Source organism: Myxocyprinus asiaticus, chromosome 21 (assembly GCF_019703515.2).
Source record: "Myxocyprinus asiaticus isolate MX2 ecotype Aquarium Trade chromosome 21, UBuf_Myxa_2, whole genome shotgun sequence".
NCBI classification, from domain to species: domain Eukaryota; kingdom Metazoa; phylum Chordata; class Actinopteri; order Cypriniformes; family Catostomidae; genus Myxocyprinus; species Myxocyprinus asiaticus.
In genome coordinates, this window is record NC_059364.1 from 13,500,746 (window position 1) to 13,617,123 (window position 116,378).

The 116,378-nt window shown below is 41.0% G+C and overlaps 1 pseudogene; it reads left to right on the plus strand.

The window, feature by feature from the left end:
- The first annotated feature begins 6,327 nt into the window (after nt 1-6,327).
- LOC127411692 (protein SLX4IP-like) lies at nt 6,328-110,812 on the plus strand (annotated as a pseudogene).
- Nucleotides 110,813-116,378: the final 5,566 nt, after the last annotated feature.

The window sequence follows — 116,378 nt, forward strand, 5'->3', positions numbered from 1 at the left end:
AGCCAGCTTCTTTGGCAATGAATGTTTGTGGCTTACCCTCCTTGTGAAGGGTGTCAATGATTGTCTTCTGGACAACTGTCAGATCAGCAGTCTTCCCCATGATTGTGTAGCCTAGTGAACCATCTGAGAGACCATTTTGAAGGCTCAGGAAACCTTTGCAGGTGTTTTGAGTTGATTAGCTGATTGGCATGTCACCATATTCTAATTTGTTGAGATAGTGAATTGGTGGGTTTTTGTTAAATGTGAGCCAAAATCATCACAATTAAAAGAACCAAAGACTTGAACTACTTCAGTCTGTGTGCATTGAATTTATTTAATACACGAGTTTCACAATTTGAGTTGAATTACTGAAATAAATGAACTTTTCCACGACATTCTAATTTATTGAGATGCACCTGTATATATATATATATATATATATAAACAATATAAAAAGTAGATGGACCCTAAGAACTCATGTTGCTCATTTCTATTACAAAAAAAAAATAACAGTACCTTGCATGAAATGTAGTACTGTGCTTGAAGTTTACAATGCGAGCCTAATGCATACCGCAATATTCGAGTTTTTGTTCAGTCAACTGAATATATAAGAAAGAAATGCCTTAAAGGAATAGTTCACCCAAAAATTTGCTGATGATTTACTCACCCTCAGGCCATCCAAGATGTAGATGGATGTAGTTTCTTTCTTCATCAAAACAGAATTTAAGACTTTTAGGATTTCATTTCAGGCTTCCTCCTCTAAACAATGCAAGTGAATGTACTTATATACTTTTTAACTACAAATGTTCGCTTCCGTACATCTATGTGACGTGCGCTCATGAGAGGGATGACGTAAGCTCGTTGGTAAGGTCACGCGTCACGTGGAGGAGGAGGCAGGAAGCGCGTCAGTTTACAATAGAAACTTGCACAGAGCACAGACCAAGCGCCGTTCACAAACCAAAACAGTCCAAAACAATTTCAAAACAATATAAAATAAAATAAAAATCATTTCCAAATAATAATAATTTAAAAAAAAACTATGACGCACTTCCTGACTCCTCCACGTGACGTGTGACCTTACCAACGAGCTTACGTCATCCCTCTTGAGCGCACGTCACAGAGATGTACGGAAGCGAACATTTGTAGATAAAAAGTATATCAGTATTGTTTTGTTTCTCAAAATAATCAATTGTTTGTGTTCAAAAGAATTTTAATTGTTGACTGGTGTCATGTGGATTATTTTGATGCACCCTAAATATGCATTTTGGACCGTCAAAAAATGGAGTACATTCACTTGCATTATTTAGAGGAGGAGGCCTGAAATTAAATCCTAAAAGTCTTAAATTCTGTTTTGATGAAGAAAGAAACTCAGATACATCTTGGATGGCCTGAGGGTGAGTAAATTATCAGCAATAAGTATATTTTTAGGTGAACTATTCCTTTAAAGAGGCCCTATTATACTTTAGTGTGTAATATAGCTGTTTGTGCATGTAAAATGTCTGCAAAGTTACAAAGCACAAAGTCCATGCCAAAGGGAGTTACTCTCTCCCACAGAAAACACTGCTCCTGAACTGCCTGAAATGCCTGGTTTGCAGTCCAGCCATTACTTCTGTGACATAGCCATTCCCGTCTCAGGAATGCGCTGCTCAGGAAGCCTAGGGAGCTGAAACTTGGGCTGTGTCTCGTTTGGAAGGCTGTATGCTAGGTAGGACGCGTCCTTTGAAGGCTGCAGTATACCGAGTGTCCTCCTTTAAACAAATCTCATTTAAACGAAACGGCCTTTGTAGGATAAACGGAAACGGAAAGTAACATGGTTGCTATGACAGCACGCCACTCTTTAACAAGCGCAAACTCTTTGAGTGAGAAGGGAACAAAGTCCCTCTGGAAGAATGTATGAGGTACATTTTAGGAGAGTTATAATGATGTAAAGAGAAAAGAAAATAGATTTTACAGTTGTACTTTTAGTCTAATACTTTATTTTAATTATATATTAATATAATTATACATATTATATACTCTGCACCCATCTACTGAGGTACTTCAACTTGGCAATTAACATTCATTGCGTTTGAACATCATATTTACGGGCAAATTGGCGTAATTTTTTTTAGACATTTCCATTTAAGCAAAGAATTGTGGGTTGTGAGTGCCTACGAAGGATACACCTCATGCATCCTCCAAATTCCCGTGAAAGAAGGTCACATTCGAAGGCTGCATTCGAAGTGTCCTACTCGCTTTTCTGAAACAAGACAGCCTCGATGACGTATGTGGCCGACAAATGCAACCTCCGGAGGACGCATCCTTTCACAGGAGACACAGCCTTGGTTATGGTAAGGGCAGTGTTGCCAACTAGTTTCAATGGAAAGTAGCTAAAGCCTGCTCGAAAAGTCGCTAAATGTAGCTAGATGACGTCATATGCTAATTAGCATATTCGTGATGTCATCGTGTCTCATTTGCATTTTGCATAGTATCCGGCCTTTACATGTGTTTGCTTCTCTGTGCTTACCGTACATACTGTAATACTCTATTAATTCCCTTATATCTATCAATCACTCAGAAAGAAAGTTAGAAGCGACAGAAACTTTCTTATCTTTTCTCTCACACAGCGCTCAGCCATAACAAACCACTATGTGCATATTTACACAAATGTATTATTTTATTGTCTAAGTAAGTGTCTGAATTCAGAGAGTTCAGAAACAGCAATGACAACTGTCTAAAAATCTTTTGTGATTAAGTGCATGAAAAGAATAAAAATAAATGGTCAAATTAAACTCTTTAAATTTAAAACAAAAGGGAGCAAACAATACAGATTCCTGATTGGTCCTTGACAACGCTGTTTGCACATGCGCAGCTCATTCATGTCTATGTCAGCTGCCCTGCGGTCAACTGATTGTGCTGCTCCCTCTTCTCACCTGCTCACCTCTCTCTCTCTGTCAGTCTCACTGAACAGAGTAGAGGCTGAGAGAGGTATGCCTCCGAGTCCAGGCAGGAAAGCAAGACCACACACTCGCGGGGCAGTACTGGCGACTTTCTTCTACGGTAGGTAGCTAAGGGTTGTCCAAAAAGTCGCTAGATTTGTTGCTAGGTGCTTTTTTGAATAAAAGTAGCTAAATCTAGCGACAAAGGGACGTTACATTTCCGACACGCGCTCTAACTGGTTGACCAATCACAACAGACTGGGCCAGCTGACCAATCAGAGCAGACTGGGCTTTTCGGAAATGGGGGCTTTAAAGAAACAGGAGCTACAACAGAGCGTTTCAGACAGAGGGTGAAACGAGGTGCTTCAGCAACGTACAGTATGAGAAAAATAATGGGTTTTTTGAACATTAAAGCATGTAAACCTATTGTAGTAGACCCCCAAAATAAAATTATGAACCTGTAAATGAGCATAATATGGGCTCTTTAAAACCGTAACACGGTACATTAAAGTCCAGGCAGTTGGTGTTAACGTTTTACAAAAGGGTCTCATGTGCTATCCAAAACGTGCCAGTTCTAAAAAATTAAAACAATAATTGAATTTTAATTCGCTAACTGTAAACACTAAGTGTGTGACTATAATTTTGTATTGAGGTATTTTATCATGGTATTTTTGTAATTTACATAAAACGAGGGACAATCATCATGACTGTCCTGCATAATAGTAATAACTGTCCTCCTACAGTCCTACTCTTGGCGTCTCTGCGCTGGGGTCCTAAAGTGACAGGGCAAGTTTCAAACTGTCGGTGGGAGACAATTTTAAAGCTTCTTTAATTATTGTTGTTTCATTAAAATCTTCGAGTCGTTTTCAACTAAAATGTAAAGTAGTTATAGCCAATTAAATCGTAAACAGCCCCGGAAAATCGTTCAGGAAAAGAGTGTGTTCACTGTTTCACTTCCCTTTTTCGTTATATTTTGACTTTTTACTGTTCCATTAAACTGCAGTGACAGTTACCCTTGAGCAGACTACAGCAGGTCAATTTAATGGTGCGATGGTGATAAAGCAAGATCTTTGTCACAGTAAATGTCCTATTCTTCTTAAAATTATTGATCATTATACTTGCTGCCAATATATTTGCCTGTTATACCTCTTTGTATTATTAGATACCCAAAAGAACACAAGAAACGTATAGAAAGGTGTTCGTAGCTGTTTATAATAAGTAAACATAGTTCATTTTCCAAACACTAGAGGGGGCAGTCATCTCAGCAATGGTTGGTATCACTAAGTCACACAGGTAGTACAGTTCAAATCAAATCAAATTTATTTATAAAGCACTTTAAAACTACAGGAGTATACCAAAGTGCTGTACAGTTAAAAGAATAAGATTATTCAATAGACTCCATATACATAAAACACACATTAAACACACACACACAAACATGTTTTAATTGCAACATTAGGTTGTATTATATGTTCCATACCAGCATAATCGCTTAAAAAAAAAAAAAAAAAAAAAAAAAAAGACTTCCCAGGTGATGTCCCAGCTTGCGGTTTTTATAATCATGCGTCTCTCTATGCAGCTGAAAGTCTTTTCCCTGTTTCTCTCTAACATACATACTAGATTGGCCCTGTCTATTCATCCACTGGCCAGATGAATGAATGTCAGTGCTAATGCATATCAGATGTTTCTATTAAGCACTGCAAAAGCCCCAGGTCTCTTTTCTTGTGGATGTTTCATATAATAAAGCATTAATTCCAGTTTCTAGATGCTGCTGTGGTTCACATATATCCATCCATGTTAAGTGCAGACTTTGGCTACATCTCACTCATCATCTCGCTCTCTTTTTTTTTTTTTTTTTTTTTTCTCATTGTGGGAGAGCACCACTTGCTAACAGCACCCTCCCAGTCTGCACATAATGATACTGTTATATGTAGCTCTCTCTGAGAAAGGAACTGTCATGACCAACACTGTGACCACAGGGAGACATTTAAAACAGGGAAGCAAACAATACCATCAGCTGGCCCAGTTCTCAGCTCTACTTCGCAGCTAAACTGTATACGCAAAGCTTTTCTGACCTCTTTTGGCTTCCATGCATGGTAATTAATAATATCGAGAGGCTTTGAGTGCATAATTCCTCCCTACACACTTAATCCTCTGATGCATGAATTATTAAATCACAAAAGAAAAAACAAACAAGAATGTAATTATTTCAAATCTCTCAATTACAATAGAAGGTAATGCTAAATATCACAGATTTAGTTTGTGCATCACCACTGTTGTCGCCATGAAATACAGTAATACGTTAACATGGACACCTGAATGGAGTTGTTCGGTTTACATGCACTGTATAAGTGACGTACTCTTTACTCCCGTATACATGCGGTTTGGTCAGTAAGCAGCTTTCTTCCCAATAACGTAAAATGACAAACAAGGGATCAGAGGAAGACTTCATTATTTTATTCTGTTGTTTCATTTTATTTTAAGATATTCCAGAGTTGTTGCTGTGCTTGTTACCTTAACTTTCTATCGCAATCTGCAGCGGAATTACACTTCAATATCTATAGGTTTTGCTTCGTTCCCAGTTGCGAATGCCATCTATCCTCTCTGAAGTGCAACACTCGTAGGCGATGAAATACTCCTACGTAAGGTGACTCATGCTTCAAGTCGAGCCCTGACTATCCTGCTAAAGAACGTGTTCTCATTTTTGTGGTCTTATGAAAGTTAGTCTTGTCTAACTACCTTGAAGGACTGAACTCTGAAGACTTGAGGACGTAAAATGCATCTATCCGGGTTTTGAGAAGTGCTGCAATATGTAGATTCAACAACCTCTTAACTTTGGAACCAAAGCCAAAAAGAGTATTCAGAGGTGTGCTGTTTTGACTTGGGCCAGTAAGTTACTTAGAAACCACCTAGAACAATCTAGCGACGCACTAGCAACTGCCTTCCAATACACTAACACCCACTTAGAACACCTTAGCAACCACATAGCAATTCCCTGGCAACCACCCTGAGCACCCTAGCATAATGGTGGCGAGTTTTGCATGGGCAAGCTCCACTCACTTTCTTCATAAAATGTAAAAATCTTGTTCAACTTGTTTGTGTTTCATGGCTCTCTTTCCCTTCAAGATTCACAGTGCCAATGTTGACCCTCTTCAGGAAATGCCAGGTGACTCACTCCATACAAAATCACCAAGTCAAGACCAGGGTTTTAAGCTTCTAACAGGCAACAACAATTGATCTAAAAAGTTCCCCTTAGGCACAGGAGACTGTTTGGTGACCTGCAACACTGAGAGACAAAGAAGGAGCTAGACAGAGAGGGGAGTTTTATTGAGTGAGACCATTTCTGCCGCCCTGTCTCTCTCTCTCTCTCTCTCTCTCTCTCTCTCTCTCTCTCTCTCTCTCTCTCAGCATAAACATCTGTGGCTGGTTAATGTTAGCCCTGGAGCTAAGTGCAGAGGAAGGGGTTCTAGTTCTCACAGCAGTGATAGCAGTGGTAGAAGGGCAGGGAGGTGTGGTGGCAAATGGGCGACTGCTGCACAACCGCTCCTGGGCTGACGGCCCGACACTAATCAAAAAGAGAGAGCAGGTGAAAGCACAGTTAGGGAGGGAGAAACAGAGATAAGAGAAGGTAGCAAGGGAGCGTCTTGGGAACTGCAAGTGATGCATAGCAGAGGCAGGAAGAAAAAAACAAAAGCAGCCCGTGTTGTGATTGCTTCATTTATTTACTCAGCGATTGAGGGCAGAAAATAGAACAGCTTAGCATTACAACAGGCCTGAGCCATGGACTTTGGTCTGAGCACAGTTTTGTTTTTATAGTTTGTTTGGTTTCCAGTGCCTTTGTAACATGTTTTTGGCAGGTCATGCTGATCAGATAAAGAGAGAAAGGTATAAGAGCAAGTTTAATCAGGAGGTTATTGACACACAGGAAGCCTCTGGTGCATTCAACAAGGATCAATTAACAAAAGGATATACTGTAGAAAAGAGAAAATAAAGGAGTTGTTGTTTGACAGTTTTACAATCTCTTTCCCTTGCTCTTTACCTCTTTCAAGCCCTATATACAATAATTAATACTGTTCTTAGGGTGAAGACCAAAAAAAAAAAAAAGGATTTCCTGGACACAATATCACTCTTCCTCTAGAAAGTGACACAGAACTGTCAAAAGCTTTCATTGCACAACCAAATTTAAGATTTGTAGAAATTTGCAGGTATTTAACACAGTCACACATAGAGGATAAACAACCTAGTCCATTTTAAAAGGTAATTCGGCAAACAAAAGAAACTCAAACAAACCCAGCTTGTGTAACTTGAAAATATATCTGCTGAAAGATGATTCTCGATACCAATTTCAATACCAGAGCAAAAATGGATAAACTGTTTTAGCCCTTTTTAAAAAGTTAAATATCAATATGGTATTGAACACCTTTTTTATTTTTATTTTTTTAGCCTTTTTAAAAAGTTAAATATCAATTTAAATAATAAATTAAAACAACCGCTTGTTCAGTTCAGTTCAATAACCTTTACTTTAAATTAGGATAAAAAAAACTCATTGAGATAAGCAGCAAAGACACAATGAAAAATAACATAACAAACAAATAGAAATACAGATAAAAAAGTAAATGATATAATAAATCATATTTCCGTCAAGTGTTTTTCAGTTAAGTAAACATTGCTCCAAGTTTTTTCAGGTAGGGCGTTTTATTTTTTCCCCCAAATCTTTTGTTTTCCATTTTATTGTTTTGAAATTAATTTAAACTTAAGCATTAAAATGGTGTTTAATCAAATGAATTCATAAAACGTTTATAAAATGAAAATAAAATAATTGCTTTTCAACATAACATTGCATTTTTTTTTTTTTTTTTAAATCAAATTAGGTGCTTCTGTAAAGATCCTCACAGCATAAAACACAACATTTGTCTTATGTTTTGTCAAATAAAGTGATGCACAACAGAGCATCACAGTATAATTGAAAAAAATTATTAAAAACCTTTATTCAGTACAACAGAAGTGAATATTACATTTTACTATAAAGTATTCACAAATTTCTGTCGCCAGTTGAATCGAGCTTTTATTCCAGATAAGCAGTTGTTTAAATGGCTGGGTGTGATTTTTAAGGTGCAAAATGCTGCGATTTAATTTAATTATATAAACAGCCTGCAGGCACTATGCGCTTCACAGTAAAGAAGCGCTTTGTTCTGTTATCTATTACAATACACACAGCGCGCGTGATGCTCTTAATGTGGTGATTTTAGCATATGAGCAGATTCACACTTTCACTGTAAAGCACCCAGAACATGCAGACTGTATATTTATCTAATTAAATTGCATCCTTTTGGGGTTTAAAAATCATACTAGGACCTATCACGATTCAATTAGATTCATTGTGCATTTCTTTTTTCCCAACTAAGTCAAATTTGTTTGTGTGCAGTCTTGTGTCAGTCAGACAATGCACAGGTATCAAACTGAGTCAATACTCAGTACTTCCAGTACTGCAGAAACAATGGTATCGCAAATTTTTTTTAATTTGAATATTTTGTAACGAAGTACTGGCACTTTTGACATTTCTAGCGCAGTCACTGCAATTCTCCCAATATGGGGTCTGTATAACTTATAGAATGACTGTCTTGCTCCTTGCAAAAACATCCAATCCAAGAGACAAGAATTTTACAGACATCTTCCCCCGCCCCCTATAGCTTTAACACTAATGGCACAAATCCTTCAAGCCTCACTGTTCTTTCCAAACACTTATGTTAAATTCACCTAAAATTCTATAATCATTCACTCCTCCTCATGTTGTTCCATATCAGTTTGACTTCATATGAAGCATAACAGAAGATGTTTGGCTGGATGTTAGCCCCATTCACTTCTTTCCATAGTTTAATGTATGGAAAAAAGATACTATGGACGTGAATGGTGACTGAGGCTAACATTCTGCGTAACATATCCTTTTTGTTCCACAGAAGAAAGTAAGTCGTACGAGTTTGGAACAACATGGGTATGTGAACTATCCCTTTAACTTTATATTTACAGACAGACTCCCATTTTTGGCAAATCCATTTTACTGTTCCCTCAAGCTGTCCCATAGTCCGGTTTTTCACACAGGGCCTGGTAAAAAAAAAAAAAAAAAAAGACGAACATGCCTCTCTAACTCTGGGAACATTCCTGCAGTCATTTGTAATGGCATATTTCAGATTTCGAACAGAAAGTGGAGAAAAACAGTACAGCATACAATAGTGCAGCAGATCCAGAGGCCGCTCCTGCCAGCGTATGAAGACACATCATGTGATTGTCAATGCTGAGCTCCTTTTCATTCCCTGATTGACAGTTCCTGTCCATCCCTTCTGATGCTTTCCCACGCCACGGTAATTGTGGAAGGCAGTCAACCGAAACCACTGGTCAGTCACAAAATGGCCACAGCACAAAGAAGTGAGGAGAAAGCCGCCCAGTGTTTTGTAAAGGACCTGCTGTCTTCCACATAGACACATAGTTTCCTCCTCATACATAAGGATGCCTCTGTTTCCTCTTGTAGCTTTTGTCTCTGCTTGTCTGTGAAGAATTAAAGGGATAGTTCATCCAAAAATGAAAGTTCTGTTATTGTTAACTCGCCTCATGTCATTCCGAACTTCTATGACTTTGTTTCTTCCCTGGAACACAAATGGAGATGTTTGGTAGAATGTTATCCTCAGTAACCATTCGCTTTCATTTCATTACATTTCACATGCCACTACCCAAAAATAGCCACTTATCTTTCAAAGACACATCCAAGAGTGTAGAGTCTGACACAAGGGGGCAGCCTGTCCTTCAAGTTCAGCATGGCTGTGTCCAACGCTAAACTGACTCTCATTTACACAAAGCAGCAATTAGAGGAAAATATGCTTTTATGTAAAAAACAAAGGTATTTGGCCATAGCTGCTTGTCTCTGTGCTAATAGTGTGCCGTAATCCTGTTTGACTGGGGATAAATTCAGAGGTATAAGCCAAATGAGAATGCTGTAGACATTTTATTTACTCAGTTGCTGTAGACTCCTCTAGTATGGGGTAGGATTGCACGGTATACCGGTGCTATGGTATCATGATACTAAAGCTTCAAATTACTGCCAGTGCCGCAGTATTTTTTAAATGGTAGTACCGTTAATACCGTAATTGTATGTGCAGTAGTAAATATTATTTTCGCTAAAGCCTTCATTTAAATCAGACCTATGTCTGCAATAACATTAAAAATGTAGTCTTTTTGAGTGGCACCCCCTTCACACAGTGCCCTTTAAGAGTGCAAAATGCTGTTTACAATTTGCCCCCTTGTATGGTATTGTTTATTTTTCAATGTGTTGTTTTCCCATGCTTCAAACACACACGGCTGAATCCCAACGTGTTAATTTGGCGGTTCTGTCTCCTAATGTATAATATGAATTTAAATAACACTTTAAAAAAACACAATTCACGTATCGAGAATTTGAATTATTTTGGGTTTTACCAGATGAGACCGGGAAAACCCATCTGCCGTGAATTTCTACAAAGATTTCAAGCTAAAGGGAAACACCAGCAACCTTATTAAACACCTTTAGACACATTCCAATGTCTCTGCAGAATACACACAGGTTAGTGCCACTTCATTTAACCAAATTACTTTCTTAACATTTACCGTTTCTCTGAAACATGCAATTGCAAATGCACGGTGGCGTTAACTTCTCACTTATGTTCAGCTGCATTTCCCAAAATCATCATAAGCCTAAGTAGATCATAGAAACCATTGGCACCAATGGTTCCTTTAACTAGCTTGCGATGCTTTTGGGAAGTGCGGCCCAGATCGGTTTGATCACGTCTCTGAAGCGGTGTGTGTGTAATCTGCATTCGCGCTGCTGTTTACTAGGAGAGAGGGGCTGAAGTGGTTTTAATAATGAAACAGTTGCTCAAAACAGTTTTTTCAACATTACAATATCTGTGTTTTTATGTTACCAACATTAAAAAAAAAAATCAAATAATGGAATAAAAGTTTAAAGCCTTTGACGGAACTGACGGAACTGGCTGTTTTGATGCAGCGAAGGTTTTTTTTTTTTTTTTTTTTTTTTTTTTTACATCAAATTAAGAATGTATTAGGTAACAAGTTTTACATTTGAGCCTTCTCCTTCATCCATCAGTTATTTTCACCACTTCCAGAGCAACAAGTGGAATGGCTAGTTTCTAAGAACTACTACTACTTGGTATCATGATACTTTAACTGGTATAGTATCATAAGTTATGATTATGGTATCGTGACAATCCTAGTATGGGGAGACCTAAATCATCACTTATGGGATATGAGAGAAAGACACAGATGAGATATAAAACAGAGGGAGAAAAATAACCGAGTGTAGCACAGAGTGGGGCTGAACAATGGGCTTTACCCAACACACCCTTCTAATTCACTCTCACATCATCATCTTCCAACTGGTCTTGTAGGAATACAGGCCCAAATCAAGAGCATTACCCTCCCTCATACCGCCTGGTCCGGTCCACTTCAACTCCTCTCCAGAGCTTACTAAAACACACTCACTTACATTTTATCAGGCACTCTCGTAGAATGTGTTTTGCACTATGTCATTATTTGTCATTCATGTGTATCTTGAAAAGGGGAATTTTTTTTTGCATTGAGTCTTCAGGGTTGCAAATGCCTCCTTTAGCTGCTCTCCTCTGATGTCATCAGCTTGTCCCCCCACTGTCATTTAAGCTGCATCCCTACAGCATCAATGTGGACAAACACAGCTTTGAATTCAGGTGTTGACATGATTCAGGGCAGTTCTGGCTCCTCTCTGTTCTCTTGCGGGTGGTCCAGGGCTGAGATGGACCGGAGCGCAGCGACAGGCTTGCTCTTGCGCTCATGTGTAAAACATAATCAGGCTGTTGTGGAGCGGAGATGTAATAACCACTTAAATGGCTGCGATGGCTCTGGCTCTCGCAATCCACCATGACTTATTGTTCCTGACATGCTGACATTGTGCTCCAAGAATTCTGATCTTCAGATGAAGTTCTGCAGCCCTCCGAAATGTGGCCCTTGGGAATATAAACATGGACCGTGTTCTTTTTCTCATCACATTTCCATAAACTAATAGGTTAGCGAGGGCATCCTTTGGTAAAATGTTTCCTTAATCTGTTCTATTACTCCTCAGTGTGGCTAAATTATGAGTTTAGCTACAAGCTTTGGTTTTAACATGAGCATCTCTGAGATCAAGTGTATCTGGTTGCTGACATAATATTAATGAGGTACGTTTACAAAGCTTATAAAAGTTGTGGGGAGAGGGGCGGGGGCAGCAATTGCTCAAAGACAAGAGGAAGGGGATGGTGTGACTTGCCTTTAGCTATGGATTTGGATGTGTCATTCAATCAGCTCGGTCATGACTTCTTTTTGTGTTGTTTAAGCCCTACAATCTCTCTCTCTCTCTCTCTCACATACCCTCGGTCTCTCTTTCTCTCTCTCAAACTGTGGGAACTTCACTGTGCTGGTAATCTTCACATATCGCCCTCAGGCAGCCAAGACAATGCCAGCTGGTTCTCTCCAGAGCACAGGAAGGTATGAGAATGAGGGCATGTTTCTGTTTGTTTGTGCATGTGCTCTTTACCCTTACAAAAAATAACTGCAGTTTTTTAATTGGATGCAGTATTACTGCAGTACTGGAAACAGCTGGAATACTGCATCCAACTTGCCACACTTGACCTGCAGTAATGAAACTGCAGGAATACTGCATCCAAATTACCACACTTGTACTGCAGTACTGAAACTACAGGAATACTGCATCCAAATTACCACACTTGTACTGCTACTGCATTACCACACTTGAGCTGCTACTAAATTACACCTACATTACCTGCGCATCAGCAATGCAATATTTCAAATGAAACATTCACTAGCAAATATAAAAGTATAAAATGAACATGAAAAAATTGTCAATGTTGAAGGCATCCATTTTCACAAATGATCAGAGCAAGTATCAAGAACATGTGATACCATACATGCAGTACACATGACCTCTAAAATACAGTACTGTAATGTATAGAACACCCAGCATTGACAATGTTGGTTAAAATGTTTAATCACATGATTTTTCATAGTTAATCACAGATCTTGAAAAGACTCTATACACAACAGGTAATAACACTAAATAATGTTAATTATGGAAAAATGGTTTCAAGTTCTTAAGTAATTATTCAAGACTAGTAAACAAACACTAATAAAATAATAAAAAAACAACAATTAATAGAAATATATTAAAAATAATAGAACAAAAAATACAAATTAAGAAAAGTTTTTTAACAGCTTTAAAAGTTTTTAACAGCAGTAGGCTATCAAGTATTCAAGGAAACATTCAGAATGAAATGCAACATAAAACTACTACTGGTCTTCACTGTATGATTATAATACATTGATACTTTTTAAAGCTACTAAAGTTACCCAGTCAAGGGCAGTGAGTGTTTTCTCATTTTCTTGTTATGGTTGTTTGATTATTATTATGACACACTAGACAGCAGCAGATCTATTAGCTTACATTTATACTTACAAGTCTGATATTTAATACAAATTCACTTTTTTCTCCGCTGTTTACGTTCACATTAGATATAACTCATTGTGTTTACATGAATACCTCACCAAGATGGGCATTTTGGTGGAATTTTGAAATATTTGACCGTTCAGGTGCACATTAGCGCAAGCATTTTCAGAACACAGGCGCATGTTCAGCAGTCAGTACACACACATACGCCGCCTGTCAATCAAACAGGGCGCAGCTGTGTTCGCTTGCGAATTATAAAATTATGCACTCTGGATTATTTTCAACAGCAGAATAAGAATATGAACTTTCTAATAAGTGACACAGGCCTAGGCTATCAAAAATATAGCTGTTTATTTTTTTGTTATTGACGTTGGTATCAGTCTGCTTGTCCAGTCGGGCAAGTAATATTCTCTTTCACTTGCCCCTTCAAAAATCTACTTGTCCTGGACAAGTGGACAAGCGTTAATGTCGAGCCCTGTGAGCCATCAAAGAAATGAAGCAAAAGTGGTTAACTGTGTTGAACTTGCTCCTCAGATACTGAAAATAGTTTTGTTGTCAGAGCCACTGGTAATAACGGTAACATTAGATAAATGGTTCCAGTGTGTGTGAGCATGCATGCGTACAGCAGGGGGCTGACTGGCTGGGAGTGAGAGATGCTTTGCCAAAGCAACGGCACAAAACACAACGTTAGAGATCTTGTATATTATTATGAGAAGTCTAAAAATATTTTCAGTTCATTATGAAACTGTGGTGGGCCATCTAGGTAATTAATGGGAAACACTGGGGATACCCCCTCCATGTTTACCTCATTTTCCCCACCTCATTGTCTTAATAAGGTACATGTTTTCATTGGCCCTGGAGAACAAAAGGCAGAAAGGCTTTGAATGATTTTCCCTCCTAGGTTCACACAAATAGTGTTCTGTTAAATTTGAGCTCCTTATAAAATGTTTAGGACAATTGTCACCTGTGAATATTTAGCCTTGCTTTGGAGGTTTATCTTTGTGCTCATGAATGTAAATATATGTGCAAACTTGCATGATTTTGTATGTGCAGGAAGTGGGCTCTCTTATAAGAGATGCAATGGAGCAAAAGGTGAGGAGGTTTCAAGAGGCCAGACACCTGAAGAACCAGACCAAACCGAGGAAAGATCTCACCCTGACCTCCCCGCTCTGTGTTGAAGGTACAGCACACATAGGTTCTGTTCCTAAACCTAGTGAGCTGCCTACGTAGACAGCATTTTAAGGCATCATAGGTGTGTTCCCAATGCAAAGGCTGTTCCAAAAGGTGGGCAGCAAATTATGCTTCCTTCTAAGATACATACTTTTTAGCCAAATTCTGGGGCATGTCACATGTATCTTTCATGGAGAAAGCAATATGCTCAGTGAAAAAAAAATATTTTTGTTTGAAATTTTGAATGATGCAAGAGAAATATAGATTAGAAATTACTCATACATTTGATATTCAGAGTTCAATACAGTTTAAGTTCAATCGACAGAGAAATTTGTGGCATAATGTTGATTTCCTTAATATACAAATTAAAAAAATTAATGTAAGTTCTTTTATAAAATGTTAAGCTTCACATATCTGCCTTTACACCTTCCAAAAATGGCAATTATTCTCTTCCTTTTTAAGTGCTCAACTAAAACCTTGATTTTTGCTTTTTATTTTTTATTTTGAGTATTTTGACATTAGCTTAGCAACATGCTAATTCCAAACTCTATTTAAATCAATTGTGAGTCGAGTCTCCTGTGCACTTTGTAAATGAAGCACAGATTTGTTGCTTATGCAGAGTGTTCCAAATCGGCCACTTATGGTTCCATTTCAGTTAAGATGTTACCCTAAAATGCCGCTGCCAAAGTAGGCAGTATACACAAGGCAGCTCACCAGGTTTTGAAACAAAGCCATTGATGTTTCTGCCATTATTATATGCAAAAGCCATTATTAAAACCATGACAGAACATTCTAGATTTGTTGCTGTTGGTTGGGCAATGTTATATATTTAAGTGTATTATTTAACTCATCCAGTTGGCTGGAGTTCAGATGATGGTGACGTACAGAACTGTCTCTTACGTCCATTAATGTCTACTAATGTTTAAAATGTGTATTTTGTTGCACCCAGTTGAACCACAAATACCACTGCACTTTTACAATACAATACTAAATGTACCTGTCAAGATATGACAAATATCGGTTGCGTCTGCATATTTGACAATTTTCTGTAGACTATTGAAATATATAATTACCTATGATCATGCTACAAGTGAAGACCTGCAACTTTCCCTCACACCTTCAAAAACGATCTCACCTTCATTAACACCAGAAGTGTCACACAGCTTCAGAGCTTGAATGCTTTGCACTCGGCAGTCCCTCAGCAGTAAGGGAACGATTTCAAAACAGAGTGGAGAAATTGATGCCATACCTGCATGCCAGCAAGAATAAAAACTAGTTAAGACTCGGTCGCCCTCCCCACGAGTGTCTCCTTCACCCCCATAGAGATGTGGTGTATGTGTTTGACTTGGCTTCCACCTCAGCTTATATGCAGGCCATATGTTTCACCCACCCCCATGATTTTTCTTAATGTTCTCTTGTTGTCAGCGAGTATTGACACTGACTACCACCCCTGGAGTTGTGAGTTCGAATCCAGTGTGTGCTGCGTGACTCCAACTAGGTCTCCTAAGCAACCAAATTGGCCTGGTTGTTAGGGAGGGTAGAATCACATGGGGTAACCTCCTCGTGGTCGCAATTAAGTGGTTCTCGCTCTCAATGGGGCACATGGTAAGTTGTGTGTGGATCGCTGAGAGTAGCATGAGCCTCCACATGCTGTGAGTCTCAGAAGCGGGGGCAACTGAGACTTGTCCTCCGCCACCCGGATTGAGGTGAGTAACTGCACCACCACAAGGACCTAGTAAGTAGTGGGAACTGAGCATTCCAAAATTGGGGAGAAAAAATAAATAAAAATGTTCTCATGTTTTGACTAGGGCTGTTGATTTAACACGTTTATTCAGTGAGATTAAATTATATAAAAAATCAATGGTTTTACATTAAATGTACACAATTAATCATTCCCCTGGACTGTAATAAGGAATTTTCCTACCATGGAAGCAATTCAAGATTGAAATATCACCTTCAATTTTTTATGAGTCTAAGCCAGCAGGGGGCAGTATTTGCAACTCCAGCTCTATAGGCAACAAACCACAACAAACTACAGCAAGATGAGGATGCAATCTCATGTTCAAACATAGCTGGATGGAGCGCAACTCCGAATGTGTGGGTCTCGAGATGTGTTTTTCTGAGTTTTAAACTACATTTAACTTGACAGCCTCCTAAAAAAGCTGTGACTAGGGTTGCCACATTGGCCCTTTAAAATTCCTGTACACCTAATTGATAATCGAAAAACCTTTTGCTGGCCAGCATACAGGAAATAAAACATTATTTATGATTGTTTACTCCTTGTTTAATATGTAAATTACAGCATGTATAGCATATAATTTGATTACACTTCCTAGTGCTTGATGCATGCACAGAGTGCTAGATGGCGCTATAGGAAGTGTAATCAAGATTGAAATCATGATTGCCAAGGAGACTGCTGTCAAGATGTACAGTGAAAAAGGAGTTATGTTTTGGTCTGTTCTCACCCAAAACCAACTGAATCACTTCAGAAGACATTAGCTACTTTTCCACCCTCAGGCCAAACAGTTCTCATCGCAAAACCATTCCGTGCCGATCCGGGCCAGTTCACGGTTAGTTTCCTTTTCCACTGTGGTGCAGTGAAATCAGTTGAACGTGCATAACCGATCTGTCTGTGGCGACGGCGTGAAAGGTAAACATTGGAGCAAGTGCGCTATGGAGAATGATCGCATGTTTCAGTTTTTAGGACTACTTTTCCCCCTGGTTTTACTCTGCTGATACACACGGACCATGTCACAAAAAGGAAAGCAAAGAGAAAAAGGCGAGAGGTTTATCATCATGAGGGCTTGTGTAAGTTCACAGACTAGCTAAAAAGGATATTATATGAAAATATATTGATATATTTTGAGTTTTAAAGAGCTTCCCTTTCAAAAAAGGCGTGTAAAAAATATATATGCTACAATACTAGTTAAACCATCATCATGAAATCATGAAGATACACTATACATACACTAATTTTGTATTAACTTTTATTAACTTCAGCCAAATATTAGCAAACTTGGCAAGCTAGAAACAGCTAAAAGCACTATAAGTTACCTTGGCGTTTGCAAATTTACAATTGTGAGTGACCACATAATCCATTCCACCAGCACGGTTGAGAATGGTTGAGTATGGTTAGCTAACCGTACTGAGAATTCCGGGCAGAGAACGGTTTATAATTGTGCCGTGCCGAACCTTGTTCAAGTGGAAATGCTACTGTAACTGTTCCGTACTGTGCTCATAATCGTTCGGCCCAGTGGTGGAAATGCGGCTATTGATTAAACCACTGGAGTCTGATGGATTATATTTATGCTGACTTTATCTGCTTTTTGGAGCTTCAAAGGCCTGATCACCATTCACTTGTATTTTATGGACCTACAGAGCTGAGATGTTTTCTTAAAAATCTTTGTTTGTGTTCTGCAGAAGAAAGAAAGTCATACACAGATAGTGTGAGGGTGAGTAAATTATGAGTGAATTTTTATTTTTGGGTGAATTAACCCTTTAATACTTTGCCAAATCGGGCATTTTCTGTATTCGGTAGTACCAATAATGCAGAAAGACTGTGAATTTTTGGTATCACTGTGGTCAAATTTTTTCCTATTGATTTGGTACCAAAATACCAGTACTTTTGACATCCCTAGTTCATAGTAGTCAATGGGACAGATGAGAATGGGAGATGCTGTCTGCCCTCTTTTATTGTCTTCTCATTGTCTTTGGCCCTCTTTCTCTAATGCATTACCCCTCAACCTGTCCTGTGAAAGGAGAGGGAGGTGCAGAAGGGAGTCTGAGGGAGGCAGTTCGTCTTGCACAGGTAGCACTTAGAGCCTGTAAAAGGCTGACTCACTGCATGGGCCAGGTCCCATTTAGAGAGGTAGATTACAGGGCAGTTAAGCTCATAAAAAGAAATTTCTCCTTTTTAGATGTTGCAGCCTCTCTCATGGCACATCAAGGCACAGCTGTACTGCTGTGAAGGTGCCCTTAACTGTGTATCTCTCTCTCTCTCTCTCTCTCTCTCTCTCTCTCTCGCTCTCTCTCTCTCTCACTCTTTCTCCTTCCCTCCTTCATGTTGAGCTGCTCTGACTGTGTAAATGTAGCCATATGTAGATCAGTGTTTGTTATTGACAACGGTGTTTACTAATAGTAAAGCTGTGACTTTCAAATTCTCCTGTTCATACAATAACTTACAGGAACGGATCTAATAATGTCGATATGAACAAGTAACCGAAGCCCTTTTCTATTGTCAGGATATTTGTGAATAAAACATGTAACCACAGTAGTAACAGTGAAAAAAATATCAAAGATGGCAACTTACAAAACACTTTTCTGTGTCTTATCACAGTTGACACAACGTTGTTTAATAAGCGAGTCCAACAGAGGCACTCATTTATTTGTTAAATCTTAATTAATTGACAACAGCTTTAAATTATTTTTAACTGAACGTAGAGTGCAGCATTTGGGTTGCACCCAGACCACAAAACCGGTGGGAGCAGCTCCAGTGGAAAGACAGTGATTGGATCTAAAACTGACACAGCTTATATCTCTGTCTCTGTCAGTTCCCAGAAACTCACATGAAAAAAACACAACTAACACATTAAATAAGCAGTGTGTATGCAGTACAGAGTAGCTATTGAAACTGAATGACGTGAGAGACAACTGGTTGTCCACTGACTGAGGTTCTGTTCACACTGCACAAGTTAATCGGACTCACTTTAAAAAACCCGCTTGTGAGTTCTTAAAGAGTCACTTTGGAACAGTTTGTGAACATAACCAATTACTATTCACGCCAATACCAGACTGATAACCATATTCTGTTGATGTGTGAACAGGGCCTTTTTCTTCATGGGGCTGTTTAGTACTAAAATTGCATGCTGTCTTGCTCGTCTTATGCAGAAAGAGATAAGTCCCAAAACCAAATAAAGGAGGAGGGACTGAGGGAGTCTGAATGTTGATAGCCTGGCTTTGGATGTTGTGGTTTTTCTCAATCTGTCAGTAGCTAGTTTCCCAGATGAAGAAGAACTTATTTCAACTTTCACTCTTGACATGGTTTATGTGTCCAGCATCCCTCATTACAGATCGATTTCAGATATCTTATGAGCTAATCTGCTGAGCACATCATGAGTCGTTGCAAAGTGTGTGAGAAAGCCTGATGTGTTACCCTTGGGCTAGGTGAGAACAGGGTCATTGTCTAGTATATCAGAAAGGCTGACTCATTATTAATGACAGATAAGCATAATAAATGATAAAACACACATACGGGGTGTGTGTGAGGACAGACTGTCTCCTTCACGTATGTGTCCATAATCAAAGAGGTTTAGAAGTATTTTTAGGCCTCTGGCAGGAAATGAAACTCAACTATGATGGGAGAATAAATCTAAGGGTAACATGCTCAGTGTGGAGGTCAAACACTAACCTGCTGATCTCCTTTTCTAAACTGCACACACAACTATGAGGTATCCATCTGTCATTCATTCGTTCATTCATTCACTCAATGTAAGATGCGGTAACAACACAGTACAGGCCCAAAAGGGCAAGTGAATGTTCTGTCAACTGGCCCAAAACTCTGTCTGCGACCCATCCTTCTTGTTGAGCCCTGGTGTTTGTGTGGTATGAGAACCTCTGCAAATGTCCTGTCACAGAGATTTCTGCCTTTGCCCAGTCACAGAAAATGTGACAGCTCCAGCTGTTGGTTATCAACAGCTAACACTCCCCAGATCTTTTTATGTGAACACTCATTCACTGGAGACATTTTTCCCTTGTATGTGTCAACCCACTTCAATCTGCATGGTTTCATCATGAATGCTTTAAGCACAGCGTTTTATGTGCACTCTCAGCAAAGATGTGTGCATTATCAACCTGTGTATGGCTGTCTCTGCGGATTTTGATGTGCATGTCACATTCATCACGTCCAGCGAGTGTCACATGGCAACATTTCCTGAGCAGTCTGCTCTGGTCTCAGCTGCAAAGGCCATTTTCCAAATGTCAGCCCTCGTAGCTTACCCCTGACTGGCTGCCTCATGCTTCCCCATTAGCTCATAGTGAGTTGATTTATTTATGCTTTGGAGAGGGCGGGAAAGGGGGAACTTTTCCCACCAAATGTCTTGGCCTGGTGCAAGCACGAGCCGGACTCTTGGCAAACTAATCAAGGAAATGTTTTCTGCTGGAAGGAGGAAGATTATGATGTTTTATGTAGTCATTTGTGCTTCTCACTGACATTTTATTTTCCCTCTTTTAAAGCATAATGATATTTGGAGTGAGATGAATGGTATAAGAGTGGCATTTACTGAATACATTTACATGGACACCAGAAAGCGGGTTATTGTGAGAAAGCAGCTTTTCGGTTTACACGCACTGTATAAGCACTGTATACTTTACTCCTGTATAAATGTGGCTCAGTCAGTAAGCAGCTTTCTCCAAAGCAACGTAATTTCCCCGTGACGCTTGTGTAAATAACAAACATGGTATCTGAGGAAGACTTCACTAATTTATTCTCTTTTACTTCGCTTTATTTCCAGATATTCCAGAGTTTTTGCTGAGTTTATTTCCTTACCTTTCTATCCCAACCTGCAGCGGAATTGCGCTTCAATAGTCAGGTTTCCCTTTACGTAAAACTGCAGGATTCTCTTAATGTACCAGCGCATATATGCGAACGTATGGGACTGTGGATATTTTACAGTGGTGTTTATAAATGGGTATAGTTTATTGTGTATGTGCTTTTCCACTAGTTCCAGAAATGTTTTGCTGATATGTTGTTGGACTCCATCCTATGACATTTGTTATGTGATCTGTTCAACGCACATGCGCACTCTTCAAAAACCTGTTAGAATGCCGCATATGTGTTATCATGGCCACATAATCATCATTCTCCTGGAGAAACCTAGGTGTGTTAATCCGCTTTCTCTTAATCCCTTAAACGGCGTAAGGAAATCGGCATTCTCATTTACATGGTGTTTCAAAACGCTGCTTTCTTAAAAGCCCTGGAATAACCCGCTTTCTTAAGTGCATGTAAATGTGGTGACTGTCAGGACAGAGCCAGTCCCTGCAGCCCCCATATGCCCCTGTCCCTGCTAAGTGCTTTAACCTAATCTTCTTAGCATCTCTGATGCTACAAGTTCAAAACAGAATTATTAGGTTTAAACAGAGAACATGAGCTAATCAAGTTGTTACTCAATGTCTCTGCCAAAGAACCTTTTAAGATCAAGCTAAATCAAGTGAATGTCTTTCATTACAAAAGTTCTTAAAGGGACTATGACTTTCTTTCTTCTGTACAGCACTGAAAGGAGATGTTAGGGAGCACATCAGTCACCATTCATCAATTTCATTGCATTTCCCCCCCCCATACAATTAAAGTGAATGATTACTGAAGCAGTCATTCTGCCTAACATATTTATTTATTTATTTTTTTATTTTTTTTGAGGGAAGACAGAAAGTCATAAAGGTTTGGAACAACAGGGTAAGTAAAGGCCCTGATATACTTCACAAGAAATTGATGAACGAACAGGTGTTATGTCATTTAGAACACAATCTTTCAAAAACATTTTACCTGCTGCTAAACACCTTCTTACTGGCATTGGTGCACATCATCTGTAGATGTGACCTAAAGCTCCACCTACTTTGAGGCCGACAGCTAATTCTGTTTACGTTGTTTAGTCAAACAAGATCAGTCAACATGAACACACCGGTGTGAAGAGTTATTAGCAAGCTGGTGCAAATTTACTGTCCATACGATCGTTCGCATACAGACATTTTCCAAGACCATTTTTGTTTTGTTTAAATAGTCATACAAAAGTAGAGGTGCACCGATACCAATTTTTGAAGGCAGATTCAAGTACTTAGTTTTGGGTATTGGCCGATACCGAGTACCGATACAGGTAGTTTTGTGTTTGTAAACGTATGCCATTCTATATATATTTGATATCTTAATATTGCCAGTATTAGTGTTCCCAATCTGTCACTCACTCGACGTTGTGTCGATGTAGTGACACTAGGGGTCACTCTTGGGAGCCTGAGACACCTCTGGTCTTTGATAAAAGGCCAATGAAAATTGGCGAGTGGTATTTGCATGCCACTCCCCCGGACATACGGGTATAAAAGGAGCTGGCATGCAACCACTCATTCAGATTTTCTCTTCAGAGCCGAATGGTCATGCTCATTGAGCTGAATTATACTGTTCATTCACCTCTGCTGGATCTGACGGCACATTTCAGCGGCTTCTCCCTCCTCTGCAATGGTGCACTGCAGAGAACGCCCCTGGGCGCTTCGGCAGAAAACATGAGAGCATATTTTCTGAAAGAGCTTTTTCCTCTAAAAGAGTATATTTCTCTAAAAGAGTGGCACACATGGAACATCTTTTTAAAGATGCCTTTCCGATTGTGTGTTATTCCTGTCTGCGGTCATTATCTCTCAACTTCGGATGGTCATGATCGCTGTCTTTCGTGTCTGGGCGCGACCCACATGGAGGCAGCGTTTGTGGATGGTTCACGTTCTCATTGCGAGAACATGACCATGGCAACGTTGCGGTCGCGGCTTGCTTTCGTAAGAAAGCAAGCCACCCCAGCGGCTCCCCGCCTCGGTCCTTCTAACTACGGGTATGAGGCCAGCGTGGCTAGCACTGGGGGCGATTTGGGGACCCCAATGGGATTTCCTCCGCTGGGAATCCCCCCGCAGGCCTCCCATTCCCCAGCACGCTCGTCTGCCCCAGTCGGGCTTCCGGATGAGTTTGCTGGCTCGTCTCACGGCGAGTCTGGCTTCTTGTTCGGAGCCCGCGAAGATGATGAGCTCTCGAGCGCAGCATCGGAGAGCGGGCTTGTCTAGTCGGACGCAGAAGCCTCAGCTGGGCTCCCCCCCTCAGGGACAATTGCCCAGTCACAGGCTGATGCTGAAATGACGGACATGCTTTCCCGGGCGGCCGCGAGGCTCAAAGCAGCCACGCCCCGCTCCAGTGCCTTTCTTCACGGAAGTGCACGAGGAGCTGACGAGATCATGGGAGGCACCTTTTACTGCCCGGCCCCGATGCCGCAGTTCCCCCGCTCTCACTACCCTCGATGGCGGGGCGGCCAGGGGCTATACGGCGATTCCCATGGTGGATAAGGCGCTCGCGGTGCACCTATGCCCGCAGAGTGCCGCCACCTGGCGTGGACGCCCTAAGCTCCCATCCAAGCCCTGTAGGCTCACGTCGTCCCTGACAGCTAAAGCCTACAGCGCTGCTGGACAAGCCGCCTCTGCCCTGCATGCCATGGCTCTCCTACAGGTCCACCAAGCCAAGGCGTTGAAAGAAATTTGATGCAGGAACTGCGCTCGGCGACTGACCACGCTCTCTGAGCGATGAAGGTCACAGCGCGGTCTCTCGGGCGGACAATGGCCACATTAGTTTCACGGTTTCTTGCTGCCCCCATTTCCCAGGCTGACCTATTCGGCGACACCATCGAGGACTTTGCCCAGCAGTTCTCTGTGGTGAAGCAGCAGACGGAGGCTATCCAGCACATCCTGCCCTGGCACGGCTCAAGATACACATGCTAACTAAGAATCCTGTTCTGGGGTAGGTGCTCCGCATGTGGCGGATCCCTGTAAGGCTAACCCCATGCGATATATATCTTCTGCTAATTTGTTTCCCTGTTGGCAAACTGCGTCTTCCTTGGGCAGAGCCTCTCTGCCCCAGTCTCCATGTTTGTAGTAACTCCTCCCCCGTTGGGTAGGATCTACCTTGAAGACTCTCCACATGGTTGGAAAGACCATGTGACTTATTCTTCCATATAAATATCCCCCCCTCTCTTTGGGCGAGGTGTGGTCTCTGTGGTGTCTTCCCCTTGGGAGGGACACCCCCCGACTAGACCTGGTGGCCCAGTCGGATAATCCCCCTTCTTTTTTAGGGAGTGGAAATAGAGAAGGGGAAAAGAGGCCAAGACTGGGTTAAGCCTGTCTTTATCTCTTGAGTAGTCGACTTGTCCCCAAAGGGCCGTTTGACACTCATAACTATGTTGGGGGAGGTTATGTGTCGACCTGCTGTGCTGGCTATGAGGCACACAGTAGTCTGCCCACAACACACCGCCAGTTCACGTAACACAGTTCAGCCAATTGTGTCGTTTCGTATAGGGACCACTAGTGTCACTACATCGACACAACGTCGAGTGAGTGACAGATAGGGAACGTCATGGTTACTTGTGTAACCTCCATTCCCTGATGGAAGGAACGAGACCTTGTGTCCTTCCTGCCACAACGCTGAACTACCCGCTGAAATGTCCGGACCTTATATCGGCTCCTATGCATAAATCCTGAATGAATGGTTGCATGCCAGCTCCTTTTATACCCGTATGTCCGGGGGAGTGGCATGCAAATACCACTCACCAATTTTCATTGGCCTTTTATCAAAGACCAGAAGTGTCTCGGGCTCCCAAGAGTGACCCCTAGTGTCACTACATCGACACAACGTCTCGTTCCCTCCATCAGGGAACGGAGGTTACACAAGTAACCATGACGTTTTCAGTTATTATAAATGACAATTCAGGACAGTTTTAATGAGGTGAAGCTTACCTTTAAAAGTATCCCAGCTAACATGTACAGGTTATTTATGCTTTATCATTGTTATTTTATCCATATTGTTCTCATTCACGGAGAGGACAGTGCAGCTTTGGTATTGATTGATTGTTCTCGATTTGTTGCGTTGAGCCTGACTGAGTTCAACGTCTGTTCGATTGCTTTATACTGTGTTGTTATTGGGCTGAAAAATGACAGACAGTAACTCCCATCACTTTTTCCCAGCTTCGTCTTTACATGTAACAGATGATTTTTGGAGCTGCGGTGTTTATGGCAACAATGACCGTCTGCCATGAGCAGAGCCCTTCTAAAAGTTGAAAGTTCAAGGTTAGCATAGAATAGTGAAAAGCAGCAGTCCCATAGACATTCTAGGGGCGTTCACTGGCGAGGAGACAAGAGGCCGTTCTTTTTGAATGGATGTCTATGGAGAATATGCTTCATGACGTTGAATTAACTGCTTTTTGTGAGGAAACAGTTCATCACTTAATGAACTGACCACTTGCCTGCTAATCTTAAACATGATTTACACTAAATAATCTGTTTGGTGTAAACTATGAGTTTCATATAATAAAACTGCGATTTATTTAGAGATTTTAGGACATATAGGTGTCAGATTACGGCTCTCCCCATTCATTTGTATGGTATCCGTAAACAGTGACTTACTGTCGTAACATGCTAGTTGACCATTACTAGCCGTTATGCTCTCTGGTATGATAGAGCTGCGATGGTTGTTCTATATATATATATATATATATATATATATATATATATATATATATATATATATATATATATATAATAAAAGATCTCTGGCTCGAGTCTGATCATAGCGTTTTTTTTTCCTCCCGCAAACACAAATGTGTGAGAGGAGAAGGCCAATGAAATGAAAACTCACACACTAGTTTCAAATTATTTCTTTTTTAAATTTCTTGCTGTCTTTTATCTGTCAAAATGACATTTGGAATTATCAGTTAAAAAAAAATCCTGGTTGACTGACAATGCGAGCTCTCGCACTACACACACACACGGGAGGGAGAGAGAAGGTGTGTGCACGTGAGAGAATCCATATTTATCAGGTAAAGATGGATCATTTTTTTTTTTTTTTTAACATATGTTCTATATTTAAATGGTTTAAACACACTAAAATCTTTCTCATGTTTTCAAACTGATCTTAGAAACACTATGCACACATGCAACCACATCATTATATTAATGTACTTGTACTTGGAAACGGGCAGTTCTAGGGTCAGTGGACTTCCGGGGCTTAGCTCACAGATATCCATGTATGCATCATAATACACAGGATGCATTTTAAAATATGTTTAAAAAGATATATCAGCAAAGAGTCCATTTTTAAATTAAGTAAAAGTCTTTCAATATTGTTTGTTAAAGAATACAAAACATAAAAAGTATGCCTGAGCATACAATTAGTTGGACTGAAAACATTTCTGATCTACCAACTGCTTTATTCCACCACTGTAGACAATCATCCGCAATCCTCCTTAATAATACTGCTCTATGCTATTATAATTTTTAATCAATCTCATTGAATACAGGCTATATGTTTAAAAGCTACAAATCCAGAGCTATGACACCAAGCTGTTATTACTATTAGGAACCTTCCTAGAGAACATCCTCAAATTATATCATATTCATCAACAAAAATGCATGATCACAAAGTGAGAATACCAGACTTTCCAAGATATTAGATTAACAAACAAAAGTACAGCACAGGTAAGGTTTAACATGTGCACTGCTGCAGCCATGGATGACAGAAAAATCAGTCCATTTCTCTTTCATATTATGTTGACAGTGAATCCAATCTTCTTTCCAAGTACTGAATTTTAGAAGCTATTTTTGTGAGAATAAATAAATGCATAAATTAATAAAGATTATCTATAAGTAAAGATTCCTTACCCATTCGTCAATCACATAATTAATTTGATATCATCTATTCTTGGTATACACAAACATGTAGATACATACACACGCACGCACACACACTTGTTGAGCCATCTAAAATCAGGGCTCGAGTTGAGGGGGGATGCGAGGGGATGCCATCCCCCTTGTTGCAAGAAATACCAAAAAGCAATCTTCCCCCCTTGTAAAACCACCATCCCCCCTTACCATTCCCTTTAGATCAATTGTGTCATGTATTACTTAGAACTAATCATGCAAGTAAAATAATTAATATTTAAATTTAATACGTTTGATAAGTAACAGACTTTAAATAAGGGCGATTAGCCCATCAGAATTCGACTGACGTGTGGGGTTGCCAGATTTCACACGTTTTCAAATGTTTCACACACTTTCAAACATGGTCAAGTAGTAGATTGGAGTAGAAACAATGAGTGTCTGCAGTGGGCGAGCGATCTACAATTGTTTTTGTTTTTTTTCATGATCATAAAGTGGATTCTTTTCACAAAATTAATCATAAAATACAATTACAGAGGGTAACAGGTGCATATTATGGCCATGTGTCCTAAGGGTCAATGAAGTGACGCTCATTTTTGTCCTGATTTATTAAATAAAAAATACATTAAAAATGCAATTCACAAAAAACATTTACTTGAATTGACCTCTATGATGAACATTTTTCAATTGCTGAGTCATATTGATATTTTTTCTGGGGCTTAAATTAAAAAATGTGATGTGTCCACAGACAGTAAAAAAAAAAAAAAAAAAAAAAAAATCAAAGTCTGAAATTCCTGAAAAAAGAAATGTTGGCATGACTTGTGCAGAATAATATTTTATTGTTATTTCTTAAAAAATAAACAGTGAAACAATTGTTTTAAACTATGATTCATATTTAAAAAAATGTGTCCACCAAGTCAAAATCTTTGGGTGTACCCAACATGTAGGTAGCCATTTAGTTGTTTATGTTGACCATAAAAACTATAAAACACAGTAAAATTGTGTTTTGTCAGTATTTAGTTTGCTGAGATAAACATTGGTACTGAGACTATTTAGTATAGACGGGCCACTTCTATTAAAATGAATGGGAGAAATTGGAACGCACAGCAGTCAACGAATGTAGAAAGGAAGATGCTTAAAAACATCTGATATTTATTTAAATGCACTGCGTGCATGAAAACTCTGTGATTAATACAAGGTTATACAAATATTTGGGGCTTTTGCTGAAACATCCGGGGCTTAAGCCCAGTAAGCCCACCCCTAGCGCCGCCTGCTCGGAAATATGAAATGATGACACCGATACGGAGTACGAGTATTTACCCCTACTCATCGAGTATTTGAGGGGCAATGACATGTACATAACTGTATATATATGAACGTGTCTGACAAATGTTTTGGCTGCTGCATTGCGTCTTGTTCCAGTGTATTGTCAATTCATTATTATAGGCTGTTATATAATAATATGTTACAAAAAGTACCAAAAATTGCATAATCAAAATATAATGCATCATATTTTGTCATTATGTGAAGATTCGCTGCCCAACTCAATGAAAGAATGTGCACACCGCCTGTCTGTCTGTTCTTCCTTAATGTTACCATAGTAATCTTAGTAAGCGAGCACCAGTTTTGTTAGTGACTCTCTGAACCACCTATTTTCAAATCGCTGTTGGCTTAACAGGAGACGACATAACCATCGCGTTTTTAATATGCACATTAAGGTGAAGTTCAGTTTTGAAGACGCTGCATTCTGTTCCATTTAGCTGCGCTCTCTCTAGCTGTTTGAAACATTCACCTGCTGTATATGCGCTGCTTCAGCTCTGGTGTGTGTGTGTCTCCCCAGGTGTTCGCTCCTGAGTGGAAAGCCGCGACTCTTCATATTGTTGTTGCTGTGATGATTCATGAAGCATTCCATTCAACTCGGAGAGTCGAATTTCCACCTTTCAACTGGGAAAAGTGTGGTGTGGCAGGTGTCTGAATGTTCGCAAACAGTATACCTTTGCTCAGCTGTTCGAACATCTTTCTCTGGAAGAATATCGGGTGATTGAGCCTTTAAATGATGACACCCAACCCCCCCTCCCATTTTTTTTTTTATTATTGGTGAACCACCCCTTTATTTTTGCACAATTCTTTTTTTTTTTTTATAATTGCCCTTTTCTTACGTGACTCTCACTTCAGTTTTCCAGGAGTACTAAATTAGTTTTGCTTTATATCATACATAAAGGTTAAAGTTACAACAGTATAGTTTTATTTCTTCAGACTTGACACAAGAAAGTGACTCAAGTTCACCTATTTTGAGTGAATTGCTGATGAATTGGGCTGATGCTCAGCCGGCCGGGTCGGCAAGCACCGCGGGTGATCTGGATGTGGATAGGAGCATTTTCACCGGCTCGACCCCCGCGGATCTCCCATCCCACAGCACGCTCGTTCTATCCGGAAGAGCTGTCGAGCGATACAGGCGGTCCGCCTCAGGGCGGATTTAATGTGTCGTTCGCGGCTCACGACGAGGATGAGCTTTCAGTCGCAGCATCGGAGGGTGGGCTTCTACTGTCGGAAGCGGACGAATCTTCTAAGCTCCTGCCCATGGGCAGTAGAGCACAGGATGAGACGGACACTGAGATGGCAGCCGTGCTTACCCGGTGCCTTTCTTCCTGGAAGTGCATGAGGAGCTAATGAAGTCGTGGAAGGCACCTTTTCTGCTTGTACATGCTTCGCGGGCTCGTCCATCCTAACTACCCTCGACGGCGGAGCGGCTAAGGGATATGTCAAGCATTTCATATTATGTTGACAGTGAATCCAATCTTCTTTCCAAGTACTGAATTTCTAGAAAGTTCTAGCTATTTTTGTGAGAATAAATAAATGCATAAATTAATAAAGATTATCTATAAGTAAAGATTCCTTACCCATTCGTCAATCACATAATTAATTTTATATCAGCAGACTGAGGCGATTAAGCACACCTTGCCGTGGCACGACTCGGCCGCCTTCAGGCGCAGGTCAGCGCACTCGCGATGGCTAGGTGCTGGAAGTCTTTCCGGTCAATCAGGCGAATGCGAGTACCTCCCGTTTCCTCGTTCTCCGTTGAGAGACAGCCGGCTAACAGGTAAGTGTGCTGGTCTCTGGGGTTACTCGCCCGCTCCAGTCACCGGCCACCGTTGCGGGCTTGCGGAGCAGCACGTACCCCCTGGGCTGTCTTCCAGGTGGGGCGCCTGCTCTGCCTTGCTGTGAACCACCCTGCCTGGGCACATTAAGTCCAGTTGTCCCCTAGGTGCCACTGGCGGGGTATCTGGAGGCCTGGTTAGCGCTTTCCAGCCCCTTGCTGTGGCTCATCAGGACGATTCGCCTCGGCTACATGATCCAGTTCGCCAGACGCCCACCCAGGTTCAGTGGCATCCTCTGCAGTACGGTGCAGGGCGAGGGTGTCTCCATCCTCCGGATGGAGGTTGCCACCCTTCAATAGCAATAGAGCCCGTCCCCGTAGCCGAGTTGTGCAAGGACTTTTACAGCCCTTATTTTATTGTGCCCAAGTGAGGGAGAGGGTCGCGCCCAATCTTGCATCCGAGTGCTTTGAACAAAGGCTCCCCCTCGGCACGGGTGTCTTGGCGCACAGCTGTCCTCGGGGGCCGCACAAGTATACGTCTCCTCCAGTGAGCCTCATTGCACAGACTCTGTGCAAAGTCAGGGAGGACGAGCAGCACATCCTGTTCGTTGCGCCGTACTGGCCCAACCGGACTTGGCTCTTGGATCTGATGCTCCTGGTATTAGCACCACCTTGGCACATTCCCCTGAGGCAGGACCTTCTCACTCAGGGGCAGGGCATGCTCCAGCATCTGCGGCCAGACCTCTGGAATCTCCACATCTGGCTCCTGGATAGGACGTGGTGGTAAGCACGATCACTCAGGCCAGAGCCCCCTCTATGAGGCTGTATGCCTTGAAGTGGCGTCTTTTCACGAACTGGTGTTCTTCCCGTGGGGAAGACACACAGAGATACGCCATCGGGTCTGTGCTGTCTTTCCTTCAGGAAGGGCTGGAGAGATGGCTGTCTCCCTCTACCCTGAAAGTGTACGTGGCTGCCATAGCAGCTTATCACGACACACTGGACGGGAGGCCCTCACGACAGTGTGACCTGATCAACAGGTTCCTCAAGGGTGCGAGGAGGTTGAATCCTCCTAGACCACGCCTGATTCCCTCTTGGGATCTCTCTGTGGTCCTACCTGCCCTACAGAGAGCCCCCTTTGAAACCCTGGAGCAGGCTGAGCTCAGTACTTTGTCTCTGAAGACAGCCCTCCTGGTGGCGCTCACTTCCATCAAGAGGGTGGGGGACCTGCAGGCCTGTTAACCAGCGAATGCCTGGAGTTTGGCCTGGCACATTCTCACGTGATCTTGAGACCCCGGCCCGGTTACGTGCCCAAAGTTCCCACCACTCCATTTCAGGACTAGGTGGTGAAACTGCAAGCGCTCCCTTCAGAGGAGGAGGACCTGGCCTTGTCGTTGCTGTGTCCAGTTTGCACCCTGCAAATCTATCTGGACTGCACGCAGAGCTTTAGACGATCGGATACCAATCTCAGGACTTTCCGTGCCCCTTGGGAGTCCGGGTGCACTCCACTAGAGGTGTTGCATCCTCCTGGGCACTGGCAAGGGGGACCTCTCTAGCAGGCATATGCAGATCTACAGGTTGGGCTACACCCAATACCTTTGCGAGGTTTTATAACCTATGCATAGACCCTGTTTCAACCCGAGTGTTATGCGGTAACAGCAGGTAGACCGGGTGGCCGGTTGGGTGTACTGCTTGCATTGCGCCTTTCCCCTTTTTCATAGGTGATAATGTATGCCTTTTTGTCCACAACAGTTCCTCATATCTGGTGAACCCCGGACACCTCTTTAATTCTTAAGCACTGTTCGGTGACAAACTCGGTGGAGGAGTAATGACACCAGGCCCAGTACCCGTGATATGCCCCTTTTCAGGTGAGCCCGTGTGCTTGGGCTCAGTGCTCCATGCATGGTGATTCCCCCTTGGTAATCCTGCATGATGAGTTTCCACTGTTCGGTTTCCCCTTAGGTGAACCCTGTGTTTCCCCTTGGCCACTGTGGCTGCGTACCCTCTCTGTAGATAGGGTCCTCTGGTGGTATCATTCCGTATGTGAACTTCCCCACTGGTAAGTCCATGTGAGGTATTCTCCACATGTTAACCTCCCACCGGTAGTATGTGGTCTCTGTAGTGCTCTCCTTCCTGGAGAGGGAAGAGCACTTCCCAGCGCTATTCTAGAAAGTGCTCGGTGGGAAATTGCTTAACAGTAAATCAGGAAAGGCACCACCGGTAGCCTACTTGGGTATGTGCCTCCTCCCCCCTTAATGGGACTAGGGAGATGCCTTACCGGACTCGCTGGAAGGTCACGATGTGGTTGAGCGCTCGCTGCGAGGTACGCAGCAGCTTACCCATGTCCACTCTTCCGTAACTCGTGACATGGTTCAGTGCCTGTGGCGTTTCCTATAGGAACTCCTAGTGTCACTGCATCGACACAATGTCGAGTGAGTGACAGACAGGGAACGTCTTGGTTACTGATGTAACCTCTGTTCCCTGATGGAGGGAACGACATGTTGTGTCCCTCCTGCCATGGCGCTGAACTGGCTGCTGACATGACCGGGACTCTCTATCGGCTCCTCAGTATAAATCTGAATGAGTGGTGCACGCCATCTCTTTTTATACCCGTATGTCCGGGAGCGGAGAGTGGCATGCAAATTCCACTCGCCAATTCTCATTGGCCTTTTCTATTTTAAGCAAAGGTGATTGGGGCCTCAAGATTGAACCCCTAGTGTCACTACATTGACACAATGTCTCGTTCCCTCCATCAGGGAACAGCGGTTACATCAGTAACCAAGACGTTTTATTTCTTCAGACTTGACACAAGAAAGTGACCCAAGTTCACCTATTTTGAGTGAATTGCTGATGAATTTTCCATTTTATATTGGAAATTGTGTATATTATACACACATTAGCATGCAGTTTGCAAACTACCACTTAAAATTCATTGTTCACTTTTGTTTGGAATAAAAGCAATTTGTATGCAAAAAAGTATGTACAACTTCCCTTTCAAAATATCACCATGGTAACCATAATATCCACCAAAATACCATAGTTACTATAGTTACTGGTAACAGTGTAAAACCATAATAAGTTAATATGGGATCTCATTCCAAAAGTGCAAGGGACTGTTCACACCGATTGCATTATTGTTGTCCGTGCAAGCATTCATTAGACAGATGTTTTTGTCTTGCTGTTTTCTTTTTTCAGCATCCTGTGCAGGAGTGACGTGTTTTTTAGATGCTGTGCCAATTTAAAAAGAACTTCAACTTTTAAAAACATGTCTTAAGCCACCTGCATTTTGCTCTATTCATTGTGCTGTGCTTTAGCTTTTTTTAACCCTTTTATTTTATTTTTCTTGTAAAGGGGATACATGTACAAAATAGGTAAAAAAAATAATAAAAAAAGACATAATATGCATGTAACATATATAATCCAAACATCAATTAAAAAAAGAAACTAAGCAATGTAATTAACTATGCCTCTGAGACCTAATACACAAATGTGAACCCACCTACATCTACTGGAACGATGCCAACACATGACTTGATATAATACCTCAAAATCTAATACCTCAAAAGCTTTTTTAGCGCAAGAACCACTGATATATAAATAGAACTGGATAGCTGATGCAATGTTAAACTGCCAGCAGGAGGTGAAGCCACCGGAAGTGTTCGAGCGGCCATCTTAATATGACCAATCTCTCATAGAGGAGAAAACACCCCCGTTTTACCATCTCCGACCTGCGGATATGACAGTTGCATTTCGCCCTCTAGTGAATCATGTTTAATGTTTGATTTGCTTGTTATGGATAATATTCATTACGAGGGAGAAGATATATGCGGATCGCAATGTCAGAGCATTCACCTGCCCCGGTGTTCAGTCTATCAGTGCAGCACAACAATCACCAAAGGAAGTGGGAAAACTGTCCTCAAGTTGTAATCTAAGTAGGAAAGGCTGTAATATCTGCTTGTTTAGGGTGACAATACGTCCTTACCCCTGAAAGGGACTTTAAAAAAGTCAGACTGGGATTTCTAAATCACCTTAAATGCCCGGGATTTGCTTGTTTTCACACTGAAGTGCTCTCTGTAGTCAGTTAAATTAACTGTCCTCCAGTCGAACCCGTATCAGTTTAATTTTAACCAGCTTTGCTTTGCTTGTCTCCCTCAATCTCAGTGCCCGCTGCATGTGTGATAGAGGGAGAGAGAGTGTGCGCTCTTACTCAAGTGGCCGCGAGAACAAGGCACTTTTTGATAAAAACATAAAATAAAAATTCCCGACTTTAGATAAATAATTACATGTGTAGGATGTTTGCATTGTAGGGATGTACATGCAGATTTCAGATATAAAATCGGTGATAGAATGACTAATGTTCACTCGCTGAAATTAGATGATTTCCTATTAAGTCAACAGGAACATTGGAATGTCAATATGGTGGCACAGTGACTTCACTGATATGATGTCATGAGCAATCCAGTTCATATATATATATATATATATATATATATATATATATATATATATATATATATCTCAGTGGCAAGAACGCATTCTATCTGAACAAACTGAACTGGGACCTAAGAATCTTTTTGTTATTTTTTGATGATAGTGATGGCTAATACAACAGTTACCACAGACCAAAAATGAAGCTGAGGAAACTATTGTAACCATATGTTTTGTAAGTGGTTGATTCACAATATTCATTCATAAATTTTGTAAAGGTTATGTGGCAAAATAGAACTAGCCCTATAATGTTCTTTCATCTGGCCTCACACATACTAAATGAGTTTAGTACAGTGTAAACTGAGAGGCCCTCCTCCAAGTTCAACCACACTGAGGCAATTACAATTGCGACCTGTCAAAGAACGCAGACAGCTGTTTGTACTTTCATGCCCATCTATAGGTGATGGAGTTTTTCTACGTATATGCATGCTCCCCCCACACCAGCGAGTTTGATCTGATGAGCAGGTCTTAATGGATGGAGGGGAGGAGAAAGGAGCTGGGCGGGTACTTTATACTCCTCCTCCTTGCCAGACCCCCTTCTTCTTTTCCACAGGTGCCAGGGCTTACAGTGCTGGTGTGGCAGAGGGGGAGGGAACACCTGGCAGGCTGTTCCCCCTGACAAACTGGAGGGTTCAGAGGCATTTTCCCAGGCTCCCCAGATGAATGGTTACTAATAGCCGTGGGAGAGGGCTTTACAAGTGCTGCACAGTGTACCAGGCTGACTCTTCTTGGCAGGCCCTGTGAGGAGGGCTTAAAGCAGTGCTGGCTGCCTGTGACCCAGCCCCATAGCCAGCACAAGTGTGCCGCTGCAGATAGCCTTACCGCTGGAGAATGTGTTTACAAGGGCAGAGTGGGAGTGAGATCTCACTCAGCGAAAAGGGACATGGGATCGGAGTGCAGTGCTCCATTCTAAAGTATAAACCTGCATCATTTCTGATTCTTTCTGTCTGTTTCCTCCTGCCCTTCTTTGTACCCCGAGAGTCTCAATAGTTCACCCAAAAATGAAAATTTTGTCATAATTTTCTCAACACCTTGGAAATATGAGTTGAAGGCTTTACCATCACCCCTCACCACACTGTGTGAATATGTACATTAGTTGAGATATAAGTGTTGGACTAAGGTTGGCTAATGTGATAAAGCTAGCAGCAACATATCACATGCGTTTAAAACATCACTTCCATCAGCTGAAAAACACGAATGCTTCTGTGTACACAAAAAGCGTTCGTGTTCCATTTGAGACGATACTACACTTTGAAAATTTCATACCAGTACATGACCTAATGCAGGGTTTCTCAACCACTGGTTCGCAATCATATCATTGCATGCTGGGTCGTGAGAACCTTTCTGTCATGAGTACAAATGACCAATTAGAAGGATAGAACTTTACATTTGCGTTGTTTGTGGCAACAATGACCTCTATTGTCAAATCATGTTAATATCTCCAGGTTTATATTAACGACCGTAAGAGGCTAGATTTTTCTGACGTTAATTATTAGCTGTCCAGTCATCAGTGCTATGAATCGTTCTTTTTGGACAAGGTCTCTTGACGTAGCATTGCATGCACTAGCTCCATGCATTTCCATGCTAGTCTGAATGCAATCCAGTCTCTGGACATCTTTTGAGAGTGGCAGTCCCAAGTAGGGTTGCCACCCGTCCTGCAAAATATGGGATCATTCCATATTTAAAGATGAAATTTTGCATCCCATATCAAATCAATACAGGATGTGACAGCGAAATCTTCATTATCATTAACAGAATATCATTATCACAAATAGAATATCATTAACCTTGATCTTCATTAGAAATTGTGCCGGTGGTTATGGGACCGTCTGAAAAGTCCTCACATTGTGCTAAAACATGCTAAAACTGTGGAGGGTGTGGTAAGGGACCGTCTGAAAACTTTAGTCAGCAGCACCAAAGCTACAAATATTGGGCTATAGATATTAGGCTGCTAAAATATAAACATATTAACATAGCTAGATTAAGTACCTATTTAAGTACCTAATTAAGATATTCTGCCAACCCCCATACACACGCTCACTTTTTTTAGCATTCAAAAAAAGTGGGTCGCAGTGGGCAAAATGTTGAGAAACCTTGGCCTAATGCATAGAGTGAGTGCACAGTGTATATTATGTCATTTGGGACACAGCTATAATCATCCTTTCTGCCGTAGCTCTTAAATCTCATTTGTGATTGCTTATATTCAAACTTGCTGCATCGCGATCATTCATGTGAAACATGAGAATGCCGTTTTATTAATTGAACACACATGAATATGATTTTATTGTGTGATTGTGTGTAGTCATATGGACTACTTTTATGATTATACTTTTATACATTTATGCTAGGGCTGGGCAATAATACAATATTTTCTATATTTATTCTATGTTATACATCTAGACAATCGGATCAAGTAGTTGTCGCTAAAGACGCAAACAGCAAGATATTCACAAAACTATCTAACTGAATCACAGTCATGAAAACAGCCTGTAAGGAAGTATTAGCAGGCAACCCTGCTGTCATGGAAACCGGTATTGAGGCTTGGTAGCCACTAGTTAGCAGCTAGCTATCTGGCTAATATGACATTGTTGTGTACAGAACAAGACAGCACTGACAATGCAATACAGCTATTGATTGAACACAACAACAACTCTGACATCAACACCATTGCTGTTTATTTATGTACTATTTAGTAAAAAAAACAAAAAAAAAAAAACACACACAATCCATAGCATTGCCACAGAGTCATGTCTAGAAGGTAACCCCCCAGTTATCTAAAGTCTCACGAGAGCCGCATTGAATATTCACACACTGTTTTTTGTGTTTATTAATGGTATGAAATGTATATCGTGATAAATATCGATATTGATCGATATGAAAAAAAATATTGTGGTAATGTTTTTGGCTATATCACCCAGCCCTACTTTATGGTCCTTTTTTGGAGTTTGACAGACACCACCATTATGGAATGGAAAGTATATCACCAGTATGGAAAAGAGCAGCACTGACATTCTGCCTATTGCTTTAAGGAAGACAGTGTCCTAAAACATCTTGCCATAGTACTCAAACCTACAGTGACAGGCAACAAAACTGTACAAATCCAGCTTCAACTACAATCTAAAATCCCTCACTTCCTGTCTCTTTTTTTACTCTCCCGCCATCTATGCGCCCCCTTCCCAGCAGTTTGCAATAGGAGCATACTATTTCTACCCTGCGTGACCTGTAGTCTGTAAATATAAAGCGTGTGGCTGCATTAGCAGCGGTTACCTGCCCTGGAACATGTGAAAGGGACTAGGCAGGATTACCAGCATGGGAAATGGAGACCTGGGAGCAGGAGCTGCAGAATTCCTCTGGCTCTCTTGACTGCCCTGTCTGCCTGTCAGTCTGTCGGCCTGTCTGTCTCATTGTTCTAGATTTAGCCCTTGATGCTTTGTTGTGTTGCAGTTGCTGTGCAAATCCACCTCCTAAGCCTCATGTCTCGCTGTAGAGAAAAGCCCCTGGACAGCCTGATTCTTTCCGAAGACCTTTCTCAACTCTATCCCGAGCTCTCACACTCAAACTCTTGAAAACACAGCCTTAACACACCCGCCTTTGGCCTGGAAATTATGTTTGTACAATCAGTATGACTTGCCCTCAACACATACAACACTCACACACACCCCATTCTTTGGTCCAGGGTCAGCTGTGTTCCTCTCATCCTGTCCTACCACAGCACTCTGTATGTAATTAGGGATTGGGAAAGGAGAGCCTGATCAGTATGGGATTCATGGGACTGTTTCTGTACCGCATTCTGGTCAGGCAGAAGCACACACACATACAGACACAGCCTCAGTGAACCCTGGCTAACCATGCCGCCTGACCAAAGCACTCACTTTAGGAATTATTAAATCATTTTAGAGGATCACTCTGCTTTTTCCCATAGCATTTTCATTGCAAGGCCCTTGAGCAGATCAAATGGCAGGTCATGTATTCATGGTTAATGTGCCTTTCTCAGCTGAATCCATCATTATGTTTTGGCCCACATTGTATTATAATTAAATGCATATTTGCAGAGGAACCTATTATAGTATGTGCACTGGTTAACATGGATTTTGATTGTTCTTTTACAGTAAATAGCATTTCATATTTTGTCATTAAGGGCTTTTATGCAGGCACCAATGTGCTTTCTATGTATGTAGTGGGTCAATTTTAATGCACACAAATTCGTAAATGCACAAGTAAGAGATTTAGTGGGAGATAGAGATGAGGAAAAGAGGAGGTCTGGATTCAATGACAGGTCTTTAGCTCTGCAGAACAGCACATAACTCAAGATTTCAGAAGCCTTCCCCACATCGTTAATCTACTGAAATCAAACGGAAGGAATGTGTTTCTTTGCCCTCATTCACACCACACTTCTCTGTTTGCTACTGGGGCCTCATCTTGGGTCCCAATTCTTACATTTACAGTACCATATCTACAGTACTATATAATTTACGATAAGTATACAGCTGCACTGCAAAATCGAATTGGTTGACCTTATTTACAAACGCATGCAAGCCATTGCCTTAAAAATTGGCTCAATTTAAGTATACAAGGAATTGCATGTCTTTGTCCATGGAAACACTTGTGTCATCAAGTTCACCTAATGTGGCTTTCTCAAAAAGTGTCCTTAACCATTTAAGGAAAGTCACCTGCAAGGAGACTTATCTCAGATCTGTGATTTATTGTATACCTGTAATTTTTTTTACTTAATAAGCTCAGAATTATGTAAAAAAACATTCATTTTCAGTTATTAATACTGGAAATGTTCATTTTAAGAATTGAAGCAAAAGAAGTTTAAGGAACGCAGATACATGAGTTGTGATATCAAAACGTGAAATTTAAATTATTGTTTTTAATAAAGGACAATTTTATGGTTTACATTGTAACTTGATTAAAGCTAATTAGAGTACAATAAAAAATAAGCTAAAGTCGACACATTTGTTTAATTTGAGATAGCTGTTAGTATTTACAGTGTGATTTTGTAAACACCTTGGCAAGAGTGATTAACCCTTGAGCCTCCCATTTTTGGGTCACAATTATGGATTGATTTTTTTTTTTAGAGGTCGACCGATATTACGGTTTTGCCAATTAATCGGCACCGATAACAGATTTCTGGAACTATCGTTATTGGCATAAATCCACACCGATAGTTTTTCCCCATTGTGTCCGGTGCTGGGGCGTCTGCGAAGGGTCTGCTGTCATTATACAGTATGAGAGCGGCCTCTAGAGGCAAAATAAAAACTATCACTTCACTGTTGCCTTGTGGTGTTTGTTTTGACATGTGCGGAACACTTCAGATGCAGATTTAAAACATCAACAATGAAAAGGTATGCATACAGTGCACTACAGTACATGTTGTCATATCATTATAAAGTAATTCATTTGTTGACTAGATGCTGCATTAGTACAGAACAGCAGTATGTTTGTCGACAAGGCTGAGAGGACACTAACATTAAAGCTAACCTCAAGCGGTTAGAACAATGTGACAAAAATTCCTACCCAAATGTTTAAATGTCACGATTGTTACCATATATTTGCATTAGTTTATTTTCAGCTGGTCACTTATGCATTCGTTAGCCAGCTAAGTTGCATGTTTAAAGCTAGTGATGTGAGAAAGCAAATTAATATCTTCATGCAGCAAAGAGAAACATAAACAAATCAGAAACGCATCTGATTTCAGTGAAAAAAATTGTATCCTCACTGTAATACGATGACTTCAGATCGATCACAATCTTGCTTTAAAAAAGGCTAGACACAGCGCTACAAATACAGTTTAACAGAAAGCAGGTGTCTCAATATGCTTTTTTGGGGGGGGGGATTTTCTCCCCTTTTCTCCCCAATTTGGAATGCCCAATTCCCAGTGCGCTCTAAGTCGAATCTAAGAGGACGAATCTCAGTTGCCTCCGCATCTAAGACAATCAGTCTGTGCATCTTATCATGTGGCTTGTTGAGCGAGTTACCGCGGAGACACAGCTCGTGTGGAGGCTTCACGCTATTCTCCGCGGCATCCATGCACAACTCACCACACGCCCCACCGAGAGTGAGAACCACATTATAGCGACCACGAGGAGGTTAACCCAATGTGACTTTACCCACCCTAGCAACCGGGCCAATTGGTTGCTTAGGAAGCCTGACTGGAGTCACTTCGAACTTGTGACTCCAGGTGTGGTAGTCAGCGTCTTTACTTTTTTAATTAGACACATCATCTAAAAACAGCGCTCCTGCATGAGATGCTGAATAAACAAAAACAAAGGAAAACAAAGACGTTCGTCTGGTGCACATTTGCGTAGAAAAACAAATAGATGGTTGCAAAAGCGTTCGGAGTGAACAGACCCTTACAGTTGGTGGAGGTCTTTGGCCATTGCGTCTTGCTTTCTTATAAGCGTTTCTCAGATTAAGCAATGAGTTGTTTAAATGCTTTGTCAAGAAAGCTGTTCAACTTGGAAATGTGTGTCTTGAGATCCTCGCGTTCGGTTCCAGTCTGTTGTCTTCCGTCTGTTTGAACAGCCCCTGCCTGGGCTCATAGTCTGAGCCGCTTCACCACCGAGTTCAGCCAAATACCACTGCCATCTGTGAATATTGCTACTCTACATACAGCTGTACTGAATAAAAAACAGTGTGGTATTTCCCCGTTATTATGAAGCTTGAGTCTGGAGTAGTAGGAATCAGTGCAAGTGTAACACCATGTGAACTGTCAATTGAAGCATTCTCCCCCCTCATTTTACTTTTGACTTAACATTTGAGAATATGGACCGACTATTATGGATTGACCGACTTTTTATTTATTTATTTTATGCACATTAGTTAAAAATGAAATGCTCTTTTTTAACAGCCAGTAAAGGAATGTTCTATGCAATACTATAACGGTGCTGAATGGTTTATGTATTTTTTGCGCCCTCTTGTGGACTAAGGAAACGACGTCAATTTAAAAATCAGCTGACTTCAAATATTAGTTCATATATATTAATATTTATATATTTATTTTATAAAAAAAAAGTACAATACATTTTCATGGTTCAGTCAGTACTGTTTATTTTTGTAATAAGGTTCAGTACTATTTTACTCTGTATTTTCATTCAGTATCAATTTTAAAAACTATCGGTTGATTAATCGGTTATCGGCAGGTACTGCCCAACTTAGTTATCGTTATCGTTATAGTTATCCACTATCAGTCGACCTCTAATTTTTTTTTTACTCTTTTATACTTGAGCATTTCCATCTTCATATACCATCACTGCCTACTTCTCCATAAGGACCCTCAGTGGGTAAAATCCTAGTATACCTCTGCTACTCGTAAATTACGACAAAAGAGGGCGACTTGTTTGCCATGAGTTGCGACACTTGACGGTGGAGGAGGAGATCCTGGTTCCTGAGAAATGTGTTTTGCTGTAGCTTCCACTATTTCAACACTGTGCTTTGGCTCCAACTTCCCCTAGACAGGAGATTGGAAAGGCCCAATCCAATCAATCGGCTGGTCAAGACATGCCCTGGTTATACTATGAGATGTTAACATCAGCTATAATTTTAGTATCCTCAGAAGGCATTGACTGAAGGTCAATCAAGTAGATGGAACATCACCTCTTCTTTGTGCTCGAGTATATCATCCCTATATCCCTGCTGCATAATCTGCAGGATTTCCGTGGCTCTGTGCATTCCCCTGTTGGGCTCCAATGAGGGTGGGGAGTAGAGATGATGAATCATAATACACTAACCATGGCTACCAAACACACATCCAAAAAACGATCTTTAGACCTGGACATGGACTGTACTCCTGAGAATCAATGTGCTTCTACATCTAACAATGAAGATTGGCCAAAATGTAAAATTATTGAATCGACATCAGATACGCCAACAAGGGCATTGCAGGAATAGCTGGTACCGTCAAAGAAGTGAAGAAACTGCAGTCTGGACAAATTCTAGTGGAATGTTGCAAGAAGGCTAATGCGGAAAATCTTCTGCGTGCCAATTTACTCGCTGGAGTTGAGATAAAAACTTCTCCACATCCAACATTCAACTACAGCAAAGGAGTGATTCACACAAGAGAACTGGATGATGTTGATGAAGAAGAGATTGCTTTTGAACATAAATCTCAAGGAGTGATGTTGTGAAAAGAATAAAAATCAAAAGAGAATACCGAACTATCAAAACTGGCGCTTACATTATTACCTTCAATAAACCTCAACCTCCAGAAAGAATCAAAATCAGATATATGAGTGTTCCAGTGGATCTTTTTATACACAACCCACTGAGATGTTTTAACTGTCAAAAGTATGGACATGGATCCAACAGCTGCAGGAATAAGCGTATCTGTGGTAATTGTGGTGAGGAGGGTCATGTCAAAGAAAGCTGCCAAAAGCCATTCAAATACTGCAATTGTTCAGGAGAGCATATGGCTACATCGAAAGAATGCTCAATGTGGATTAAAAAGAAGGAAATCCAGAAAATCAGATGCACAAAGAAAATCAGCTATACAGATCACATAAATTGGTCTCTGTGATTCCCTTTTTCACTGTAAATAAAACTTTCACTTCTGTGGTCAAAATGTTTTTTCGTACAATAGATTCTCAGACAGATCTGACCTGGTTGCAGAAGGATAAACCACAAACTGTCAGTAACTGTAAAAAAAAAAAAAAAAAACACCTTCTCCTAGAAAAAAATCACAGTGAAACTACATCAACCCCTACCCAACCCAAACAGAACTTGCATACAGAAAATCAAATTATTAACAAGAACTCTAAGGTGGATGTTCACAATCAAAAGTATCACAAGATGAAGGTGCAAATTCAAAAGCAATTAAAGATGTCAAAATGAAAGAGACTGGTCATCGCTTGCCAAAAGGCAGAAATAGAGGAAATGTCCCTATTCTCCCAACGTAATTATGGATCACACTATTGTTCAATGGAACTGAATTGAGCTCAGAGCTAACTTAGTAGAATTGCAGCCGTTAGCTGCAACTATCAACCCACTTGCCTTTTGTTTACAAGAAAATCAATTGTCAACTGACTCTACCCTCTCTTTTAAAAACGTAACAAATTTTTTATTCTTTTGGTCCAAACAATATACGTGCCTCTGGGGCAACAGCTATTTTAATAAGAAATGATGTGATACACAGTTGCATCACACTAAATAGTAACCTACAATTAACAGGAGTACATCTAACCCTCCAGAAGAATAATTATTTGCTCTATATACATTCCACGGGATATGACTTTAAGGCATCAAGATCTAGAAAACCTTGTGGAACAGCTTCCTCCCCCTTCATACTCATGGGGGATTTTAACAGCCACAATAACTTATGGGGTAGTAATCAGTGTAACACAAGGCAAAAGAATTGAGGACTTTATCAACAACCATGCCCTATGCCTTTTAAATGATGGGTCTCAAACCTATTTACACCCTGGACATGGTACCTATTCTGCATTTGACCTAACTATTTACCAGCCTGAGTTACTACTAGACCTTTCATGGAAAGTGTGGAATGACCTCTGTGGAAGTGACCATTTTCCACTAATTTTGACCTTCAATGGAAGAGGAGAAGCATCAAATGTACAGAGATGGCCACTTAAAAAAGCCAACTGCTACGATTTCCAAACTTTATGTTATATATGTTTCAATGCAGGTTCTGAGAGTGATACGGATCCTATTAAAAATGTTGCCATCATTTTAATTACCATAGCTAACGATACCATCCCACAAACATCAGCAAATACAAAATGCAAATGGCTGCCATGGTTTAATGACAACTGCAGAAAGGCTATAAAAGTTGTAACTACACAACACAACAAAGTTGAAGACTAACAAAGAAAATCTGGCCTATCTTGCAATCTTTTCACCCAAATATTAATGTCTGTATGAGAGTAAACCAAGGTATATTCAACCTCCTGGATTACGGATTAAACCTCATCTAGACAACCTGAAAGCTGATTTAAGTATACTGGAACAGACACTATAGCAATATTCCTCCCTGGAACCTAAAAAAAAAAAAAAAAAAAAAAAAGAAATACTAATAATCCTGGATTTAACAAGAAAAAAAAAAAAAAAAAATCCCAAACTCATCCGAATGAATATCTGCAATAACTTCTATTTATCAGAGAGATTTTTCCATCACACACTCCTATGTATACAGATGGATCAAAGTCTGGAGATCATGTGTCGGTTGCTTTTGCGATCATTCACCAAAAAAGTGGAATAAGGATCCCCAGTCAAAGCTCAGTTTTTTCAGCAGAGGCCAATGCTATCATCTTAGCTCTGGATTACATTAAGACCACACAACAGAGCCATTTCTTAATAATAACAGATTCAAAATCATGTCTTCAAGCTCTCACATCACTCAAAAATGACCATCCAGCTCTTGTAAAGATTTAATCAAACTGTCAGATCTGGAGGCTCTGAATTTTTATGGGTCATTTTTATTCCATTGTGGAATCCCAGGAAATGAACAAGCAGACTCTGCTGCTAAAGAAGCACTCTCGACAGATCTTAAAAAAATGCTCCATACCACCTTCAGACCTCAAACCAAGCATAATTTCCTATATCATCAACAAATGGCAAACTGAATGGGATCAATGCACAAAAAACCAACTACATGCAATCAACCCTGTAGTGGAAAAAGACAGATATTTTACTTGAGCAATCGCTGGGACCAAATCATTTACACCCGTTGCAGAATATTCCAGACTCACACATAAGTTTTTAATATCAGACGAAGATCCACCATTATGCACCTCATGCCAAAGTCCACTGTCTCTGAAGCATATTCTATTTGATTGTGCTGATTTGATATCTTTTAGGAAATTATTTTACACAGCAAACACTTTTGAAGAGATTTTTAACAAAACAACCCTGAATTAGTTTTAGAATTTTTATCGAAAATACATTTTAAAAACATTATATAGGATTTTAATATTGTTCCCAGAAATGTATTTTAACTTGTTTTTCGCCATGAAAATAGCCACGGTAGCTGGCATGGTGTTAAATTACAAAATCACTCACACTCGTTCTCAGTGTGGTTTTGTACTGCTCTTCCCCTTTCAAAATTACTCTTAAAGAAAATAAAATCTGGATTTGATGCAGAACACTTCAAGTTGTACTGATAAATGCAGTCATTGCTAGGGTTACAAACATTTGCACAACAAAATAGCTTTGAATGAGCTAAATTATGAGCTAAATAAAAAGCTAAATTATCAAGTCATTCATAAAGTAATATTTTTTTATTAGTTGTAATAAATACTTCTGTAAACATTTTTTTTTTATTGGGAAGTTGTTTTATTTAAAAAAATCATGGTCTGTTTGGGGCTTAGACATGCATTAAACCATTTCCCATTAAAATCAACAGTAACTACGTTTTCAGTTTACAAAGCCTATCAAATTTACCTTGGAGGCATTTCCAGAAATGAAATATGCTTGTTAGCTATGGCAAAACAGTATCATGTCTTATTTACATGGCTCTCTAAAACATTTGATTCTGATTGGTCAGCTGCAGTGTTCTGTGGTCAAACAAGTTTTTTTACTGACCACTAGACTGTATAATTGATCACTGTCTCAGACAACTGATTTTTTGGGGTCAATAAATCTTGTAAAACTAAAACATCCAAAACTTTAACAAATCTCATTTAAATCTCACAAGGGACTACCTCAATTCTTACCTCTAGTTTTATTCAGATAGAATTATTTTTATTGTATACAACCTACATTATGATCCTTCCCCTCAGTCATTTGATTTCCAGCAAGACATGCAATCATGTGCTGACTTACATTTATATTGTTGTTGGCAATACCTTTAACAAATACTTTTACAGGTAGTTAAAGGGATAGTTCTCCTAAAAATGAAAAATCTGTCATGATTACCCGACCATATGTTGTTCCAAGCCCATATGCATTTCTCTCTTCTGTGGAACACAAAAGGAGATGTTAGGCTGAATGTTATTCCCAGTCACCATTCCCTTTCATTCATCTTTTTTTTTCATACAATGAAAGTAAATGGTGACTGAGACTAACAGTCTGCCTAATATCTCCTTTTAAGTTCCACTGATGAAAGAAAGCCATATGTGTTTGCAAAAACATGAAGGTGATTAAGTGATGACAGAGTTTCCATTTTGGGGTCAACTATTCCTTTAAGAGTGGTGTTATCCCTTAAATAAGTAAATTCTCTCCAGTTTACAGTTGACAAAATGCACAGAAAATTAACAGATTAATTCCTGAAAGAGGGAACCTTGCTGCTAAATCAAAATATGCAGAAGACAGATAGATAATAAGATGATATTTTGCATATCATGGATTTACATTAACAATAATATATTTTTTATACTTTGTAAATCGTTAAACAGGCCTAGTTATTAAAATGACTTATTCACAAGGCAGAAAAAATACCTGTACAGATCAGGTGGAGATGAGAGATGTATCATGTGTTTAACAAGGGAATGAAGTAGTCTGAAACGTTTCTCTTCACTCTGCTGTTCTGGGAGCATTACACACAAAGCATTTTTGCTATTTCTGTCTTTGTTATCAAAGCAGCTGTAATATGAGAGAGCAGGGCCATTGCAAGTAATTCTGGGCCCCTTAACTATATATTGCTCTTGGCCCCTTACCTATTAAAATAATACAAATCTGAATTTGCCATGGATCCCCCTAGAACTTTGGGACCCTAGAATCGTTACCCACCTTTCACCCCACTAGCTACGGCCCTGTGAGCGAGCACGACGATGTGACGTGGCAAAAAGATCGCTCCGATGTCGCGTACTTGCATTGTAGACAGCTCCGTTGATTATAAAGAGGAGCGATTGCGTCACTCACATGCAGACACACGATATATCAATGCGCTTCACGTCCATTGAGTCCAGTGAGCTGCGGAATGATGAGTGTGTGCGCGAGCGAGAGAGAGAGACTCATTGGCAGTAATATTATTATTACTACTTGTTATTATTGAGAAATGTATGAGATTCCGTTTTTTATGATATACATATGCATTTTTAGATATTTCTTTTTATATTTGAAGGATTTTTTGCATGGCACCCCTGATCACGCCAGATGGCACCAAGGTTGGGAAATGCTGTTCTAGCATACAGTATGACATCTCTTTCAAGAATGCTATTTGTGGATGGACAATAGTTAGTTTAATTTATGAAATGTTCTCACCCTTGTTTCCATAGCCATGGTGATGCCATATAAATTTATAGTGCAGGTGAAGGCAGTTAGCTAAGTGTTTTGTTAGGAGTTCTTATTAAAGGAGACATCTGTTAGAAAATGGGATGGGATCTTCAGTTTGAGTGTGACTCATTTACAGTACAGTGTTGATCTTTTCAAATATGTGTTTTTTGCTGTGTCATTTTAGAACTCCGTACTTTTTGTTGGTAAATGTTACCGTGTTTGGGTTTGGTCTTGAATTTGATCAAGTTTGTTTAATGAAATTATGGAAGTTTTCCTTAGACACTTCAGTTCATTTACTTATCTTTACAGTTCTCCTTTTGATCATCTGTTGCATCCTCATGTTGGGCCACACTGCAGCATTTCATAACCGGGCTGAAGGGGTCACGCAAATGTTAAATTGAACACTCATGTGCAAATATTGTTTCAGGTGGACGTCGAACAGAGTGATAAGATGCACCACCCGCTCAGCCCAGGCTACAGTTACGCAGCCGGGTGTGATGTGCTTCCAGGAAAACCCTGCTCGCCCCTTCCATGTGGCGACCCCCGTAAAACATTCACACACATACACACAATCGCCCAGGAGCCCCACCCTGGCCAAGCCAGAGCAGAGGACAAGATCTGAGAGGGTGATCATTCACATCAAAGTGAGGACCAAGAGAAAATATTTCTACAAATTCCAACTCGGTCACCTAGACACCCTGCGTCCACCCACTGTCCCCAGTTTTCACAGTGGACACGTCCCATCAGGATTGCCTTTTACAAACAGTAGCTAAATGCTCAGATATCACAGATTGTAGCCGGTTTTACCACCAGAAATCGTATCTGATGTTGTCTGTTTTTAGAGCTCAATGTGTTTAGATTGTACAACCTCTTTGGCTTGTCAAATTTTAGACTGCGGTGCTGAGAGATGATTATTATACTTTCGCATGTTGAGCTGTCTGAGCTGTCATTTGTTTAGAGCTGATGAGGTTTTTATAGCTCGTGTTTGTCTTTGAACTTTGAATCAATGGAAAGAATGCCGCTAGTTTGAGACAAGAGATCATCCCTCTCTTCCATTTTATTTCACATTCCTCTTTACATTCTTTCGGTTTGTTGACTTTTCGTTCCCTCTATTGTTTTCCCAGGAAGTGGTAAAAGCTCAGGGGGGATTCTGTATGTGTGTGTGTGTGTGTGTACTGAAGTACTGTATACATATCTGCCTTGGCATAGTGTCAGCGGATTCTGTGGAAAGACATGTTGTGATGTTGTGTTCATGTGTGGATTATGATGAGGGCTGGAAGACTGCCTCTGAGGGTTTAACAGGGCATCTCAATCGTCATCTTTAGAACTTGACTTGCTGCTCACAATAGCAACATTTCTTTCTCAGACATCTGGCGGCTTTGGTGGTCATGTTCTGCATTTGTTGGGGAAACAGATCTAATAGCTTGGCTTGTATTGCTGAAACAGACCTGACTGTAAACCTATAAACAATGGTTTTTGTTGAGATTCAAAAGGTTTTCATGGGGCACTGAGAGCAAATTAGGAGAGAGGAAGGCGTTAGGTCACATTAATCAGTCATTTTAATCAAATCTATCATCAAGTTCCTTTCCGCATAAATGTTTTAATCTAGACTTGGAATATACCTGTGTCTTTGTTAAACTAATTCTAAGCATGCTGACAGTGTGCTGTGCTTTAGCTGTTAAAGGAATATTCTGGGTTCAATACAAGTTCAATAAACAGCATTTGTGGCATCTGGGTTACAGTTCCACTTACAGTGGAAGTGAATGGGGCCAATACGTAAAAGTTAAAATACTCACTGTTTCAAAAGTATAGCTACAAGACATCAACAATATGTGTGTTAACATGATTTTATTGTTATAGAATCACTTACTAACCTTTTCTGGGTAAAGTTATATCCAGTTTTACAGCTATATCGTCATGACTATGTAATGCCTTAAACCCTAAAACGACCATAAAAACAATGATTTAAACAACTTACAGCTCAAATAATACAGAAGTTTTAACAGAAGAATTATTGTAAGTGCTTTTATAAAAATTATAAGCTTCATTATAAACTGCCTAAACCCTTTAAAAAATGGGCCCCATTCACTTTCATTACAAGTGCCTCACTGTAACCCATATATATATATATATATATATATATATATATATATATATATATATATATATATTATTTATTTTAAGATAAGCAGGGACAAGTCGAAATATGTTTTTGTGGTAATCAATATTATGACACAAATTCTGTCAATTGAGCTTAACTTGTATTAAACCCTGAGTAATCATTTAAATGTTTGCATGGTAAAACTCTCTCGGAAAAGTGGTGCTTTTGATGCTTTTAGCCATTGTATTGCATCTTGCACTGTTTTTTCGCGTCCTTCCACAAGTGTTGTGTCAATGCATGTCAAGTTGAAAATAGTTACTGAAGGACACTGAAATTAACATTTAGCACTCATTCATCATGCTGGAAGGGGCCATGTGAATTGAGAATTTTTTTTTTTTTTTTAAACCAAGCAACAGCTCATCTCTCAAGACATGCCTTTCTGAAGTTCTTTCTTAACTCTATAGCTAGACTTCTTTGAATGCCTTGTCTTGGGAATCGGCTCACTAAAGTCACAAAATAACACAAGATAGAACACAAATGCTTTTAAACTGTTTGTGTGTGTGTGTGTGTGTGTGTGTGTCTGTGTGTGTGTCTCTGTATGTAAGGGTGGCTGAATCTGAACTGGGATGGACACGAATGGAGAAACCAAGTCTTAACAGACTTGACCAAAGCTTAAGAAGCACACACGAAAGATGCATGTTTCTTTATCTCTGATGACTTCGGTATGGATGGATACAAGAACAAACAACAGATTGATCCCCATATTTCTGGAAGGTATCCAGAGTTAAAAAGGGAAAGAACATGCCACAGGTTCTTGATGCTGAGCAGAAAGACTAATCTTATGAACCAGGAGTTTTATTTTCCCATAACTCTCCCAAGCTTTTGGGCAGATGGTTGCATACTCAAATTATTAGAAACAGGAACGATAAGACTGCAGATACTGTGCACGCACGCTTTCTTTTACCCTTATTGAAGTTGTTGGTGGGGTTCCATGTGCCATCTTGATCTCTATGCTGGTGTTGCCTTTCACCCTTGAGCGATATAGTGTCTGAGACATCTCAAGAGCCTATAAATCTGATATAAAAATCCTCCTCGCCCCCATCTCCGCTAACACTTTGTAGCGGAAAGGAGCACCTCAGGGAGCATCTGATTTATATTAACATGTATTGCTCACATGAAGATTTCTGTAAAGGTAATATACTGTAAGTGTTGTCATTCCCAGTAGTGTTGGATCACTCCCCTTAGCAGAGAAGAGCACAAACGCCTGGAACCTTGACATGAATATCAACCTCAGGAGCCTGTTTGGCTGGTTCACCAGGCTTGCAGTGTCCTATTATTCTTGTAGGTGGAATAGAATAACATTGATAGTAATTATTTTGTATCTTGGATACTGTGAGTGGAGTTTGGGGTTTAATGTGTTTAAATGCTCTGTTTGTTGTTTATATCACTGTTTTGAGTGTCACGGTGATCCAGTCATGGTTGTGCTTTGAATGGAAGTTATTTCAAAGCAAGTGTATTTTAATGTTGTTTCTACAGTGCAGTCAGTTTTGAGCACTGATGGTTGGTAAAAGCATTGTAAACAATTCAAACAAGAAGAGAAGTGAAGAGAAGTTGCTGGTACTGTAGATACATCAATCACATTCTGGGGGAGCTGATGACAGTTTTGTGGCTGGCAGACACTGTAATTGCATATCATTACCTGCAGTAACACCAAGCTCCTGTTTGATGACCCACTTAGCTGTTAGTGGTACCTAAGATGACTTCAGCTGTTATGTAGAAAGGCAAACTAAATGCATTTCCCCTTCTGTCACTCACTCGACGTTGTGTCGATGTAGTGACACTAGGGGTCGCCCAAACACCTCAGATCTTTGAGAAAAGGCCAATGAGAATTGGCGAGTGGAATTTGCATGCCACTCCCCAGACATACGGGTATAAAAGGAGCTGGCTCGCAACCACTCATTCAGATTTTTTCTTCGGAGCTGAGCGGTTGTGTGTCAGCAAGCTGTCTTCCACTACCGGTCCATTCACCTCCCAAGAAGCATTTGCTGTTGGATATACAGCGCATTCCAGTGGCTTTTCTGTCCTTCTGCACAGATCTGTGCAGATTATGCCCCTGGGCGCTTCGACAGCGCTAAGAGAGTTTATATTCCTGCAAAGAGTATATTTTCCCTATTAGAGCAAACACATTGACGTGAACGTCTTTTTAAAGAAGCGTCTTTTTCCAGATGCCTTTCTGTCTTTGTGTGATTCCTGGATGCAGTCACTATCTCTCCGCTTCCGATGGCCACGGGTGCTGCCTCACGTGTCTGGGTCATAATTACACTGAGGCAGCGTTCGTGCATGGTTCATGTTCTCATTGCAAGAATATGACCATGGCAACGTTGCGGTCGCGGCTTTCCTTCTTCCGGGGGAAAGCCACTCTAGCCGCCCCCCCTCGCCGTGCCTTCTACCTCCGGGTACGAGGCCGGCCCGGCTGGCGCTGGAAGCGATTTGGAGGCTTCAGTGGGCACGGCTCTGCCGGGTAAATCCCCGCGGACCTCCCATTCCCCAGCACGCTCGTTTGCCGCTGGTGAGTTCCGAGAGGAGACCAGCTCGCCCCAGGGCCAGCTTAGTGTCCCTTTCGGAGCTCTGGAGCGGGATGAGTGCTCAGTCGCTGCATCGGAGAGCATACTGGCGATGTCAGATGCCGAGGACCCAACTGGGCTGCCACCTTCGTGTCGGCCTGCCCAGTCTGAGGCTGACGGCGAGATGACCGTCATGCTTGCCCTGGCCGCCGCGTGTGTCAGGTTGGAGTGGAACCTTCCACCCTCCCCTGAGCCCTCGTGGCTAGATGATTGGTTCCTGGGTTCGGGGCACCGCTCACAGCCATACCTCCCCCGGTCCCTTTCTTCTCGGAAGTGCACGACAAGCTGACGAGGTCGTGGAGGGCACCTTTTTCTGCCCGAAACCAACCTCCCAGCTCGTCCGCTCTCACTACCCTCAATGGCGGGGCGGCCCACGGGTATACAGAGGTCCCTCAGGTGGATAAGGTGGTTGCGGTGCACCTGTGATGTGATGTATTTTCAGCAGACCTGCGTCTCTTTTCGACAGAGCCCCTCTCTGTCCTGGTTGCTGTGTTTGTAGAGCTCCTCCCCTTTCAGGCAGGACCTACCACCGCACCTCCTCCATGTGCGGCTCTGAGCCCACATGACATGCTTGCCACATGTTACCTCCCCTCTGGGCAGGATGTGGTCTCCACGGGGTCTTTTCCCCCTGAAAGAATAGGATAGGAAAAGAACACCTTCTCCGGCACATATATTGAGCTGTTGGGCCTCATGTAGTCAGATAGAAGACAAAGGCAGGCCTAACACAGTTGTAAAACCTAACTCAGGCCCCCACATAAGTCATAAATTATACTGATAAAAATCGTGCCAAAATCAAACAAAGGGAGTCCAAAACGGACTACAAATCCCATGAAGCCTTGCTCACTAAAGGATCAAACTCTCAACTCCTATTGGATGAGGCACACAACAGAACGCACCTCAACCATGACATCATCAGGACTAGAAATACCTCTGAAATGCTTCCGGGATTTGCTTCCAGCAACTTTGCTCTCTGTGGATAGACGCAGCTCATCGCTGCTCTCAGGTGCAGTCTCGTGGCACAAGGAAGTAACGTCTGACTTGAAACTGTGGCCATACAATCTCCATCTCGCTGGATGAGTTGAGATTACTCTGTGTTCAACCGAACACTCTAACGGATCCGAAGGAGACCGCCGAGCAATCCGCATCTTCATCCGTTTGCCTGCAGAAGTGAAGAGATTAAAGATTTCTCTTCCATCTTCAATCAAGTCGACGTTTCTGATTTCTCCACCAGCCCGCCGAGAATCAGCAGCCGTACCGCCCACTGACAGAGCGAGGAAACGGCCTCCCGTCATCACCCAAGCCTGGAGGAACCGAGTCTGAGTTAAAGGACGGATGAACACAAATTCCACCTGCATCCTCATGCGATTCAAGTAAGAGGTTTACGTCTCTGCAGAGATAGAATATTATAGTGTGTTATTCTTGTGTACCAAGGTTTTTGCTTGTACAGTTTACGGACCACCATGTCCGCTCATTATTAATACTCAGGGTATTAATTATCACAAATTTGGTTTGCTGTATTGTGGTCCAACCTCATTGGACTTTTGTGCATTTCCACCATTTTGGGTGAGACCGGCAAACTGAGTTTATCCATTAAAGAATCAAAGAACACGGGACTGTTAACGAGCCGTCCATTGCGTCTCTGAGTGATAAACTAACAGCTGCTTTCTCTCCCACGATCGCGAAATCGGCTTTGGGGCCATCACTTAATTCTCTCTCTCTCTCTTGTACTAACCACACACACACACACACATGCACGACCCCTCACAAACATTCTGCCACACATTTTTGGCTCGTAGATAGCTTCGTGATAAAGCTCAGCTTTGTCCCTAAGCTATCGTACAAGCGGATACACGCGGTAACTGGTAGACGCCATTTACTGGTTTCTCTCCGCCCACATTCGCCATATTCCCTGGCCAGAAGTCTCGCGTGACATACTCTCCATGAGAGTCGCGCCATTTTGTGCGTGTTCCTCCTTACACACACACACACACACACACACACACACACACACACACACACACACACACACACACACACTCGCTCTCTCACACACACACCCTCATATGTTATAGGATTATTTTGATTTCCATATCTAATCATATCTCTGTTTAGTTTGTAGTTGTAAGTCGGAAGTTTATTGACTGCATTGTATTAATTATTAATTGATATTACTGCATAAATAAACTTTGTTTATATTACAAAGAGAAGTGTTTTGGTTTGTTTTGCATACACCTGTGTCATGCTGACGAGATGTCAGTGCTCGGATTCAAGCCTTCATTCATTGTTTTTTCCCCGAAAATCTATATTCTTCGGATGTCGATTTTCCTAAGAAAACAATCTAATATTGAGACTGTTATACTATCTGGTTATTAGTCCCTGATTTCAGGGTGGTGCCCTGTCAATGTTAATCCTTATTAATATTCTATTGATTTTTGATAATTGATAATTATCTTTGATGATTGTTGAATCTGAATGATCAATAAGCTAGTGTTAATTTTAATTAATGTTTCATCGATGTTAATGATTGGTGATTATCTTTGATAATTGTTGATTTAAAGGATTAAAAAAGCTAACATTGATTCTCATCAATGTTCTATTTATTTTAATAATTAATAATTATCTTTGATAATTGTTAATTATTGATAATAACCAAACCCGCTCCTAAATGTAGCACACTACATTTACTGGAGCCCCATATGAGGTTTCAATGAGTTAGATTCAATTAATTAATTTAAATATTAATTAATAACTAAAGAAATAATTATTAATTATTTCTGATAGTAACACAGATCTAAACAACCAGTAAAGCCCTACAGAGCATTAAAATGGCCCCAGCTGAATAACTGAATACTCTGTGGAGAGAAAATATAGAGAGAAAAGGCCGTGGCTGGCGCGGCCTGCTCCCATACTAGATATGTCTCTTCCAACACCCCCCCCCCCCCAGGGATGTGGTATTCAAACTATATGATGTTTTTTGGGGCATTGGGGGAGGCTACGTGCAGACCGGTGCACCTGCTACTATGCACGCAGCAGCTTGCTTGCACCTGCAACGGCAGTCCACGTAACACGGTTCAGCTAGTTGTGGCGTTTCATATAGGGACCCCTAGTGTCACTACATCGACACAACATCGTGTGAGTGACAGAAGGGGAACGTCTCGGTTACTATTGTAACCTCCGTTCCCTGATGGAGGGAACGAGACTTTGTGTCCCCCCGCCACAACGCTGTACTACCCGCTGAAATGGCCGGGACCCTGTCTCGGCTCCTCAGCACAAAACCTGAATGAGTGTTGCGAGCCAGCTTCTTTTATACCCGTATGTCCGGGGGAGTGGCATGCAAATTCCACTCGCCAATTCTCATTGGCCTTTTCTCAAAGATCTGAGGTGTTTGGGGCTCCCAAGGGCAACCCCTAGTGTCACTACATCGACACAACGTCTCGTTCCCTCCATCAGGGAATGGAGGTTATGACAGTAACCGAGACGTTTAGTCTCATTTGACACATCTCAGGTGCTCTCTGAAGACAGACACATTTTACAATGTGAGGGAATCATTGTGAAGTAATTTTGGCATGCACACGATCAGTACATTTACACGTGCGGCCATAATCGAGAGACAGCAGGTTTTTTTCCGTAGTCAATCTACAGCCTTAATGTGTTTGTCCAAGTATACATGACACGAAGGACATCAGCTGAGGAAGTGACAAAGACATTTTCCTCCGGTTTTGCTTTTCGCTGTTCCTTGTTTATTTCCCATCCATGTATTTAAGAATCTTCAGCTCCTTCAGCTGCAACAACATGAATGCTTTCTCAGGTGTCTAGCTTTCAACATGAATTCTCTGCCTTGTTGGTGTTGTGTTCAACTTACAGGTTAAATACCAGTCGTGCGTCACCTCTGTCTTTCGGAGCATGCACACAGCACCAATGCCAATTGTGATCCGATTGACTTGTATACAAGGTAGACGAAGCCAAGCTACAGCCGTGTTATCTAGGGTCACATCAATACTAATCCATTTTTTTTTTTTTTTGAAAACACAGTTTTCTAACGTCATCATTTTCAAAAGTATGCAGTAATGGAGAGCATTTTCGAAACACTCAATTCTGGTGAAATAAAATGCCGTTCTACTGTTTAAGAGCTGAAAATGTAGCAAAATTAATGCATTTAGTGTGGACATGGCCTGTTTTTGCAAAAACTATTTCAGTGGGACTGAGGCTACGTCCACTCTAATCATTTATGTTTTAACCTCTGTTTTTAGTTTCCTAATGCCATCGTTTTCCAAAGTATGTGGTTATGGAGAGCGTTTTCTAAAGTTTTCGTTGGAGGAAAATGATATTCCAGTGTGTATAAGAAGCATAAATGTAGCAAAATTCATTTACATGACATTTTAAAAAGGCACATTTTTATTGGTTCAGTCTGACTAAAATCAAAATTTTAAAATCAAAAAGTTTGAGTTTCCGTCTAGTTTCTGAAATCTGAACAGTTCATCAGAATGAGCACTTGGGACCATAAGATAGTGGTCCGATCAATTTCATGTGAGATTTATGGTCTTCTGGCAAGCATGGGGCAATCTTTCATAAATAGGCATAGGGGCTGAGGGGTCTACTTTGGGCAGAGAGTGAGAGCTGATGCATTCCCATGCCTGTTGTTTACAGCTGCACCAGCAGATAGTTAGCGTGTTCACCAGGCCCCCTCTCTTGCTGACAAATTCCTCCCAGATTAAGCAACAGTCCTCCATCTTTTGCACCTAGTGAATCTTGCATTCCTTAGACAATGACAAACAGATCTAGGCTGGATTCTTCCTTTGCCTGCTGTCTCTTAAATTAAAACAGAATGGTCACGAAGCTGCTTCAACAATGGAAGGGTTAAATGAACTAATTTTCTTGGTGTGTAAACAGTGTATGGTAATGGTTGCGGAGTACAAATTGAAAAGACGCATTAGTGCGGATTTATACATACTGATTACGGAATTACAGTGGGATAGAAAGACAAATTCCTTAATCTACTATATCATCAACCTCTGTTGTAGCAAAATTTTCTGTGCTGGAATTTCACACATATATATACATTTTTATAGTTTATATATAAATGTGCAGTTTGTGGGATTGATCATAATTGTCCACAATTTTAACAAATGGCTGCAATCCTGCGCTGAAGTTTAGGCCCTGTGAAATACAGGTTATGCAGTCAAAGTTGCACATTATATGCTGCTCTCTTAGATGTAAAACATGAATTCATAAAACTCACCAATGGAGGCAGTAAATACTTTGAGCGCTCAAGTCAGTCTTGTTACAGTGGACTTCAATGGCCAGGAAGCCCCTGGCACTGCTCAGGTTCATGCCTTAACTATGATAATGCTTCTCTCTCATTTGCTTAAACGCTTTCGTATTTTTTTTTTAAACAGTAAACAGCCTTTGAGCTGTGTAATATTTGGCACACATCACCTTTTGTTCTTCCATTTTGCATTTGCCACATACATTTGATAACATCAATTTTCAGTAGAGGTGTCATTATTAATCTAGTGCTGATTTGCATTTCAATTATTTTCCTCATGCACATATAAATGTGTAAATGGGTATTTGATTAAACAAGCAGACAGTTCAAAATGCAATATTTAACGATCAGCTTACTGTGAAAAGTCCCTGCTGTTTCCCTATTCACTTTTTTAAGGTGTCCTTAGTGCTTTGAGATGCAACTGATTTGGGCCATTCTGTTTGGTGGGTCATAAACACATGTGCTTTCTTCTGGCAGGTGGGCACATTCGTCTGGCGGTGCACTTCTAGAAATATAAGCACAGCGTAGTTCTAGCATGAAGACTAGCAGCTGTACATCATCGCACCATTAGCTAGGTAACTCTTAGCCAATCACAAGTAAGCCATTGCTTTATAAGTCTGCTCACAATCTATTACATTGCTGTTTCAGTGTACTAACATGGCAACCTCCACCACCCCTCCACCACCAGTTGAGTCCCGTCCTGCACAGGGGTAGGCCCTTTACCCCTGCCTCCTATCTCCGGCAGGATATGACGGTTCCAAGTACAACTTCTTCGGACTGCCAGATGGGGCTTATGCCAAAGAGAGACATTACATTTCTGTACATTCAAATAAATGTCATCTTAAATTTCTCTTAAGTCTGCGAGTCTTCCTGTTAGAAACGACACTTCAACCTGAGATGTGTTGTCAGGCAGCACTACCGAGGTAGCTTATCTTGAATGAATTAAACATTCCTCATAGACTAAGAAGACTGATTTTAATGCTTCTTTACTACATTAGGTTGGCTCACAAAAAAAAAAGAAAAAAAAAAAGATGATTGTGTCAGAAGCAGTGTATCAGTGTTGTTTTTAGTTCGTACAACTGTACGGCTCAGTCGGGGGTCATTGCCAGACCATTTTTATTTTGGAAAAAGAAATGTGTAAAACTAGTTCACTTAGTTGACAGGTCAGGACATGATGGTATTCAAAATATACTTGTGGTTTAAAGCCAGATTTATAGTTCTAAGAAAAAAATAATTTGAAGAAACCACCCATTATATCTGGTTAGACAGTAAGAAACGAGTTTAGTCCTAATAGAGGCAGAGCTCAACAATTTTTTGAGACTAAAGCCAAGTTCATCAGTGCCAAGTTGACAGCAGCACACAAGAAAATATGGTATACTAATCATAGCAAACAATTTCAGAGTAAAGTCTCATTCTATCTTTAGAGGTATGACATGTCAAACTCTGTTAAGGAAATTACAATCAGTATTACACATGATTTATATTTAGCATGGCACAAAGAAATAAAACCAAAGTAGGAACGTGCATGCTAAAAACGCTGTCCAGTTTGGATTATTTTCAGTGATCTAGTCAAGGCAAATAGACGGAAAAAGGGGCTGACCAGCTATTTGCTTGGCTTTCCTTTTTCAAGCTAAATTTGGCTAAAGTTAAAAGGAAATAAACCGAAATACATCAAACATTGTGGTTTGTTTTGCTTATATCGAGTTACATATTTGAAACTTTATTGACTGAGGGGCAGTAGTGAGGTGAATTTGCCCAGTGTTTACATTCAACTTTCACAACTTTGCCATTTTCTTGAAAACAACTAAAGCTTTTTCAATTGAAATGTATATTTCCATGAAGAGGACACTCAGGTCACTTTATGCTGTTGATGTTCATGTGAATCCAGCTGGATTACGTAAAAATGGATGACCATTTTTACTTCAAGTGCTTGTGAGACAGTAATATGAATTACAGTATAACAAAAATATTCAACTCCCATTCCCATGTAAGACTTCATTTAGAACAGAAAACTTATATATATTATCCCAGTAAATGGGTAAGGGCCATATGTAACCACAACTACAGTTTAATCTCTTGTCTTTTGCAGAGTTGCATGTATTTCCTGAGCATGTTGTAGTGTGTGCCAGTCCTCCAGAGAATGCTGCACTTCCCATTGGAAATCAAAACCTGAATATGGTATATCATTAACAACTGTGTTTACATTAATATCGCCTATAGAGGGGTATTTTGATTAAGAACAGTGCAGAGTCTGGTGCAGGAGCCCTGCATTCATCACGAGACACAAGCACAAGGGCAGACACGCATGTGAGCGTTTAAAAGCAGTCGGCTGTAATCAAACAGCTCGTGGGTAGCGAATTTAGTCAGATGGTAATGCCAGTATTTGTTTTTTATTTTTTTTATTTTTTTTGCATCGGTCGGTGGCTATTAAAATATTGAACTGAGCAGAGATTCCGTTACACTCCTAGCTAATTGTGGCTGCACCCTGCAGTTTGTAAACCACTATGCTGGACAAACGTCTTTGGCTGTTGAGTTTTAGTTTATTCAGCATGTGTTTTGTAGATGCCATATAAAGTTTAAAAGATCAACATTTAAAAACGCATCTGGAAGTGAATATCTCATTTAAATTTGACTGTTTACAAATGCATGCCACTGGTACATTAATATACATTGCAGAATCATTGTCTTTAGAAATGAGATTGTGTGGGTGTCTGAATCGAGATCACGATTTTTTAATGATTAATCGTGCAGCTCTAGATAGGACCATGTTTTACCGGCTACAGGATCTTCAAAAAAGTGATACAGGAACAGCAATTATTAACAAAATATTTATTTAATTTATGGAAACACTATTAAGTGATTACTCAAATTGTTACATTATTTATTTTAAAATGGTTTACTAAAATGTACTGTTAATTTTAGCATAAGGATTATCTAAAATGAATCCGACTTTCTAATGGTAGCCTACTTGGGAGAGGGCATTCCATGAGAGTATGTTTGATAATTGTCTCGGTTTGCTCAGTTGTAAGGCTTTGTGCGCAGTAAGGGATAATGTAAAGTCAGCCAGTCATTATCAAAAAATAAAAAATAAAAAAATAAACCCTAACAGGGTAATCAGATATTGTGGGTATGCTGTACAGTATACATACTACGGGCAATCCATGAGCATGCTTTCTGAGGCTAGTTATTTCCCAACTCTATATACCTGTAAATAAATATACAACCCCAATTCCAAAAAAGTTGAGACAGTATGAAAAATGCTCATAAAAACAAAAAGTAGTGATTTGTAAATTATATTCACCCTTTGCTAAATTGAAAACACTACAACTGCACATTATATGATGTTAATAGTAATGTTGATAGTAATTTCAAATCAGATGATTGCAACATGTTTTTTTTTTTTTTTTTTTAAATAAAATAAAATTGAGAAAGGGGCAGTTTAAGGCTAATAACAATTTGATGAGTTAAAATAACAAGGCAATGTGAAAAAGGAGATGTTAAACAGGTGAGGCAATCGTGTCATTATATAAAGTTGAAGTCAGAAGTTTACATACACTTTGGTTGAAATCATTAAAACTCATTTTTTAACCACTCCACAGATTTAAAATTAGCAAACTATAGTTTTGGCATGTCGTTTAGGACATCTACTTTGTGCATGACATGAGTAATTTTTCCAACAATTGTTAACAGACAGATTGTTTCACTTTTAATTGACTATATCACAATTCCTGTGGGTCAGAAGTTTACACGCACTAAATTAACTGTGCCTTCAAGCAGCTTGGAAAATTCCAGAAAAAGATGTTAAGGCTTTAGGCAATTAACCAATCAGCTTCTGATAGGAGGTATACTGAATTGGAGGTGTACCTGTGGATGTATTATAAGGCCTACCTTCAAACTCAGTGCCTCTTTGCTTGACATCATGGGAAAATCAAAAGAAATCAGCCATTTTATTTTTTTTTTGGACCTCCACAAGTCTGGTTCATCCTTGGGAGCAATTTCCAAATACCTGATGGTAGCACATTCATCTGTACAAACAATAGTATGCAAGTATAAACACCATGGGACCATGCAGCCATCATACCGCTCAGGAAGGAGATGCATTCTATCTCCTAGAGAATAACGTATTTTGGTGCAAAAAGTGCAAATCAATCCCAGAACAACAGCAAAGGACCTTGTGAAGATGCTGGATGAAACAGGTAGACAAGTATCTATATCCACAGTAAAACAAGTCCTATATTGACATAACCTGAAAGGCTGCTCAGCAAGGAAGAAATCAATGCTGCAAAACTGCCATAAAAAAGCCAGACTACAGTTCCCTATCTGTCACTCACTCGACGTTGGTGTCGATGTAGTGACACTAGAAGTCAATCTTGGGAGCCCGAAACACCTCTGGTCTTTGATAAAAGGCCAATGAAAATTGGCGAGTGGTATTTGCATGCCACTCCCCCGGACATACGGGTATAAAAGGAGCTGGTATGCAACCACTCATTCAGATTTTCTCTTCGGAGCCGAACGGTCATGCTCATTGAGCTGAATATTACTGTTCATTCACCTCTGCTGGATCTGATGGCGCATTTCAGCGGCTTCTCCCTCCTCTGCACTGGTGCACTGCAGAGAATGCCCCTGGGCGCTTCGGCAGAAAAACTAGAGAGTATATTTTCTGAAAGAGCATTGTTCCCCTCTAAAAGAGTATATATTTCTCTAAAAGAGCGCACACACATGGGACGTCTTTTTAAAGATGCTTTTCCGATTGTGTGTTATTCCTGGTTGTGCTCGTTATCTCTCACCTTCTGATGGTCACGATCACTGTCTTTCGTGTCTGGGCACTGCTCACGCGGAGACAGAGTTCGTGGATGGTCATGTTCTCATTGCGAGAATATGTCCATGGCAACGTTGCAGTTGCGGCTCGCCTTCATAAGAAAGCGAGCCAACCCAGAGGCTCCCGCCTCGGTCCTTTTACCCACGGGTATGAGGCCAGCGCTGCTTACACTGGGGGCAATTTGGGGACCCAAATGGGACCGCCTCCGCTGGGTATCCCCCCACGGACCTCCCATTCCCCAGCACGCTCGTCTGCCCCGATCGGGCTTCCAGGTGAGTCCGCCGGCTCGTCTCACGGCGAGTTCGACCTCTTATTCGGACCCCGCGAAAGTGATGAGCTCTCGAGCGCAGCATCAGAGAGCGGGTTCGTCCAGTCGGAAGCCTCAGCTGGGCTACTCCCTTCGGGGACGATTGCCCAGTCACAGGCAGATGTGGAGATGACGACATGCTTTCCCGGACAGCTGCAAGTGTCGGCTAGAGTGGAACTCACTGCTCTTCCCTGAACCCTCGTGGCTCGGTGATTGGTTCCTGGGCTCACGGCACCGCTCAAAGCCATGCCCCGCCCCCGTTCCTTTCTTCCCAGAAGTGCATGAAGAGCTGACGAGGTCGCGGGAGGCACTTTTTACTGCCCGGTCCTGATCTTTTCAGCTTCCCCGCCCTCACTACCCTCGATGGTGGGGCGGCCAAGGGCTATTCGGCAATCCCCCGGTGGATAAAGGCGCTCGTGGTGCACCTATGCCTGCAGAGCGCCGCCACCTGGCGTGGGTGCCCAAAGCCCCCATCCAAGGCCTGTAGGTTTACGTCGTCTCTGACGGCCAAGTCCTACGGTGCCGCTGGAGAAGCCGCCTCTGCCCTGCACGCCATGGCTCTCCTGCAAGTCTGCCAAGGTGCTAAAGGAACTGCACGACGGTAGTTCCACCCCGGGATTGATGAAGGAACTGCGCTCGGCGACGGAGGTCACGGCGCGGTCTCTCGGGTGAACGATGGCCACACTAGTGGTCCAGGAGCGCCACCTTTGTCTCAACCTGGTTGAGATGGGTGAGGCCGACAAGACATGATTCCTTGCTGCCCCCATTTCCCAGGCGGGCCTATTTGGTGACACCGTTGAGGACTTTGCCCAACAGTTTTCGATGGTAGAGCAGTAGATGGGTGCTAGCCGGCATATCCTGCCCCTGCGCGGCTCAAGATCCCGCACCGCGCCAAGGGCATCCCCCTGCGGTGACTGCACCGGCTCCGCCGCAGCCCGCCCCTTTGGCCCGGCCCCGGCGTGGAGCCCACCGCAGGAAGCAGACGCCACCTGTCTCGCGGCCGCCCAGAACCCGTGGAAGGCTTCAAAGCGCCCTTGAGACGGGTGACCCAGGGACAACGAAACCCGCTGCTCTGGAGCTGGTAAGCAGATCTCCATCTTTTTGTTGCCTTTTGCATTTAATTGCGCTGCATGCCCAAGTGGCTGCAGTATTTAAGAGCTCAGCGAGAGCGGTTTCCTTGTTCCCTGGGTCACGTATCCGGTGTGTACGGCCATCATCACGACCACCGTCCACCACTCTATTTGGCAGGTTTGGCACTCCAGCGGCGGTCTCCTGCCCTGAGCGCCCAGCTGTGGCACAAATCTGCCCCCGATGTGACAGTCTCCACAGGTCACGAGGACAGGCCTCTTCCTCCCCCGTCCCAGGCTGTTCCGGGGTGGTCACAAGGAGCCAGGTAAGTGCTTCGATGTCCTTAGACTCAGCACGGCCACGATGTGGTGTGGCACCTCGAGCTCTGCCCTGCCGCAAGGCCCCACCTGCTGGTACATCCGATGACGTTGTCCCTTTGGTCCCCCTTGTGTGGAACTTGGACGCATGGTTTGCGCTTTCCAATCCATCGCGAGGGCTGGTCTGGATCGTCTGACTCAGCTGTGCGATTCACTTTGCCGGACATCCGCCCAGGTACAGCGGTGTCCACTTCACCTTGGTGAAAGACGAAAACGCTGCTACCTTGCGCGGAGATCGCTACCCTCCTACAGAAGGGCGCGATAGAACCTGTCCCTCCAGCCGAGATGAAGAAGGGGTTTTTCAGCCCCTACTTCATCGTACTGAAAAAAAGACGGTGGGTTGAGGCCAATCTTGGACCTGTGAGTTCTGAACTAGGCTTTACACAGACTCCCGTTCAAGATGCTGACACAAAAACACATTCTGGTGAGCGTCCGGCACCAAGATTGGTTCGCGGCAGTAGACCTGAAGGATGTGTACTTCCACGCCTCGATCCTTCCTCGACACAGACCCTTCCTGTGGTTCGCGTTGGAGGGTCAGGGGTATCAGTACAAAGTCCTCCCTTTCGGCCTGTCCCTGTCTCCTCGCATCTTTACGAAGGTCGCAGAGGCTGCCCTTGCCCCGTTAAGGGAGGTGGGCATTCGCGTTCTCGACTATCTCGACGACTGGCTAATCCTAGCTCACTCTCGAAACGTGTTGTGCGCACACAGGGACCTGGTGCTCTCACACCTCAGCCGACTAGGGCTTCGGGTCAACTGGGAAAAGAGCAAGCTCCTCCCAGTTCAGAGCATCTCCTTTCTCGGTTTGGAGTTGGACTCAGTCTCCTTGATGGCGCGCCTTACGAACGAGCATGCCCAGTCGGTGCTGGCCTGTTTGAAGGCGTTCAAACAGGGAACAGCGGTTCCACTGAAACTTTTTCAGAGGCTCCTGGGGCATACGGCATCCTCGGCGGTGGCCGCCCCGCTCGGGTCGATGCATATGAGGCCGCTTCAGCACTGGCTCCAGACTCGAGTCCCGAGATGGCCATGGGCCACGGGACACACTGCGTGGCCATTACGTCGGTCTGTCACCGTCTTTTCAGCCCTTGGACCAACCTCTCATTCCTACGGGCAGGTGTTCCACTAGAAATGGTCCCCAGGCACGTCGTGGTCACGACAGACGCCTCCAAAACGGGCTGGGGCACTGTTTGCAATGGGCACGTAGCCGCTGGCCTCTGGACGGGTCCGCGACTGCATTGGCACATCAACTGCCTCAAGTTGTTGGCAATTCTGCTCGCCCTGCGGAGGTTTCGGCCGTTGATCCAGGGCAAGCATGTGTTAGTTCAGACAGACAACATGACAACGGTAGCATATGTCAACCACCAAGGTGGTTTACGCTCTCGTTGTATGTCACAACTTGCCCACCATCTCCTCCTCTGGAGTCAGCAGCACTTCAAGTCGCTGCAAGCCACTCGCATCCTGGGCAACCTCAACACTACAGCGGACGCGCTGTCACAACAGGTTACCCTCAGGGGCGAGTGGAGACTCCACCTTCAGGTGGTCCAGCTAATTTGGAGTCGATTCGACAGGCACAGGTGCACCTGTTCACCTCGCAAGAATCCTCCCCACTGCCCGCTCTGGTATGCCCTGACCGAGGCCCCCCTTGGCGTAGACGCACTGGCACACAGCTGGCCCCCTGGCATTCGCAAATATGCGTTTCCCCCAGTGAGCCTGCTTGTACAGACCCTGTGCAAGGTCAGGGAGGACGAGGAGCAGGTCATTCTGGTAACACCCTGCTGGCCCGCCCAGACGTGGTGCTCGGACCTCATGCTCCTCGCGACATTCCCCCGAGGAAGGACCTTGTTTCTTAGGGAAGGGGCACCATCTGGCACCCGTGCCCAGACCTCTGGAATCTCCATGTCTGGCCCCTGGACGGGATGTGGAAGACCTAAGCTGTCTCCCACCTGTGGTGGTAGACACGATCACTCTACGAGGGGCCTGTATGCCTTTTAAGTGGTGTCTGTTTGCTAAGTGGTGTTCTTCCCGTCGGGAAGACCCCCAAAGATGTGCAGTCGGATCAGTGCTTTCCTTCCTGCAAGAGAGTTTGCAAGGGAGGCTGTCCCCTTCCACCTTGAAGGTGTATGTTGCTGCCATAGCAGCACACCACGACGCAGTCGACGGTAAGTCCTTAGGGAAGCACAACCTGATCATCAGGTTCCTAAGAGGCACCAGGAGGCTGAATCCCTCCAGACCACGCCTCGTTCCCTCATCGGACCTCTGTAGTTCTTCATGGTCTACAGAGAGTCCCCTTTGAGCCTTTGCAGTCAGCCGAGCTTAAGGCACTATCCTTGAAGACTGCCCTCCTGACTGCGCTCACTTCCATCAAGAGGTAGGAGACCTGCAAGCGTTCTCTGTCAGCAAAACGTGCCTGGAGTTCGGTCCAGGTTACTCTCACGTGATCCTGAGACACTGACCGGGCTATGTGCCCAAGGTTCCCTCCACCCCTTTTAGGGACCAGGTGGTGAACCTGTAAGCGCTGCCCCAGGAGGAGGCAGACCCAGCCCTGTCGTTTCTGTGGCCGGTGCGCGCTTTACGCATCTATTTGGATCGCACGAAGAGCTTTAGAGTCTTTGAGCAGCTCTTTGTCTGCTTTGGTGCACAGCGGAAAGGAAGCGCTGTCTCCAAGCAGAGGATCGCCCACTGACTCGTTGACGCCATAACTATGGCATATCTCGCCCAAAACATGCTGCCCCGGTAGGGCTACGAGCCCATTCTACCCGTGGTGTAGCGGCTTCTTGGGCCCTGGCCAGAGGTGCCTCTCTAACAGACATTTGCAGAGCAGCGGGCTGGGCAACACCCAACACCTTTGCAAGGTTCTACAACCTCCGGGTGGAACCGGTTCCATCCCAGGTAGTGGCACGCAACTTAAGCGGATAAGCCCGGGATAGCCGGCTGGGTGTATCGCTTGCACATAGCCCCTTCCACCTCCTTTTGAGCTGAAGACATGCGCCGTTAATTCCCAGTAGTGTTCACAAAATTTGTTCCCTGGTTGACTTCCTCCGAGCCCTGTGGCAGTTGACTATTCAGAGAGACTCGCTGCCGGCCCAGTACATGCACTAACTAAGAGCCCTGTTCTGGGGTAAGTGCTCCGCATGTGGCGGTTCCCTGTAAGGCTAACCCCATGCGATATATATCTTCCGCTAATTCGTTTCCCTGCTGGCAAACTGCATCTTCCTTGGGCAGAGCCCCTCTGCCCCAATCTCCATGTTTGTAGTAACTCCTCCCCATTGGGCAGGATCTACCTTGAAGGCTGTCCACATGGTTGGAAAGACCATGTGATGTATTTTTCCACTTAAATATCCCCCCCCCTCACTTTGGGCGAGGTGTGGTCTCTGCGGTGTCTTCCCCTTGGGAGGGACACCCCCCGACTAGACCTGGCGGCCCAGTCAGATAATCCCCCTTCTTTTTTTAGGGAGTGGAAAAAAAGAAGGGGAAAAGAGGCCACGACTGGGTTAAGCCTGTCTCTATCTTTGGGTAGTCGACTTGTCCCCAAAAAGGGCCGTTCGACACTCATAACTATGTCGGGGGAAGTTACGTGTCGACCTGGTGTGCTGGCTATGAGGCACACAGCAAGTCTGCCCACCACACACCGCCAGTTCACGTAACACAGTTCAGCCTTGTGGCGTTTTGTATAGGCACCCCTAGTTTCACTACATCGACACCAACGTCGAGTGAGTGACAGATAGGGAACGTCATTGTTACTGGTGTAACCTCCGTTCCCTGATGGAGGGAACGAGACATTGTGTCCCTCCTGCCACAACGCTGAACTACCCGCTGAAATGGCCGGACCTTATATCGGCTCCTCAGCATAAAATCTGAATGAGTGGTTGCATACCAGCTCCTTTTATACCCGTATGTCCGGGGGAGTAGCATGCAAATACCACTCGCCAATTTTCATTGGCCTTTTATCAAAGACCAGAGGTGTCTCGGGCTCCCAAGAGTGACCCCTAGTGTCACTACATCGACACCAACGTCTCGTTCCCTCCATCAGGGAACGGAGGTTATACCAGTAACCATGACGTTTGCAAGTGTACATGGGGACAAAGATCTTACTTTTTGGAGAAATTTCCTCTAGTCTGATGAAACAAAAATTTAACTTTTTGGTCAAAATGTCCATCGTTATGTTAGGAGGAAAAAGGGTAAGGCTTGTAAGCTGAATAACACCATCCCAACCATGAAGCATGGGGGTGGCAGCATAATGTTGTGTGGGTGCTTTGCTGAAGGAGGGACTGGTGCACTTCACAAAATAGATGGCATCATGAGGAAGGAAAATTATGTGGAAATATTTAAGCTACATCTCAAGACATCAGCCTTGAAGTTAAAGCTCTGTCGCAAATGGATCTTCCAAATGGACAATGACCCCAAGTATACCTCCAAAGTTGTGGCAAAATGGCTTAAGGACAACAAAGTAAAGGAATTGCAGTGGCCATCACAAAGCCCTGACCTCAATACCATAGAAAATGTGTGGGCAGAACTGAAAAAGCGTGTGCGAATAAGGAGGCCTACAAACCTGACTCAGTTACACCAGTTCTGTCTGGAGGAATAGGCCAAAATTCCAGCAACTTATTGTGAGAAGCTTGCAGAGGGAAACACAAAAAGTTTGACCCAAGTTAAACAATTTAAAGGCAATGCTACCAAATACTAACAAAGTGTATGTAAACTTCTGAACCACTGGGAATGTGATTAAAGTTATAAATGCTGAAATAAATCATTCTCTCTACAATTATTCTGACATTTCACATTCTTAAAATAAAGTAGTGATCCTAACTACTTTTAAATTAAATGTCAGGAATTGTGAAAAACTGAGATTAAATGTATTTGTCTAAGGTGTATGTAAACTTCTGACTTCAACTGTATAAGAAGCCTCCAAAACCACCTAGACCTTCAAGATCATGGATCATTTGAGACTTGTCAATTTGCCAACAGATGCTTCTGCAAATAATCCAGCACTTTTAGAAAAATGTTCCCTAAAGACAAATGAGAAATATTTTGGGCATTTCACTCACTACAGTGCACAATATAGTTAAAAGAGTCAAGGAATCTGGTCAAATCTCGGTGCGTAAAGGGCAAGACGAAAACCACTTCTGAATGCGTGTGATCTCTGATCCCTCAGACATCACTATCTTAAAAACATCATTCATCTGTAAAGGATATCATGAACATGGGCTTGGGATTACTTTAGTAAACCTTTGTTAGTCAGCACCATTCGCCACTGCATCCACAGATGCAAGTTGAGGCTTAACTATGCAAAGCTGAAGCCCTACATCAACACTGTCCAGAAGCGCTGCCGACTTCTCTGGGCTCGGTCTCATCTTAGATGGAAAGTAGAACAGTGGAATTGTGTTTTTTGGTCTGATGAGTCCACATTTCAAGTAGTTTTTGAAAAACACAGCTGTCATGTTGTCTGGGCCAAAGAGGAAAAGGACCATCCAAGCTGTTATCAGCGTCAGGTCCAAAAGCCAGTGTCTGTATGGGCCAGGGGTATGTCAGTGCCCATGGCATGGGTAACTCGCACATCTGTGAGGGCACCATTAATTCAGACAGATATGTAAAAATTTTGGAGCAGCATATACTGCCATCCAGCACCGTCTTTCCAGGGACGTCCCGGCATTTCCGGCAGGACAACTTCAAACCACATACTGGCCGAATAAGCAGAGAGTGCGGGAGCTACATTGGCCTGCCTGCGGTCCTGACCACCTCCAACTGAGAATGATGTGGTGCATTATGAAGCGCACAATACGGCAATGAAGACCCTGTAAAGTTGTGCAGCTGAAGACCTGCATAATGGATGAATGGGGGAAAATTCCACTTTTTAAACTTAACAAACTTGTGTCTTCAGTGCCTAAATGCTTAATAAGTGTTATTAGTATAAATGGTGATGTTTCACAGTGGTAAACACTCGACTGTCCCAACTTTTTGGAGTGTGTTGCAATCATCTGATTTGAAATTACTTCACATTTAAAAAAAACAAAAAAAAAAAACAATGAAATTCACAAGGTAAAACATCATATAATGTTTAGTTGTAGTGCTTTCAATATAGCAAAGGGTGAATATAATTTACAAATCACTCCTTTTTGTTTTTATTAGCATTTTTCATACTATCCCAACTTTTTCGGAGTTGGAGTTGTATAAAGAATATAAGAAAGTTAATATGTATTGTGTGTGTTGCTTCCAAGTTATAAACCTATTTCCTGCAAAGGCACCGTTGTTAACATGCAGTGGGCTCTGGACTCAGTCAATTCATGCCTTTTGTTTCCTCTCCATATTATTTTGGGATGGCAATAGAAAAGTTGGAAGGGGCTGGTTGGTTAAGGCTCTGTACACTGTTAGTGCTCACTGAGGTGGACCACTAAAATTCATTGGCCTTCAGGCCTTTAGAAGTGGTACCCTGGCTTCTAGACTGGATTTTAAACCCCATGGAGGACAATGAGTGCAAAAGCAGTAGCATGTACTCACTGTGAGGCATAATTTGACAGCTTGTATGATATAATATTGTATGCTTTGCAGTTTGTCTGTTGTTTGGTCTCGTCTGTTTGTCTTGTGAGGTTTTAAGTCTTAATGGTAAAGACATTTAAACCAGGATTTTTATTCTGTAAAGGGAAAAAATTGCATCACATAGGCTGCATGAATATGACAAAAAACTATAGTTGTCGATTATTTCCCCTGATATTGTAATTGTGATTCATTTTGAATAATAAAATTTACATTAAAATACTTACTTTGTGTGGGGCAGCTGCATGCCATATTCTTTATGTAGGCTACACATCCAAAACAGGAGGAGGACTGTATTCTTGAACTGCATTGGTGCTGTTATATACATCAGTAAATCAAGACAGCGCCCTTGTGAAGTGAACTTCACCTTGGTCCTCTCACCAGCATGAAAAACAAAACTATAGCCTAATTTAAGTTTTAAATTAATTATACTAAGAAAATGAGCAACAGACATGTCTGTGTTTGGCTACAATGTTCAACCACTTCAAAAAAAAAAAAAAAAAAAAAAAAAATTGTTAATAGAATGTTTTGATGCAATGGGAATAGTCCTAAATGGAATGCTGTAATTGACACTTTTCATGATTAGTTAATAGAGCGCAACAGACTGGTCCAGAAGTAAAAAATCACATTAATTTTTTCCATAGATTAATTGATTACCTTGAGCTTCAAGGGTGTTAATCGATGGTATATGCTTCCATTGAAGCCATCAGTCTGTGTTATTTCAATTTTATTGTTTAAAAATTGTGTTTGATAGCAGAATTCATGGTAAACAACTGCATTACCATGGTCCATCAGAGAAAGCTTCACCAATCAGAGAACCGTGGCCAACCAAGCCCGCAAAACGTGCCTCAGAGCGACCACCCACTCCAATGACGCACTGTGAATGACATAATCGAGTCAGTGTCTCTTCACCCTAAACTACTATTTGTTTGTACATATCAGAATATTTTGCAATAAACATAAAATAAATTGTTTCTTTACTTATAATCAACAACCTAAAATCAATAGTTTTATATATTCCCATAATTTTTTTATTCAATGACATCATTCACAATGCTTCATGGGATTGTAGTCCGTGCCCTTATGAAAGACGGTAAGTACACAGTCTTGTACCTTTGTCTTTTTTATCTGATTTTCAAATACATTTTTGCCTCAAATCAAAGTTTGTGATTATCTCAGAGAGGGTTGGTTTGGTTCATGGCTTACAACTCTTTTATGTAGGATTTTATTAAAAGTCTATGGGAAATATGAAAGGGAAAAATACTTCCGGAGCCCAGATGGGCAGGCACTGTTGCGCTCTATTGTGTCAGCTGTAATTGTAATCTCAATTATTTACCCGATTAATTGTGTGATGGGTATACATTGCTTGGAACTGTAATTTTTGAAGTCTAAAAGAAGACCACAGTTTTATTTGGCTCACACAAATGCTCTCTTACTCACCCACTTTTATGGAATCAATTGAGTGTGGTTATACGAAAGCTATGCTTTGGTCTAACAGGAAACTCAGTAGTAGAATCTCTGGAGCCATCAGCATGATGCAAGCATGGGGCACTCTGTGGGTCAGAGAGAACATGTCCTCACTCTGACACCCTGCTGTGTGTCCCTGCCCCACTCAGATCTTCTTCCATCTTTCTTGTCCACTTTGTCTCTCTGAGCCTTTCGATTGAACCTACTCAGTCTTCCAATGAAATCCTGGGAAAGCTACACAGAGCCGCCCACCTTTGGATGAACATCAAGAATGAAGTTCTATCCTGCCGTTAATGTCGGTACTTTTTTGGTTGAATCATTTGCCATTGTTTTTCTTAGAGACGTTTTCTTCCAGCCTTTTTTCCCTGTGTTGCTTTGGCTTTTAATGAAAGCAAGAGTTATAATAATTTGAGTGAAGTTATCCAGTTTGACAGTGAAAAGTTCACATTGTGTAACCGCTTTTCCAGTTCAGGGAAGCAGGGCCCTTGTTTTTGCATTCCCCTCCCCAGGATGTGGTTCTCTGTGCTTGTATATGCTGTGAGGAAGGGTTTGCATGAGCTTGTGGTAGTGTTCTCGCTCCTCCAACTCTTTGACAGATCAGATGAGAGAGGCACCAGAAGAGTAAGCTGGAGTTTCTTTCATGACAAAACAATTATTTCAATTGATCTGCTCAAATTTGTCATTTGGAGCCTTTTTCTCCCAGTTTCTTTCATTCTCTTTTGCTTGAAATTTAGCCAGGAAAGTTATAAATCTAAATGAAAAATGTGGCTCGGCAGTATGAGTCACATACAATGTAGAATTTCAATTTGAAAATGATAATGGCTTGCTGAATTTTTTCTTCCGATGTTGTCATGTGTTTATGGCCAGTCCCTCTTACCACAGAGCTTAACAGCGAGAGTCTGAATGACGCCACATGTTTTGAGGCAGTTTGGGAAATTGTCTGTGGTCCTTCCATGTGATTTAGTGCTCAGTTTGCAAAACAATGTTAATATTAGCCAAACATGGCTGCCATAACACCTACTGTATCCAGATGTTAAAAGGTTTGGATTTGACAGCAAGTGGCGGTATGACTTGTAGTTTCTTAGATGCAACATGAGAGCATGAATTTCTCAGGGGGTGGAAGTAGCTTGTAGTGGTTGAAGATCTCTTCTACTATTTGTAAGGTCACTGGTTCAAACCCTGAAAAGGGTGTTTCATTCACTGGAAAGTTTAGGGTCATTTTGACCCTGTACTTTTAACACTGATTTACTGCAACTTAACATCAAATTTTCAGCACCACAACATCCTAATTAGGCCTACCAAAAATAAATGTTACAATTGGGAATTACTAATTGGTTGGTAATTGATCCTGCAGGGTCAATTTGACCCTATAACTGCCATGCTGCATCTTCAATGGTAATACAAATTTAATAGAAGGATAAAGCAATAGTTCATCCAAAAATGATAATCCTCTCATTATTTACTAACCTTTATGCCCCCTCAAACTTTCTTTCTTCTGCAGAACACAAATGACAAATTACAAAAAAAAAATCATGGAGATGTGATGTGTTTATACGGTCTGTTTCTCACATAAATCCTACCGTATTACTTCAGATGACATGGATTAAACCACGCAAGTTATATTGATTAGCTTTATGCTGCCTTTATGTCCTTTCTGAAGCATAAAATTGAATTGTCCCCATGACAAATCCAAAGGACTGCAATTGCTTGGGATATGAAAGTGTTTTCTCAGTGACTGAAATCTGCTGTTTTATTTGTCACTGACTGTGTTTCCTGAGTGATTCACATCCTGTAATGTTAAACAGAGGTCAAATGGAAAGGTTCATTCGTTATTGTTGCGTGACGAAGAAGCAGACATGGGCGTGGTGTAGAATCAGCACCACATCGTGTCATGACAAAAGTGATGGTAGACGTTAATCCTCATCCTTTTCATACACTTCCTGAAACACCTTGAGAAGGTGTCTGGGAGCGAGTGTAGTCTACAGGAAATTTGGTCACACCCAACACACCTCATATTTTTAGTGCTTTAGTAGTTGGGTTTATGCTGGTACCGCTTGATAGTCAGCATGTACAGTCATACTCTGGGTCATGTGACTGTGTTGGGGGATGTGGGCTGGAAGAATGACACAGATAGTGGCCCTGTAATGAAGCAGTGGATCAAAGCTTAGGGCAGATGTGTTTTTATAGCCTTCTCTCCATTTGGGCAGAGCTGCAGTGTTTATGGACATAACTTTATCTGTTCTTTGATCCTCTCCTATCTCCATTTTCACTCTTTTCCAACAGCAAGCCACAGAAGGCTGTCATTTCAGAGTGTCTTAGTATTTTAAGACTCGTCACCTAATCTAGTTTGTACTGAAAATACGGACCGCAATATTCATTAAAACATCCCCTTTTGTGTTCTGCATGACAGAAAGTCATACGAGTTTTGAACAACATGAGGGAGAGTAAATTATGACAGAATTTTCATTTTTGGGTGAGCTTTTCATTTAATATCCCTGTGGTTGTCATGGCTGGAGAGTTGTTCTGACAGGTACTTCCAGAAGAAAGTGCCAGACAAACACAATTTATGTATTTTTGTCACCATGAAAAACTAAAAAGGTTGTTCAGAATGCGATTCATTGAATAGGCAAATGTTCTCCCAACACTTGCATGTCAGAGACTGCTCTTCCACATGTTCTTTGTTTAGGGTCACATGCATTTGTAAGTAGTCTAAGCTTGTTTGTTGGCCTTTATTATACTGTGATGTGGAAAACATGCAAGCTTATTTGTACAGTCCCAAATAAGCAAGCCTGTTGCACTTTAGAATCATTTATCTTAAAAGACATCATCCGTGTTATGACAGCAGTGTCACAATCATGCTAATATTCAGGCTTTCCCAAACATTTGTTGGGGAAAAAATATATGTGTGTGCTTCCGTGGTTGGCTTTAGCCTTTCCAAACAGTCTCCAGTGTTATAAATGATCACAGCACAATATTCATAGTAGATAAAACTGTTTGTTACTTAAAGAAATAGTTCACCCACAATTGAAAGCTCTTTCATCATTTACTTACCCTCATGTTCCAAACCGATATGGCTTTCTTTTGTGGAACACAAAAGGAGATGTTAGGCAGAATGTTAGCCTCAGTCAACATTCACTTTCAGTGTATAGAAAAAAGATGCAGTGGAAGTGAATGGTGACTGTCAGTTCCTAACATACTGCTTAAAATATCCTGTGTTCCACAGAATATCATATGGGTTCGGAACAACATCAGGGTTCCCACGGGTCCTTAAAGAGTCTTAAAATGCCTTAAATTCAGTTCTCAATTTAAGGTCATATAGTCTTAAATAAAATACAACCCCAATTCTGAAAAAGTTGTGACAGTATGAAAAATGTTAATAAAAGAAAAAAGGAGTTATCTGTCAATTATATTCACCCTTTGCTATATTGAAAGCACTACAACTAAACATTATATGATGTTTTACCTTGTGAATTTCATTGTTTTTTTATGTAGTCCTTTCAAATCAGATGCTTGCAACACGCTCCAAAAAGTTGGGACAGTCGAGTGTTTACCACTGTGAAACATCACCATTTCTTCTAATAACACTTACCATTTAGGCACTGAAGACACAAGTTTGTTAAGTTTAAAAAGTGGAATTTTCCCCCATTCATCCATTATCAGGTCTTCATTGCCGTTTTGTGCGCTTCATAATGCACCACACATTCTCAATTGGAGATGGTCAGGACTGCAGGCAGGCCAATCTAGCACCCGCACTCTCTGTGTTTTCGGCCAGTATGTGGTTTGAAGTTGTCCTGCTGAAAATGCTGGGACATCCCTGGAATGATGGTGCTGGATGGCAGTATATGCTGCTCCAAAATTTTTACATATCTGTCTGCATTAATGGTGCCCTCACAGATGTGCTGTGGGCACTGACACACCCCTGACCCATACAGACACTGGCTTTTGGACCTGATGCTGATAATAGCTTGGATGCTGTGACAGGTTGCCTCAGATGAGAATTGAATCCTGGTCACCCTGTTAAGGTGATGGTTCTCTTACCCCTGTACTACTCTGCCATGCACAGGAGAGGTTACACAAGGAGGCTTTAGGATGCTGAATCAAATAATCTTTACTTAAAGTTCTCAGGCACCAGGTACAGGAAATAAGGCATCAAAAACAAAGTCAGCAAAAGGTAAAGGAAAGCACTAGAGAATTGGCTTACCTAACTCAAGTGGTCCATACAAGAAAGGACTGAACAGAAAAGGCAAAAACAGGCAGACTTAAATAGGGCTAGACACAGGTGACACAAATCAACTTAACAGATAACATAATTGGTGACTATAGCTGATGGCGCCACCTAGTGGCTGGGAGAGTCATTTCAGGAGGGAGTCTTATAGGTGGTCCTTTTCCTCTTTGGCTCGGAGAACAAGAAGGCTGTTTTTTCCAAAACTATTTGAAATGTGGACTCATCGGACCAAAAAACACTGTTCTACATTTCATCTAAGATGAGACCGAGCCCAGAGAAGTCAGCAGCGCTTCTGGACAGTGTAGATGTAGGGCTTCTGCTTTGCATAGTAAAGTCTTAACTTGCATTTGTGGATGCAGTGACGAATGATGTTAACTAACATGTCAAGACATTTTTATTTGAATAGCGCTTTTCAAAACACACATCGTTTCAAAGCAGCTTTACAGAAAATCATGCATTAACAAAAAATGAAACCGTAATATCTATAAAGTCTTAGAGTCATCATTGTGTAGTTTGATTAAATATGATTGTAAATTTTGTATAAAAAATAAATAATTAAATCATAATTGTATTTAGAACCCCAGTGAGCAAGTCGAAGGCGACTGTGGCAAGGAACACGAAACTCCATAAGATGTTGGTTAATGGAGAAAAATAATCTTGGGAGAAACCAGGCTCACTGTGGGGACCAGTTCCCCTTTGGCTGACAAGCATGAATATAATGCCAATATTAGTTATTTATGTATAGTTAGTAAACTGAGTAAGTGTTAAGTGCCAGTGTTTATAAAAATATTTTGTATGAACTGTAAGATTAATGACTAATGTCTTTGAAGTTTAACCTGGATTAACTGCAGAAGTTCACATAGAAGCATTTTCCATTGTTAGTTGGCTGATGAAGGCTTTTGTTGGTAATTAATTGATTGTCTTTGTATTCCATTTCAAGAGTGTAGTCCATCAATAGACCAAGGTGATGCAGGCAGAGATCAGTGACGTGCATCGCAGTTCAACCAGCAGGTCATTTTGTTAAGGTCTATCCCATGTCCAAGGTTCGGCAGTGGCATATGAAGTATCCCATGTCTTATGGTTGGAGTTGGCATCAGTTCATCCCCTGAAGTCCATCGTAATAGACTGAAGTGATGTCTGGCTGGCACTGGCTGCATTAAGTTGTCATCACTCAGAGACACATAGCAGTGGTGTCCGACACCAAGCAGGAACGAAGGTGGATCTGGCCGGCTGTGGTAACCTCAGGATATGAATCCAGAGGTTCAGACAGGGAAACAAATAGAATAATATTAGCGTAGATGCCATTCAATTTTTTGCAGAGTTATAGAGCATGATAAATGTTTCTGGTTCCAGCAGACTAAACTAAAGCAGCCTAATTGAGAGTTGATGGATAAATTAGGTGTATGCCTGGCTAAATAGATAAAGTCTTTAGTCTAGACTTAAACTGAGTGAATGTGTCTGCGTCCTGAACAGTGTGAGGAGTTAATAATATTAAGAAGAGGTTCTGAGATTACAGGGAATATCTCTTTTAAGATCTTAGGTGGTATTGGATCTAACATACATGTTGTGGCTTTTAATGTTTCCATAGGTTTTGTTTGCTCTTCATGACCTATGACAGCGAAGGATTGAAGTTGCTCGTGAGGAAAATTATGAGATACTGTTTTCTGTGGTACTGTGACAGATGATTGCACAATTCCAATTTTATTTCTGATTATTTCAATTTTATCAGTAAAGAAATTCATTAAGTCATTACTATTCTGCTGCAAAGGAATATCTGGTTCAGTCGAGGCTTTATTTTTAACCAATTTAGCCACAGTACTGAATAAACACCTAGGATTGTTGTGGTTATTTTTTATGAGTTTGCTAAATTATGCTGACCTGGCAGCTTTTAGTGCATGTCTGTAGCTACAGACACTATCATTCCATGCACCGCAAAATACCTCTAATTTTGTATTCTTCCACTTGCACTCCATTTTCTGCACTGCTCTCTTGAAAGCATGAGTGTGATCATTGTACCATGGTGTGGGGATTTTTTCTTTAATTTTCTTTAATCAAAGGGGGGCGACACTACCAAGAGTGCTAGAGAAGACTGTATTTATATTTTCTGATATTACTTCAAGTTCTTCTAGACTTTTTGGCTTACTGACTGTATGAGATAGATCTGGGAGATTATTAGTGAAGCTATATTAAGTGGTCGAAAGAATAGTTCTACCTGAACGATAGTGTGGTGTAGATTGAGTGACATTAGCTGATCGCAACATACAAGAGACGAGGTAATGATCTGAGATCATCGCTTTGCGGCAGAATTTCTACAGTATCAGTATCAACTCTATATGACAGAATTAAATCTAGCGTATGAATATGGCAATGACAAAGGTTTACTAAATTAATCCCAAGCCCATGTTCATGATATCCATTACAGATAATGTTTTTTAAGACAGTGATGTCTGAGGGATCAGAGATCACACGCATTCAGAAGTGGTTTTCGTCTTGTTCTTTACACACTGAGATTTGACCAGATTCCTTGAATCTTTTAACTATATTGTGCACTGTAGAGGGTGAAATGCCCAAAATCCTTCCAATTTGTCTTTGGAGAACATTGTTCTCAAAGTGCTGGATTTTTTGCAGATGCATCTTTTGGCAAATTGACAAGTCTCAAATGATCCTTGCTCTTGAAGTACTTTTCTGCTTTTGGAGGCTTCTTATATACTATGAAACGATTGCCTCACCTGTTTAACATCTCCTGTTTCACATTGCCTTGTTATTTTAACTCATCAAATTGTTATTAGTCTTAAATTGCACCTGTCTCAACTTTTTTGGAGTGTGTTGCAATCATCTGATTTGAAATAACTGTACATTAAATAAAACAATCATATAATATTTAGTCATAGTGCTTTTAATATAGCAAAGGGTGAATATAATTGACAAAAAACTCCTTTTTGCTTTTATGAGCATTTTTCATACTGTCTCAACTTTTCTGGAATGGAGGTTGTTACAAAAGTCTTAATTTTCATTGAAAAAGGTCTTAAATTTGGGTACGGAAAGATAGGAATTGCGACATGTCCTAATGTAATTATTTCACTTCAGAAGGATATGATTTAATTCAATAAATGTGTGCACTGTGTCCTTAAAAGGTGTGGCACTGTTCCAAGCATGCAGGGAGATTGTGATACTGTTTCCAGTGGTTGCAGAGTGGTCAGCAATCAGTGTGTACCGGACATTTATGACAAGGGATCGCTGATGATTCACTGTTGATGAATAATGACCAGTGCTGGGCAAGCTACTCAACAAATGTAGCAAGCTAAGCTACAAACTACTCAACAGAAAAATAGTTAAGCTAAGCTAAAAGCTACACTTCAGAGAAAGTAACAATTTACACTACAAGCTACACGTCAAAAGTAGCTTGCTACATTTAAGCTACTTCATATTTTTTTCAACCGCAGATGCACAGAGTATACCGTCATAGACAAAGCATCTAAAAGACATATTCACATGATGTTTATCAAAGCCTTGGTACAGTATATTACAGTTTAGTGCAGTACAGTATACAAGTATACAGTATGGTGCAATATGTATGTGCACGTAAAAAAAAATAAAAAAAAAAAATAATAAAAAAACACATGTAAATTCATATTCAGACATGCTACTTATACAAACCCATGTGTTTAACATTTAAAGTCACTATTTTTACATTTTATTTATCAAATTTAGACTACTACCTCTACAAAACCATACCTATTTAAACATAATTTAATTTGCACATTCCTGTATAAATAACTTTGCATACAAACAGAATACTATTCATCTATATATTCATCTATACAATACAGAAATACAGCAGCTAGACACAGAATTACAGGATATATCACCAGAGGCCAAATTTCTTTTGTGGGTGTGTGTGAGAGAGTGAGCGAAATACTTTTTTGACTTTTAAAACCCTTTATTTTAGAAAATTATGGGTTAAAATTCAGAGGTAAAAAAACACACAGAAAAATACAAATATTCCAAAAACATTTACGACAATGTGCAAAAAAATCTGTCTACATTACCAATTAAAAACTAGACTTCCACACTCACTCAGTCACCAGTGCCTCTCCCACACCTGATTTCCATTCAAAAATACCACATTTTTTGTGTGTCGATAATATGTATATTCAATGACCGCTCGAGATTCTACCAGTGATTTAAACAGAGTCACCATATTAACATCCTGTCCTGTATTTCTACATCAAAATCAAATCACTTTTATTGTCACACAACCATATACACAAGTGCAATAGTGTGTGAAATTCTTGGGTGCAGTTCCGATCAACATAGCAGTCGTGAAAGTGATGAGACAATTTACAATAAACAGCAGATTTTTTCAGCAGAACACAATTTAAAATCTAATATACACAATTACACACAACACAATATACAAATCATAACATACACTGTACAGTATACAATACACACAATATAGAATACACATTATACAATAAAAAGTATATATAGCATATATAGAATGTACAGTAGGTTGTATTGTACTATATTGACATTCAGGCTGTCGGTTGATAGTAAGTTGTTAAGAGAGAATCTAATATAATAATAATAATATAATTCATGACAGTCCGGTGTGAGATAAGAGTAATAAAGTGCAGTGCTGATGTATTTTGATCGTGGGAGATCAAGAGTTCAAAAGTCTGATTGCTTGGGGGAAGAAGCTATCATGAAGTCGGCTGGTGCGGGTCCTGATGCTGCGATACCACCTGCCTGATGGTAGCAGTGAGAACAGCCCATGGCTCGGGTGGCTGTAGTCTCTGATGATCCTCCGAGCTTTTTTCACACACCGCCTGGTATATATGTCCTGGAGGGAGGGAAGCTCACCTCCGTTGATGTGTCTGGCAGTTCGCACCACCCTTTGCAGTGCTTTGTGGTTGTGGGTGGTGCTATTGCTGTACCAGGCGGAGGTGCAGCCAGTCAGGATGCTCTCTACAATGCAGGTGTAGAACCGTGTGAGGATGTGGCGGTTCATTCCAAACTTCCTCAGCCGTCTCAGGAATAAGAGGCGCTGATGAGCCTTCTTCACAACAGCCTCAGTGTGGACAGACCATGTGAGTTCCTCAGTGATGTGGACACCCAGGAACTTGAAGCTGCTGACTCTCTCCACTGGTGCCCCATTGATGCTGATGGGACTGTGTTCTCTGTCTTTTCTTCTGAAGTCCACCACAAGCTCCTTTGTCTTACTGACGTTGAGGGAGAGGTTATGCTCTTGACACCAGTGTGTCAGAGTGTGCACCTCCTCTCTGTAGGCTGTTTCATCATTGTCAGTGATCAGACCTACCTCCGTCGTGTCATCAGCAAACTTAATGATGGCATTGGAGCTATGTGATACCACACAGTCATGTGTGTACAGAGAATACAAGAGTGGGCTGAGAACACAGCCCTGCGGGGCTCCAGTGTTGAGGGTCAGTGATGAGGAGATGTTGCTGCCTATTCTAACCACCTGGTGTCTGCTTGACAGGAAGTCCAGGATCCAGCTGCACAGCGAGCTGTTTAAGCCTAGAGCCCAGAGTTTCTCATCAAGCTTGGAGGGCACTATGGTGTTGAATGCACGCTCTGATGATGCGGCCCGGAATGCCATCTGGACCCACGGCTTTGCGGATATTCACCCGTCGGAAGGATCGGGTTACATCCGCTACAGAGACGGAGAGTGAACTAACCTCTGTAGCTTCGGCTGCGAGAGCTCTCTCCGCGAGGGCGGTGTTATTTCCCTCAAAACGAGCATAAAAAGTATTTAGCTCATCCGGGAGAGAGGCAGCGGTGTTCACGGCGGAGTTTTTATTCCGTTTAAAGTCCGTGATGATATTAATTCCCTGCCACATGCTTCTAGAGTTGGTGGTGTTGAACTGTCCTTCAATCTTGTTCCTGTACTGACGTTTTGCTGTTCTGTTTTCGGAGGGCATAACTGGCTTGTTTATGCTCCTCCGCATTCCTGGAATTAAAAGCGGAGGTCCGCACATAAAGTGCCACGCGAACATCGCTATTAATTCATGGCTTCTGGTTCGGATAGATCCGTATTGTTTTGGTCCTCTACGCTGTTTCTGATGAAACACGTTACACTATCAGCGTAAAGCTCGATGTCGTCACCAGAGGCGGGCCGGAACATCTCCCAGTCCACGTGATCAAAACAGTCTTGTAGCGTAGAGTCTGATTAGTCTGACCAGCACTGGATTGTTCTGAGGGTGGGTGCTTCCTGTTTCAGTTTCTGCCTGTAAGCGGGCAGAAGCAGAATGGAAGAGTGGTCCGATTTGCCAAATGGTGGGTAGGGGAGGGATTTGTAGCCATCCTGGAACGGAGAGTAGCAATGGTCCAAAACCCGGTCCCCTCATGTGTTGAAACTGATGTGTTGGTGGTATTTTGGTGCGACTGATTTGAAACTGGCTTTGTTAAAGTCCCCGGTCACAATGAACGCGGCCTCAGGGTGTGCGGTTTCCTGTTTGCTTATAATCCCGTACAGTTCCTTGAGTGCCCAGTCTGTGTCGGCTTGTGGCAGGATGTACACAACAGTGATAATGACCGCTGTGAATTTCCTTGGTAGCCAGAATGGTCAACACAGAAGGAGATCAGGAGAGCAGAAAGACTTGATAGAATGTATGTTCCTCTGATCACACCAGGATTTGTTGATCATAAAAGATACACCGCCACCTCTGCTTTTACCTGAGAGGTATTTCGCTCTGTCCGCTTGGTGCACAGAGAACCCCACGGGTTCAAAGGCTGAGTCTGGAATCTCCGCAGACATCCAAGTTTCCGTAAGGCAGATAATGCAGCAGTCCCTCGTCTCTCGGAAAGAGATCCGCGCTTTTAGCTCGCAGAGCTTGTTATCCAGAGACTGAACATTTGCCAGTAGAATACTGGGTAGCGGGGGTCGATTTGCGTGGCATCTTACTCTGATGTGAACGCCGGCTCTGTTTCCCCTATTTCTCCTGCGTTTCCGCAGCCAGGCAGTCCAGACAAAGGGCTCCGCTGGTGTGTTTGTAAACAGCGGGTCAGCATTGAGGAATTTGAAGTCCGGTTTACAGTGTGTAATTGCAGAACCAATGTCCAAAATTGTTTGTCTGTTGTAGACAATAAGGCAGACAACATCCAAGACAAAAAACATTGGTGGGATTTTAGAATAGCTAGCTTGGCTTTACCTATTAAGAAATTGGCAAGTGTGCACTGTTGTTGCCATGACCTTCTATGTTGGCAGCCGAATATGAAAAGGGTATTTGAATATAAAAAAACCCAGCTTTGTGATTAATTCTGCCAATATTTCAAACAACGGACCAAGTCTTGGACATTCAGAAAACATGTGAAAGACAGTATCATGAGCATTGCAAAAGGGACATGATAGTGAAATCATTTCATTAAACTTTGAGACTAAACTGTTTGAAGCTATAGCACAGTGGAGTGCCCTCCACTGTAGATCTCCACATCTCTTAGAGAGTAGAGGTTTATACAATATCCTCCAAGAAGGATGTACATCTTCAGAAGTAGGGAGTTCAGCTCTCTATTTAATGTCTATTCTTCTTTGTAATTGTCCAAGGTGCACAGATTTAACACAAATGTGATATAAGGTTTTCTTTCCCACATTATGAAAAGCTAAATCCATTTACTCCATCAAATTAGTCTGATTTGTATTTTCCCCTATTCCCCAGTCTTTAGGTGTCACCTTTAGCTCAGGGAAAGCCTGAGGTATAAAACAATTCATCATTACAGAGAGCATCTTTAAGACTCTTAATCACCTTCTCTACAGTTCTCAATGATTTTAATCCAACCTGTTCAGCATGTGATTGTACAGTTCTCCACTGGCATTCTGTTAAGTCAATTAAGTCCATTACTTTACTGACCCCAACATTCATAAAAGTTGAAAATGAACAATATACTTTGGATGGTAGTTTTACAAGAGGATTAAAAAACAGGGGTTCTGCAACACCATAATGCGCATCTTCTACTCTTGACAGATTAAACAATTCCCAAGATTTAACTATTGATGTATAGAAGGTGGAAGGGAAACAATGTACCTTCTCCACAAATGGCTTCTGCATTAAAAACAACTGCTTATCCATATTTATCCCACTTAGGTCTGTAAGTATAGACAAACCCAATTCAACCCAATGCAAGTGATCAGAACAGTACATCGGCTTCTGCAGTGTTTGTAGTCTCATTGCTGATATTTTTGACTCAATAATGTATGAGTCCCTGTCCACCCTCTGCCACCAGAAGGTAAAGGACCCCTGGAGGGAGCCAATGGTGGCCATTCCAGAAAAAGTCCACAAATGCTTTTTGAACTGTACTAAGCAAGTCCTTGGGAGGGTCTAAAACAGTAAGCTTATGCCACAGCATTGAAGCTGCCAGGTTATTGATGACTAAGCATCTCCCTCTGAAAGAAAGCTGTGGGAGAAGCCGTCGCCACTTCTGGATTCTACCAATCACCTGATCAGCTAATTCCTCCCAGTTCTTTCTGTGTACTAGGCTGTCCCAAATTAGACACCAAGCACTTTGAAACCATCCTGAGCCCATCTGCATTGCTGTGGTAGTTGAGGTGGTCCTACATCCCCTCAGTCCCCCAGCAACAAGGATGCACATTTTCCCAGTTAATGCAGGCAGATGTAGCTTTCTGAAACCTGCCCAAACAGGAAGTGAGTTTTGTTACATCATCAATGCTCTTAATTACTACTGTCACATCAACTGCATAAGCTGTAAGTTTCACTGGGACCACATCTGGGAAACCTGGAACACCAAACCCACAAAGCTGTTTCCTCAGCAAAACCAGCAGAGGTTCAATAGATATGGCATAGATCAGTCCAGAAAGAGGACAACCTTGTCTCTGTCCCTGGTCACAGAAAAAGGCCTCTTCAAGGATCTGTTAATCCTTAACATGCTATATATATCATTGTAAAGTATTTTGACATGAGAGACAAAATGTGGACCAAAACCAAAAGCTTCCAATGTTTTGAACAAATAATGATGGTCCACCCTGTCAAAGGCTTTTTCTTGATCCAGGGAAAGAAAGCCAATGTCCAGCTTATGCCTCTTTGCAACTGTAATAATGTCTCTCACAAGGAAAAGATTATAAAAATTGTCTGTTTAGGAATGCAAAATGACTGATCCTCATGGATAACGTTTGCCATTTGTTTTTTTAAGCCTGTTAGTCATTGCTTTTGATAAAATTTTAAAATCTACACAAATCAATTATACAGGTCTCCATTTCTTTAGGCACCCAAGGTCTCCTTTTTTAAATTAATGTTAACTGCCCTCCAACAACTGAGAGGAAGAGTTCTTCGATTAATACATTCCAAAAGAATGGCAAACAGGCCCAGTCCAATCACGTTCCAGAAAACCCGATAAAATACCGCTGAAAGACCATCAAGTCCAGGTGATTTCCCGGGACTCAACTCTTGGACAGCCTGTGAAATCTCAGCAAAAGTTAAAGGCTTCTCAAGGTCCAGCAGATTCTTCTCTGACAGCTGTGGCAGATCACGTAAAAACTCCTCTGCTGCTACCCCATCACATGGTTCAGAACAATAAAGTTTCTCATAAAAGTAAAGGGCACAAGTATGAATTTCCCACTGATTAGTTGTTAGGCACCATGTGGAAGATTCAGTTTATAGAATTGCTTCTGTTCCCTTGTTTTTTTTTGTTTTTTTTTTGTTTTTTTTCCCCAAGTCCAAAGAAGAATGCGGTAGGAGCATCCGTATCGTTCAGCTGGGAATATCTAGTCCTTAAAAGGGCTGTTTTTCCTTGCTTCTCCAGTAATGTCTTTAAAAGGGACTTATTCCTCTGAATGGAATCAGTAGAGGTGCCATGACTACTTTGTCGAAGGATGTCAATCATTTTTTCTTTGAGGGCTCTAGTGCTATGGGCAGTGTATTGCTGACAAAATGTCTTAACGTGCACTTTGCCCATATCCCACCACTGGCTTAATAAAGGGAAACTACATCTCTCCTCTCTCCAAGAATCCAAGAAAGGTTGAAAGATTGAATAAAAGATTGGTCCTGTAGTAGTCTATTGTTAAAATACTAGTGTGATTTGTAAGGTTTTGAAGACAGGACAGAGACAGCAACAGAGATGTAGTGATGGTCTGACTATTAGCATAACATATATATATATATATATATATATATATATATATATATATATATATATATATATATATATATATATAAATACAAATTTCCAACATTCTTTTGAATGTCCATGTACTAAAATAAAATACTTGATGCCATGAGTGTACCTTCATTTACTATTACTATTATTTTGAATGGCCATGGAAAATGAAGCAATGTGATAATTTTACCTGGTCGCAAAAAGTAGTCCGTTAATTTACCTGATGAACTTTCACCTTTTGCTGACTCTTTATGCTTCGCAGAGCTAATGTGTGCTTCTAAATCACTTGCACCTTTATTAGCAACTGACACATACGGTAAGTGCCAGCTTTACATGTCATAAATTCTGCTTCCCATGGATCTTGACCTGGACGAAAACATGGGAATTTTTTGTGCAAATCTTCTGTAAATTTGCACTTTCGTTTGGGCATTGTATCCACTCAGCTGTCATTTGCTGCTACTGTCAAGCAACTGTTTGATGCTGAACACAACAGTGCTTCGCACGCTCGCGGAGAGATTGACAGGCAGGAATTTGGCCAATGGTTGCTGCAAGCATCTTATAATCGACCAATTGGTGTGCGAGAAGGCGGGACTTACAAAGTAATGCAAATATTCGTGCACACACAATTAAGTATTAGACCAAATGCACATCATAACGAACTAAAACCAAATCCCGGACATTTTCGCAAATTTAGAAATCCTGGCCAGATGTTGTTTTTAAGGTCTGAAAAAGAGGACATGTCTGGGAAAAAGAGGACGTATGGTCACCCCAATATTTATTTACCTAGGGATGCATTAATGTGCAGTGATGTTAACTGTAAAGATGTGAAGCATGGGAGAGATTTCTGCTCTATGTATAATGATATAGTGAGTGCCCTGGATGAATGTAGTAAGCCCTATTGTAAGTTTAAAAATAAGATACAGAATATCAGGCCAGGCTGGAGTAAGCATGTAGCTGAGTAGCATGCTGAAGTTCGAGAAGCTACTAAATCATGGGTTATGGCAGGTAGATCCAGACAAGGGCCTGAGCTTGAGTACAAGAAACTTACAAATGCAAGATACAAGTATGCCATTCATTTCATTTGTAAAAATGAGCAAGCACTGAGGGCTGATTCTATGGCTAAAAAGCTTTTAAATAACAATATTACTGATTTTTGGAAAGAAGTAAGAACTCTGAACAATTGCAGAATATCTATTCCATGTACTGTAGATGGAGTCTCTGGTGCTGATAGTATTGTAGAGTTATGGAGACAGCATTATTGCAATTTATTTAATTGTGTCCAAAATTATTTGTATAATGGTGGATAATATTGAGGGTGATGAACCAGTAATGATAAATTCACAAGAGGTGCACCAAGCTATAAGCAAGCTCTCTGATAACAAAGCAAGTGGTCTAGACCATATCTCTGCTGAACACCTTAAATATGGAAGTAAGAGGATTGCCCCTCTTTTAGCTATATGTTTTACTGGTTTTATGATACATGGTTTATTACCAGACTCGATGCTGTCTGTATTGTTAGTGCCAGTTATTAAGGACAAAGCTGGTAAGGTGGGTAGCCTAGATAATTATAGGCCCATAGCTTTAGCCAGTATTTTGTCAAAAGTTTTAGAAAATATTTTGCTGGATAGGATAATAGTTTTAATTAATTCTGCAGATAACCAGTTTGGATTTAAAGCTAAACATGGCACTGATTTGTGCCTATCTGCTTTAAAGGAAATAGTAAACAATTATAGAGAAAAAAAAAAAAAAACTCATCAGTTCTTATGTTTTATTGATGCATCTAAAGCCTTTGATCGTGTAAATCATAGAAAGTTATTTCTTAAAATGAGACAAATTGGGGTGCCTAAATACATTGTGAGGATTCTGGCTTACTGGTATGCTCATCAGACCATGCAAGTAATATGGGGTTGTAAAGTTTCAGTCCCTTTTGGGGTCAGCAATGGTTTTAGGCAAGGGGGGATTTTGTCCCCAGTTCTCTTTAATCTCTATATTGATGATCTGTCGAAATGTTTGAAAGCCTGTAATACTGGGTGTGTGATTGGAAATGTTTTAGTGAACCATATTATGTATGCAGATGATCTTGTGGTCTTGTAGTGCTGGTCTTCAACAGCTCCTCAATTTATGTTCTGTGTATGGTTTTGAACATTATATCATATATAATGCTAGTAAGAGTGTTGTTATGATTTGCAGAACTAAAGAGGATAAATGTCTAAACTTTCCTGTTTTTAAGTTGTCTGAAATGAATGTTAATGTTTGTGTGAAGGTCTTGGACAGTTTATTACTGAGCAGATGACAGATGATGAGGACACTGAAAGGCAATGCCGCATGATGTATACACAGGCTAACATACTTTAACGCAAGTTTAGTGCATGTACAGATGAAGTGAAGATGTCTTTGTTTAAAGCATATTGTACACCACTCTACACGGCACATTTGTGGTCAAACTATAAGATAGCATGCTTAAAGAGACTTCAAGTAGCTTGTAATGATACAATGAGAATTTTATTAAAGAAACCTAGATGGCATAGTGCGAGTGAATTGTTTGTGGCTGCAGGAGTTAAAACCTTTCATGCTGTTTTAAGAAATTTTATGTATAAGTTCATTTGCCGGCTCAGCCAGTCTGAAAATGAAATTATTGTGGGCGGAATCGAATATAAGGGTCAGTACTCTACGCTACCAATCCAAGCTGTGGAGACATTGGTACCACTGTATCTTTGTAACACACTTATTTGTATGAATTATAATTTTTTTTTTTTATTATAATTTTTTTTTAAATGTATGCTGCTCACTTTATGTATTGTCTTGTTTTTTTTTTAATTGGACCCCGAGTCTGTAATTAAGTTTTGAATTGAATATTATCTTGTGGACACTGTGACAAAGCATCAGAAAGTTTTTTTTAAAGAAAATCTCGTGCTCTTGCCCTACATTTGGGGCTTACACATTAAAAAAAGAAAAACTATTATGACCTAAGATGACATCTGCTCTTAAAAGTCGACCAGGTATTACCTCAAACAAAACTGGTTTATTACAGTTCCAAGGAGAAAAAAGTATGGCAACACCAGCACCGAGGTTGGTTCTGTGACTCAAGAAAGCATTGCCCGCCCAATCACAAGCCCACTGTGCCTGATTCGGTGTATCTGTGAGTGTTTCTTGAAGCATAATTACTTCTGCTTTTTTCAAACATAAATAATCAAACAGAGCAGTTCTTTTAGCTATGTCACAACAACCATTGATGTTAAATGACCCAATGATTAAGGATGTTGTAGGTTCTACTGGTTGTTTAGATCAGTGTTACTATCAGAAATAATTGTTAATTATTTCTTTAGTTATTAATTCATATTTAAATTAAATAATAGAATCTAACTCATTAAAGCCTCACACGGGGCACCAGTAAATGTAGTGCGCTACGTTCAGTTGTGGGATTGTTATTAGCAATAATTAATAATTAAAGATAATTATCAATTATTAAAATCAATAGAACATTGATTTGAATTAACACTAGCTTATTGATCCTTCAAATTCAACAATCAAAAATAATTATCAATTATCAAAATCAATAGAATATTATTAAGGATTAATATCGCCGGGGCACCACCCTGGAATCAGGGACTAATAACCAGACAATATAACAGTCTCTATATTAGATTGTTCTCTTAAGAAACAATCAACATTCAAAAGGAAACAATGAAGGCTTGAATCCGAACACTGACATCCCCTGCCAGCATTTGACACAGGTGTATGCAAAACAAACCAAAACACTTCTCTTTGAAATATAACAAAGTTTATTTATGCAGTAATATCAATTAATAAATCAATACAATGCAGTCAATAAACTTCCGACTGACAACTAAACTAAACAGTGACATGATTAGATATGGTAACCAAAATAAGCCTATAACACATGAGAGGAAGGTAGGTGTGTGTGTGTGTGTGTGTGTGTGTGTGTGTGTGTGTGTGTGTGTGTGTGTGTGTGTGTGAGAATGTGTGTAAGGTGTACAAAATGGCGGACGTGACTCTCGTAGAGAGTACGTCACGCGAGATTTCCAGCCAGAGAATATGGCCACGAATATGAGTGGAGAGAAGCCAGTTAATGGCGTCTGCCCGTTTACCACGTGTCTCCTCTTGTACGATAACTTAGGGACAAAGCTGAGCTTTATCACGAAGTTATCTACTAGCCAAAAGTGTGTGCGAGAGTGTTTGTGAGGGGTCGCGTGTGTGTGTGTGGTTAGTACGAGAGAGAGAATAAAGTGGTGGCACCAAATCTGGTTTCGCGATCGTGGGAGAGAAAGCAGCTGTTAGTTTATGACTCAGAGACGCGGTGGAGGCTCATAAACCGTCCTGCAGTCTTTGTTTTTTTTTAAATGGATAAACTCAGTGTGCCGATCTCACCTGCGATTGCGGAAATACACAACAGCCCAATGTGGTTGGACTACAACACAGCAGATCACTTTCGTGATAACAGTACATTACAGTAATACCTTGAGTATTTTTAACAGCAATGAGTGGACCCGGTGGTCTGTAAACTGTACAAGCAATAACCTTGATACACAAGAATAGCACACTATAATATTCTCTCTCTGCCCAGACGTAAACCTCTTACTTGAATCACATGAGAATGCAGGTAGAATGTGTGTTCATCCGTCCTTTAACCCTGACTCAGTTCCTCGAGGCTCGGGAGATGATGGGAGGCCGTTTCCTCACTCTGTTGGCGGGCGGTACGGCTGCTGATTCTCGGCGGGCTGGCGGAGAAATCAGTGATGTCGACTTGATTGAAGAGGGAAGAGAAATCTTTTTCTCTTCACTTCGGCAGGCAAACGGATGAAGATGTGGATTGCTCGGCAGTATCCTTCGGATCCGTTAGAGTGTTCGGTGGAACACAGAGTAATCTCAACTCGTCCAGCGAGATAGAGATTGTATGGCCACAGTTTCAAGTCGGATATTACTTCCTTGTGCCACGAGGCTACACCTGAGTGCAGCGATGAGCTGCGTCTACACATGGTGAGCAAAGATGCTGGATGCAATGCCCGGAAGCATCTCAGAGGTATTTCTACTCCTGATGACGTCATGGTTGAGGGGCGTTCTGTCTTGTGCCTCATCCAATAGGAGTTGAGAGTTCGATCCTTTAGCGTGCAAGGCTTCATGGGATTTGTAGTCTGTTTTGGAATCCCTTTGTTTGATTTTGGCGTGGTTTTTATCAGTAAGATTTATGACTTTGTGTGTGGGCCTCAGTTAGGTTTTACGACTGTGTTAGGCCTGCCTTTGTCTTCTATCTGAATACATGAGGCCCAACAATGTCATAGAGAGAATAATAACTGCAGGGCACCTAATGACACCAAATAACAAACTGACAATCATGACTCTGTGAACGTTTCTTAGGACAAGCTTCTAATCTATTTTTTAACAGCACTCAAGTGTTTTTTGAGCCTGTAGCATTTAGGCTGATCAAGCTCCTCCAATGTAGCTTTTCTCATGGCCATTGTACAAGAGTCAATGAAAAGTTGTAAATCTGGGAAATATTTGTTAAGTTTCAGCTTCTCTTGATTGAAGGTATTGTCAAGAAATTCATTAATTTGACGAACTGTATAATAAGAGGACTTTAATTTGGAACTGTAGAAATTATCTGCAGAACTTACTTGAGAATTTGTAAGATTTTCTGCCATATCCGAATTATCACTATCAGAGTCCAACTCCTCCGCCAGCATATCTGCATCACTCTGTGACAGGCTGACGCAGGATACTTATGAATCAATTGGCTCTCCAGGCCCCGCAAGCTCAACTTGTTCTTTGGGGCATTTCGAGTCACTGATTTGATCAGGAACTGCAACAGCGATCTCTGTATCATCCCGAACCGCACTACCATTTACTCTTATATCTGTATCAGCAGGAGTGTCCTTCGTGTCCTCAACATGATTATTAATTACAAGCTCGTTAGCATTTTCTCTGTCTTCAGACAGAGGAGACGCTTCAGCTTGCTGAGCAGTTTTATCAGAATTGTTTTGGTTTTCAGAGTTATTGTTTATCGGAACCGGACACAATTGTTACACAGACGGGCCAAGCTCAGTCTCATTGCTTTTAACCTCATCATTCATTTGACATGATTGTTTTGTGTGACCAAATTTCCCACAAGCAAAACACTTCATTGAGTCTGTGCTGATATAGATTGTATAATCCTTCCCCAGCACTGTAGTTTTCGCTGACGTATTTAAAGATTGAAATTCAGCAAAGTATGGCGTCTAAACGACATTACATGTTTTAGATCCTGATTTTTTTAATCCTAAAGGAATCATTTTAATTGGCCCCACTAGTTTAACATAGCGAGCTAGTAAATGCTCAAGTTTACTCATTACAAATGAATGGCGGTACATTCTAAAGGGTAACTTTTATGGAGGGGTTCGATAGTGGTAAAACTGGCAAAAATATATCTCCTACAGAAAAACCAGATTCAGCTAAATGCTGAGCCATGGATACTTCTCTCAGGAAAACTACAATGGCTTTATTGATCCTGGATGCAGACACAATAATTCGAGCACCTATTTCCCTGCCAATCACATTTAAACAGTCCTCAACTGTTACAGATTCGTCTGGAAGACATTTGCACCCGTGTCGGGCTGTTATCAATCCCATCTGAATCTGATCCCATTTTCACCACCTTAAGCTAACCAAGTCAGCGACACACAAAGATACTTCATTAAACTTGCACAATATAAACTAATCTACAACTAAAGAAAAAGAAAAGAGTAACCACTCACTCAGAGACACTGCAACTCACACGCTCTTCCCAAACACTCCGCACATGCACACAGCGAGAGAGAGAGAGAGAGAGAGAGAGAGAGAGAGAGAGAGAGCGCACATCTGGGCAATAACAATGTGATTTCTGATGGTATCAGATGGAAATACCATGGTATGTTGATATACAATTACCATATTTATGTACCATTCTGTACATGGTGCATCAAGGTAATTAAAAAATACCATTGTACTTCACTATATGATTACCATATTCATATAGCCTCCCATTATATTAACATAGTGCATCCAGATAATGATACATGTCCAAAAAACATGGTAATGCCATGGTACTTTTTTATGTGTTTTCTTATAGGCTAATACATGTTTTAATACTCTTTTGGTTGGAAAATGTATTTACCTGCAGAAGTCGTTTACAAGCTGCAAACGTGTTTAACTATATAAAGACCTTCATTACTGACAAACGACTGGACGCATTTGCAGGTTTCATTTCCATTGATTGTAAATCCATTGCAACCAGCGTTATCTTTATTTTCTTTGTTCTAAAATACTCCGTGAGCCTATTGGCAAGTGAGAGCGCACACAAATTATTCAGCAGCGTGTGCGCAAGCTTTCTAAGGCATTCATTGAATCGCGAACCGATTCAGACTGCTTTCCTATCACGTGTGACCAATTCATTTGAAAGAACCGACTCAGATTAATTTGTGATTTTTAGTTTTGATTCAAAGCTGCCGATAGTAAACACCAGGTACAATGCATGATGTAGCAGTGTAGCTTTTCTCAACGCTACGCCGCTACCTTGTCAAAAATATAGCTTCGCTACTGAAAAGCTACTTAATTTAAAAACTAGCAAAACTACTGCCCATCACTGATAATGACAATGTGTTAGAAGTGTTTATATTGTAATACATTGTATATTATTGTAAGAGCGCATATTTTATTTCCCTTATCTGTTTAAATGAGCAGCTGGAAGCAGTGATGCGCAGCCATTGAACATTTCAAAATAAGAGTCCCCGGTGTATTTTGGGCTTGTTTATTGTCAAAAGTCCTGCGTTATGCATCAAATGTTTTTTGGGTGTATTACTGGTATTTTGGTTGCACAGTAAACTGCATCTGGGATTTAATTAAATTTGGACTCTTGAAGCCTCTCTGACTCACCCCGTCACAGGAAGGAAAGGGACATTTAAAAAAAATTTTTTTTAACACAATTAATATAGGCTATTAATTTTAACAACCACCATCAGATTAATCCGTTATTGCTTTTCTTTCAACATATTAAAATATCAGCAATATCCAATATCGGTCAACCTCTAATTCGTATGTAGTGATATAATGATAAATAAAACAGTTTGTGTGTGTGTTAAAACATGTCTTATTAGTTTAAACTAGCAGATAACCTGTTTTTAGTGTTATGGCCTTGTTGAATGTGTGCCCCAGCCTGTTTGAGTAAAATAATCTGTGACACATTTATTTTGAGATTGTGTGGATTTGTTTTCGGCTATGGACACAAGGTATTCATTTTATTTGTTCAGGTTTTAAAAAAGGTCTTAAAGTCTTAAATTTAATTTGAAAAACCCTACAGCAACCCTGAACATGGGGTTGAGTATATGATGACAGAATTTTAATTTATAGGTGAACTATCCCTTTAAGCACCTTGTTCAAGTGCATAATGGCCATTAGCAAGCACTGTAACTTTTAGTTTAAACCTATGATCTTGTCACTAGCCCAGATTCATAACTATACTTCTACTACCCACATTGTCAGCATTCAAGTGGTTGTATAACAGTGATCTGCCTAACAGCTAATGAGTTCAGAACACATGACTAGCTGTGTATTATTGTTTGTTTGCTAGTGCAGATGAGCTGTTATAAGGGCGTCCTCTAAACGTGCAAGCCTCTATAGTATCAGGTCAACTTGAAATCATGGTTGATTGTTTATGATGAAATTTATGGGAAAGTAAAGGGTGAATGAGCTTGTCATCTTGAGTCAAGACTTACTTATTTCCTTGCAAAAATGACCTGCAGTCACCCTCCAGCTTACATATTCAACAATCACTCAGTGTAAATACATAAATAAACACTATTTGAGTGTTTATGACAAAGTATATGGGCAGCAATATTCCACCTTATTGGATTCTCTTTGAGTTTTATTATTTATAAATGAATGCTTTTGGAGCCATATAAATGTTTTTGCTGTCTTTCACTTGTTTTAACATCATGTCTTAAAACTGATTATCAAGCTTCAAAAGTTAGATTTTGGTCATCATTTGGATTTATCATCAATTAACTTAAAGACTAGCTGTCTTGAGTCAAAAAAGCTTAGTCCCTACTTATCTTTTGGTGGTTTTTGGTTCGTAATGGATGTTTCAACTTTGACGCTGTGGACTTCTAGAAAGTAAACTCTCATTAAGCTTTTTTCACTCCCAATATTTTAATTTGCCTACTAAAAATGTCCAACACTGTAAGTACATGCATCACAGGACATTTTTTATTTTTTGTAATTTTGTTCTTCTGAAAGTCATAATTCTTATCTGTGACATTTCCACCACATCTCAAATTATCCATTGTGTTTAACAGAATTCTGTGGTGGAAATGCCGGCAATGTACTCCTATGTTTTGCTAAGTATAATTTCATAGCTAACGTTTTATGTATCCTAAAAACACACGATTAAATAATATTTTCACACTTTAATAATTGACTGATAGAAATAATTTCACAAGAAATGTTAAAATGGTTTGTCTATTTCATTTGCTGTTTAGATTAAAATGTGTTAAACATGTAATAATTTGTATTTTTATAAAGGATTTTATAGTTAATAAAATGAAAGTCTAGGTATGGGACAAGGATAACACAGTAAATGTATACATAAAAGGCATTTGAAATGTACCAAAAAATGTATAATGAAGGCCTGGTAAAAAGTCAGCTTTCATGTCACCATATAACAAAAGGAAAAAAAAAGTTTAAATCTGTTAGTTTTAATAAAAATTAACCCAGGACATAAAAATTGCCCAAGTTGAAGAAACACCTACAGTTGACGTCAGTAGTTTACATACACTTAGGTTGAAGTCATTACAACTCATTTTTGAACAATTCCACAGATTTCATATTAGCAAACTGTAGTTTTGGCAAGTCGTTTAGGACATCAACTTTGTGCATGACATGAGTAATTTTTCCAACAATTCACTTTTCACATTCACTTTTTATTGACTATATCACAATTCCAGTAGGTCAGAAGTCTACATACACTAAGTTAACTGTGCCTTTAAGCAGCTTGGAAAATTCCAGAAAATTATGTCAAGCCTAATTTAGCTTCTGATGGGCTAATTGGAGTCAATTGGAGGTGTCTATGTGGATGTATTTTAAGGGCTACCTTCAAACTCAGTGCCTCTTTGCTTGATGTCATGGGAAAAATTAAAAGAAATCAGCCAAGACCTCAGAAAATAAATTGTGGACCTCCACAAGTCTGGTTCATCCTTGGCAGTAATCTCCAAATGCCTGAAGGTACCACGTTCATCTGTACAAACAATAGTATGCAAGTATAAACACCATGGGACCATGCAGCCATCATATCGCCCAGGAAGGAGACGCATTCTGTCTCCTTGAAATAACGTAGTTTGGTGCAAAAAGTGCAAATCAATCCCAGAACAACAGCAAAGGACCTTGTGAAGATGGTGGAGGAAACAGGTAGACAAGTATCTACATCCACATTAAAATGAGTCCTATAATCAATATTACCTGAAAGGCTGCTCAGCAAGGAAGTAGCCACTGCTCCAAAACCACCCAAAAAAAGCCAGACTACAGTTTGCAAGTGCACACGGGGTGTAACGCTGGGCTGCTGGCAATGACGAAGAAATGAAGAACCCAAGTGCAATTTATTTACAAAAGTGAAATCCGATAAACCCCAACTATAAACATGAATGAAACAAACTTGACTTGGCTTAAACTTGACTTAACATGAACATGTGACAATGTTACCAATCACAATACTTGACAAACAACAATGGAAAACATGAGGGCTTAAATATTTGGACATGGGAGAACATAAATCAATGAACAAACAGAACTCTAAACAAGATAATCAAACAATGAACCAATGAAAACAAGACACATGAACATGGAGGGAAATCAGTACATCCATGACCAGGAACACATGACATGAAACAGGAACTAAACTTTTCAAAATAAGACATGAATCAACAAAATACACATGACATATCCCCCCCCACTAAAGGAAGGCTCCCGACGCCCCAAGACATGAACAAACACATAAAACATGAATCAACCCAAAGTTCTGTAGGGAGCTGGGGGGGAGGGATCTTGAAGTGTGGCTATGAATGGCATTATGGAGCATTATGAATAACCGCAGTGGAGCCGAGGGAATGCAGAGCCACGGCGATGTCGAGGGACCGACAGGCCAAGGCGGAGTCCAGGGCTCGGAGAGTCCAGACAGGGTCGGAGGGTTGAAAGTTCCCCTTGCCTGTTCAGGAGAACTAAGGGTAGGTACAAGGGCGGGAACCATCTCCAGGTCTAATAGCTCAGATGTGGCTATGACAAGGTGTGGAGCAGACTTAGGCATGGCTGTGAAGTGGCATGGAGCAGGCTGAGGGGTTGCTGTGACATGGCATGGAGCAGGCTGAGGGGTTGCTGTGACATGGCATGGAGCAGGCTGAGGGGTTGCTGTGACATGGCATGGAGCAGGCTGAGGCGTTGCTGTGACATGGCATGGAGCAGGCTGAGGCGTTGCTGTGACATGGCATGGAGCAGGCTGAGGCGTTGCTGTGACATGGCATGGAGCAGGCTGAGGCGTTGCTGTGACATGGCATGGAGCAGGCTGAGGCGTTGCTGTGACATGGCATGGAGCAGGCTGAGGCGTTGCTGTGACATGGCATGGAGCAGGCTGAGGCGTTGCTGTGACATGGCATGGAGCAGGCTGAGGATCCGGAGCAAAAGATGGCACTAGCTCAGCGGCCATGACGTGGGATTCCGGCTCGGCGGCCATGACGTGGGACTCCGGCTCGGCATCAGCCTCCCCCACAGTGAACGTAGAACCAGTAATCTGCAGGGCAAGGTCGATATACTGAGCCAGGCTGAAGGAATTGAGACCGCCAGGCATCAAAGTGGAGATTGGCTCACTCAATCCAAAACAGAAACAGTCTTTGAGGGCGACCTCATTAAAGTCTACCCGGCAGGCCAGATCGCAGAAGTCCTCTACATAATCCTCCAGGTGACGATTCCCCTGACATAGGCGTATGAGTTGGATTGCTGGGTTCATTGTTAGGTCAGGTATTTCTGTAACGCTGGGCTACTGGCAATGACGAAGACGATGACATGAAGAACCCAAGTGCAATTTATTTACAAAAGTGAAATCCAATAAACCCTAACTATAAACATGAATGAAACATAAACATGAACTTGACTTAGCTTGAACACGACTTAGCTTGAACACGACTTAGCTTGAACACGACTTAGCTTGAACACATGACAACGTTACCAATCACAATACCTGACAAACAACTATGGAAAACATGAGGGCTTAAATACTTGGACATGGGAGAACATAAACCAATGAACAAACAGAACTCTAAACAAGATAATCAAACAATGAACCAATGAAAACAAGACACATGAACATGGAGGGAAAACAGAACATCACATGACCAGGAACACATGACATGAAACAGGAACTAAACTTTTCAAAATAAAAGACATGAAAAACATGAATCAACAAAATACACATGACATGGGGACAAAGATCTTACTTTTTGGAGAAATGTCCTCTGGACTGATGAAACAAAAATGTAACTGTTTGGCCATAATGACCATCATTATGTTTGAAGGAAAAAGGTTGAGGCTTGCAAGCCGAAGAACACCAACCCAACTGTGAAGTATGAGGGTGGCAGCATCATGTTGTGGGGTGCTTTACTGCAGGAGGGACTGGTGCACTCAAAATAGATGGCATCATGAGGAAGGAAAATTATGGGGATATGTTGAAGCAACATCTCAAGACATCAGCCAGGAAGTTAAAGCTCGTCACAAATGGGTCTTCCAAATGGACAATGACCCCAAGCATACCTCCAAAGTTGTGGCAAAATAGCTTAAGGACAACAATGTCGAGTTGACCTCAATGCGATAGAAAATTTGTGGGCAGAACTAAAAAAGCATGTGCGAGCAAGGAGGCCTACAAACCTGACTCAGTTACACCAGTTCTGTCTGGATGAATGGGCCAGAATTCCAGCAACATATTGTGAGAAGCTTGTGGAAGGCTACCCAAAACATTTGACCCAAGCTAAACAATTTAAAGGCAATGCTACCAAATACAAACAAAGTGTATGTAAACTTCTGACACACTGGGAATGTGATGAAAGAAATAAAAGCTGAAATAATTAATTCTCTCTACTATTATTCTGACATTTCACATTCTTAAAATAAAGTAGTGATCCTAACTGACCTAAAACAGGGAATTTTTTCTATGATTAAATGTCTGGAATTGTGAAAAACTGAGTTTATATGCTTTTGGCTAAGGTGTATGTAAACTTCTGACTTCAACTGTATATTTGAAGGTGCTACAAATGCACACCTTTAGTAATGGTGACACAAGTGCTCATAATTGTTCAGACAGGAAGTCCTGTCAGTGTCATGATCAAATTCAAGCCTTATGAGGTTTACATTATTCCACATATATCTTTCCTTTTCCCACAGACACATTGACTACTTGCCTCTTCTTGTTCCTTATTCAATTTACAAATCTCCCACAAACTATGTGACTTGCCCTAAATTTCTTTTCTTATCTCCCATTCTCTTCCCCTTGTTCTCCTTTGAGGGCCAGCGGACTGCAGGAGAGACTTGCTTCTTGTTTGAGTTTCTCTGGGAAAGAAACACTGCGTCCATTGTTGCTCTTTCTTTCATCTGTTTTCCAAAGCTTTGTAAAATGCATATGAAGATATTGAAATTCAAATGCTCTTCCTCCCCTGTCCTCCATATTTTATTGAGCATGTGTATGTGTGCCCTAATGTTCACACTCAACTGGGTGTGTTTATTTTCAGTGGAGTTATTGTTAGTGAGTATGGGTGTGTTTCGATGTACGCTTGTATGTCTGGATATCCTCCTAAAAACCGTCAAGTCTTGGTTACAGTGGGCGGAGGTGGATTGAGGAGGGGGAGTTTCTCTGAGAGTGTAAGGGAGATGGATAGACAGATGGTGGTCATGGAGAGAACCGAGTCTACAGATGAGACAGCAGCCCGCTCACTCTGACAGTGGAAATCTATTGTTTTTAAACATCAGCAGCGTACGCTGTAACATGAAGTTCTCTGAATGCTTGACTCTGTGGATGAACACACCGCAGAGACTCTAGGGCTCTGATACACACTCTTTTTCTAAGATCTTAACATGCATTACCCTTACCTGCATCTTAAAGGAATAGTTAATCCATAAATGATAATTCTGTAATTATTTACTCACCTAAATTTTGCTCCGAACACGTTTTTGCCATATAATGAAAGTGAATTGTGTCTTTGGGCTGTCAAGCTCCAAAAAGGGAAAGAAAAAAAAAAGAAAAAAAAGATGTTTGTAGTGTATATGAGTCGTGCACTTTAAGTTTTTGAAGCTTTACAACCAAAATGTGTTATTCACTATCAAATCATTGATGAACTGCATATGCAGCGACTTTGCAAATATGGCAGCTACGGCGCGGGTTTAACGTCATGATGTTTGGTCACAAGACAAGCAAGAATCAATGACGTTTGATGTTACTGACGTCTAACTGCACCGTAGTTACAGTATTCACCACATACTCAGCATATGAATAATTTGATTTGATTTGAGAGTGATAAATGACTTAAATTTCGTCCTGTCATAACACAAAGAGATTGTACTTTAGAAGATATGAAATGTAGTAAAAAGAGTCATACTGACTATCATAAAACTGTTTTTTGACAGCTAGACAGCCCGGAGTCACTTTTTACTGTCATTATATGAGTCAGTGATGTGACACTCATTAATATAAAAAAATACATAAACAATGCTATTCACACAAAACAATTACTTGTTCAATGATGAACATGTTTTAAATTTCTTAGTTCAAAATCATTTTCATATTTTTTCTGGGGCTTCATATCATAAATATCATATGGTATTACCATCCAGATACAGTAAAAAACAAAACTAAATCAAAATCTCTTTAAAAGCTGAAATGCTTGAATTGTTTTTTTTTTTTTTTTTTTTTTTTTTACGAGTAGTGCAGAATAATATTTTGTCAATATTTCTTAAAAAATTTGCATTGAAACAACTGTTTTAAAGGGATCGTGTCATGCATTTTTTCCCCCTTGAGGTTCACTTATAATGTTAGAAAAGTTTTTTGCACTAAACACAATCATAATATAGTATTACATGACCATTTTCCACCGTGTCTGGCCCTACTGCTTCTCCCACGCAATCAAACTACAACAGTTGTTTAACTGAAATAACAATAGAAAACTGAACAAAATTTCCATACTATCTCCCCAGTACTTATCAGGCATACAAGATTTGGTTATAAAATAATCATATAATATATATTTCTAATATAAACAGCGAAACTGCTGGTGGAGGGGGTCTCCCTCGATAAATTAGCTGCTTAAATACAGGACAGTGGGCTTCCCAATGTGTTTATTTCGGCCGAAATACAGTTCGTCATAGCTAATATGACACAGATGAGAAAGCAGGCAGCTTTACTATCATATACTTGATTGTTTTTGTTGTGTTTCATGCTATGCGTTTTCTAACCTATTTAAAACATTTAATCTAAAAAAAAAACACAGGCAGATGAAACATTAGAATTATATTTGTTACTCACCAACATTACTGTCGTGTCCAATATTGTTGCCACTGCTCCATTTTTCAATACAGGTTTCTTTGCAAAGCCTGAATCCTTGGTTCTCCAAAAAATTCATCTATGAATCCAAAGTATCCAAACATATAATCCCACACTGACGAGTTTAGGAACTTCTTTTAAATAAGCCTCTCATTTCTAACATTGGGATCCTTCAGAAGGCTATGCAGAGATGCAGTTTTTCACAACCAGTCACACAATATGTCTGGTGACCTTCCTTGACATCTTAATCTTTTCCTTGTTTAAAAGCAAACTACAGTAACAGTAGTACCACTTTCTGTGTCAGCCACTCTCTCTCTGTCAATTCAATGCAAAGATTATGTATGTTGTCAAGGCGGGGATATTCAAATGACACACTGTGACGTCACAATGTTGCCAATTTAAAAACAAGTCATTTTTGCAGAGTAGAAAAAAATAAATGCTCTTTTTTTTTTTAGTTCTGAACCTTACAGTATGTTTTTTTATAATACAAAGACCTCTTACATGTCAAAATATCTAGGAAAATTGTATTCCTCATGACATGACCCCTTTAAAATATTATTAATATTTGAAAAACTTTTGTCCACCAAATCAAAGTCATGTGGTCTATCATGTGGTTAATGGAAAAACCATTAAACAGAGAGGACCCTTTAGACCCTTATGACGTGTGAAGTTTAAAAAACAAAAAATCCAATATTTTTTTATTTATGAAAAGGCACATTTTGTTCATGTCATGTGGTGAACTTGATATTCTTGACTCAAAAATTCATGATATTTGTGAAAAAAAAATTTATTTTGAAAAATGTGTTGGACTTATTTGAAATTAATGATTATGTTGTGTACACCCTTATACAATCAAAGTGCAAGGAAAGTAATTTAATACCTTTCACTTGATGGTTCCACCACATTAAATTTTTAAAGTCATTAAATCAATTTTCTTTGGTAGAAAATGCTATAAATGTTTTTTCTTAAACTTTTGGTAAACCAATTGGTCACAAAGATTACATTTCTATGAACTTGACGAGTGTTTTAAAGTAGATTTTTGAAAGATGTTTAATTTGTATCACTTCGGACAACCTTATTTTTCAGTTACATATATGGCACAAAGCTATGTAAGGACTTTTAAAAAAAAAATTCCTTTTGTGTTCTACGGAAGAAAGTCATTTGAGTTTGGAGTGACATTAGGTTAGTAAATAATGATGGAATTTTCATTTTTTGGTTAACTTACCCTTTAAACTGAACATTCTCTCTTTCAGCCACTGATCAGTCTATTTAGAATTGATTTATGTGCAGTCCTGCTAAACTTACTGCATTCATAGCTTGTGGGAACAGAGAGTTTGTACTTTGTAACTTGTAATTTCAAATTACTATTATCACAGCTAAAAAAACTTGGCAGGCAACTGAGATCCAATCTTAAAACACTTTTTTTTTTATGTGTTTCATATAAAAACATAAAAGAACACCACTAGCATTCCACAGAAATGTGTTTAAGGTTAAAATCCAAGTCAATCTGATCATGTAACAATAAGTCATTGCATGTAGTCAGCCATCACATTGTCTGAACGGGCATTCTTTTGTCAGATGGTCAGTTGTCTGACAATTTGCATCACATTTGCATGCTGCAGAATCTGCTGCTACTTACTTATGCAAGAAATAGGCACACCTTCGAACATACACAAGCGATTGGTGCATGCATGCTACGACTGCTATGAGATACTGGACAATTTCTCTTCAGGAGTTTACACCCATAAAGATTTCTTCAGACTTGAGTTTTACAAATGCTGAAATCTCCTGACCTCCTCACACACTCATTCTAAATGTGCACATTCACTGTTGTTGTTCCCACCTTCGTTTCCTGTTGTTTAAGGTGATTACATCTTCTTGTTCTAGCGTTTCTTCATGACAGCAGTGGCTCAACTGTGAGTGTTGCCAACTTGTGGTGCAAATAATTGCAGGAGCATGCACATACCACGTGCAATTCTTGAACACTCTGCTGATGACAAAATTTGCATCACGCGTCCTGTATGCAGACACCTAGCTTTCACGTCTGACCAAAGTATACTTTGAGCTTTACAGTACACTTATTACTGGAAGTCCCCTGGAGTAGACAGAGGTTAAGTGCCCCAATGTAGTGGTGATAGCTCATGGATCAGCCATTGTAGGATTCAAACCTTCAATCTGTTGGCAAGCACCCCAGATTTTTAACCACTAGGCCACCCCTCTGTATGAAACAAGGCATTATATATTAGGACATAGAGGCCCCTTCTTTAGGACAAAGTCCGTGCACCTCATATGAAACTCATCCCTCTACAGTTTACTCCATTCTCTCTAATGACTTGATGGACCTTGTGCTTATCTGCCCCTTTGCTCATAAAATAGAACTAATAGCCTATATATCTTTAACCTGTTCAGATGCCATTTGGTAAACCTACTCTTTAATGAAAACCAATCAGTTTGGACTGGAATTATTGTTTTGTGTCAGTTAATAGCAGTTCAGTGATCCCATGGCCCTAAAGACGGCGACCACAAGCACCTGCTCTGTTCTTGCTCAGTCAAGGATTGTTCTGTTGATAGAGCTTCATTAGGACTGTTGAAGGTGTATGTTGGTGGGATTCAATAAGCTGCCCCTTCTCTTTATTCTTCTCAGAGTGGCCCAGTTAAGCATGGCTAGTACTGGAACAAGGACTTCAAAGTGTTTGTTTGTGTGTGTGTGTGTGTGTGTGTGTGTGTGTGTGTGTGTGTGTGTGTGTGTGTGTGTGTGTGTGAGTGTGTGTGTGTTTTAATCCAGATCTGGCTCCACGGACCGAACTGTTTAATGGTGTTATGCAGAGTTGGGGAATAACAAGTAGCGACACTATTAACTCAAAGGAATAGTTAAAACCAAAATGAAAATTGTCATTATTTACTCTAATTACCCTAATGTCACTTCAAACCTGTATATCTTTTTCTTCCATGGAACACAAAAGGTTAATTTAAAAAAAATCTTCACAGGGTTTATTTGCCATAATGATAGTGAATAGTGACTCTGAGCTGTCATGCTCGAAAAGGACAAAAACACCATAAAACCACAGTAAAAGTAATAAATACTACTTCTGAAAAGACCAAATCACTGCGATGAACAGAACAAAATGTAATTCGTATTTTGCTCCAAATTAAATTATTAATAAAGTGCTTAAATCAAATATGGCAGCTAACATCAGACCTCATTGGTTCTCACCACGTCTTGTGATCAAATGTGCGGCATGACGTTTTGTCACAAGGGATGATTAGAACCAATTAGGTGTGATGTTATCGACGTAGCCACTGACTTTACACTTGTAGTACACTTGTGGCTTACATATGGCTAACTTTGCATATTAAGCTGGGATGTGAGAGAAAATTTTATCATCCACATTTTTTTATTTGTAATACATTATTGTTCTGAATGTTGTTATTAAAGTAATTATGATAGTAATACTCTCTCACACACATACACACACTGTATAAAATGCAACATTCACAAGCATGCCTATAAAAGGAAATCCATACACATATATTTATATCCTCATGAACATGATGACACATTTGATTACCAAGGCAGACAGGGGAAAAAACAGAGAGCGTTCTGATCTTCCTCAGAATGCTGGCAGTTTAACACAAGCCCTTTGCTTTTGTTTTGATGGCCAAACCCAAGAGACCAAGCGAAAACACACCATCCCATGGATCTGTTCCCATGGCTATGCCAAATATCTCCAGGTTAATACAAGTCAGTACAATGGACTTCTCTTAGAGTGCTTTGTCCTGCTTTTTTAATGTACTTCACAGTTCCTGCCAGGAGTTGAGAGATTGTGTTCTAAATGCTATAGAAAAACTATTAAGCTGAGACAAACATTTCCACAACAATCCATTGATTATGTTTTTTCTCTCTCTCTCTGTCTCTTTTTTATTTTGTTGGTTTAAGGCTGAGCAGAGTCCACCAATCAAGTCAAAGTATTTTACTAGCCCTGGTGAAACCGTAGATCCATTATCCAGCTCCACAGCAACAAAAAGGGCAGTCCTTCAGAAGATGTAAGTATGGCTCTGATGCAGCTTCTGGTGATGATGTCCTCAGCATCCTCATGGAACATTGTTTACAATCAAAAACAACATCTGCACACCTAATTAGATTGTAAATTTAAAGAAACAAGATGGTTTAAGGCAGTGGTTCCCAACCCTGTTCCTGGAGGCCCCCCAACCCTGCACATTTTGTATATCCAGAGATTATTTAGCAGAAATGGGCCACTTCTATTAAAATGAATGTGAGAAATTGAAACACTCAACCAAGGAGCTCTGAGCGCCAAACGGTCAACGGATGTAGAAAGGAAGTCCCGCCTTACAGGTAAAAGAGCCAATTACCTTTTAGATACACCTGTCAATCACCTCTAGAACAGGCATGTGCATTAGCTATACATGCCGGGAAATTGTGAGTTTCTTTTAGTGTAATATGAGGTAAAGAATCACAATTTATGAAACCATTATTGTCAGATTTTATTGCTGATTTGAAATATGTTCTTTGATTGTTATCTTTACCAACTGTTTTTGAGATTTTGGTCTTTCTCAATTCAAGTGCTTTCTCCATTCAAGAGCTGGAATGGCATGACTGGAAATAGCCTCCCTAGAGCATTTCAAAGATGGCCAACAGTGCTAGACTTGCTAGAAAGACTATGGTATATCTTCCTTTTCTGACACACCCAGTTCAGGTCTTGGAGTCTCCACTAACGAGCGGATGAGTTGAATTAGGTGTGTTTGATTAGGGAGATATTCAAAATGTGTAGTGTTGGGGGGCCTCAAAGAACAGGGTTGGGAACCACTGCTTTAAGGAATGTTCCGGGTTCAATACAATTTAAGATCAAAAGACAGCATTTGTGGCATAACGTTGATTACCATGAAACATTTTGTGCCTTGTAGCTTGTTTATTTAAAAAGAAGTAAGAATTGCACGGTAAGGCACTTACAATGAAAGTGAATGGGGCCAGTCCATCAACATTAACTGTTTCAAAAGAATAACAACAATATGTTAACATTATACATGATAACATGATTTTAGCATGAAAAAAAATTGCTCACTTACCTTATCTCTGTAAAGTTAAATCCAATATTACAACTTCTTTGTCATGACAATGTAAGGCCGGTAAACCCTGTAATCCCAGTAATCGATTTTATCACACTTAAATCTTGTAGAACAGAGGTTTTATCACACAGAAATGATGTTAACATGTACTGTATAATGTTTACACCTTGTGGACATACATTTAAAACAGTGTGTATTTTAAAGTTTATGGACTGGTCCCACTCACTTCCATAGTAAGTGCCTTACTGTAACTGGATTTTGTTTTTTATAATTTTTGTGGTAAACAACATTACACCAAACAACGTTATGCCACAAATGCTGTCAGTAGAACTTAACTTGCACTAAACTCAAAACATAATCAATATCAGACAAGGCTTTACTGAAGAATAATACAAACTTTACATTGTGATAAACAAAAAAGTGCTTCTGAAGATAGTCTTTGTGGACTAAAATGATTCTTGTTCCTTTTGTGCACATTTGTTTACCACTATGTAAAGTTTGGATTATCCTTCAGTGAAGCTTTTTCTGATTGGATATTAAATTGTCATATTTCTTTTTACAATATTACTATTTATTTAGTTTAAAAGTTAAACAATTTGCAAAAAATAATGAGCGTGCATTTAATTATTTGTATTTAATCAATGCATAAATACAGTACTGTATATGTATATAGAGTATTGTGCAAAAGTTTTAGGCACTTGTGAAAAATGTTGCATAGTGAGGTTGTCTTCAAAATAATGCCATAAATGGTTTTCATTGATCAATTAACGTCATACAAAGTCTAGTAAACATAAATAATGCTAAATCAATATTTGGTGTGAACACCTTTGACTTCAAAACAGCACCAATTCTCCTAGGTACACCTGGACACAGTTTTTCTTGGTTGTTCCAAGCATGTGCCACAGTTCTACTATCTTTTTAAGCTGTCTCAGCTGCTTCTGTCTCTTCATGTAATCCCAGACTGACTCGATGTTCAGTGGGGGGCTCTGTGGGGGCCATGAAATCTGTTGCAGGGCTCCCTGTTCTTTTATTCTATTTGCAAAGGAATGTTTGAGAGTCTAAAATGTATGTTTCCTATTGACACACTAAAACTGAATATATAAATAACCATCTTAAGACACACATTTTTGTGAAACATCTTAAGTGCCTAAGACTTTTGCATAGTATTGTATATACAGTGCATCCGGAAAGTATTCACAGCACTTCACTTTTTCCACATTTTGTTATGTTACAGCCTTATTCCAAAATGGATTAAATTCATTATTTTCCTCAAAATTCTACAAACAATACCCCATAATGACAACTTGAAAGAAGTTTGTTTGAAATCTTTACAAATGTATTAAAAATAAAAAAAACGAAAAAAATCACATAAATAAGTATTCACAGCATATGCCATGACACTCAAAATTGAGCTCAGGTGCATCCTGTTTCCACTGATCATCCTTGAGATGTTTCTACAACTTTATTGGAGCCCACCTGTGGTAAATTCTGTTGATTGGACATGATTTGGAAAGGCACACACCTGTCTATATAAGGTCCCACAGTTAACAGTGCATGTCAGAGCACAAACCAAGCCATGAAGTCCAAGGAATTGTCTGTAGACCTCCAAGACAGGATTGTATCGATGCACAGATCTGGGGGAGGGTACAGAAAAATGTATGCAGCATTGAAGGTCCCAATGAGCACAGTGGCCTCCATCATCCATAAATGGAAGAAGTTTGGAACCACCAGGACTCTTCCTAGAGCTGGCCGCCTGGCCAAACTGAGCGATTGGGGGAGAAGGGCCTTAGTCAGGGAGGTGACTAAGAACCCGATGGTCACTCTGACAGAGCTCCAGCATTTCTCTGTGGAGAGAGGAGAACCTTCCAGAAGAACAACCATCTCTGCAGCACTCCACCAATCAGGCCTGTATGGTAGAGTGGCCAGACGGAAGCCACTCCTCAGTAAAAGGCACATGACAGCCTGCCTGGAGTTTGCCAAAAGGCACTTGAAGGACTCTCAGACCATGAGAAACAAAGATTGAACTCTTTGGCCTGAATGGCAAGCATCATGTCTGGAGGAAACCAGGCACCGCTCATCACCTGGCCAATACCATGCCTACAGTGAAGCATGGTGGTGGCAGCATCATGCTGTGGGGATGTTTTTCAGCGGCAGGAACTGGGATACTAGTCAGCATCGAGGGAAAGATGAATGCAGCAATGTACAGAGACATCCTTGATGAAAACCTGCTCCAGAGCACTCTGGACCTCAGACTGGGGCAAAGGTTCATCTTCCAACAGGACAACGACCCTAAGCACACAGCCAAGATAACAAAGGAGTGGCTCCGGGACAACTCTGTGAATGTCCTTGAGTGGCCCAGCCAGAGCCCAGACTTGAACCCGATTGAACATCTCTGGAGAGATCTGAAAATGGCTGTGCACCGACGCTCCTCATCCAACCTGATGGAGCTTGAGATGTCCTGCAAAGAAGAATGGGAGAAACTGCCCAAAAATAGGTGTGCCAAGCTTGTAGCATCACACTCAAAAAGACCTGAGGCTGTAATTGGTGCCAAATGTGCTTCAACATAGTACTGAGCAAAGGCTGTGAATACTTATGTACATGTGATTTTTTTTTTTTTTCTTCGTTTTTTATTTTTAATAAATTTGCAAAGATTTCAAACAAACTTCTTTCACGTTGTCATTATGGGGTATTGTTTGTAGAATTTTGAGGAAAATAATGAATTTAATCCATTTTGGAATAAGGCTGTAACATAACAAAATGTGGAAAAAGTGAAGCGCTGTGAATACTTTCCGGATGCACTGTATATAATTTGGTGCAGAACTAACTTGTGTTCATTTGTTCTTACACAGTGCCAGGCAGGCTAACACCCAGCCCAGACAATGCAAAATATGATCAAGGATCCATATCAGCCCAGCTGATGGTGGATGCAACATATAAGGGATCTTTTGAAGGATATCATCCTGTACCTCTGTCATCTGAGGGCTTGTTCACCGGTGAGTCATTGGAGATAGACTGTGCACAAGAGGTAGGGAAGGCAGTGTCATCATCTGAATTAAGTAATGACAGTGGGAGTTGGAGTGCACAGAGCTACCAGAATGTAGATATTCCCTCAGTGCAACTCAGATCAGGTCTGTCCTGACACTAAACCACGTCCTGAGGTCACCAGTGTAAGTAGAGATCGAACCACAAGTAGCTCTGGGAAGGACATTGACCACCAGAAGGCAAAAAGATTGCATATTGGTGATGCTGCAGCATTAAGCGATTCCAACAGGCCTTCTCCTGGCATCTCTGCACCAGGATTGTCTTGCAGTCCCTGTGGTGCAGCTCAGCCTGAGATCAGACTAGAAGAGGAGCTGCTTACACATGGAAACAGCATCGCCGTGCAGGCTGGCCGCAAGTCTGAGAGGCCTGTCCATCAAGCCCGGATCCTCTGGCTGCTCTATTAGTTCCAGATCGTACGCCAAAGAGGAAAGTGTGTGAGTGTGAGTGTGTGTGTGTGTGTGTGTGTGTGTGGGGGGGGGGTTGTGCCCAGAACATCCCGATTACGCCGGCTCAAGAAGTCCTGAGGGGCACGACGGCAGAGAGCAGGAGAGGATATCTGAGGCTACCAAGATGGATGTTATAGTACACATTTTTACTGTAATGCTGTGTCAGCGATGGTTGCACAAGAGTTCACCATACACAGTTTTTCATGCTTGCTTAATGTTTTGCACACACAATCTCTCTTTTTCCTTTAAAGTAAAAAAACATTGCGGAGATACACAAACATGCATATACAGTAATTCTACTTGCTTGTATTAGATTACTGAGAAGTTTTAAAGTATTTGGATAGGCTTCATTTGCAATGGATTTATAATACCAGAATCAGTTAAAAGGGACGCGCACAAGCAATAACTGCACTCCAAACAAAAACACTCAGCACAAATGTAGATTGCGTTTTCGGCGTAAGATTTGAATTTCAGACTAGCGGGAGCCACGGAGCACACTGTGGCTTAAAGCCCAAATCTCTGGCTCCAACCTTTTGAAATCTGCACTCTTCCAGCTTTAGTTGAGTAAATGATTGATTTCACTATGTTCTCACATACATACAGAGCTCCTTAAGCGATCAGGGCTTTTCACTGTTGGAGCCGACTGTCGTCTCCCTGTGGTTATCATCTGTAAATGGGTTATTGCTTTTCATTACATTAAGATGACTGACAACATTATGTCTTATATTTGGCTAAACATGGGTGCAGTCAACCTTGATGTATTTCGTAATGGCCTGCTGATTATATGTGTGGACATAAATTAATCTAGTCACATGCTTTGATTTTCCAGCCATACTTACAAAGTCCAACATTCACTTTAGGTTTATGTCTTTAGTAAAATAGATAGATGTGTCATAGTACACCATTGCCAAGCATTATTATAATATTCAAACAATGTGCTGTAATAATACCTTAAAAAGCTTATTACGTAGAGTAAATAACATCAGACTGGACATTTCAGTTTATTTTTTTCCTAAAGCAACAAAATACAAAATTTGAGATAAAATACTGGAGGATGGTTTAGGATGAGAAGACTTTTTAAAGTCATTTTATATTCTAATGTTCTGTAATTAAATAAAATAATTAAAGATGACACATGAAGAAACATTTTCTAATTGTAATGCTTTTCACACCAACTCCATTAAATGGACTTAAGGTATCCAAAGTATGATCTTTCTTCTGTAAGTACTATTTTTAAGTATTAAATCACTGCTGGCACTTTAAAGAAATACTTTAAATCAAAACAGATGAAATCATCAGATATAGTCTACTGTATAATCTTCAAAATAAACCCAATCATATTATTATACTATTACTAAATCATGAAGGTACTGTAAGAGATTGTTTTAATAGAACGGCATGAAGAAAAAGTTCTTGTTACCTAAAAGATATCACCAAAATATCACCTGCCTCTGTGATAGCCCTAGGATCTGTAAACTGTGTTTTCTGCCTGTCAATCATTATGCATAGGGCAGTTCATATATAGGAAGCTGAGAGCGTGGTATTTCAAGCAGATCTTTCAAATCAAATATGATATTCGGCTTCATAAGCTGTTAGATGTTAGTTTGTCGTGCAAGAACGCTATTTTGCTAACCTTGCCTTTTATAGCTTTGAAAATACAGGGATGACATGCTGCTGCTCTCCTGATACATCTCAGATTACAACGGAGGGCTAGGAGTCGATTCTAAAAAGAATAATTTCTTCAATTCCGAGGCGTTGGGAATCGAAACCTCAGCTCAGGGGCATGACATAATCTGTTTTAATTCACACTATCAGTCATAAATAGTGTGGGCTATGCTTTATATTGCACTGTTTACTGTAAGATTTCACTTTGCCTCCGATTTTTTCTCAGGAGAAAATTGCCTGGAAATGACTTCAACAGCCCTATAAACAAATCTCTACAATATCTTCGTAGGTGAAGGGTTTTGGAAAAAGGAGGCATGTCTAATTTAGGCCAGAGCCACACTAATCTGTTTAAGTTTGAAATTTCCGTTTTCAGTTTCCTTACATGATCATTTTCAAAAAATGAAGTTATGGAGAGTGTTTTCTAAAGTCTTCATTTTCGCTGGAGGAAAACACGTTCTAGTCTGGAAAAGAGGCATAAATGCAGCTTAATTAATGCATTTTCAGACGAAAACGTATTAGTATGGATGTAGCCTTAGCGGCCAAGTCTGGCAGAAGTTCCAAAATGGCTAACATTGTTTACAGTACCTTTAATAATCAAGAAATTAGGAAACTTTAACATTGGATTATGCATTGGTAAGAACATAACATTGGAGATCAGTATTCAGTAGGGGCGTAAATCACAAGTTTTATCACGATTTGATCTTATATCGGTTCTCCCATGTTTGCCAATTGTGGTGATGGGGGCATGGTCAAGTGTTTGTCTGCGGGAGAGAGGGAGTGGTGTGGCTCGTTAAGCTGGTTGACAATTTCGAACAGCTGTTTCTCATTACAGTGATAGCGGAGAGACTCCTTTAAACATCTGAGCAAGCCAGAGAAGGCAGAGAGAGAACGAGTGTGCAGCGTTGCCAACTGTGTACATTATGTGTTGAAGCTATTGAGTGTTTGTGCAGAAGTTTATGTTTATTCTGAGAGTGAATTATTGAACCTGAGTGAAAAACCTGAAAAAGAGTGCATCTGCTGCACATGAAGACATGAGAATAAAAGCCTTACCTGAAGCGTGTCACTGCTCCCTGTCTCCTCGTTTACATACCCAAACCTGAAGTTCTGTTACACTGGTGCCGAAACCCAGGAAGCGAGGAGACACGTCGTCATGGAGTCCTCACCACTGGGTGAGGTGATCAAGACCCTCGTCGGCATCCAGCAGAATCAGCACCAGGCCCTCGTCGTGCTGCAGCTGGAGCAGAAGCAGGAGCAGCATTTTCAACTCCTGCTCCAGGCCCAAGCAGAGGACCGACAGGCGTTCCAGAGCCTGATCAGACATGAGGGGGTTGCTGCTGCAGCCCTGGAGCCCACCCCGGCTGTCCAACCGGTCACCCTCATCAAAATGGGGCCGGCTGACAATCCCAAAGCATACCTCAACATCTTCGAGAAGACAGCCAAGGTCTGGGAATGGCCACCTGACCAGTGGGCAGCCCGACTGTTGCCAATACTCTCCGGGGAAGCGCAGCTTACAGCCCAACAGCTCCCCACAGCCAACCTCCTCATGCTGACTTGAAGAGAGCCATTCTGCAACGGGTTGGCCGGACCCCCGAACAGAGCCGACAGCACTTCCGCGCCCTGAAGCTGGGAAAACAAGGCTGCCCATTCGCCTTTGCACAGCAGCTCTGGGACACCTGCCGGAAATGGTTGCTGGTGGGGGAACACCGCAGTGCCCAGGAGCTGTAGGAGCTGCAGGGATCTAGGGCATTTCCAGGACCATTGCCCCGTAATGGAGATGGGTACACTGGTCCAGATTCCCAACGCTCCACAGGCAGCCCCCAATCGAGCTGGGGCATATTGGATACCGGTGAGTACCCAGGGGGATACATATCAAGCTTTGGTGGATTCTGGCTGTTCTCAAACCTCCATCCACCAACGTTTGGTACAAGATGGGGCAATGGGCACAAATAATCAGGTGAAGGTGTAGTGTGTGCACGGGGATATTCACATGTATCCGGTGGTTACCATTGAGATACTATTCAGGGGGAGAAAACATAGAGTGGAGGCCGCGGTTAATTCCCGCCTCACCCATCCACTGATTTTGGGGATGAATTGGCCTGATTTTAAGAATTGATTAAGTTAAATTTGTATAGATGGGTCCTGTGAAATAATGTCTCGGTGTGTGACATGCGATGCTATGGCTGAGGAGGTGGTACCAGGGCCATCTACGTCAGCTCTGCATTAAGATGATGCAAGGGAGGAGGTCCCCGGTTCCCTCTAGAGTAGTCACATGACGAGTCCCTCAAACATGCATTTGACCAAGTAAGAGTAATCAATAGTCAACAGCTCCAGCCTAACGTCGTGCTCAGATACCCGTATTTTTCAATTATTAAAGATAGGTTGTATCGAGTGATGCAGGACACTCAAACAAGAGAAAATACAACCCAGTTATTAGTCCCAAAGAGCCGTCAGGAAGTGCTTTTCCAGGCAGCTCACCATAATCCAATGGCTGGCCATTTAGGACAAGACAGAACACTTAACTGAATAATGGCCCGTTTTTTTTGGCCGGGCATTCACGGGGACGTTCGCATGTGGTGTGCGTGTGCCGTGAATGTAAGTTGGTGAATCCACCGGCCACTCCAAAAGCGCAGGTGCGCCCTCTACCGTTAATCGAGGTACCCTTTGAAAGAATTGGTATGGACCTCATCGGGCCATTAGAACGGACCGCACACGGACATCGTTCTACATTAGTTCTGGTGGACTATGCGACACGATATCCAGAAGCAGTGCCCCTGTGCAATATCTCAGCATGTAGTGTTGCAGAGGCACCCTTCAGAATAATCTCCCGAGTGGGGATTCCGAAAGAAATCCTCACTGACCAGGACACTACATTTATGTCACAAATACTACGTGAACTGTACAAATTATTAGGTATTAAATCAATTCGCACCAGTGTTTACCACCCACAAACCGATGGGTTGGTGGAACGATTTATTAAAACCCTGAAAAACATGATCCGTAAGTTTGTACATGAAGATGCTAGAAATTATGATAAGTGGCTCGAGCCCCTGTTATTTGCAATGCGATAGGTCCCACAAGTCTCCACAGGGTTTTCCCCATTCGAGCTGCTGTATGGGCATCTGTGTCATAAGGGAAGCTTGGGAGGAGGGACCTTCAAACAGTAAAATCTAAATTATGTACGCTCTTGATCTTAGAGCAAAACTCCACACTTTGGGTCAGTTAACACAGGGGAATTTGCTCCAAGCTCAGGAACGTCAAAGCCGGCTGTGTGAAAGGGCACTCGACTATGGGAATTTGCACCAGGAGTGTATAAGTGCTTGTATAACTGCCCACCTCAAGCTCAAAATTATTCGCCAATTGGCAAGGGCCCTTTGAGGTCACACGGCGAGTTGGAGATCTCGATTATGAAGTTAAGCGAACGTATAGGGGCGGAGCACGTCAAGCTTACTATCTCAACCTCCTAAAATCATGGAGGGAGGTGGTCCCTGTGGCCTTGACGGTTCCCGAGAGGGCAGAGCTCGGGCCAGAGGTTACGCTCAAACCTAATCAGTTCACCCCGGTCCCGTGTGGAGACCACCACTCACCGTCGAGTAGCCAAGTTGCAAGCGGAATTTGTGGACGTATTCTCGCCTCTCCCCGGTCGCACAAACCTCATAGAGCACCACATCGAGACCAACCAGGGGGTGGTAGGTCGTAGCCTTCCTGAACACAAAAAAGGGTAGTTCAGGAAGAATTAGAGGCAATGATCAAGATGGCCGTAATAGAAGAGTCACACAGCGATTGGGCCAGCCTGGTGGCCAGCCTGGTGGTTCTGGTACCTAAGAGAAATGGGACAAATTGCATTGGGTACACGGATTGA